Source organism: Raphanus sativus, chromosome 5, assembly GCF_000801105.2.
Source record: "Raphanus sativus cultivar WK10039 chromosome 5, ASM80110v3, whole genome shotgun sequence".
Lineage (NCBI taxonomy): Eukaryota > Viridiplantae > Streptophyta > Magnoliopsida > Brassicales > Brassicaceae > Raphanus > Raphanus sativus.
In genome coordinates, this window is record NC_079515.1 from 11,508,273 (window position 1) to 11,651,183 (window position 142,911).

At 32.9% G+C, this 142,911-nt stretch overlaps 16 protein-coding genes, 4 long non-coding RNA genes and 1 pseudogene across 30 annotated transcripts in view; 12 read left to right on the forward strand and 9 right to left on the reverse strand.

The window, feature by feature from the left end:
• Nucleotides 1-9,647: 9,647 nt before the first annotated feature.
• LOC108857279 (probable xyloglucan endotransglucosylase/hydrolase protein 16) lies at nt 9,648-10,915 on the forward strand. The gene is made up of 3 exons (XM_018631236.2): nt 9,648-10,060; nt 10,151-10,344; nt 10,417-10,915. The coding sequence occupies exons 1-3, from the start codon at nt 9,788-9,790 to the stop codon at nt 10,823-10,825; spliced, it is 876 nt and encodes a 291-aa protein (XP_018486738.1). The 5' UTR covers nt 9,648-9,787; the 3' UTR covers nt 10,826-10,915.
• A 619-nt stretch (nt 10,916-11,534) lies between these two features.
• Nucleotides 11,535-14,471, reverse strand: LOC108856843 (uncharacterized). The gene is made up of 7 exons (XM_018630736.2): nt 14,118-14,471; nt 13,720-13,880; nt 13,237-13,620; nt 13,019-13,112; nt 12,193-12,923; nt 11,946-12,044; nt 11,535-11,820 (listed from the first exon to the last, which is right to left on the reverse strand). Exons 1-7 carry the CDS (start codon nt 14,416-14,418, stop codon nt 11,731-11,733), a joined length of 1,860 nt encoding a protein of 619 aa, XP_018486238.1. The 5' UTR covers nt 14,419-14,471; the 3' UTR covers nt 11,535-11,730.
• Nucleotides 14,472-18,259: 3,788 nt separating this feature from the next.
• LOC108856220 (receptor-like kinase TMK4) lies at nt 18,260-21,405 on the forward strand (annotated as a pseudogene). The gene is made up of 2 exons (XR_001950158.2): nt 18,260-20,631; nt 20,716-21,405. The product of XR_001950158.2 is annotated as a receptor-like kinase TMK4 (transcript).
• Nucleotides 21,406-26,106: 4,701 nt separating this feature from the next.
• LOC108832878 (uncharacterized protein At4g14100) lies at nt 26,107-27,512 on the reverse strand. Its single transcript, XM_057010263.1, has 3 exons — nt 27,133-27,512; nt 26,506-26,662; nt 26,107-26,381 (listed from the first exon to the last, which is right to left on the reverse strand). Exons 1-3 carry the CDS (start codon nt 27,448-27,450, stop codon nt 26,275-26,277), a joined length of 582 nt encoding a protein of 193 aa, XP_056866243.1. The 5' UTR covers nt 27,451-27,512; the 3' UTR covers nt 26,107-26,274.
• An 8,619-nt stretch (nt 27,513-36,131) lies between these two features.
• On the forward strand, nt 36,132-38,113 carry LOC108859708 (probable glucan endo-1,3-beta-glucosidase A6). Its single transcript, XM_018633615.2, has 3 exons — nt 36,132-36,288; nt 36,375-37,715; nt 37,879-38,113. Exons 1-3 carry the CDS (start codon nt 36,231-36,233, stop codon nt 37,914-37,916), a joined length of 1,437 nt encoding a protein of 478 aa, XP_018489117.1. The 5' UTR covers nt 36,132-36,230; the 3' UTR covers nt 37,917-38,113.
• Nucleotides 38,114-42,108: 3,995 nt separating this feature from the next.
• LOC108859352 (protein RALF-like 24) lies at nt 42,109-42,824 on the forward strand. Its single transcript, XM_018633247.2, has one exon. The coding sequence runs from the start codon at nt 42,259-42,261 to the stop codon at nt 42,613-42,615; it is 357 nt and encodes a 118-aa protein (XP_018488749.1). The 5' UTR covers nt 42,109-42,258; the 3' UTR covers nt 42,616-42,824.
• Nucleotides 42,825-43,474: 650 nt separating this feature from the next.
• Nucleotides 43,475-45,668, reverse strand: LOC108805146 (adenosylhomocysteinase 2). The gene is made up of 2 exons (XM_018577118.2): nt 44,892-45,668; nt 43,475-44,426 (listed from the first exon to the last, which is right to left on the reverse strand). Exons 1-2 carry the CDS (start codon nt 45,600-45,602, stop codon nt 43,680-43,682), a joined length of 1,458 nt encoding a protein of 485 aa, XP_018432620.1. The 5' UTR covers nt 45,603-45,668; the 3' UTR covers nt 43,475-43,679.
• A 4,977-nt stretch (nt 45,669-50,645) lies between these two features.
• On the reverse strand, nt 50,646-52,410 carry LOC108857140 (40S ribosomal protein S19, mitochondrial). 2 transcript variants are annotated; one of them, XM_018631075.2, is made up of 5 exons: nt 52,218-52,410; nt 51,904-52,008; nt 51,703-51,771; nt 51,331-51,437; nt 50,646-51,215 (listed from the first exon to the last, which is right to left on the reverse strand). In XM_018631075.2, the coding sequence occupies exons 2-5, from the start codon at nt 51,995-51,997 to the stop codon at nt 50,865-50,867; spliced, it is 621 nt and encodes a 206-aa protein (XP_018486577.1). In that variant the 5' UTR covers nt 51,998-52,008; nt 52,218-52,410; the 3' UTR covers nt 50,646-50,864. The 2 variants fall into 2 exon arrangements, with proteins under 2 accessions (XP_018486577.1, XP_018486579.1); XM_018631077.2 differs by having other exon boundaries at nt 51,904-52,029; nt 52,218-52,361.
• An 8,899-nt stretch (nt 52,411-61,309) lies between these two features.
• Nucleotides 61,310-61,807, forward strand: LOC108860707 (uncharacterized). Its single transcript, XR_001950737.2, has 2 exons — nt 61,310-61,504; nt 61,602-61,807. It is a non-coding gene; the product is annotated as an uncharacterized LOC108860707 (long non-coding RNA).
• Nucleotides 61,808-63,421: 1,614 nt separating this feature from the next.
• Nucleotides 63,422-64,946, forward strand: LOC130512628 (uncharacterized). Its single transcript, XR_008946200.1, has 2 exons — nt 63,422-64,298; nt 64,486-64,946. It is a non-coding gene; the product is annotated as an uncharacterized LOC130512628 (long non-coding RNA).
• A 209-nt stretch (nt 64,947-65,155) lies between these two features.
• Nucleotides 65,156-66,388, reverse strand: LOC130512627 (uncharacterized). Its single transcript, XR_008946199.1, has 2 exons — nt 65,715-66,388; nt 65,156-65,629 (listed from the first exon to the last, which is right to left on the reverse strand). It is a non-coding gene; the product is annotated as an uncharacterized LOC130512627 (long non-coding RNA).
• Nucleotides 66,389-75,352: 8,964 nt separating this feature from the next.
• Nucleotides 75,353-76,838, forward strand: LOC108858204 (uncharacterized). Its single transcript, XM_018632164.1, has 2 exons — nt 75,353-76,418; nt 76,507-76,838. Exons 1-2 carry the CDS (start codon nt 75,353-75,355, stop codon nt 76,836-76,838), a joined length of 1,398 nt encoding a protein of 465 aa, XP_018487666.1.
• A 2,155-nt stretch (nt 76,839-78,993) lies between these two features.
• Nucleotides 78,994-80,943, forward strand: LOC108858206 (uncharacterized). The gene has a single exon (XM_018632165.1). It carries the CDS (start codon nt 78,994-78,996, stop codon nt 80,941-80,943), a length of 1,950 nt encoding a protein of 649 aa, XP_018487667.1.
• Nucleotides 80,944-81,842: 899 nt separating this feature from the next.
• On the forward strand, nt 81,843-83,517 carry LOC108862792 (UDP-glucuronate 4-epimerase 6). The gene has a single exon (XM_018637032.2). It carries the CDS (start codon nt 82,008-82,010, stop codon nt 83,376-83,378), a length of 1,371 nt encoding a protein of 456 aa, XP_018492534.1. The 5' UTR covers nt 81,843-82,007; the 3' UTR covers nt 83,379-83,517.
• A 3,966-nt stretch (nt 83,518-87,483) lies between these two features.
• Nucleotides 87,484-88,647, reverse strand: LOC108859972 (uncharacterized). Of its 3 annotated transcripts, XR_008946536.1 has the most exons (3): nt 88,091-88,630; nt 87,868-87,902; nt 87,484-87,795 (listed from the first exon to the last, which is right to left on the reverse strand). It is a non-coding gene; the product is annotated as an uncharacterized LOC108859972 (long non-coding RNA). The 3 variants fall into 3 exon arrangements; XR_008946537.1 differs by having other exon boundaries at nt 87,484-87,902; nt 88,091-88,647; XR_008946538.1 differs by having other exon boundaries at nt 87,484-87,902; nt 87,992-88,647.
• A 26,209-nt stretch (nt 88,648-114,856) lies between these two features.
• On the forward strand, nt 114,857-117,945 carry LOC108857772 (protein ECERIFERUM 26-like). Its single transcript, XM_018631784.2, has 2 exons — nt 114,857-115,496; nt 116,875-117,945. Exons 1-2 carry the CDS (start codon nt 115,062-115,064, stop codon nt 117,709-117,711), a joined length of 1,272 nt encoding a protein of 423 aa, XP_018487286.1. The 5' UTR covers nt 114,857-115,061; the 3' UTR covers nt 117,712-117,945.
• Nucleotides 117,946-122,103: 4,158 nt separating this feature from the next.
• LOC108860725 (putative cysteine-rich repeat secretory protein 35) lies at nt 122,104-123,761 on the reverse strand. Its single transcript, XM_018634579.2, has 2 exons — nt 123,426-123,761; nt 122,104-122,544 (listed from the first exon to the last, which is right to left on the reverse strand). The coding sequence occupies exons 1-2, from the start codon at nt 123,759-123,761 to the stop codon at nt 122,104-122,106; spliced, it is 777 nt and encodes a 258-aa protein (XP_018490081.1).
• A 5,081-nt stretch (nt 123,762-128,842) lies between these two features.
• LOC108862595 (probable magnesium transporter NIPA1) lies at nt 128,843-131,553 on the forward strand. 6 transcript variants are annotated; one of them, XM_018636775.2, is made up of 10 exons: nt 128,843-128,876; nt 128,975-129,079; nt 129,708-129,898; nt 129,983-130,039; nt 130,133-130,223; nt 130,328-130,488; nt 130,561-130,688; nt 130,754-130,891; nt 130,968-131,060; nt 131,148-131,553. In XM_018636775.2, the coding sequence occupies exons 3-10, from the start codon at nt 129,769-129,771 to the stop codon at nt 131,352-131,354; spliced, it is 1,005 nt and encodes a 334-aa protein (XP_018492277.1). In that variant the 5' UTR covers nt 128,843-128,876; nt 128,975-129,079; nt 129,708-129,768; the 3' UTR covers nt 131,355-131,553. The 6 variants fall into 6 exon arrangements, with proteins under 6 accessions (XP_018492277.1, XP_056866902.1, XP_056866903.1 ...); XM_057010922.1 differs by lacking the exon at nt 128,843-128,876 and having other exon boundaries at nt 128,918-129,079; XM_057010923.1 differs by lacking the exon at nt 128,843-128,876 and having other exon boundaries at nt 128,925-129,068.
• Nucleotides 131,397-132,783, reverse strand: LOC108862594 (F-box/kelch-repeat protein At3g23880). The gene has a single exon (XM_018636774.2). The coding sequence runs from the start codon at nt 132,730-132,732 to the stop codon at nt 131,608-131,610; it is 1,125 nt and encodes a 374-aa protein (XP_018492276.1). The 5' UTR covers nt 132,733-132,783; the 3' UTR covers nt 131,397-131,607.
• A 231-nt stretch (nt 132,784-133,014) lies between these two features.
• Nucleotides 133,015-136,310, reverse strand: LOC108862593 (uncharacterized). 2 transcript variants are annotated; one of them, XM_018636773.2, is made up of 12 exons: nt 136,151-136,310; nt 135,942-136,038; nt 135,801-135,867; nt 135,624-135,725; nt 135,464-135,528; nt 135,244-135,324; nt 134,830-134,888; nt 134,539-134,755; nt 134,355-134,410; nt 133,793-133,921; nt 133,499-133,682; nt 133,015-133,373 (listed from the first exon to the last, which is right to left on the reverse strand). In XM_018636773.2, exons 1-12 carry the CDS (start codon nt 136,198-136,200, stop codon nt 133,248-133,250), a joined length of 1,233 nt encoding a protein of 410 aa, XP_018492275.1. In that variant the 5' UTR covers nt 136,201-136,310; the 3' UTR covers nt 133,015-133,247. The 2 variants fall into 2 exon arrangements, with proteins under 2 accessions (XP_018492275.1, XP_018492274.1); XM_018636772.2 differs by having other exon boundaries at nt 134,830-134,909.
• A 1,371-nt stretch (nt 136,311-137,681) lies between these two features.
• Nucleotides 137,682-142,911, forward strand: part of LOC130494844 (uncharacterized) — a 5,469-nt gene continuing 239 nt past the window's right edge. The window contains 10 exon segments of the mRNA XM_056985655.1: nt 137,682-138,776; nt 140,394-140,462; nt 140,465-140,560; nt 140,643-140,781; nt 140,855-140,891; nt 140,987-141,310; nt 141,391-141,438; nt 141,536-141,682; nt 141,760-141,832; nt 142,836-142,911. The exon segment at nt 142,836-142,911 is cut by the window's right edge and continues 239 nt beyond it. Coding sequence (XP_056841635.1) covers nt 137,682-138,776; nt 140,394-140,462; nt 140,465-140,560; nt 140,643-140,781; nt 140,855-140,891; nt 140,987-141,310; nt 141,391-141,438; nt 141,536-141,682; nt 141,760-141,832; nt 142,836-142,911 — 2,104 coding nt within the window.

Sequence of the window (142,911 nt, forward strand, 5' to 3'; positions counted from 1 at the left end):
AGGTTTTCGGTGTCGTTCTTGACGCTATGAAAAGTAGCAGTGGTTATAATGATCACTGCACTGCTGCCGGTATTGCTCTTCAAACGCGTGAGCAAGAAACAGTTATAAATTTGGCCGTACTAGGAAAAGAACAAGGCTTTCATAAATTCAAAACACAAGTAAGAATATACTTACACATTAATATGGGAGTGCGACAAGTAACCTAGTTAGTAATTAACCACCATCATGGTTGAGGAAGAGCAACGGTGATGTGGTGAACCCAAGTTGCATGAATCTGCATATGCTTCTCTAACTATTAAAAGAGTGGCATTGAACTAGTGACATTTTGCCTTATCCATAAACCATACAGTCAAATAAAATTTTACGAAAAATGAATACTTGGAACACAACACATAATCATTCTGTTAAGTGTGGTTTGGGATTTCCGATTGTGGGCTAAGCTATGAGGATTGGGCCGAGACACGTTAATGTGGAGGCCCAGCCGGAGAGTCATAAGCTGGTTAGAAGCCCGGACTAATACTCTGCGTTTTGGCGAGTCTTGTTTACGCAAGAGGGAACACGCCATGTGCAAAGACCGTTGCAGATTCCATGAGCTGGCAGATGCAAGGAGTCAAGTGGATCAGGTCTTTGATCAGAGTATAAAAGGGAATAAGGAGCTAAGAGATAAGATTGTACGTTTACCTGAGAATCTAGAAAGTTCATGAGCGGGTGAGAGAAACACGTGAGATTGGGTGTGAGATCATCGTCTTCTTCGTGTATCATCTTTGTACTCATTGGGGTTAACTTTCTGGGTGAGAGACGTGAGCTTACTGAGAGGTGTGAGCTGGTGAGTGTCTCTGTATCAGATCTGTAACGTACAATCTGTTCCTTTATTCCCCGAGACGTACCAAGAGCTTCGTTAATAGCCTTGGGAACTCGTTAATCCTGTATCTTTCATTTCTGCATAACGAACAAACAAACGTATTAGAATGAACACAACGTTAAAGATGGACTAGATAACGTAAACTACACGCTTAAACCACTACAAGTGGTATCAGAGCCGCGTTATACGGTTCAGGGAGTCTCAGATCTGTGGTGATCCGGTTCTATATCGCAGATCTGATCAGGTTACGGAATCTCTTCCTGATCAGCTTTGTGTTTTTTGGATCATCAGTTTCAGATCTGAGCGATCTGTGTGTTTGAGTGATGAGTATTTTGGTTTCTGGTTTTCTGGATTTCTGGTTTTCTGGTGGTTCTGGTATTCTGTTACGTTTGGGATACTGTTGTGGTTTTCTATGATTACTTGGTTTCAGGACTTGATCACTCTTGGAGTCGTGTATCATGGAACCTACTAAAGGAAGGTTCGAGGTAGAGAAGTTTGATGGGGATGGTGACTTTGCTCTTTGGAAGCACAAGGTGCTGGCTCAGTTTGAGATTCTCGGGTTAGATTCGGTTCTGCAACCGGAGGTTCTGGATCCTAAAGGCAAGAGTATTGATGATGATGATCCAGACTCGAAGCTCAAGTCTGATCCAAAGAGGTTGGAGAAGGACAGAAGAGTAAGAAATCTTCTGAGCATGAGCCTAAGTGACATGGTGCTTAGAATGGTCATTAAGGCGAAAACGGCTCTGGAGATGTGGACTATGCTAGAGTTCACATATCAAATCAAGTCACTACCAAATATATTCTATTTGAAGCAGCGTTTCTATAGCTATAGAAATGGAGGAAGACAAGAATCTTGATAAGAATCTGGATGTGTTTACTAAACTGGTTTCAGATTTGGGAAGTCTTGATGTTGAGATAAGTGAAGAAGATCAGGCGGTCATTCTTCTAAACAGCTTACCGAAGCGTTTTGAACCTTTGGTTCATACTTTAAAGTATGGAAGAGGTCAAGACACTATTTCACTGAAGGAGATTGTGGGAAGTGATTATTCTATCGAGCTAGATATGAAGGCTAAGGGTACTTATACTGGGTCTTCTAACAGTGAAGGTCTCTACCTGCAGTCAAGGGGGAGAACTGAGAAGAAGACTACTCCAAAGGGAAAACAAAATAGCAGAAGTAAGTCATGACCTAAAGGGAAGAGAACGTGTTGGGTGTGTGGAGCAGAGGGACATTTCAAGAAAGATTGTTCTAGAAGAGGTCAACACAACAATCAGATGAAGGCGGAAGCTAGTGTTGGAATGGCTCAAGACAATGAGCCACTTATGTTAACTGCGTCAAGTCAAGTTAACAGAGATGGTTGGGTGTTGGATTCAGGTTGTTCCTATCACATGACTTACAGGAAGGATCTCATGTATGATATAGAAGAGTTTGATGGAGGTCGTATCCTTATGGGAAATGACACATACTGTGAGATTACTGCTATTGGAAAAATCAAGTTATTGAATCATAAGAAGAAGGAGATGGTGCTTTCTGATGTAAGGTTCTCGGCTACTGCTCGTAGAAACCTAATCTCGCTTGGACAACTAGAAACTCATGGATGTTGGTTCCAGTCTAAGAGCTACAGACTAAATGTTTTCAAAGGAAAGGATGAGATTCTTGCTGGAGACTACTGCGACACTTTGTACTTTCTGGATGGAACGCCGGTGAAGGGAGAAGTTAATGCTGCAGAAGAAGTGTTGGATAAAACATCGTTGTGGCACAGCCGACTAGGTCACATGAGTGTCAAAGGTCTGCGATGTTTGGTTAAAGCTGGGTTTCTAAAGGATCTTGAAGTAACATATAAGCAAGAGTGTGAACATTGTGTGCTTGGAAAATTTCATAAGATATCTTTCAAGAAAGGAAAACATAATTCAGAGGAGCCTCTAGCCTATGTGCATTCTGACTTATGGGGTTCACCTAAAGTTACTCCAAGCTTGTCGAAGTGTCGTTACTACATTTTGTTTGTTGATGATTTCTCAAGGAAAGTGTGGATTTATTTTCTGAGAACGAAAGATGAAGCTTATTCTAAGTTCGTCGAGTGGTTAGCTCTGGTGGAGAATCAAAGTGGGAAGACGCTTAAAGCTCTAAGAACAGACAACGGGCTGGAATACTGTAATAAAGTATTTAATGAGTTTTGCAAGAAGAAAGGAATTCTAAGGCATAAAACATGCCCCTACACGCCTCAACAAAATGGTATTGTTGAGCGACTTAACAGAACAATTCTAGAGAAAGTGAGAAGTTTGTTGAGTGAAACGGGTTAAGTGAATCTTTCTGGGCAGAAGCGTCATCTACTGTGGTTTATATGATTAACAGAACCCCTTCTATTCCTTTAGAGCTTAAAGTTCCTGAAGAAGTCTGGTCTGGAAGAGTTCCTGAATATGATCACATGAGAAGATTTGGTTGTCTAGTCTACTATCATGTGGATCAAGGAAAGCTAAAACCTAGAACTAAGAAGGGTGTTTTTCTCGGTTATCCGCAAGGAGTGAAGGGTTATAGAATTTGGAGTATTGAAGACAAGAAGGTTCTGATCAGCAGAAATGTATCGTTTCACGAAAATACGGTTTATACAGATATTGATCGTGAGTCTCAAGATTCGAGTACTAAAGGAAAATCTGAGAAGCGTGTTACATTTATACTGCATGTTGATACAGAAGAAAACGAAGAAGGAGAGTCTTCAAATTCAGCTGGAGCAAGTTCAGGTTCAAATAAAGAGAATGAACCTGAAAGTGAAGACACTCCAGATAATCCTCAACCCTATGTTCTAGCTAGAGACAGACAGAGGAGAAACATACGTCCACCAAGCAGATATGATGACAGAGATGTAGCTGCCTATGCACTAATGATGTCAGAATTGGTTGAGGAAGAAGAAGAACCTTTGACCTACAGGGAAGCCATTCGTAGTAAAAATGGAAAGAAGTGGATAGCAGCCTTAGATGAGGAGATGGATTCTCTAGAGAAGAATCACACGTGGGATTTGATTGAAAGACCCGAAGGTGAAAGAACCATAGGCTGTAAATGGATATATAAGATTAAGCCTGGGGTCCCTGGTGGTGAAGACAAACGATACAAAGGAAGAGTTGTAGCAAAGGGGTATTCTCAAGTGGAGGGAGTTGATTATAATGAGGTGTTTTCTCCTGTAGTCAAACATGTTACTATCAAACTGCTTGTGTCGTTGGTTGTAGACGAAGACATGGAACTTGAGCAGCTTGATGTCAAGACTGCATTCCTTCACGGGAACCTAGAGGAGAGAATACTAATGGAGCAGCCAGAGGGATACAAGAAAGAAAATAAAGTGTGTTTATTGAGAAAATCTTTGTATGGCTTGAAACAGTCTCTTCGACAGTGAAATTTGAGATTTGACACGTTTATTAAGTCTCAAGGTTTTGAAAGGAGTTTCTATGATTCGTGTGCGTACATTAAGAGTTATGGCGATGGGGAGTTAATATATCTATTGCTATATGTGGACGATATGCTCGTGGCGGCAAAGGACATGAAGGAGGTTAAGAAGTTGAAAGAAATTTTGAGCAGTGAGTTTGATATGAAAGATCTGGGAGCTGCTAAGCATATACTTGGAATGGATATTTCTAGAGACAGAGAAAAGGGAATTCTGACTCTATCTCAAGGGGGTTATCTATGTAAAGTTCTACGAAATTTCTTGATGGAAGAATCTAAGCCACTGTCTAAGCCTATGGGTACACAGTTCAAGCTATCTAGTACTAAGGAAGAGCTGTGTTCTGAAGTTCATAGTATGATGGAAAGTGTACCTTATTCGAATGCGGTTGGAAGTTTGATGTATGCGATGATTGGCAGCCGTCCTGACATTGCTTATGCAGTGGGTCTTGTGAGCCGGTTCATGAGTTCACCTGGCACAGAACATTGGAAGGCTGTTAAATGGCTAATGAGATATGTAAATGGGACAACTAATATGAAGTTGACATTTAAGAAGCAAGAGAAGTTTGAAGTAAAGGGCTATTGCGACAGTGACTATGCATCTGACCTTGATAGGAGAAGATCTATCACTGGATACGTCTTCCAAATCGGTGGAAATACTGTGAGCTGGCGTTCAAGGCTTCAATATATTGTGGCTCTGTCAACTACAGAGGCAGAATACATGGCGTTAGCTGAAGCTACAAAAGAAGCGTTGTGGTTGAAGGGTATTACCTCGGAGTTTGGTTATGAACAGAAGTCAGTTGAGGTCTTCTGTGATTCGCAGAGCGCTTTGTGTCTAGCAAGAAATAGTGTCTTCCACGAGAGGATGAAACATATTGATGTTCGTCTCCATTTCATCAGAGATGTGGTTGCAGACGGATCGGTGGTGGTGACGAAGATTGGAACACTCGAGAATCCCGCAGATATCCTCACGAAGAGTGTTCCGGTGAGCAAGTTTGAGGAAGGAAGAAGTTGTCTGAGGGTACTCGACGACTCGAGCTAGATCGATTGGATCTAGGTTTGTGTCTCTTCAGACAAGGTCAATTGTCGGTGAGAGAAAGTGAAATCAGAAGGAGTTGATTTCGGTTTGGTCGGAAATTAAACCAAGGTGGAGATTTGTTAAGTGTGGTTTGGGATTTCCGATTGTGGGCTAAGCTATGAGGATTGGGCCGAGACAGGTTAATGTGGAGGCCCAGCCGGAGAGTCATAAGCTGGTTAGAAGTCCGGACTAATACTCTGCGTTTTGGCGAGTCTTGTTTACGCAAGAGGGAACACGCCATGTGCAAAGACCGTTGCAGATTCCATGAGCTGGCAGATGCAAGGAGTCAAGTGGATCATGTCTTTGATCAGAATATAAAAGGGAATAAGGAGCTAAGAGATAAAATTGTACGTTTACCTGAGAATCTAAAAAGTTCATGAGCGGGTGAGAGAAACACGTGAGATTGGGTGTGAGATCATCGTCTTCTTCGTGTATCATCTTTGTACTCATTGGGGTTAACTTTCTGGGTGAGAGACGTGAGCTTACTGAGAGGTGTGAGCTGGTGAGTGTCTCTGTATCAGATCTGTAACGTACAATCTGTTCCTTTATTCCCCGAAACGTACCAAGAGCTTCGTCAATAACCTTGGGAACTCGTTAATCCTGTGTCTCTTTCATTTCTGCATAACGAACAAACAAACGTATTAGAATGAACACAACGTTAAAGATGGACTAGATAACGTAAACTACACGCTTAAACCACTACACATTCCTTATTTAACATTTTTGGAGCAAAGCCAAACAATATTTCAACGTGTAATTTCATTGGTTTAAAGAGGTTACATGGTATGTATTAACACACACACATTTTATTACAAACATTCAATTTATATAGTTTGCCTCATCAGTTACTAAATAACAAACGTTTTATTACACATATAGATTTATATTTCCACTAGTTGTATTGAAATATTCTTATAACAGAATTGTTTTTCTCATTGGCAGGATAATGCATTTCAAAATGAATTTGGCACTCCCGCTCACCTTCGAGTTTGAGAATGGCAGTTTCATTGTCCCAATACTATTTTACCATCCGAGAATGCTCTTCCAACAAATGTTTTAGAAAAAAAAAAGTTTCTAAAAAATTTATATTTTACATTTTAAATGTATGTAATGATGACAAATTGCAAATTTCAAAAATATTAATGTGTTTATTAAATTTTGATTGGGTTAAAATTATATGAAATAGATAAACATAGAAAAATATTTATTATTAAAGATTTACGTATTTTTAATAAATGTGAAAATTTTAAAATATACATATTGAAACGTAACGAGTATTTCTTACGGTTTTTCAACTTCTAATTATCTTCTTTGATGTGTCTTCTTTTCTCTAGCTAGATCGCAAATAGTTAGTGCAGATAAGATCTGCATAGAACTTTGAGGTGTGTACAAGAATTAATAAACAATATAAAGTAGTGAAACCCAAGATTTATAGTGACTAATGTCGGATGTATAGTATAGTATTAATATGTAGAACTATTTTCTCAGTTTCACGTGTTTATGTACTACTTTGTGTCAGTTTTTTTTATTTTAATTATCCAAATAGATTAACATTGAGATAAACAATTATTTTCATCGAATTATTTCCCACTGCACTAGATTCATTAACTCTTAATTATTTTCGTTCATGTTATTTGTTGTATTTTGTTTTGTTGTACTACTACTTTTTCTACTTGGACTGTGAGTATGAGTTGGTAGTGTTTAGTCAATAAAATTAAGGTTAACTGTTTCATATATCTCACTAGATTAAATTCACTTTCCTTGTCTTCTTAATATGAAAGAAAATTATGATCTAAGAAATGGATTGCCAAAAATATCGTCACCTTTTACTTTTGTAGTAGTTCTTGGCAAAAAAATTGACTACTGATTTTAATCAAAGAGACAAATTAGCAGTTGATCGATACTTTGAACATAACACCTATCTTAATGGTAGTAAGATTTAACTTTGTACTATATGTTTGACAATTAAAAAAAAATCCAGTGGTTTATATATTTCATCATGAGCACAGAAAAAGGAAATTTCTGTGGAGTAATATTTACATTAATTGAGTATACTTACTTCCTGACAAACTTATCAGTGTTTTTATTCTTCATCATGTGCACATAAGAAAATGCAAATGTAACTAAAAGATAATAAATGAGATAAAAACTAATAATGTTTTTTTTGGTCAAAATGTTAAAAAAACTAATAATGTTGAAGTTGATTACAGCTTTGGTTCATTATTATGATTTGTGAGCTCTATCTTAAGGTATCCACTTGTATCTAATTTTGTATAAAGAGGAATAATTAGTGGAAAGTTAAATGAGTAGATTCTTCTGAAGATGAATGGTGTTGAAATCTTCTTTCGATGGATTAGTATAATAACAGCATCTCATTTGTATTTGGCTGATTAAGAATGATTAAGCACTGTCTTCCACCAAGATAGGATAACTGATTAGAACTTATGTATGTCTCGACTAATTAGTATTTACTTTTTTTTTGACTAAAGGCTTTCAATTAGTATTTACTTCTTTTAACAATATTAAGGAATCACAGTTGAGATTTGAGTTATTGATACTCAATTGTTTTTGTGACGTTAACGAAGTAGAACAAGATCTGAAGATTTCAAAATATGTAGATATTACTGAAATACCGATGAATTCTAAGTATGTTATTAAATGATAACATTAGTGTCCAGCACGAGCTACGTTAACATCCACAAAACTGCATTAATCAAACTGCTTTTCGTCGATAAACAAACTGCTTTAGTCATCGATAAAACAACTTTTGCGCCAACACGTAAGCTTATATAGAAAGCTAAAGAGAGTAAATAAATGAAAATTTTTAATAACTTGTTATACAAGTCTCTCACTCTAAACCTATTTTAATAAGGACTTTATCTGCGTACATACCATATTACAAAGGCAAATTCTCGTATTCCAATACGGCTGAACTCTGAACCCAAAGTCCCAAAGGCAATATATCCATTCAAAAACTCTCTAGTCTACTGATTATAGTCACGTTTTGGAAGAGATACATTTGGAATTCGAATGTCACCATTTAACTAATGGTGAGAGACACGTGATGTGAAGCAGGTGTGAGAGGTTACAAGTGCATTCATGATTCATATATATTCACTGGACATGAGAACTAACAAATGAATCATTCGTATTTGGAAGATTGAAGTCACACTTGAAATAATCTTCTTCTACCTTGTTTGTTTAACTTACACCATACAAAACCATAAGAGCATATTCTTCTTTGTTGTTGATTAATAAAAATAAGTTTTATTAATTCTACAGACATTTTAGAGTATTCGACATTTTAACTTTAATTAAATCAGAAGAAAAAAACAATTGAAAAGGGGGAGGCTCCAGGTTTGATGGGAGAAGAAACAGAGCTGGCAACAGCTATTCACTGATAGATCACACTCTTCTGTCCCGCACTCTTCTCTCTCTATCTTTTCTTTTGTTTCTTTCTTTTCGACAGCTTTCATTTTTATCCATCTTCAATCTCTTTTTCGAAATTTGAATCGTATTAAAGTCATATAGATAAAACGTTTTATGTAAATAATAAATGAATCTAATAGATGTAGAAAAAGAAAAGAAAAACACAATTAGTATCTGTTTATCCACAACACATTTGATTAAGACCCACATATATACCACGCCTCTCCTAATAGCAATGTATCCCATAATCCTTAAATAGAAAATGAAATTGTCCTTTTTTTGTAACTCAATGAAATTGTCTATTTTCATTTAATTTCAGATAAAGCTACTTTTGAACATATGGAAGTTGTGCTTTGTTTTGAGATCTATATCTCAAATCAATACATCTTTAGTGACTGTGTGTTAGATGGAGTTTCAGCACACTTTACCTTCTATAATGAGATTATTCAAGGGAAAATATCCATCAAACTCCAAAAGACAATTCTTGTTTTATTCTTCTTCTTTTTGTGTGTTTAAAGTCTAAAACTATACATTTGTAGATCTCTGATCCTTTTTTTTTTGAAAAAATATTAAATTATTCAAATAAAAGAAAACTTTTTCCAGAGAATGTGTTCTTTGAGAGTTTGCAACCAACATGGTTTAAAAATAGTAGGAAAAAAAATCTTTATCTCTCTACTCTCGTGATGCAAACCAAGCCATCATAGCTTGATCCAAATGTTTTATAGCCATCATAGCTCTAATCTTTTTATTTAATAACAGAAGAATTTAAACAAAACAAGTAAAAATAACTGGATAAACAACTGTATAGTTGGCTTCCCAAGACCGCTTCACCTCCTCCTATAAATACCATATCCCCTTTGAAAACCCATCTCACACATCACACTATCCCTCAAACAAACAACACATATAAAAACTCCTTTCTTCTACAATTTTTGAAATAAACCCCTTAACTTTCAATTCTATCATCTAGCCCTCCCCCCTCCTACTCTAAATGGGTCAGTTCTTGAACCTCACCGTGCTGGTGACCGTTCTTGTTCTAACAATGGTCGGAACCGCTTACTCCGGAAGCTTTAACGAAGAGTTCGACTTGACATGGGGTGAACACAGAGGCAAAATCTTCAGCGGAGGGAAAATGCTCTCACTGTCACTAGACCGGGTTTCCGGGTCAGGTTTCAAATCCAAGAAAGAGTACTTATTCGGAAGAATCGACATGCAGCTCAAGCTCGTCGCCGGAAACTCCGCCGGAACCGTCACTGCCTATTACGTAAACTTTATATAACCCTCTTATACTCGATTTTCTTTTTCTTTTCTTTTAATAATTTTTTTGTAACAAAAAGTAATGAAAATGTTGCAGTTATCGTCGGAAGGACCAACACACGACGAGATAGACTTTGAGTTTCTTGGTAACGAGACAGGGAAGCCTTATGTTCTTCACACTAATGTCTTTGCACAAGGCAAAGGAAACAGAGAGCAACAGTTTTACCTCTGGTTCGACCCAACCAAGAACTTCCACACTTACTCCCTTGTCTGGAGACCTCAACACATCATGTAACTAAACTCAAACTTTTTAACATTAATCTCTCTTTCTTGTCGCTAACGCATGTTTATGTTCTGTTACAGATTTATGGTAGATAATGTACCAATCAGAGTATTCAACAACGCAGAGCAACTTGGTGTTCCGTTTCCCAAGAAGCAACCAATGAGGATCTACTCGAGCCTATGGAATGCTGATGACTGGGCCACGAGAGGTGGTTTGGTCAAGACAGATTGGTCTAAAGCTCCTTTCACTGCTTACTACAGAGGCTTCAACGCCGCGGCTTGTACCGTTTCGTCAGGGTCCTCTTACTGTGATCCTAAGTTCAGGAGCACATTCGCTGATGGTGAATCACAAGTGGCTAACGAGCTTAATGCTTATGGGAGAAGAAGATTGAGATGGGTTCAAAAGTATTTCATGATTTATGATTATTGCTCTGATGTTAAAAGGTTTCCTCAAGGATTCCCACCGGAGTGTAGGAGGTCTAGAGTCTAACAAACAATTATTCCTATCTCTCTTGTTGTTTAGTGCAAATTCTCTTTGTTGTTGCTCTCTTTTTTTAATAAATTGATTTTCTTCATTGGATTTGGTTATTGTTTCAATGCGTATTCATTCTTACGAGTCAATAAATATGTCACGGGACTCAGGACAGTGTCCTAAACCAATTAAAATAAAATTCAAATTCTTGGTTGACGCCAACACAAACAATAATCAACTATGAACACTTACACACATAAGTCTTGTTTTAACCGAAAAAGAAACAAACCAAACTAAAATCAGAAATACCCAACAAGAACCTAATTGAATATAGTTTTTTTAGGCATTAGTTAGTTCATAGTTTTTATTATCTGAACTGAAAACCAAAAAAAAACACAAAAATATCGAGCCAAAACCAATCTAAATGTATATCTGGACTAATTCTTATATTTTTATAACAGAAATACTAAAAACCAAAATAACCAAACCAATGACCCAAGCCTATATACAAACAAATATGAATTCTATCCATAACAATCCAAATCAAAAGACAAAAGGTATAAAAGCTCACAAGCAAACATGTGGGTTAACTGATTAAGCAACACCCAATGTTTGTTGTTTATCTGCAACTTGGTACGAGATCACACGAAATTTGCTTTTGTAGGCTTGTGTATGTACATTGAAGAAGAGGTTGTTTCTGAAAAGGTAAAAAATAAAAATAAAACAGGGTAATAAATATGATCACAAGGACTATATGCATAACGGCAACTTGATCTATGATCTATAGTTTCTCTTTTTGCTCAAGAGTGACAAATGAAAGTGACAGGTAAGATACCTTTCACTTTTCAAAATAAAAAAGAACATGAAAACTGGATATAATCTGTAAGACAGTTGAAAAGGATCCTAGTTGCTTCAGAGTGGGTCTAGGGGTCAAGTTGTGTAGATTGGGATGCTTCTATGATGGTCTTCTCGTGGACGTAGTGAGCGAACTTCACTCTTGCTCGTTGTTCGTTCTGGAGACAAAACATGGAGAGTGAGAATCATGTGTTTCAAAATAGTTTCAACTAGATGCTGTCTTTCACATAAAGCAGAATGATCTTTTTTTTCAAAAAGAGGAGTGTGATTAGATATAACTCACGGGGATTCTGCAGTGAACTTGAAGGTCATTGTTCATCTGATAAAGGCGGCTTTCTGCAAGTTCTGCAGCCTCAGAAGCTCTCTTTGCAGCCTCTCCAGCCTGTTAAAATAACAGTATTCAGATTCAGCTAAGCATAGTATTAAGACCATTTAACAGTTGCTTTAGTGAAGTTACTAAACTAATAATGAGATGGATTACTGTGACTGTACCACTAAGAGAACTGTTATGAAGTTTGTTATGAACTCACCTGAATTTTGTTGGATTCACTGTGATCTGCTGAACAATATTTCTCCAACATCTCCCTGAGATGAGATATTTCCCCAACAAGATCCAAAACCATTTCTTCAGTATCTTGTAGTTGATTCCTTGAGAACTCGAATGCTCTTTCTGCGTTTAGACGGAAGGATGAGCAGTTCAAACAAGAGCATATCCCTCTACATCCTCTGATACTCCTTTTCAGAATCCCTTTCGATGGAGAGATGGATGTGGGAGTTCCAGATACAGGAGAAGGATCAAGCAGCTCAGCTGTTGAATCCGAACCATTTGCCTCTACTTGCTCTTCTCTGTTTTCAGAGTTTGTTTTCATAATTTCTTCACCAGCCAAGTCTTGGACACATATGTTGTTCAATGCAGATAAAGAAACCTCAGTTGAATCTCCTGAGCCAGTAATAGGAGATGAGAACTGGACATCGGAGCCCAAAGCATTGTGAGGAGTTTCCAAGTTCTTCTCAGTGTCTGGGATGACATGCTTAACTTGAGTTTCTTGTTCCTTGTCAGTACCAGACTCTTCTTGGGATACAGAAACAGCTTCGCACGGAACTAGCTCTTTGTCTTCGTTAGAGCATGTATCTGGTTCTCTAGCAACATCTGATGTCACCATATCTTCTGTCCCTTCATTCTCAGACACTAACATCGATGATGGGGTATTCTCCTCTGTGTTCTTTTTATGCTCTGGATGATTAAATGTCTCAGGCACGCCTAAAAACAGCAGCCACCAGTATCACACAGTTACTACTACTACTAACTTTGAATATAAGCATCTAAGAGTTCTATTGGACTAGGAATAAACTTACAAGGATTATCTTCTTGAATTTCTTTGAGATATGGAAGCATTCTTCTGTAATTAACTGAACCTGGTGTTTTGAACAACTTGCGCCTAGAGCATGCCTGTGTTTCATAACAAAGAGATTCTCATGTCAGACAAATGGAACAAAAAGGTTTATAACCCAAACATGAAAACAAGTAACAACCCTTGAAAATTAAGCTTTTCTATGGATAGAGAGAATCTTACATATTTTTTGTTGGGGCTGGACGCAATAACCTTCTTCAAAGGGCTGGTGTTTCCACCTACCACTGATTGCGCAACAGCTTTGGTGGGTTCAACCTTCTTCAAAGGGCTGTTGCTTCCACTTGCAAAATATTTACTAATGAGTCCGTCCACTGATTGAGCAACATCTTTGGTGGGTTCAGGAAGTTCACATTCAGCTTTCATCAGTTGTTCACTTGCTTCCTCCTTTGGAACTTGAGCAACTTCCCCATTCTCTTCATTAACATTAGGAGGATTCTGGGCTGATGGAGTTTCATCTGCAGCTTGCATCAAGTACGGAAGGAGTCTCTTGTAGCTGAAGGATCCAGGGTTCTTGAATATCTTAGGTCGAGAACATGGATGAAGAACCTATAGGAAGAACAAAAAGAACACCAACAAGAACCTATTCAATCAAACAACAACAATAAAAAAAGAGAGAACCTTACATATAACAAAAGAAATGCATACCGGTTTGTGACAGACATTAGTACCACTTCTCCTCGCTACTGATCCATTGATCTCTTCAGAGACAGGTCCACCCTCGGAATCACGCGGCGTCGTTTTAAGTAAATCTTTTGCATGTTCATTCCCTAATCCACCAGCATCGACTTTGGTTCCTTCTTCCCTAACTGTTTCACCAGCATAAGAGTATGAGAATAGCATAACCGGTTTAACTAAAGCATGCAACCAGACTTGGTTTGATTAATGTAAACCAGGTTCAGAGATATCACATAATCCACAGGTCATACGGAAATTGCTAACCTAATCTGTTTTTTTTTTGCCTTAGCCAATCTACAAATCCGGTTTCATTAAACCATGTAATTAAACTTCGTTTGGTTAATGTGAACCGGATACAGAGAACTTACTGTTGGAATCGCAAGGATATTTATCTTCCTTGGTTTTGAATTCCGAGATGGAGGTGGGAGTAAACACGCGTCTGAGACGCAGATCTTTGATGGTGACTCGAGGATACGTGCGAAGAACTTTCGGAGTAATCTTTCCGGTGACAGATGGCGACTGATTGAAACGCAGTCCGTCCCCCCCGGTGGGTTCGATTCGGCTAGACCGGTTTCTCTGATACTCTGATTTGCTTGTGACTAGGATCTCACTGGCTGAAGAAGCCGAGAATCGCATCCTCTTCCGAGAGATCTGAAGAGATTCCGTCATCTTCGTCGAATCAAGTGGGAGAGAGAGAGAGAGAGAGAGAGAGAGAGAGAGAGAGAGAGAGAGAGATTTCTTTTATTTTTTAATTTAGCGGGAAGAAAGCAAGTGGTTTATCTGTTGTGTGTGGATGTTTGGCGGGAAACTAGTTGGCGGGAAGAGAGTCGAGTGTGGCTTTTGTGCGGGAAAGAGTCTAGAAGGCCTAGATAATCATCGGCCCATAATAGCCCACTATGATATCTTTTCTCGGTATCATACGCATATATACGTACATCCCACGTGTTCGAGCCAGATCCCTAAATTCTGGTAGAAGTTGTGGCGAATGTGGCAATGTCTTCTACATATTAGGTCGAATTGGTCACGGACCTGAATTCGGATTCCGGTTTAGTTGAGTAGACCATAGCTGTGGTTCTAATGTTAGAAGATCTCTTAAAAAATAACTAGATTTTGATCCGCGATTGGAAGCGCGGATTTTTCTTTAGATTATAATAAAAATTATTAATTAATATTTTAGAATTTTTGTATATTATTATGTTATAAAATCATATTATATCGAAAAAGTAAATTTAAAAATATAAATCTAAGAATTAGTCTATTTAAGATTTTATGTACATTTTCATGTAACTCTTTCTTACGCTTGGACAATTTAACTGATCCTGAAAACCACATCAAAATCGACCAAAAATATAGGTACGATTTGGGTATGGATCTACAAAGAAATACATATTATATTTTTTTGGACCTGTGGATCTGTGTTCGAGACCGGGTATGCGATCATTTACGCAAAGTACACGAATTTTGTGCATATTAGGTATATTTGAGTATTTGGATAGGTTTTCGGTATTGCATATACTTTTTAAGTTTTGGTTCATGTTTCCGATTATAGTTTTAGATTTCGGGTGAAATTTCAATTTTTAAAAAATATATTTTGGGTACTCCGAAAAAAATTGCATTCTTTAGCTCAGATTTCAAGTAAAAATTTTAGGTTTTGGATATTTGTTTAAATATTTTTGGGTATTTGTTTGGATTTTTAGGTGTTTTTCCTGTTTCGATATTTTTTGAGTTTTTGGGTATTTTCCGGGTACTAAATATCCAAACCATTATTTATCCAAAAATTATAGGTATTTGAATTATGAACCAATTCTTACTTGAACCAAAAAATGACATGAACACAAACCAAAAAAATTAAATACCTAATTATGTCCAAATGTTTATAATTCGAAGAATCCAGACTCGAAAAGAATCGATTTGTACCTGAATATCCATTTCTCTCATTTTATTGTTTGTGTGCATTTAGAAAAACTAAATTTATTGAACTTGTGAGACTTAAGATTTACTTTGCAGATTTTGACTAATTTAATAATATAGAGTTGTAAAGTTTAATAGTTTTTAGACTTAATATTTATAAATTTTATTATAAATTTTTTTATAAAAATTAATTTATTTTAAAATTTAATATTTTGTTTTTTAACAGATGACTATGATTTGCTAAATTGTTTCTATTAAAGTTGATTTTGTAACTATTTGGAAATTTGAAATGTAAGATGATATAGTATAATATAATGTATGATATATTCTAATTTTCAAATAAGTTTCAAAAATATATTAATTTTAATAAACTTAGTGAATTTTCAAATAAGTTTCAAAAATATATTAATTCATGAGACACCGTTTAGAGAAGATGATATTTTTGTATACTAAATGTCATATGTTAGCTAAATATAAGGTAGTATAGTTAGCTAAATATAAGGAAATAAATATAAGGTAAGACCAAAAAAGGGTCCAAAACAATTTGGGGTCCAAAACAATTTGTATAGGTAAATTTTTCAATACTCCTTCTCTTTTAATGATATTGATATTCTAAATTATACTAAAGTTGCTAATTCAACGGGCAAATTTCTTCTCAGAAAGTAGAGGTGCCATGTTCGAATGTCAGCAGCAGCTGTGTGAAAAAGATTAAACGATCGGTTCTTTATCCCCGATCCAAAGAAATTACGGGTTTAGGCCTAATTTTTTTAATTCAAAAAAAAAATATATATATTGTAATTAAAAGGATTAAACATGAATCTGTTAAAGACATAATTTTTGGGTGGAGGTACATCCCACAGATAGATATTCTCTTGGATATTCAAATGTACCGAAAACAATAATTTATATCTGTGGTGAGTAGAATTCGAATCAGGATTCGCCGTATTGAGTTTATTCCCTCAAGCATTACTGGACTACCATCACTAGTTAAGAATATATATATATATATATATATACATATATATATTTCAAATATGTCATTCATATGATCAAATCAATAACGCAATCTTTGAACACTCAAAGCAAACTATATTTGGTTCACGACACACAAGAACAGACTGTCACATGCAATGCTCTGATTATTATCAATCTTTTCCCATCCATGTAAGCAGATAATGCATATTTGTCATTTTATACATATGCATGCAAAATACATACACGACAGTACATGACAAGAATACAAGATGATATATTGACATGGATTTAGGACATTTTTTTCCAAAAAGCAGCGCGGCCAAGATTCTTAATGACAGGGATGTTATGGATAAAATCAATTAAAGAGATAACCCAAGTTAATTAGCTGCTTAAAGTTGATTTGGAGAATTCTTTCTGGCTTTCTGCTAATACGTTTTGGACGATGTTAGATTCGGGTTAATTATGGGCTTCCAACTTAAAATCAATTGATAATTAGTGGATTGGCGATAACCCTTTATATAGTAGTAGATTATTTCTTATATTTCCGATGTGGGTGTTTTTCATCAATACCCTTCCTCACGCTTAGACATCTAGATCTGAAGTGTGGACAATGTGGGAATAACATCAACAGATGGCCCAACATCGATATAGTAGTAATAGTAGTTGTAGTAAATTAGGTCAAAAAATCTTATCGTTCTGATACTATGTTAGATTCGGGTTAATTATGGACTTCCAACTTAAAACCAATTGATAATTAGTGGATTTGCCCTAACCTTTTATATAGTAGTAGATTATTTTTTATATTTTCGATGTGGGTGTTTCTCGCTAATAAAATCAACCAGTCATTTATCATTCAGGATTCTGCTAATAGAATTCTTAAATTGTGCTTCAAATTTGTTAATTACCGACCAAACTACCAAACACAAATTTTGAAATCCATTTTCTCCATTATTACAACCACCCGCTTCAATAATTATCTCAATTAATTTACTTTATTATAAAATTGAAATTCAATACAAATGTAATTCATTTAACTTTTAATATTAGCGCCTATATAAACTCTAAATATACATACAAAAGGTGTATTAAATTAAGTATGTTTGATATGATTTGAAATAATTTATTTGTTATGGGATTTTAGATGATTTTGGATAACCTGTAAAATTTAATATGTTTTAATTTATTTAATTCGAAGAAAACTGTATATTTGAACTTTATGATAAACTATAGCAAAACTCTATACAATTATCAAAATTCATCTCAAATCAGCTTTAAAAAATATTATAAAAGATTTTAATGTATATTTAGATCACAAATTTGTGAACATTTGTTTTTTTTTTTTAATTTCCAAAATCAAAGGATTTGAGTAACAATAATGTTACTTTTTAATACAGATCACTTCAAATTTTAGATTAAATACATTCTCACACTTTTGTTATCAAAGTACTCTTGTTATCAAAGTTTATTACTAGACATTTTGTCCCAAAAAGATTTATCATTACATACTACAATAACGCGTATTTTTTGTTTATCTTTCCGAGTGAACTAACAAACAAATTAAAATAGTAATATCTGTTAAATGATGGTTAGGTTTATAATAGTAAGATGATCTGTAGAATAGCGAATGACACCTCACTTTACGCTTCCTTCCCTTCCATTCATCATCTCTCTCCTCCAACATCATCACAAAGCCTAATTTTCACCATACCCAACCTTCTTCTTCTTCTTCCTCCTCAATCCTTCTTCTGACTGTTCTCCAATCCATGGAGGCTCCCACGCCTCACCTCCTCCTCTTCCTCCTCTTCGCCGTCTCTTCCCTCACCACATCCACCACCGCAGATGACGGAGCAGCAATGCTCGCATTAGCCAAATCATTCCGTCCTCCGCCGTCAGACTGGTCAACCACCTCCTCCACCGACTACTGCAAATGGACCGGCGTAAAATGCACCTCCGGCCGCCGCGTCGGCTCAATAAGCCTCGAGGACACGTCTCTCTCCGGCGTATTACCACCGGAGATCTCCACTCTCTCCGAGCTCAAGACCCTCACTCTCCAACGCAACAAACTCTCCGGAAAAATCCCCTCCTTCGCTAAACTCTCCTCTCTCCAAGAAATCTACCTCGACGCGAACCTCTTCGACTCCGTCGAGCCCGGAGCTTTCGCCGGACTCACCAGCCTCCAGGTCCTGAGCTTAAGCGACAACCCCAACATCTCCCCTTGGAGCTTCCCTTCCGAGCTCGCGGACTCGTCTTCCCTCACCACCCTCTCCCTCGACAACACCACGATCTCCGGCGTCTTGCCTGACGTTTTCGCCTCCTTCGCTTCTCTCCAGAGTCTCCGCCTCTCTTACAACAACATCACCGGCGTTTTACCTCCCTCGCTGGCCAAGTCTCCGGTTCAGAATTTTTGGATCAATAATCAGAAATCCGGTTTATCCGGTACGATTCAAGTTCTTTCCGGTATGACGTCGTTATCACAAGCTTGGTTACAGAAGAATCAGTTAACCGGACCGATACCGGATCTCTCGAAAACCAATCTCTTCGATCTTCAGCTTAGAGATAACCAGTTAACCGGAACCGTAGCTCCCTCGCTGTTACCGCTCGGAAGCCTCAAGAACATTACTCTCGACAACAACAAGTTTCAAGGTCCTCTTCCTCTGTTTCCACCGGAGGTTGAGAAAGTATCCGCCGAGCATAACTACTTCTGCACCGCCAAAGCTGGAGAGAACTGTGATCCTCAGGTCATGACGCTCTTGGCCGTGGCCGGTGGTTTGGGGTATCCGTCTACGTTGGCTGAGTCTTGGCAAGGAAACGATGCTTGTAGCAGCTGGGCGTATGTTACTTGCGACTCAAGTAAGAGGAGTGTTGTCACGTTGAATCTTGCCAAACATGGATTCGCCGGAGTTATATCTCCGGCGATGGCGAATCTCACTTCAGTCAAAAACATTTACCTTAACGACAACAACTTAACCGGGGCTGTCCCTAGAGTGTTGACATATATGCCTAGTCTGCAGCTAATCGATGTCTCAAACAACAACCTCACCGGAGAAATACCGATTTTTCCGGCTCAGGTGAAGTTTAATTACAAACCGGGAAACGTTTTGATTGGAACTGACGTCGGAGATTCTACAAACGGTGGTGGTGGTGGTGGTGGTGGTGGTAAGGCTGGTGTGATCATCGGTGTGATCGTAGGTGTTCTTGTTTTCATCGCTATTTTTGGATTTGTGGTTTACAAATTTGTCATGAAGGAGAAGTATGGGAAGTTTGGAAGGACGGATCCTGAGAAGGCCGGGAAGCTTATGGTTAGTGATGATAAGAATGGTGGTGCATACGGGAATGGGCATGGAGCTAGCAACTTCAATGCGGTGAAGAGTCCTAGTAGTGGTGACAGTAGCGATCGTTTCCTTGTTGAAGGTGGAAACGTTACCATCCCAATAGAGGTTCTTCGTCAAGTTACTAATAATTTCAGCGATGCTAAGATATTGGGAAGAGGCGGCTTTGGTGTTGTGTATGCCGGAGAGCTACACGATGGGACCAAGACTGCTATTAAGAGGATGGAATCTTCATCGATGGGTGATAAAGGAAGGAACGAGTTTCAGGCCGAGATCGCTGTGCTCACTAAGGTCAGACATAGACATTTGGTTGCTCTGTTGGGTTACTGTGTGAACGGGCACGAGAGATTGCTTGTCTACGAGTACATGCCTCAGGGGAATCTTGGACAACATTTGTTTGAGTATCAAGAACTAGGGTACTCTCCTTTGACGTGGAAACAAAGAGTGAGTATCGCTCTGGATGTGGCACGAGGTGTGGAATATCTCCATGGCTTAGCTCAGCAGAGCTTCATCCATAGAGATTTAAAGCCTTCTAACATCCTTCTTGGTGATGATATGAGGGCAAAGGTTGCTGATTTCGGTTTGGTTAAGAACGCACCGGACGGGAAATACTCTGTTGAGACGAGATTAGCAGGCACATTCGGTTATCTAGCACCAGAATACGCCGGTACGTTCATACTTAATTTCACAATATGAGGCCTTATTACTTATCTCTTATTATGCAAATGATTTATATATATTTTGGTTGCAGCTACTGGGAGAGTAACGACGAAAGTGGATGTGTTTGCATTTGGAGTTGTTCTTATGGAGATGCTAACGGGAAGAAAAGCATTAGACGATTCATTACCAGACGAGAAGTGTCATCTAGTCACGTGGTTCAGAAGAATCCTAATCAACAAAGAAAACATCTCAAAGGAACTCGACCAAACATTGGAGGCAGACGAGGAAACATTGGAGAGCATTCACAGGGTTGCTGAGCTAGCAGGACATTGCACAGCCCGGGAGCCTCAACAGAGACCAGATATGGGCCACGCGGTGAACGTGTTAGGCCCACTGGTGGAGAAGTGGAAACCGACGAGCCAGGAACAAGAAGAGAGTTTCGGGATCGATGTGGGCAACATGAGTTTACCTCAAGCTCTACGCAGATGGCAACAAAACGAAGGAACATCGACGTCAATGTTCGGTGGCGACTTCTCTTACTCTCAGACACAGTCTAGCATTCCTCCTAAGCCTTCTGGTTTTAATAGCACGTTCGATTCAACTGATGGTCGGTGACAACAAACTCTTGTGTGTTTTCAAATCGATGTTACTTTTGTGTGTGTGTGTTTTTAAATCTTCTTATGATTTGATGATTATATTTCTATATACTGTTAGCACATATGTGATGTATTTGCGTCTGACCACTTGAGCTTTTGCATTTATTCATTCGTTTAAAGAGAAATTGTATCGTTGTCAGAAAAAAAGGGAGAGATTGTATTACCTAGCTTTGTTTTCTGTAAAAGAAAAAGAAATTCTGTTACTCAGAAGCTAGAAAAAGAAATTCTGTCAGAAAAAGAAATTATTTGCTTAAACAATAATTATTTGCTCCAATAATTATTATTTGAATCTTTTAAATAATTAAATATTGTATTACCTAGCTTTGTTTTATTTTGAACTATTCAAATAATTAAAAATCTTCTAAACAATAAAATGCTTAAAATGCTACAAATACTTTCTCTAAGTTTTTCATTCCAAGAGATTGGGCTTGAAAAATGATTTGGAAACTAAGCTAAAAGCCTACAAGTTTAGGTGAAGCATGTGCATATGGTGATGCTAAAGCATGTCACAAAAGAAGTAAAGCTGTTACTAACTTACTATGATCCCATAGGTTTTAGTCTTTTCTAAAAGGCACTATATATGTTCTTTTGATTTAATTTGTGTTTAACATAAACTCATAAATTATTGATTTTATAAAAAAAATTCATATATGTGTATATATATACATATTATGTTTTGTAGTTTACATATAGAGTATAATATACTATTTTATAATATAGATGTTTGATAATATTTTTTTAGTTGCACATAATATTATATTAAAAAATTATAACTTAATGTAATTTGATGTAGTCGTACTGCTTATTTATTAACCTGTTGTTTTTTGTTAATTTGTTTTAAAATAAAACAACATACTAAAATTTTTAGTTTTTTTGCATTAGTTTTCTATAAATTATTATTAATTTTAGGATATATTATTTTCTTGAAAACTGAACTTTCGAAATTTTTATATTTGAATAAATTAGATAAATTAATAATATATTTAAAATATTTTATAATATATCTAATATATTTCAGTATGTGTTTTTATTTTCACCACAAAGAAACAATAACAATTGTAATTAATCAATTTAAATTAATTTTAAATGCAGTGGTATAATCTGTAAATAAAAAGAAATACAAAGATGAAGTACTTAATTTATTGTGTAAATGAAATGACTAAATGTGTAAAGGAAAATAAGTATTTAATCTATTATCTATGTTTTCAAATAATTATCATTTATCATGTTATCCATGTTTCCAAACAATAACAAAAGATACTTCAGTTTTAATAATATACTAGATTTTAACCCTCGTTTTCTAAACGCGGACTAATTTTTTGATAAAATTTTTATATAAACATATTTTATCTTTATTTAAAGTAGGTTTGAGTATAATATCTATAATAAAAATTCTGAATCGAATCCAAACTAAGAACTCGATTCGTACCAGGTCCAAAATGTAAGAAATACCAGAATAACTCTCTTAAGGTGATACAAAACATATCCAATCCAAAGTGTTATTAGCCAAACTCCAACAACTCCAACGGGTAACCTAAAAAACTGATATCCCGGAAAATTCTAAAACTGATCCGAATAACCAAATTAATCATAAGTATAAATATTTGAAACATAAATATGAACTTCAAATATCCATTTCTACATTTATTTTGAAATGGTATTTAAAATAAATATTTAAATTTTAATTAAATATCTTAAATATCCAATTATATATAAATAAGTATTTACTTCTTATGTTTTTCTTTCAAATTTATGATTTAATTTCGGATATATCTGAACCAAACTAATATAATCCGAATCCGAATGATATATGGTTACTTTATAGATTTTAGGATGTGATATAAATTAGAACCAGAACCGGTGTGTTATATTCTAACATGATCTTATAATATAATTTTTATTTCTTATATTTGTAAAAGAATATTTTATTATAATATTAAATATTTATTTATTTTAGTAAAATTAATAATGGCGTTCAACCCGTCTCATACTTGATAAATATTTACATTTTTATGAAATCAGCTGCAAAAAAACTGTAATTGTAAATCATAGTATATAAATTCAATATACTATATAACCAAATAATATTAATGTCCACCAAATTTAATATTTTATTTTGAATTCTAATATATTAAACTGCATGTTAATATGATAATTTACCTATTATATTAAATATACAAATTATTTATGCTTTTAAATATTTATTTTAATATTTTGCATTAATAAATTGAACTATGTTGTAAACTGAATAAAATATTTTATCATGCATACGTAATTCTTTTAATTTAAAATTTATATAATTTATAAAATAGTTGTAATTAAGTTATGTTACATATATTATTTACTGTAATAATGTAATTATGAATATGAATTATGTATGTATAAATATTAAGAATGATATTTCTTATTTTATAAATCAAAATGAATTAATATTTATTTGTAATAAACTTTAAAAATAACTACGAATTTCCATTATTTAAAATACATTTTAAAAATTAAATATTTGTATTTTAATAAAATATATATTAAATAAAAACATTGTCAAAAAGAAATATCTATATATTAAGATTGTGTAACTTTAATATATTGGTAATATCTTTTGATATTTCTTGAAATTAGTTAAACAATATATTAAGATTGTGTATCTTTAATAATAACTAAGTTTGTTATCTACAAAATACTAAAAATTAAATAAATTAAATGGACCAACCTAGACTATTTGTAGGTAGATAAAAATAGGACTTTATTTTAATAGATTAGATATTTGACTAAATTAAATAAAATAATAATATATTAAAAATTGTTTTATAATATATACTATATATATTAAAGTTTGTGTTTTTATATCCACCACAAAAAATAACAACATTGTAATTAATTAATGTAAATTAATTTTAAATATAGTGGCAAAATATGTAAATAAAAGGAAATACAAAAAATACTTAATTTATTATCAATTCAATGACTAAATATGTAAATAAGAAAAAATATTTAATTTACTATCTATGATTCCAAATTTTTTTTATTTATATTATTGTCTATGTTTCCAAATAGTATCAAAAAATATTTTAATTTTAATAATATAGATAGAAGTGGAAACTCATTGGTCTAGTGGTTTGACCAAAAGATCATCAATGTTTCTATACCCAGGGGTCTGAGTTTTAATTCTCGGAGAAAACAGACTTATGCGAATCAAGAGAAAAAAAAAAGTTTACAAAAAATCTGCAGCATGCCGTAAGGAGAATAGTCAAACATGAATTCCACATGCCGGCTCAAATAATACAGTCAGACATAAATCTTCATACGACAGATATAATTGTCATCGGTACAATTGTATGTAATATTTTTTAAAAAGTTGTAATAGTAATTATCAGTCGTTAAAAAGGAAAAATAATATAGATAGATGATAATGAATGACATCACATAGATTCTCATTTGAATGTGGTCGGAATATTACTTTGGTCCCCTTCTTAATTGCTATATTTAATCTTCTACTTTATTAAAACAGAAGTACACATATAGAATACCCCTAAAAGTTGCACAATATTTACAATTCCATGTCACTGAACATTTAATAACCCTATTTTTAAGTAATGCTTGTCTTTTTCTGATATTAAATAATTTCCTAAAATAACTACAAACTACTAATGGTTGCATTAATAATTGACGTGAGTATGATATAACTTTGGCACAAAATTTATCATATGAAGATCGTAAACATATCTTATAATAGGAATCACATTTTTAGTTTATTAAATTTATGTGTAATTCGTCTCATAGAAAAAATGAACTAAGAAACATTCTTCATAACAGTTGAACAATTTCAATTCAAACTTCTTTTACCATAAATGTTGAAACTATAAAATGTATAGCACCATATATTTTAAATAATTTATATATATAACAATTTTATTATACATTATCATAAAAAATTGATCCATAAAAAATACATTTTATGCGGATATACGGGTAATATTTTAAAAAGTATGGATGATACAATTGATGGTTTATAAGACAAAATAAAATTACTCAATTAAACATTTATTTAATCGTGTAAATTTTAAAAATATATACTATCATCACTTATACAAATAAATACTTATTACAAGTTTAGATCAAATTCCTAGCTATTTTAGCTAATTGAAATTTTCAAAAAAAACAATCTTGCTAACCAAGTTTAAATCCATATATTATGTATCTTTATAATATTTAGTATAACAATAATATTTAGAAAGTTAATCAAGAAGCAATTAAAATTAAACACTGTATTCATAAATCAATTAAGTTGACATATATTATCAGCCAAGGCTGTTATGATCTTTCCTAACGTTATTTATAAAATATTTTCACAATACATATACATTCTCTATTTTGAAAACTATGGATACAACTATACATTGCCTACAATATGAATATTCTACGGAATAAATTGCCTACAATATTTTTATTTTCTTACCAATTTTATAACTAATGTATTAATTTGTAACACCATACTAACTCATATTTATCTATTCTCTTAGTTTTAATTCAGAAAAAATATTTTCTAGATATTTTATACATAAATTTAACTGTACAAATTTTGGATTTCTTTTTATGAGTCTAATAAATGTCAATCATATAATTTACTGTAGAACGCAAAAAAGTTATTCGATGTAATTAAATACAATTATATTAGTACCCAAATTGTAAATCATGTATAGTATTTAGTATAAATAAAGACAAAAATGATCGAGCGGATCAAAAATCTAGTTGTCTTTATTATACTAACCACAACTTTTAAAAGTTACCCACATAAAAGAATGTGAGCCCCAACAAAGGCCTATGGATTAAGAAGACATCTGCTTTTATTTATGATCCACCAAAAACAAGTCTCTATCTGCTACATAATAAAGTTTTTGATAAAAGATGAAAATGGCCTCCTTGATGAACATTTGATTTCTTGAAAGATTCCCAAAAGTCTACATACAATGAAAACACAGTCTCAAGTTATCAAATTACTCACTGCGCTTCTTCTCGTTGTGAAAACAATAGACTGGAGCCTGCCATTTCTCGTCCTCTAGGACAGCTCCGACCTCAAATGTCATCACATGAGCTTCTCTACCTGCAATTGTCTTTCAATAGCTTGGTTAATATGACTGAGAGACAATGTTGGGTAAGACATAAGTCCTTAGACAAAAGAAAGTAAGATATAGGTCAATAGTATTATTTATCCATCACTCCTTCACCTGTGTAGAAGATCCATTGAACAGGTCTCTTGGTGACAACATCCTCGTAGTACCATAAGAAGTCAACCTTCTCCCATACGTTGCAGAGAAACCCACTCACATTTCGTTGACCCAAATAGGTGGCTCCATCCAGCCAGTTTGGCCTCAAGATTCCAACCTTGATGGGGTTAAACAAAATTCCAAAGACTAGTCTCAGCAACTTACTAGAACAGTAGTTATGTTTCTGAAACCAATAAAGATCTACAAAACCGATTGTACATGATCATTGCTTATGCTTAACCTAAACCTATGCATATACTCGATTGTATTAGTCCAAAACACCCCAAGCCGTGCTCACAATGCATGATTTCCCATTGTGGCTCATTGCAACTAATGATTATGATCATCACTTGAGGAACTCAAAACGGTTCACTGAATGAAAAGAAGTAACAACTCTCTTCAAAACTTAAGACAGACTCGCCAGGTTTCTTTAAGGGTTATTCAATTCAGTAACAGTTAACAAAGCCAAAACACTACAAAATTGCATATCTCTAAAGAGTTTATCACAGTAATACCTCTAACGTTATAATCCACATCACTCTCCAAATAGTCTTGCTGATAGAAGTCGATAGTTAAGAAAACACTGACCTCGAAATGAACGGTGCGGCAAGTTTTGGAAGCGTCAAGTGTATAGTAGAAAGATGTGCCATTGTTCCATTCAAGGTCGTAGGTTACTTTTCCAAGCTGCTTCTGGATGATGTTGAAGTTACGGCCATTGATCCAGTCGTACCATAGGTCAACAATCTCAATGGAACCAGATTTGTTCATCAACATCAACGCGTGGAACTGCTCCGGCCATGGCGCAGGAACAGGCTGCGTCACCGGCTTATCAGCGACAGAGATTTTAACTCCGGCGGAGAAGACGAAGAAGAGAAAGATGAGGGAGTGGAATGGTGTGGAAACCATGTCGATTGGTCTAAAGCCACGCTCTGGTTCACACAGATAATGATAGTAACTGTTGAGATATCTTTCCACGGCTGGTGGGATATCTTATTAAATAATTGTATCCATGTAAATAAATATTGTTGTGAAACTATATTTTATTATTGAATCAAAGTGTTCCTTATATAGGAAATACATAGCGATATGGGCCTAAATACAATGGGCCATAAACGGGCCAAGATTACAAGTAAATATCTAATGGGCTGGACATCCATAAACATAATATTCATAACACTCCCCCTTGGATGCCAGAACCATATAGAGCTTGTAGTGTGCTTAATGTTGCCTCATTAAAACCTTACTCGGAAAACCCAGTGGGACAAAACCGAAGTGAAGGAAAAAGAGTACAACACACACTACTCCCCCTGTTCTGGACCTCCGTTCTTCAAGTCTGGCGCATGGACAATTTGATGGTTTAGCTTCATGGGCGCCAAGTCTTGAACTGGTCCTTCTGTTGCCACGTCCCAAACGGATAGGTAGACTTCATAGATGTGTAGTTGGTGTAGTCATGGTGAAGAAGTCGGCTAACATTTCTCATGACTGAACTTGTAGTACTTTGTGCTTCTTCATCATTCTCCAAATGTGTATAACCTGTTTGAGACCTTGTATAAATCTGTAACATTTATAAAACCAAACAATCCCTTTTCTTTTGGGTTTGGTTAGTATAAAATAATCTCAAACATAATAAAAGGATATTTCAATCCTGTTCCATTGCCTCATGTTCGGACATGCCAAATTTATCTAAGTAAAGTGCCAATAACACTTATGGCAGGGGACGTGTATGGCTTTAGTATCAATGTCTTATGGTCTGAACATATCTATAAAACTTATCCGACCTAGTATGGCTTGCCATATCAAGGCGCCAATCATATCAATACATTTCTTTTGGTCGGATGTGCATAAGTCTTAAAAGTACTTATGTAAAATCTTTCCTGGACCAAGGACACATGCCTTGTCCATAGCCATACCACGATTTGAATATAGTGGTCACTGGAACCGGTTTAGTCGGAACAGGATCGAGGGGATCAAGCCGAAACGGGGCCGGAACAAGACCGAGATGATTACATGGTCCATCTTTCTTAGATAAATTTCGACCATGAATGCCTTAGTATATCCATGATCTACTCGGATCATGATATGTCCATTGTGTGTGTCCCGTTCATAGCTTTTGACCAAACTCTTCATGAACCTTCTTTATTATATGTCCATAACTTGTTCATGAATGGCTATCATGCTATAATTTGATGTTCATCAAAACTAAGCCATTTTTGGATCAATATGCCGTTCCCCTTACTATGGACGTTTCAGGTCGGACAAGACCGAAGGGAACGGATCGGAACGGGCTGGACTAGAACCAAGATGATTAAGGTCGAACTAGGTTGGACGTGATCCTAGTTGATATGGGTCTTTGGTCGTGAATCTGATGGATTCATCCTCTTATTCTCTTTTGACCATATCACATTCTATTCTTGGTACTTTGGATCATAGATCTCAATACATATTCATGGCTATCATCTCCACTATAGATCATTGTATTCTTATCATAGCCTATCCAAAAATCAATCAATCTAATCATCATTTCTTTAAGTATGAACACAAGGAATTTCCTTCATAATATATGCATGGAGTGTTCAGGGACGTTCTTATAGAACTCCTTTCACTAAGTGTTACTTAGTCTTATCCTTTACATGCATTATATGCCTTATATGAAGCTGCCTTTCGTTTCAGTCCATGAATAGCTTAGGAACAAAACTATTCTATGAGAATTTCTTTTCTCATCTTTCTGATACTCTTATCATTTCTTTATCCAGTGATCAATCATGCTGCTTACTACATTTCCCTTTTCTTATATCCAGACCTTTATCACTTTCGGATTTGTAGTAGCATCCACCACATAGGAGTATATCTCCTTATAATCTGTTCCTTGGTCTTTGTGAGTATCCTTGTGTAATAAAGCCATTCCTTGAATGCTTTAAATAGGAATATGAACACCTTAGTCCATGTCTCACGATTTCTTTTCCTTTCCCACACAGGACCCATTTTTCACTGGTTTTATCTTATCAGATGGTGTTTCTATATATGGCCAATACACCCATCTCTTTTATAGATTCTTTGAATCTTTCTTAAACCCCCACAGTTTCTTTTAGTCTATGAATGCATTCTTGTATTCTCGTGGGTTCTGATCCTCGCTTATATCTTTTAAACTCAAGTGCTATTTTCTTATGCATATTTATCTTTTGTGTATGTATGTGTCGACACTTCTTTTATAGTGTTCCATTATGTTCCAGACATGAACTAATCGATTAGAGATTTCATTCTTACTAAGAACCTTTATTACCTTGCAGTTTGGCGTCCCAAACTACATGGTCTGGTATCTTAGATGTTCAGCTGCGCAGCCTTATCTAAATGTCTGGTCTGGTTTCCCTTATGACCTCGGATATGTCTTTTATTTGCACCTTTCTTTTTATTTCCGAGGTTCCTTATCTTATGGAACATATTGGTCTATCTTTAGACTCTATAGCAACTTGATTATGTCTCTTCTAGGACATTAATTTCGTGGTGCTTAAGCTGGTATGACTTAGTCATTCTTTTTCTTTTCTTTTCGGGTCTAATCTGTCTGGCATTCTTTTAGCTAGCTTTGTATGATCTTTCTTTGGACGTCTTAAATCATATTCTCTGGTCCGAGGATCTTGCCAAGACAAGGATGGTTAATACCATTCCATTTCTCTTTGTACTTGTACCAGCTTATTTCTTTCTCCCCCTGATGTTGGATAGTCGGATTCATCATGTAATCCGTAAACCTGGCCTTAATCTGATCACCCATATTTTGGCTCAAGGTCTCTTATAAAATCGTGGGAGGAAGACATTCTCATATCCAACATATATTCCCAATCTTATTTCATCTTCTTATGAGGTTCCATCCTAGACGGCACATATTATTGTGGTGGTCTATACATAATCTCTTAGGATGGTCTATGTCTGGATCATGACCCTTTATAATTATTAGATGGGAATATCTATGCTCACTTTATATGGCCTGATGCATCTTATCTTTCATACATGTAAATCCATAATGTCTCCAAGCTTATAGACTTTGAAAGTCTGAACCTTATAGGTTATGGTCTGTTCGACCAAGCTCTTATATCTTATGGCCTGTTTGGCCAGGCTATCACATTCTGTTTGGCTATCATGTTCATGTTTTTATAGTATGGTCATGGACCACACGGGGTGTGTATTCTCCCCCTCATGAACATGCTATAAATTTGTTTGTGTAAGGACACTAAACCATTATGCCATTTCGTGATGCTTGGGACAATTGAGCCTCGTGAGTTTCCCTTGTGTACATGTTTCACAACGTGAGATTTCTATGGGATAACTCTTTGTGCCTTTGTAATATTAAACTTTGCATCAAGTTTGGACTAGGATGGCTAATCCGGTCATGCCATAAAGTGTTTAATTTCGTGGGTCAACCAATCTGGTTACCTAGGCCCTGTGCCTTTATCATACTGATCCTTGGCATAGTCTAGATCAATAGATAATGCAGGTATAGTCTCGACCATTTTCTATGGTCTTGGGCAATTTTTCTGTTCTCATATATCTGAAGGAACTTTTGTTTCATTTGCCCATTGGTTCAATGCGGGAACCATTCATTTTTAAATCTTTATAACTCAATGGGTCTTTTATTGGGTGTATATAATGCCTTGGCCGAGTGACTATACTCTTATTTATAAACTCATATATACTCTTATCCATATCATAGAGTTTTGATGTCGAAATTTTTTCAAGGCATCTGAAGTCTCATAATCCATCTGATCATTTTCTTTTTCATGAGTTTCATACTCTATTTGATCAGTATGGTCATGATCCATTACATCTTCACCATCTCGGTAAGCCATGTTGGCTTCCGGATTTTTCTTCAAACTCTCTATGTAAAGCTCATACAAGTGCTTTGGAGTTTGGCAATTATTTGCCCAGTGATTATCCATACCACATTTGTGACACAAAAAAGATTTTATTTAAGGTTTAAAAGACACACTTCGACCTCGACCTCGACCACGGCTAAAGCCGGGTGTGGTACTGCGGCCTCGTCCTCGCCCATGTGTCTTAAATGTGTCACGACCTCGTCCATAACCTTTCCCACGGCTAGGGCCGGAATGGTTGTTGTGCTGGACGAGATTACTTTCTTTCTTAGGCTCCAAAGTCAGCCTAGAAATGTCGGGTAATAATTTTGTACCAGGAGGTCTCATCTCACTGTTTCTCATTAATAACTCATTATTGGTCTCAGCCAATAGTAAACAGGAGATCAAATCAGTATAGGTGGTGAAACCTCTTTCTCTATACTGCTGTTGCAGTAACACATTAGAGAAAGTCTTGTTCAGTTACTTCTTCACCACATTGTTTCAACATTGAAACTATCTTAAACAGAACTGAGTTGTATTCATCCACAGACTTATAGTATTAAAATCTCAGGTTCTTCCACTCAAATTTTATCCTTTGGTAATAGCACCGTTTTATGGTGATCATATCTCCGCTGTAAGGCGGTCCAAAGTTCTAGTGGATTTTCTTTACTGGGGTACTGATTTCTTTAGACTCTCATTTAGATGGTGGCTAATAACTAATATTGCCATGTATCAATCTTTCTCGTTTGGCAATATCGCCTTCTGTGATTCATTCACCAAGTCCTTTTGACTTTAGGATAACCTCGGTATCCAGTGTCCATTTTAAATGATTATCTCTTTAGAAATTTAGGACAGCATAATCCAAGTTGATTTTCGACATCTCATATTGTATATCACTCAATCTTTATAAGAAAATCAATCATATAAATCGTGTGATCAAGCAAACAATCGAGTTAATGCTTTCCTAATAAACAAGTCACACGGCTTAGATATATGTCTAAAATATAAAGTTTTTCCTTTTATAGAACGTTTCTGAAAATATAAATTTTCTGAAAATAGAGAGTTTCCCTTTATAGTAAGTTTCTAAAAATAGAAAGTTTCATTTTATAGTAAGTTTCTAAAAATAGAAAGTTTCCTTTTATAGTAAGTTTCCTTTTATAGTAAGTTTCAGAAAATAGAAAGTTTCCTTTTATAGTAAGTTTCTAAAAATAGAAAGTTTCCTTTTATAGTAAATTTCTAAAAATAGAAAGTTTCATTTTCTAGAAATATTCTGAAAATATAAATTTTTTTTTTATAGTAAGTTTCTAGGAATTATAAGAAATCGATCATAATTATGTTTTAGGAGATGATCAACTTCAAAGTTTAAAATCGATTTGATCATTCAGATCAATGATGTTTTCGAGATTCAGCAAGCCATTGAGGCTGTGATTTTAATTGATTAACAATCTCATATCGAACTTTAGGTTTAAGAGCTCCGATTTACTCATGGATGGGTTTGGACTTATTGATCTAGGTTGTTAGGGATTTAGCAAGATTTTAATTGTCATAACCTTTAACATCAAACCAAATTCGATTGTTTGTGTTCTCTTTTAGAGTTTCAGACAGTTTACCTTTGTTTAGAGAAGATCTGAAACCGGACCACCAAGAGAAAGAGAGATCGTAGATGGATTAGGGTTTTGACGGCGCAGCTTAAAACGGGAGGTGAGCGCGCGTCTGAAATCAGATTGATGTGACGTTTGCGGCACTGGATTCTTCTCGTCGAGATCTTCAAATTGATAGGTTGATCGTCATCTGAGTCCTTACGGTTAGAGAGATATGACAGTTTGAAGTTGCAGCCGAAATTAGGGTTTTAGGTCACTTGACGGCGCGTCTTAGAATAGCGATTGAGAGCGCGTCCGACGTCAGATAGAGACGAGGCCGATGGCGTTGGATTCGTCTCGTCAAGAGCTTCAATTTGATATGTGGCTCGTCGTCTGGATCTTTACGGTTGAAGAGAACGAGCTGTTTGAAGTGACGCCGTCAATTAGGGTTTTTGAGGTAGCTCGGGATTTTAGAGTTTCGTGCTGATAACGTGTTGTGAAACTATATTTTATTATTGAATCAAAGTGTTCCTTATATAGGAAATACATAGCGATATGGACCTAAATACAATGGGCCATAAACGGGCCAAGATTACAAGTAAATATCTAATGGACTGGACATCCATAAACATAATATTCATAACAAATATTACATTTCTGAAATTTTCTCTTTAATATTTGCCACTGTGTTACACGAGTTTTTTTTTTTTTGCAATGATAAAATTTACATTAAAAAGGTAAGATCAGTATAGAAGAAGACAACTGTTTTTTTTGTAAAAATTTGACTTAAAAACATATTTCTTTTTTCAAAGATTTCGAGAATTTTAATCTTGCAGTATTGAGGAAGCAAGCAAGGCGAATACTTCAAAATCGTGATTGCTTAATGGAACAAATATTTAAGGGACTACTAGATTTTAATTTGCCCTTTTAAAAGACGGGTATATTTTTCTGTTTTAATTTTTTTTGAAAATTTTAATTTTTATATTTTAGTTTTTATATAATCGTATTTGTGTTTAATATTAATTTAATTTGGAAGAATATTTCTTTAAATAAATGAAATAAATAGACATAACATTTATCAATAGATTATATTTCTGTTTTTATAGAACAAATATTTTCCGGACACAAATATATTAACAGCCACCACGAAAAAACAACTTCGTACGCATGGAGATCAATACTACATGGATGAGACATGCTAGTTAAAGGGATGAGGATCAATATTGGCAAAGTCACCACAGTAAGAGCTTGGACTGATCCATGGTTGTCTATGCATACACCAAAGCCACCTCCACCAAAAAGACCGATGAATGAAAACACACTAACCTCCTATATAAATAAAGGATTAGATAAATGAGATTGGAACAAGATGGGATGAAAGGAAAAGTAAGGAGTCTAGTGATCCATCAGATGCGGATAAGATTCCAACGCTCAAGCTATGTCTTGATACAGAACATGATCTTCTAGGATAACATTATATGGATAATGGAATTTACACTATAAAATCAGGTTATTGGTTTGCTACCCACTTGCCCAATCAAGATCTTATTGAATCCCCTCTAAGAAACACTGAGATCAAATCTCAGGTGCGGAAAACAAAAACAGCCCCAAAAATAAAACACTTGATGTGGAAAATGATCTCCAACGGTTTGCCAACTGGAGAGATGCTAGCCAAACGAAGGATCTCTCAGCAAGTGACATGTCCTACATGTATACAAACTGAAACTTTACACCACCTTTTCTTTGATTGTGCTTATGCGCAAAAGATATGGAGAGCTTCAAACATACCACTAACCATCATCGTGGATACGACAGTCTCCTTTGAAGAAAAGATTAAGGTACTAATTAACTAAAGACAAAAGATTAGCATCAGATTTCCAGTCACTTAGAGCATCAGCAATGTCGAGAACTGTATAGTAGTCTCTTATGTAATTACATTGATTTAAAAATTAAATTTAAAAGATAAAAACAAATAAACTGACTATATTATGACACATGTAGAAAAAAAGTTCTAAACCTTTTTTGTGTTCTTGGAAGAGAACATGTTCATCCCATTTGTATATAAAATTGTTATGTCTCTTTTACTTTATTCATTTGTTTTGTTATTTTATCAAGGGAAAATTGTCAAAATGGAACAAAAAAACAGCATGGTTATTCGTTTAGTAAAAAATATTTTTGTCAATTTTGTCTCTTTTTTTACTCTTTCTATTTCTGAAAATCAATTAAATAAATAATTCTATGAATAAAAAAATTATAAAAATATAAACAATTAATAAAACATCTATATACACAAACGGATATTTTGTTGTTGAAAAACTTAATAAATAAAAAATTTAAATTATGTTCTACTAAAAGTAGATTGCGTCTTTTACGAAAAATGAGTTAGTAAAAAATTAATTCTAGATTACATATGTTCATCTACTTTTTTTTAGAATGAACAAACTATTTTTTTTATTAAAATTTTAAATAAGGGGAATGTGAATTCTACTATTAGTAAATATAGTCACTTTCATGTAGAATGTATGTTCTACTTTTATGAACTATTCTAAAGTTTTGAGGATGTGAAATCTAGAATCTACTCATACGTCTATCTGAAGTAGAAATTGATTCACGATTTTTGTCATTGTTTTAAAAAAAGTAGAAAGTGCCTTTTAAGGATTAGAAAATCTGTTTAATGCGAAAATTAAGGAAATTTCAGTTAAGTAAATATTTTTAAAATATCTTAAAAATATCTAAAAATATCTTAAAAATATATATATTGAAATTTTGATGTAAGAAAATATTTTTTTTTTGAACAAAAAGTATATAATGTGAATGAAGTAAACTAAATAGAACTCGAAACTGGGAAACACACCAATATGCGCTGAAAAATAACAATGAGCAATATATATTCTTCCTATTCTTGTAAATAACATTTTTCTTGATTAACAATAATTTAAAACTCGATAAGAGAAACAAAAAAAACAATTATGTAGTTTACGTCTACAATCTTTGAGTGAATACTAATTGGTCTCCTTTGGACAAGCAAACCAACCAGTCTTCTTTAATCTCTCATACTCACTAAGACAAATTAAAAAACCAAGCCAGAAAAATAAACACCAAAGAACCGTAGTTCAAGAAACAATATATAGTTTGATGAAAAGTTTTTCTTGCATGAGTATATCTGAATCATTAAACACAGTAGCATAATATCCTCTTAAATACCCAATCAAGAAGTCTCTTCTCCTTCATCCTAAATTCAACTCACCACTCTCTTCTCAACAACATGTCATCTCCAATGGTTTCTTTTGCTCTGTTCCTCTTCAATCTAATTGTCCTATCAAGTAAGTCTCATTGCAATTATATTGCAATTCAAGTTTCAAACACACACTTCACTCACCATCAATATAATTATGTCTTCTTTTTACAGGTTCTAGTTGCTATGCAATTGGTAACAACAAAACATTGTCATCACTTGCAAGTAGAATTGGGATAAACTATGGAAGATTAGGAAACAATCTCCCATCTCCTTACCAATCAATCAACCTCATCAAAACCCTTAAAGCAGGCCACGTCAAACTCTACGACGCGGATCAAGAAACCCTAATGCTCCTCTCTAATACCAATATCTACGTCACAATCATGGTCCCTAACAACCAAATCATTTCGATCGCCGCCGACCAAACCGCGGCAGACAATTGGGTCAACACCAACGTCCTTCCTCACTACCCACAAACGAAAATCAGATTCGTCCTTGTCGGAAACGAGATCCTCAGCTACAACTCCGACCAAGACAAGCAGATCTGGACTAACCTTGTCCCTGCGATGCGTAAAATCGTGAACTCACTTAGAGCAAGAGGGATTCACAACATCAAAGTCGGGACACCACTCGCCATGGACGTTCTCCGATCAAGTTTTCCTCCGTCGAGTGGTTCATTCCGGGATGAAGTCGCCGCTCCGGTGATGTTACCGTTGCTGAAGTTTCTCAACGGGACAAACTCTTTCTTCTTCCTTGATGTTTACCCTTACTTCCCTTGGTCCACTGATCCGGTTAACAACGATTTGGACTTCGCTCTCTTCGAATCGAATTCAACTTATACCGACCCACAAACCGGTTTGGTTTACACCAATCTTTTGGACCAGATGCTCGATTCGGTTATCTTTGCGATGACCAAGCTCGGTTACCCCAACATCCGTCTCGCAATTTCTGAAACCGGGTGGCCTAACTCCGGTGATATCGACGAAACCGGAGCTAACATTTTCAATGCGGCGACGTATAACCGGAATTTGATCAAGAAGATGACAGCTAACCCGCCGCTCGGTACACCAGCCAGACCCGGTTCACCTATACCGACGTTTTTGTTCTCGTTGTTTAATGAAAACCAGAAACCCGGTTCGGGAACAGAGAGGCATTGGGGAATTTTGAATCCTGACGGTACACAGATTTACGAAATTGATTTCAGTGGGACAAGACCGGTTTCGAGTCTTGGTTCGTTGCCTAAACCGAGTAATAATGTTCCGTTCAAGGGCAATGTGTGGTGTGTGGTTGCTGAAGGAGCCAGCGAGGAGGAGTTAGGGCAGGCGCTTGACTTTGCTTGCGGAAGAAGTAGTGAAACCTGTGCAGCTTTGGCGCCGCGAAGAGAGTGTTACGCGCCAGTTTCGGTTACTTGGCACGCAAGCTATGCATTTAGCTCGTACTGGGCTCAGTTCCGGAACCAAAGCTCTCAGTGCTACTTCAATGGCTTGGCACGTGAGACCACTACCAACCCTGGTGAGTTTTTCAAAAACTCTTCAGTTCTTGCCTACCAAGAAAATAAAAGAAATGCGAAAATACCCTTGATTGTAGATTTGTAGTTAAGGTTTCCTTGTGTTTGTGTGGCTATTCTGGAATAATTAAAATACTGGTTATGATTGTAAATGGCTATTTTCTACAGGAAATGAGCGTTGCAAGTTCCCTAGCGTTACCCTGTGAGACATCCTCAGGAGTCAAAACTAAGGCGTATGGAGAAAAATCAAAAGCGGGATCATTCGGATTAAGTCGATCAATCTTGTTCTTGACAATTATTAATTTTTCTTTTACCAAGTTCTTACTCCTTGTTTCCTATTGTCGAGGGAGATCGAATAAACAATAAAAAATTGTCACTGATATTTAAAAGCCAAGATTATTCATTTCCATGTTTTTTATATCCAATAATATAGTATTGTGTTTGAAACAATAAAATTGACTTCTTTTAAGACCCCCAAACTAATGAAATCCACATTCAATCCACTCAATATTTTAGGCTCTGAAACCCTACCAACATAATTGATTCTTCAATTATTCATCCATACTTTTGTTATCTATTTTACAAGTCGTTTAATTGTTGTCAATTTTCCTTCCCTATCTTAGAAGGCAATTATATTGGTTGAATCAGTTATAAAGGAGATTATATGGAATAGTTATGTGTCTGACATACTGAACAAGCTGTAACATACTCTTGCACATGCTTTTTCATTTTTGACAAATATACATTTGGTTTTACCCTATACAAAGTCTTTAAAACACCTGTGTTTCTCCTAACATTCTATCAGGACATTCTTTCAGAATCAATAGAATATGTGCTTACTTTGTAGAAATCACTCATCGGTTCTTATAAAGCAGACGACCATCAACCACATAGAATAATTGTCACACTGCTTTTCTTGGTATGCACGACTTCAAAACCTCATGTATTTTTGCATCTTCATCTATTTCTCCATACAAATCCTATAACTGCAGTGGTGTTGGTAATGTCAGAGATAAGAACAAACTCGTATTACTGCTCATCCAACACAACTAATCCGTGAATGACCATCAACCACTTTATTTTCACTCCTAACCTTGTACTATATCTAAAATTGACACCTCAACACCCTTGTGATCCATCGTTGCTAATCCTAAGTCACCTCTCTTTCCTCCAACAAATATTTCAGACTTAGTTGTTAGTACAAATCTTCTACACAACAGATATTGAGGCCACTTCTGAATTGCCATGACAATGACCATAATTTCTCTTTCATATGTTGGTTTTAATTGTTCCTTCTCAGTCAATACATGGCTAAAATAAGTGATTGAATACCTCGCTTGCATCAACACCACACCAAGGCCATAACCATAGGCATCACACTCAACAATAAAAGCTTGAGAAAATCGGGTAAGGCCAGCACCAGAGTAGAAATTATCGCCTTCTTACGTACATCAAATTACCATTTGAGATTCATTAGACCATTTAAACAGATCTTTATTCAATAACTCTGTGAGAGATTTAGCAATACTTTCATAATTCTGTACAAACCACATGTAGTAACCCGTAAGACCCAAAATCCTCTCAACTTCTTCACTGTTTTAGGAGTAGGAAAACATTTAACTGCACCCACCTTCTGTTCATGCGTAGCAACACCTTCACCAGAGATCACATGAACAAGATATTCCATCTTCTTTTGTGCAAAATTACATTTTTTCAATTAGCATACAGTTCATCTTCAATACTATCAATACGTTCATCAATTGACCAACATGACTGTGCAGAGTAGAGCTGTAGATCAAGATGTCGTAAAGAACACTAACACAAACTTCCTTCATAATGGCTTGAAGATCTCATTCATTAGAGACTGGAAAGTAGCAGGTCCACTCATCAAACCAAACGGTAGCACCAAGAATTCATAATGACAGCCATGGGTACAAAAATCTGTCTTCTCAATGTCTTCATCCCTCATCCTAATCTGATGGTACTCTGCCTTCAAATCCAACTTAGATAACCATCTTTCTCAATGTAATTCATCAAATAGTTGATCAATAATAGCTATGTGATATTTATCCGGAATTGTATTCCTATTTGCAGTCATATAATCAACACATAAGCTCTAGTCATTTTCTTTCTTCTTTACCAACAATATCGGGTTTGAAAAAAGACTATGGCTTGATCGTATCAATCTAGCTTGCAACATATCATTAACCATCTTCTCAATCACCTCTTTTTGTGCATGCATGTATTTATAAGGATGTACATTTATTGGGCCTTGTCCTGTTGTATATTAATTATGTGTTCTCTTCCTCTAACTGGTGGCAGACCCTGAGGAGACTGGAAGACAATTCTTCTATCTCCAGAACCAACTCTAGCTTCGTCTTTTTTTTCTTTCACATGCACCAGATGAAATTCCTTATTGTGATTTCCGTGTTCCAAACACTTAAGTAACATTGTTGTTGGATGAATAGTTGAATATCTCTTGAGAGTTACTAAACCACTATCATAAGTAGATGACAATTCATGATTTCACCAATATAATGTAGATGTTCCTTAGAACATGTACATTAGCCCTTGCACCATTGTTCCTTCAAATTTTGTCATCTCATTCGGCTTAGTCGTCTTAGAGATTAGGCATATATTGGTATCATTTATCTCATGCGCTATTGTTCCTTCAAAGAGAAACTGATTAACCATACAAGTTAAATCTTTTTTGACAGTATCCCAAAAATCCTGGTATAATAGAGATGTCATTCCATCTGGTCCTGAGGCTTTTTCTGGGTGCATAGCGAAAAGCGCTAGTTTAACCTCCCACTCCGTTACTGGTGCTATAAGATCCTCATTTATTGCTTCAATGGTCGTTGTCGAGACATTTGCTAGCGCATCTGCTATATCCTCTGAATTTGAAGATTCAAATATTTGTCTAAAATAGCTAATTGCTACTAGTCATTCCTTATCCTCCACCACATTTCCATTTTCATCTAGAAGTTGTGTGATCATATTCCTCGTTCTTCTTTGCTTCACTAGCGCATGGAAAAAAAATTGAGTTCCTATCACCTTCCCTGAACAAGAGAACCCTACTTTTCTGTCTTCAAAATGTCTCTTATGTCTTAAGAACAGTAGATAGTTCCTTTGGAGCGGCTGCTATTTCCTCAGAGATGGCATCATCATTCGAATATAGATCCTCCACCGTTTCCTTAAGCTCTTCCACTAGCTTTTCTAAATTCACATTTTTCTACCTTTTCCATTGTCTCAAGATTTTTCGAAAATATGTTTTATTATATTCGCTTCAGGATACATATCCTCTGATTTCCATCTTTCGAGAATGATTTGCCTTATTTCCTCATTATCTAACCAGCGTTTATCAGATTTGATTTTTTTTTTTTTTCGCTGATTTTATGAGAATATCCGTAAAGACCGGACGATGATCCAAACCCCAAACATGAGATACTTAGCAGCTGTATGAAATTTTTATTATGTTGTCCTTGTTCCCTGCTCTATCCAATCAGCATCTAATAGTTGTTCCTTCTGATCATTTTCCAAAAAAAAAAACATGTTCCCAGTGAAACAAAATTTCAATATACCACAATCACTCAATATTTGCTTGAAAGGTAAAAAGAAATTATCAGAACGTCTTCTGCCTTCCTCCTTTTTGCTATGATCAATAATTTCATTAAAATCACCTATGATCAGTAATTACATTTTATAGGTTTTTAATCTTATAATTTAAAGCAAAGAAGTGGATCTCGTATTGATGCTTTGGTGTAAAGCGAAACATAGAGCTGAGCGCATGTGGGTCAATGAAAACAGCTCAGCAAAATGTAGTTGGGTTTTTGAACTTGTGAGGTGGTAATTGATTATCTCTTTACCCAAAACCCTACACATTAATCATAATGAGTTGCTGACTCAAAAAATATTTACTACTCCACTTTATTGTTTTCATATAAACTATAAACTAGTTGGAGTCTTGAATTATTTTAATCATCTCACAACATAAGCATGTTGATTTTAAAAACTATGTTCTATTTTATAACAGTTTTGTTTTTAACAATAAAAAGGAGAGTCAATGTGATTTACATAGCCAAATCAATGGTATGAATCTACGAAAACAAAATATGACGTTTGCATCTGAATATTTCGTGTTAATTTATATAAAATATTGTTATCCTAAGTTCAATAAAGTTTAAGATATTACAAAAAACGTACATCCTATTTGTATTTGGCAAGAAAGGACAAGAAGAATTACACCAGAAAAAAGAACAACAAGAATTATAATGAGTCAATTTGCTGAAAACTCTATAAATTCAGTTTCAAAAAAAAAGAATTATAAATTCTCAAAAGGAACCAAGTGTTTGTTAGTGGACCACAATAAATAAGAGAATTGGAGAGTCCCCCCACTGGAAAAAAATAGATATGATGTAATTAAATACTTGACGTTACAGTTCAGAGTTAGATTCCTTCTACCTTCAAACCAACCGGTTTAACCACAAGAACTAGCTAACTTGGGAGTTGCAACGCATAGATCACCACCAAAAATTCCCCCACACCGACATGTCGAGATCCTCAGCTCTCGTTTACTTATCAATACTTTTCCTTCAGACCCATCTCTCGATCTCCGTCAACGTTCCGGTTTCTTCGGTGAACGGAGAAATAGACGCAATGCTTGACCGGAACGGCGTAGTAGTCGGGGAAGAAGGAGAAGAGATGATGCCGTCGGATATAAGCCGGAGAGTGATGATGATGCGGAAACAGTACATAAGCTACGCAACGCTAAGGAGAGACATGGTTCCTTGTCAGAAGCCAGGCGCTTCCTACTACGCTTGTCGATCAGGTCAGGCCAATTCTTACAGCAGAGGATGCAACATCATTACTAGGTGTGCTAGAGACACTAGCGACATCAAGACCTGAAACATTCTTTCCGCTTTTCTAATGATTTTAAAATACTCTCTCTCCAAGGATGAGGCAAGCAAAATCTTAATCTGTTTTGTAATGTTGTTGTTTACAGTAGAAGAAGGTTTATATAGTTTTTTATGTAATCACTGTTGGAATAATTGATATCTGTATTGTTGGAAGTGTTGAGTAGATTGATATATGGAAGATTGTGGGCTTTTGTAGGATAGAGTCGAATTTCTGGTGGGTTTGTGAATAATTGAAATGGTTCTTGTTGGAAAATTTTGATTTCTAGACTGCAATTAGACTTTTGTTGACTGTACTGCAAAATAACTTTTTGTTTCTCAAGTTAGAAAGCTTGGTCTTGTTGTTCTTGTAAGTTCAAGAACCTGACTATTGGATGAACTCAATGAGTTTCAGCTGAGTCATGGCTTTAGCTTGTGTGGTTTTTGTGTGGCTCAGAGAAGGAACTGGTTCATTAATGAGCTTTCTTGATAAAAGCAAAAATATACAGAGTCCACTTTTTAAGCCATGCGTCTTCTAGACAAGTACTCTGCCTTAATCCTCTACTTTGTTGTGGGAAAGGACTTGTCTAATATTAGTAGACTCATTAACAACACAAGACATCCTAATTCAGAAAATATGAGTCGCTCTATGTTTCGTGTAAAGCTCAGAAGTTGAATATTTGGATTGAACATCTCAGTAAACAATTCAAAAAAGGCAAGCTCTAATCATATGAAGCCGAAGATAGCCCTTTTTTTTTTTTTTTTTTTTTTTTTTTGAAACTAGCCGAAGATAGCTTTAAATACCTTTTTTCTCACTTGGTCGAAAAGTAAAACCGGTAAACAGAACATCGCTTAAATAAACCTAACTTAAAAAGGTTAAAACCATGATTGATATAAGATAGAAAACGAAAAACAAACAAAGAAACAGCCTCTCAAAACCAATAACAACCCCTTATTCACTACCAATATTTGGTCAACCTCATAAGAAGACCAATATCTCATAATTTCCCCGACCAGACCAACCAAACCCGAACCACACATACGAAGAACCAACCAAAGCTTGGTCCTTCTTTCTTCTCAGTACCTGTAGTGAACAGGCTTGTAGGGACCTTCAACGGGTATGCTGACGTAGTCAGACTGGTCCTTGGTGAGCTTGGTGAGTCTAGCACCGAGCTTGCCCAAGTGAAGTGCAGCTACCTTCTCATCCAAGTGCTTAGGCAGAACATACACCTTCTTCTCATACTTCCCACTCGACTTCTCGTTCCATAGCTCAAGCTGTGCAATCACCTGGTTGGTGAACGAGCACGACATCACGAAACTAGGGTGTCCAGTAGCACATCCCAAGTTCATCAGACGACCCTCGGCTAGCACAATGATGCCTGACTTGGTGTCCGGAAACACCCACCTATCCGTCTGTGGCTTGATGGTGATACGTTTCACACCAGGGAAAGTCTCGAGTCCGAGCATGTCGATTTCGTTGTCAAAGTGACCAATGTTGCACACAATGGCGTTGTTCTTCATCTTCCTCATGTGGTCGACCATGATGATGTCTTTGTTTCCAGTGGTGGTGCAGAAGATGTCAGCTTCAGAGACAACGTCCTCAAGGGTTAGAACTTGAAGGCCTTCCATGAGAGCCTGAAGGGCACAGATTGGATCTATCTCAGTCACGATCACACGTGCACCAGCGGTTTTCATGGCTGCAGCACAACCTTTTCCGACATCACCATAACCGCAGATGACAGCGACCTTTCCGGCGATCATGACATCAGTGGCTCTCATGAGACCATCAGGGAGAGAGTGGCGACATCCGTACAAGTTGTCAAACTGCAAGCAAGTACATCAGCAGTTATATAACACTTTTAACTGTCAAAGTTTTGGTTTGGGTAAAAGTTTTGGGAACAAACTAATCTTTAAATATTCAGATGATTCAATTTTTGATAATATAAGATATTTATAAACATAACTTTTGGGTTAATTAATTATATTTTAGATGGTGTTCAAAAAATTATATTTTAGATATATAATTATTTTAAAATTGAATGTAACAAATATTTAAATTGTTATTTACAAGTATTTGAATTTACATTTGATTTTGGGTTAGGTTTTGATATTTAGAATATAAATTAAAAATTATTCAGATATCTGTGAGTTTTGGTCTGGTTTTGGTGCTAATAATTTCGGTTTGGTTTGGTTCTTCTGGATCTCTGGTTATTGCATAGGCCTGCTTAAAACCGTAAAGGATTTGAATTTGAAATTTGATAAAGAGAGAAAGAAAGCTATAAGTATAACCTTGCTCTTGGTGACGGAGTCATTGACGTTAATGGCAGGGAACAAAAGAGCTCCAGTCTCCTGCATCTGATAAAGCCTCTTAACACCAGTGGTCGTCTCCTCAGAAACACCAACCAATCTCTCCTTCATCTTATGGTACTTCTTGGGATCAACTTGAAGACCATCCTTGATGATCGTCAGCACAATCTGAAACTCAGGGTTATCGGTAGACGTCGGATCAGGGAACTGACCAGTCTTGGCAAAGACCTCCTCAGCCTTAACACCTTCATGGATCAAAAGCGTAGCGTCACCACCGTCGTCGACGATCAGGTCAGGACCACCTCCCGGACCCCAGTCAAGAGCTCTCTCCGTGCACCACCAGTACTCCTGGAGAGTCTCCCCTTTCCACGCGAACACGGCGGCGGAGTCGCGAGCGATCGCGGCGGCGGCGTGGTCCTGTGTGGAGAAGATGTTGCAGGAGCACCACCTGACCTCTGCGCCGAGAGCGGTTAGCGTTTCGATGAGAACAGCGGTTTGGATCGTCATGTGGAGGGAACCGGTGATCCTAGCGCCTTTGAATGGCTGAGAAGGTCCGAACTCGGTGCGGCAAGAGACGAGACCAGGCATTTCGACCTCGGCGAGCTCGATCTCGAGACGGCCGAAGTCGGCCTGGGACATGTCCTTGACCTTGTACTCACGGCCACTCGACGTCTTCTCTACAAGCAACGCCATTTTTGTTTTTTTTTTGGAAAAGATTGTCGGATCTTTGAGAAGGGAAGCAGAGTGTGCGAGGAGAGAGGAGAGGGGGCGAGTGATGTTAAATAGATGGAAGCGGGAAATTAGATGGACGGTTAGGATTGGTGTGGAGAGAGTTTGGTGGATCTGGTGAAAGAATTTGACTTTGCATCTTTCTTTTTTAGAATTTCCGAAATGGGTGGTAATTCTGTTTTGATTTCACTTGTGCAAAATAAATTATTAGCATAATCACTAGGAAAATAACAATAAATATTATTTTTGTGTCAACAAATATTATTAAGTATCGAAAACACTAGAGCTGGACAAATAAACCAAACCCGAAATCCGAACCGAATCTAATCTGATAAAAATAAATCTGAACCCAATATAAATACCGAATGGATCTTGTTTTATGGTACAAAACCCCAAAAAATCTTTTACCAAACATGATTCCAATTCCTATGATATGTATTCAAAATACATTAAGTATATTAAACATCTAAAATACTTATCTATTACATGAAAGTTGGTGTTTCTATAACATGAAGGTTGATAATTAAAGGTGGTTGTTGAATTTTGATATATTTAGATTTAGATTTTGTTTTCATTAAACAATATTTCTTATTTCATGAGAACGTGGTTTTCATTTTATGTTTTTACTTATTTGGTTTTCTTTCATCAATATATATATTTTTTCCTTTCGTTTGATTTTGAATGATCATAGTTGATGTTTATTTCTTATCTTAAAATCAATTTTATTTATGTTTTGGTTACAAAAAGATACAAATTAGGTATTTGAAACCTGAAAAACCGATTTTATTTAGTTTTGGATACTAAGTAGATACAAAACATATATTTTTAAATTGAATAACCGATTGAGACCCAAATCCGAAAGTATATTGGGTTGTACCAGTTCTTTGAAGATTTACTAACCCGACATGAACCTGATAAAACATGAACAGGTCTCGAACCGCACTTTCAAATAATCTGAATGAAACTGATTTTGATAAACCCGGAAAATCAAAACCCGATTGGATAAAACCGAAACCCGATTGCGATCCCAAATACCCATGCGTAAGAAACACTATGTTAGAAATCATGTATGCTCGAGTTAATGTATATATACAATAACATATAATAAATAATGTATTTACTCTTATATACTACATATTTATATTATATATATACATAATTTTTCTAAAATTATAAAAAAAATTAAAAAATTATATTCAATTATATTTATTTAAAATATTATTCTTAATAATAATAAAAATAATAATGCAGTGGTAAATTATAGTTTTAAGATAAATGAATTTATTTTTTTAATTTCAGTACTAGATTTTGACCCGCGCTTTGAAAGTGCGGGATTTATTATTTTTGTTATAATTAAAGAAGATATGAATATCTAATTACATATATATTTTTATTATTATTTTATGTATTCACAATATATATTATCTATTTCAAAATCAAAATGTGTTTTTCACTTATTTTATATCGGTCTTAGTGAATTGACATCGCTTCAAATCATACTCATCAGCCTCTTACAATATATTTATATCATAATCTAAACTCTGATATGACTATAAACTCAATAAATTATTTATTGATATTTATTGTGTATTTTTTTTATAAAATTACAAAAATAATTTTATAAATACAAACTAATTTCTAATAATAGAACTTCTCAAAATTTATATTCATTTTATTATATTTAAATTTTTAAAAGACGTGTAGATCCTTTATATTGGTTAACAATACTTCACATTAAAATAGCAGAATTTTATATTCTAAATATTTTATAACTTAAAACTTTTGCTTAAGTTTTTTATAATGTGATAACTAAACCCGAATGGATAATATCCGAACCCGAATAGATATTTGAAGATAGCCGAACATATATGTATATATAACTTTATAATCTTAGTTTACTTCTCTCATTTTTATTCAAATCATATAATATACATATATTTGCGGACAAATAAGTGATTTGCTATTCACTTAAAATATATGTCAAGCTTCTTGTTTCATACATTAACAAAAGTTGTATTCAGATTCCAAAAAAACAACAACTAAAACAGTGTTTTCTGTTTTCAAACATATTAATCGTTCAGCCTATTAAAAGTTAAAAACAATCAGTTAAACTAATTATAAATTTTAAAGTATTCAAAACTTGAGTAATGAAAATTTTCATTTTATCAAAATTCTAATATATCCGGACCGGGTGTATTCAATTTAACATTTGATGTGATTTGATTTTTAATAGAGTTTTAGATGATTTTAATAAGTTGCAGAGATTTAGGTGAATTTTGTTAAACTACTCTAGAATATCACCTAAAACTATGAGATTTGAGTTTTAATTTTTTTAACTAAGAAACTCCACCCAAACACCCTAAAATCACCTCAAAACTTTAAAACTCCACAACTTAAAATAATTTCAATAACAGTGGATTTCAGAGTAGTTTATGAAATGTCAAATTCAATAACAGTGGATTTTAAATGAGTTTTTAAAATTCATGTTTGAATAACAGTGAATTTGTCATTTTAATACAAATCACCTAAAACTTTCGGTTGAATACACCCCCCTAAAAGTATCCTATGTTGATCTTCTTGTTTCATACATTAACAAAAGTTGCATCCAGATTCTAAAAAAAAACAACAACTAAAATAATGTTTTCTGTTTTCGAACCTATTACTCGTTTAGCCTATTAAAAGTCTAAAAATCAGTTAAACTAATTATAATTTTTAAGTATTCAAAACTTTGAATAATGAAAGTTTTCATTTTTACAAAATTCTAAAATATTTGGACCCAAACTGAACTAAAATTATCCAAACCCGACCCGATATATAAAAATACCCGATCAGATTATAGATCCCTATACTGAAATATCGGAAAATCATGTAATCTTTGTCATATCATAATTTTTAATATCATAATGAATCAGCGTTAAAAAAATATATCGAAATATCTAAAATATCCGACATGAATCCGCACGCCCATACCTACCTAATATTATTGATGCAGTCTAATGATGACCAAAATTCGGTTACCATATATAACATAATCGTATAATATAGTCAATGCCTAATTATTCAATTTAAGACACTAATTTTAACACAATATAAACATGCCATATATTATTTTTACTCCATTTTATGCTGTATATATACATTAGTTAAGATTTTAGTATTGAATGAAATTTTTACTTCAAAGTTTTTTAAAATACTATAGAATTTTGATATCTATCCGTACTATACAAAATAATGATTGATAACTAATTTAAAAATATCAAGTAGATTATGAGTACTAAAGAAGGGGTTGGTTTACGATTATACTTTGAATAACAAAGGGATTAATTCAAAATTTACAATAAAATATATATTGTAAGCTTTATAGCATTTAAACTAATCATTTATGTCTGAACTATATATAACAGTAGGTTAAAATTCATATTTTCATTCGCTATATTAAGATTTGTATTATTTATTTATATGTATGTTAAGGTTTAGCGTTTTAATATTGTTGTGGTTATGGGTTATAGATCTTTGTCGTTTAGGGTATGTATAGTTTTTTCTTCATATTATATAGTGACATCTAAATAATTATAATATTTGACAAAAAATAGTTATAATATAGGGTTGACCGTGTTCAATTGCGGAGATGTTATTTTATTAAAAAAAAAATAGCCGAATTTTTAGTTGATGAAATGCATTGGTGATGAAATCTGATTGGTATAATTTATAAATTTATTTAAAAAGGAAAAAAGATAATGGCATAGACTTGTAAATAACTTGAAAACCTAAGGGCAGAATCCTATGAGGGATTCTGTTTTAATAGTATAGATATTTTGATATCATCAAAAAATTATATAAGTTTATTTTTAAAACTTTTAGATGTTTCGAAAATTAATCATCTACAGAAAACCTTCATATAAAAGTAAATCATAAAAAGGTAAAAAGGAATGGACATTTGATCATCCTTGACAATTTCTAAATGCTTTATTAACAACATTAATAATTAGGGATTATCTGTGAACCAAAAAATTCATAATTAGATTTTTAGAGAGAGGGTTGAGAGAGATGTAGGAGGAGACACAATGTATTCAACTGAGAGTTTCAGGTGATTTGTATTAAAATGACAAATCCACTGTTATTCAAACATGAATTTTAAAAACTCATTTAAAATCCACTGTTATTGAATTTGACATTTCGTAAAGTACTCTGAAATCCACTGTTATTGAAAATATTTTAAGTTGTGGGATTTTAAAGTTCTGAGGTGATTTTAGGGTGTTTGGGTGGAATTTTTTAGTTAAAAAAAATAAAACTCAAATCCCATTGTTTTAGGTGATATTCTAGAGTAGTTTAACAAAAATCACCTAAATCTCTGCAACTTATTAAAATCATCTAAAACTCCATTAAAAATCAAATCACATCAAATGCTAAATTGAATACATCGCCCAAAGTGATTTTGGTTAGTTGGTGATTTGAGTTTTTTGGGATAGTAGGTGCAATTTCTGTAATAATTACTTGGCATTCCCGGAATAACTTGGGCATTTCGTGGTTTGGTGAGAACAGTCCCAATCTCAGCTACCACATTCACAAAAGTTTCTTTTAAACGTGATTATACTCTACACTAACTACACATTTAAATACTTTTTGTAGTTAATATTCTTCGCCTATTTAAATACTTTTTGTAGTTAATATTCTTCGCCTATCTTGTTGAAATCTCGAATTGTTTACTGTTTAGTGCAGTACTTTTCTACATATGTTTTAATATTTTCAAACTAAGATGTAACATATTTTGAAATGTATTGCATTTTAAAAAGGTGGCAAAAATAATATACAACAATATATGATCAAACGGCGAGTGATGACCAAAAACACACGAACAATCAGTTGTAGCAGCCTTCCATGAAATGCAAAGGTGACCTTACTTTTAACTGAAAGAAGTTTTTTAGTACATAATTGAAAAAAAACAAAAGAGATTATGATTTAACTCGACTCCTTTACTTGTTGTAGTTTTACTGATTCAAACTCCGATTTTTACCAGTTGGAATCATTTATAAATAACCATTATCTTCCACTACATAATCAAAGTGAAAAATGATCTAATGTCCCATACTTGGCATCATTATAAAACACTTCTAAGCTCAAATGAGTTATATCCCTACTTGGAAATTCTTATTGATTCGTTTCTGTTTTTCTTTCTCCAACAAATCCTCTCAAGCTTGACCCAATTCATTCTCAAAAACATTAAACTTACTTTGCTCTAGGATGCTTGGTCACTTTTCTTGTAAACGCAAACTCTCCAAACTTATGCCCAACTTTCCCCTCTGTGATCTTACAACGCACATGAGTTTTGCCATTGTAGATCCTCACCGACGAATCAACATACTCTGGCAGAATCGTCGACCTCCTTGACCATATTTTCCTGTTCAGAGCTGCGTTTTTCTTCTTCATCAAGAAGGCGTCAACGAACGGATCTTTCCATACAGATCGGCTCACCATCTTATTGCCTTTCTTCTCATCTTCTGTACCTTCGACCAAAGATAACGGCAAGCTTGGCCATTCTTTTGCAGCATCCACACGGATGTTACACCCATTCAACTCCTATTTAATCACCCAAGAACCAACAAAAAAGAGTAAATTAACAATACAGGACAATAATTTAACATGATACATATATATATGTATAGGTAGATGGATGCTACATTCATAATCTAACCTGTCCATCCATAGCTGAAATAGCAGACTTGGCAGACTCCTCACTTGTGAAATTGACAAATCCATAACCCCTTGACCTTCCTGTCACTTTGTTTGTCATGACTCTTGCTGCAGAAGCAAAAGAGGAAAAGTTTTTCTTTTTTGTTAAATACGCAAAAACTGAAAAAAAAATGATAATAAATATTAACTATTAGTCACCAGGATAGGATAGTTAAGTCCCAAGGCACAACAATGCAAAACACAAATCCTCTCTTATATTGCAATCAATCATTCATGGTACAATGATGATTAATACATCTTAAAACCAAACCCCACATCCGTTAAATGGTTTAAACAAGAACTAGCAAAAAGATGAGCAAGATCCAGGGCTTACCCTCTGTCACTCCATTGAAGGTAGAGAAAGCATCCTTCAAGGAATGGTCGTCAGTTCCGGGCGATAGGCCTGGGACACAACAAAAAGCATTCAAACTGTTTAGAACAAGAGATCAAAATTTCTAATACACAGTAACAAAGATTCAGTATTACAATAGCAACAGAATCAAAAACTATCTGAATAGAAGAATGTTAGACTTACCACCAATGAAAAGTTTTGTGGACATGTAGCGGAGCATTGATGTCACTGGAACATTTCTGTTCTGTAAAACCCCGAGTTTGGTGCAGACAGCCATTTTTTCGATGTCTGGAAACAGATAAAACCCCACTACAATCAAAACAGTTTCCACGTGTCTAAGACTTCAATATACACATAAATCTACAACTTCAACTAAGACCTCGAAGAATTTAGAAAGTCAGTTAAAATTTATATTCAATCGAACTCGTTGAGATCAAGAAACCCTAAATCGAAAGAAGGAACCAAAAATATCAAAGAGAGAAGAAGAAACCAAAAACCTGGAAATCGATAGCTGAGATCACGTTCGTCGTCGATTCTTGGGGGCAGATGGGTAACAACAAGTTTACACTCGTTAGGGCTTGTCGCGATCTGAACCAAGCCCGGTTCTATCTATCAACAGGTCTCATCTGTCTCCCTATTTTCAATTGGTTTACCGGTCTTGTCTTCTTTGGTTTACGTATAATCAACCCAGCTATTCCATCTAAGAAACGGCGTCGTCCTTTTCAAAATCCAAACCTAGCTCGTCTTCAATAGTGTCTACTCTACTCGGGCTCTTATCTTATTTCTGACGCCCAAAAATAATAAAGCCCAGATTGTATACAGTTTTAGGTTTTTATCGCTTTATCAAATGCCTATTGGTAAATCTTCTTTCACCTAACGTCGAGTTGGCTTAATAATATAATTTATTAATTTAAAGTCATATTTTTATCTACCGATAAAAGTTAGGGCAATCTTCTCAAATAATCTTTTTTAAGTTTTTGTCATAAAAATAATCATAAAAAATAAAATAACCAAAATTACGCACTTTTTTTACAACACCAGAATTACGTACTTTTGTGTTGAAAATTTTAATTTTTTGTTTTTAAAAATTTGAATATATTCTTAAAATTTAACCCCTTAACTCTAAATTCTAAATCTTAAATTAGGCCATGATTGGCAATGTAGATGATAAAACAGTAGCAATATGCTATAAAAATAGTATCCTGCAGAAGTTGTATGTTTTTGCTAAACTGTTTAATAGATTGATTGGTAAAGAAGTATGAATATTCTATTTAAAATTATTATAAAAATTAGTATATAATATGTGATATATAATATATGATATATTTATTTATGATGAACATATTTCTAATATATATGTATTTATTTATTTATTTATTTATATATTAATTATAAAAGAGATATAATTGATTTATTATATTTACTAGTTTCAAAAATTATGTTTATATCGAAATTTTTATTTAAAAAATAAACTGAAATAAAATTATATTTTTAAATGTGAAATACTATTTTTTAAAAAAAATATTTATGTTGCAAATTTATTTTAGAAATCAAAATTTTATTTTCTGGAAATAAAAATTTTATGATATTATTAAATTAAATAAATGAACTAATTATATATTTTTCTTACATTTATAAATTGTAAATGTGAATGTTCTTTCAAAAGCTTCATATGAGAACATTTGGAGAACATTAGCATTTACTCCCTCCGTTTCTCAATAAGTATCGTTGTAGAGAAAATTTTTCGTTGCAAAATAAGTGTCGTTTTAGCATTTCAATGCAGAATTTATTAATTTATTCTCTATTTTATTTTTCTATTGGTTGAGTTATATGGGTAATGATGATTTTTTATTGAAAAATATGCAAAATTAAATGATTTATTAATCTGTGTGCAAAAGTCTAAAGTGACACTTATAATGAAACAGAAGGAGTAGTAAATGTTTTTCTAACAAATGTTGATTGGATAAAATCTCAATAGTTATAAATACATCAATAAAACCTCTTTAATTTTGATCATTTTTACCTTGGAATACTATTTTGTGAAAATTAAATAAAAAGGTAGTCTAAAGAAATTTCTCTAAAAGTTATCATTAAATTTTAGACTCTTTTATAAATGCTTAGATGATATAACATGCTACTTAAAAATGAAATCTACCAACTTAAGTTAAACCAATTTCGGCAAATAAAACTAAACCAATGTCGTACTGAATATACTTTGGTTATCTATTGGTTTAGTAGTAATACAAAATTAATTTATTCTTATACTAATTCAGCCCTTAACCCTTATACCAATGCAACACACGAAGAGTTATTATATACCTTTGATGTCCAATTTATACATTTGTTCAGATGTTTTAGATGTGACTAATGTGAAGATGATCTATATAAAAACTTTAATATATATAATCAATAATTCAATATAAACCATTTTTAAAAATATATATATATAAACCATTTTACTATACACATGGAATATCTTCGTACTGATTCCAATATGTACAAATATAATCGTTGCAGACTAAATTGAATGTATTAAAATTCAAAATCAAAACAATATTTTTAAAATATATTATCAAGAAGCCTCACATTTCAATACTTCGGTTGGTTTACATATAGTATATTTAAAATTTTCACTTTTTAGTTTTTAAAGATCAACAAGTTCGTTAGTATATCTATTAATCTATAAAATGTACCAGATAACAATTAGCAATCTATATGTTTGAAAACTATCATTATTATAATCAAGAGAAAGTTAAATTAGTTATCAAATCCCTTTCCAGAAACTATCTATCAAGTAACGTTCATTTTTAAACTTTATATATATATATATATATATATATATATATATATATATATATATTTTTTTTTTTTTTTTTGATAAACTCTATCGGCTGATCCGGTCAGCCCCGGTAGGAACGCACCGAAGTGCTACATTGTGGACTAACTCCCGCGGTTCAACGGTTCAACGGACACCATGAGCTCCGAGCGGACTCGGGTCGAACAGACCATGAGATCCATGAGATCCATGAGATCCAAGTTAGGCCACCACACTGCCTGTCCCGAGTTTAAAATCCCTTCCGACTAATGCCTGGGGGTAGACAGGCCGCCTACATTTCTGGCTACCAGGTAAACCAATTGGACCAAAGCCCAATTGACAGACTTCCCAACAAAGTATTGTTAACAGCAAGGGAGGAAAATCGAACCTATGACGTGGGAGTTGCGCCCTTAGCCAAGAGCCGTCCTACCACTAACCCACCATTTTTGCGGGCATTTTTAAACTTTATATATACCACAAGATAATGCATTAATATATCTGTGCTTGAGCTTTAGCGTCATTTTTTTTAAACTTCAACGCAAATATAATATTATCATATAAAATAATAATCTTGCATTTTGAAAGCACGGATCAAATTTTACATAATTTTTAAGTCGATGATCCAACAATGTTTCTCTAAACATATTTAAATTATAAAAATATTTAATAGCAAAAAATAAAACTAGAAGATGTAACCAAAAATATAGATACCTAAATAAGATCAACATTGAAATTGTATACCTCTATTAAGACCCACATACTCGAATTAACCTAAAAATTTGATAAGAATGCTAACATTCTTATTTAAGCCAAACCAAAAAAACAAATCCATATTCATAAGAACCAAACTAGTACTATATTCTTATTTCTTGAATCGAAAACTAAAATCCACAGTCGAACCAGAACCAAAATGAAAAACAAACGCAAACCACAGTTTATAAAATATATCAAATATAAAGTTTACTTTAACAACATATAGATTCTAAATTTTAAATATAAATAAAAATAATTCTGCGCTACCGCATGGATCAGAATCTAGTACTTATTATTTTGACATTAGAGTATAGTTTTCGTTACCTAGAAAATGGGGTTTTAGATGACTGAAAGGTGATGTGTCTGCTGGCGTGACATGCCTAATATTTGTTCTAATTTCAATGTAAAAACGTTGGGAAAGCCTCTGGATTGTGTTCAATTGATAAGCCACACATCAAAAGAATATTTTACCTACCTTGCGACAGGAATATTATAAAGTTAAATTACATTATATGATCCTTTAACAAAAAAGGAAAAAATACATTCTTCTTTATTAGTTATTTTATACTCAAAAGACAGCGAACGTCTGATTCCGATTGTTCTGGTGGTCGGCGTGCGGCAACTCCCATAACGCTGACATCAGCCTTCTCCGTAGTGTACTCTTTTGTCACTTCTGTTTTCTTTGGTAGTTTATCGTTTTAGTTTGTGATTCTCGTTGTGTGTAAGAAGGGTTTGGAGTTTCTTGGTTTAGATCTGCACAAATCGTTGAGGGATTGTCTTGATTAAGCATCAGATCTGTTGTATTTGGTGCGTGTGGTGTTCTTTTGCCTGATTTCAAAGATTTGTGCTTGTGTCTTGTAACCTTGGTCCATCAAAAATTTCTTCCTTTTCAGGGTGTTGTAGTTGGTTCTTTTTTTATTCTCGCTCTACTTGGATCCAATGTTTCTATACCTGGAGTTCAACACTTATTTTAGCAGATTATCTTTTAATGGTGGTGGTCGCTTTGTTTGCTTGCTATTCGGTTCTTCTTCCGTGAGTGGCTCCAGAAAGTTTTGGTTGGCAAGACCTTGTCTTTGTATTGGTTTGGCTGAGCTTCTATGAAGGAAAAATGGACGTTTATGATTGTGTCACATCCTTATCCGAAAGTTGTTTGGATCCTGAAGCGATCCTTCTTATCGGGCTGCGAAGTCTCTGGTTTTCGGTTTTTTAGATGATATTGTTGAGCGGGCGTAAGCGGCAGCAATAAGTCGTGGTGTCTTTGGGTTTTAAAGGTGGAGGTTATCATGTAGCGTGCCCGGGGCAGCAATGGTAAATTCCGATCATTAGCTTCTACTTAGTTCTTAAGTTTGCCAATTTGCTTTGTGTTGTGCTCAGCGTAGTTGTTAATTGTCCAACTGGTGTTGCGGTTCGTTTAGTTACTATGCTTTGTTGATGTAAGTTACCCGATGTGGGTTCTAGTTGCCGCCTTCATGTGGCCTTTTGTTGCTGGGATTAGTCAGTTTTTTTATTAAAACTTGTATTTCGGTTTGGAATGGAAAGAAAAAAAATGGAGAAAAAAGTTCTTTTATACTCAAAATCGATAATATATTTTTTTCTCTTGAGAACCCTTAGACAGTGAATGTAACATTATAAGAGTTTAGGAAACTTTAGAACAAATTCCATTAGCATCAGCCTAACAAACTAATCTTTGTTATGGTCTTTACAAACAAAGTCCTTGTATTGGTCTGTTATGGTCTTTACAAACAAAGCCCTTGTATTGGTAAATAAGGGTAAATGGAAGGGAAGATAAAAGAGTAAATAAGTGAAAAGGAAAACAGTAAGAAAGGTAACTTATTTTCCTTTTTTCAAACAGTAACCAGTGCAAATTAATAAAGTTTGGATAATTTCTATTTTATCTAAGGGTTCTTTATCTAATTGGTAAAGTATGAACTGAACATAGAGGAAACAATGTTCTCGCTAAAAGTGTTACTCTATGAGTGACATTGAGTCAGACCCCTAGCGTCCATGCAAAAGTTACAAGATAACACAGAAATTGGTTTTCAATATATGAGCTCACTGATCGCACATCGTTGTGTAATTAAATAGAAATAAAATCTTCTTAGAGAAATAAACATTATCTTTTTGACGGAAAGAAATATACATTATCGTTTTGAGTAGAAACGTAAAATTTGTTTGTTACGATTTTAAACTTTTGAATTGAGAATCAGTTTTATCCATTCTCTTTCTTTTTTTTTTAGAGAAAGGATGATTTTCTGTAAAGTAAAGTGGAATTTTAGTTGGAAGAATGTGATGCTCTAATGATTCATCATAGACTTTATAAACATTATATTGATAAATATTGTAATTTTCATAATTAGTGAAGAGTCATTGTCTTTTCCTTGGCACATGGGCAAGAGTCAATGCCCATATCCCATAATATAACTCTTTTCAATATATATATATGTATATATTTTTTCATTTAAAAACATGAATATCTATATATCATTTCATGAACACATTCAAAGATGGGCATTTTGGTTAGATTCAAATCTATCAAATTTTAAGTATTTAAGGTTAAAGAACTGAGTCTCATTCAGTTATTTATAAATTTTGGTTCTGATTTGGTTTGAATTTTTGCTGATTCAGTTCAGATTTAGATATCTATTTAAATTATGTAAATAAATTTAAAATTTTTGATATATCGTAAATTCTTAAAATTGTAAAATAAGTATAATAATATTCAACATATAAATTTTTAATGTTGTATGCTAAATAGCTAAAATTAAAAATAAAAAAAAACAATTTGGACATTTAGTTTCGAGTATTTTGGATATTCACTTTTAGTTAATTTTAAGGTTTTTTAACAATTCAAAATATTTTTGAATATTTTAGATATTTTGTTGGATATTCAATCTATCGGTAAAAGCTATACTTAAATATGTTAATGTGATTCATATATTCTTGGTTCGAGTAGGATTTGAATCCAGTTTTTCATATATTAAAATTTTGAACCGATTTTGAATATCTTACAAACTTTAGTGTAGAACTAGTACAATTTTTCTTAAATAGAATTCAGTTTGGTTCTTCAAATTCAGCTATTTTGTCCACACGCCTAAGCCAAATATATCAAATTAGCCCGTCTCATTTATCATTTTTTCTCTGAAACATGTCCTAAAATTCTTTGAATGCCGCTGAGGGAATACATTTAACTATAAAATATAATATCACGTATGAACTGGATCATGATATCAGTACGTCTAGATTATTCCGTGCATTAATTAAATTTGTAAAAAAAAAGCATGTCGATTTATATCATACTGAACCAATAACTGGGTCCAGAAACGCCAGAAGAAGCATATGTTGGTCCAAATACGCCGCACTCTGTCCACTTTTATCTATCGTCCATTAACTTTTAAGGTCCTCTAAAATCAAAAATGACTCATAAATTCGCTATGTATCTACATTTTGTTATATATTTCTTATAATAAAATATTGAATCGCGATCACCTGACAAGAAAACGAAGTATTGAATAGTCCACATCATTTTCTCATAGTAATGCTGCCGACGAATATATAAAATCTATGAACCGTGTGAAGCATATGAATATAAACAACTTAAGATTAAAAAAAAACTAATAAAACCCCATAAATTCTAAGAAAAGGAAGATAATGTTCTCTTCTCTGAGAATGATCGCATTTTACAGATCAAAAGAAAAAAATTGCTCTGTAAAGACTTCGATTTATCCCTCAACGTTTCCAGATTAATTCTTATAGAGAATAGGTGTTTGTTACTTCATGCTCCTCAGAATTAATGTTGTGAGATTTTATAAGTAAGTCCACTGTTTTATTTAAATTTTATAACCCTATCACTTTAGTAAATTATATACTTTTTGGGCATCTTTAGAAAATTATATACATAATAGCATCTATCAAATTATTTTAGCAAATTTTATCAATATAAGATATTTTTGGATGTTCTAGTTTCAATTTTCTGATTTCTTTTTACTAAATTAAGATTTCAAAATATAATATTATGTTTAATTTTAAGTATTTAAAATTAGTCGGACAACTGTTTCTATGGCGGATTAAAATTGAAATTAAAACAAATTACTAAATATTTATTTATATTTTTAAAATAGAACAAAATTGTGATATTATTTTATATATTTCAATAGTTAAAATATTGTATATATATAACTATATGATACCATTTATTAAACTATTGATTGCAGTCTAACCACTATCGATCCAGTGACACGATGACCTAGAGAGTAACTTATTCATTGTCGAGTGAGGCTTATATTTTGAATTTTTAAATGAACTTTTAAAATCTCATTTTGAATTATTTTATTAATAGTTTTAAATTTTTGTTGTAAGAATAAAAATGATTGTAAAACTATACACTTAGGAAGCATCATTTAATAGATATTACATATTCATACTAAAAAGGAGAATTGCTTGTATGACGTTCAAACAATTAATAATTAACTGAATAGCCAAAAAGAATTTGACTGTGATATTCAACGTATTTTATATCTTACTAGGTGACTTTTCCGTGCTCATGCACGAGTATAAATATCTTTAAAATAAATAAATACTATAATAATTGACTGCTATTTTAAATTAATTTATAATTTACGCATAATTTGTATTAATAATGTTATATTACTTTAATTAGAAATATGATTTTAAATATGTTACATCTAGTTGGTTTTGTTATTCTTACAGTCGATTTAGTTATCATTTGGATATATTATATTGCATCTATTTCTACGAATTAAAGTATAGTATCTTTTATTCTAAATTTATTAAAAATTTTATTAATTTTCTTATTTGCATTTAGGTTGGCTGTTGTCTTAGATATTTAAATATATTTTAGGAAGGTTATGTATAACTTAAGATATATTATGCTTAGAATGAAATAAAAAAAATAAACTAAAGTGTTTGAATCAAAATTATGTAAATAAATATAAAGATAATATTTTGAAGTCACATGCATATATATAAATTTTACAAAAGACCTAAATTGTTACAGTTAGTTAGTATTTTATTTTCATATGTTAATGTGTTTTGAGTCATCCTATAGTTTATATTTATAAAATAAATTGTTATTATTATAAATTTATATTTTCTTATTATAGTTAAATCTATGATTTTAGATATAAGTTGGATTTGTCGAGTCACTCATGTCGGGAGTATATTAAGTTACATATATTCTTTCAAATTCAAGCTGAAGTATAATTATTTTTATTATAATTAAAACAAGTCAGATTAATTTTATTTATCGTTTTAATGTGCATGTATTTTCATAATATATACCAAATTAAATTTTGTTTTTTTAAATATGTTATAAAAAGATGCTCATGAACACATCAATATATACAATAACTAAAATATTTTTATAACTAATTTTATGCCTTTTGATATGGTTATATTAAGTTGCACAAACATAAAAACATAAAATTTAATATCTCTTAAAAATAAGTAGTAAAATTGTGATTGAATCTGAGAAATCATATTATATAAGTAAAATATAATTTATAGATATTTTTGTTTGTAATTGAAAGATATTATAGTCAACTAAATATAAGAAATACAAATAACATTTCAATAATACTAACTATAAACTATTTTCGACAATTAAACATATATCAGTTTATGTTACTTAATTATTTTATATAATCATCTAAAAATTGATAGATATGTAAAAATATTCTATATTACTTTGAAAAATATAAAGAAAGTATTTTATTAGTATATATAATGTCATTCAAAAAACATTGTTAAATAGAATATTACTATTTGGTGAACTTTCCTTTTTAATGAAATCATATTATTTATACATATGTTTTTGTTTTAAAATTCGCTTTATAACCTTTATAAATATTTTCTTTTTATTATACATGTTATTTGGAAAATCTTACAAAATAAATTTAAATAAAAAATAAATAATAGTATTTGAATATAATATTTTTAAATTTATTAAAGGTATCAATGTAATCAACCACCGTGAGAGTTAACGTGAGCGCGACACATAGAAAACTGACTTCTCAAATAATATTATAGAGATATACCAAAACACCCTTTATATTTACCGGCTAAACCTCTTCAACCTATTTTCTCTGTTTTTATTTTCATCTCAAAATTCTTTTGATCAATGTTGACAGATTTTCCTGCACCTAAAGTTGAATCAATCGGAAAATGAAACGTAACTTTTCTTAATCTCTATCGCCAAAGGTACGTTTTCTTACAGCACCTATGATCTTCTTTGCTAGATTATCACTGTCGTTACTAATAAGATTCTATGGTTGTCTCTATACTCTATTTTTTTTAGAAGAGCGTCGTTATGTCTGGAAGAAGGAGGAAATGATGAAGATGAACTCCCGAACTATACTATTTCCTTAGAATAGAACAATATGTTATACTTTCAGATTTGATACTTCTTTTTATCATTTTCGATTGCTTATTATATAAAATTTATTTCATACGGATGTTGGAAAAATATTACAAAAATCAATATGATTTGTTTATCATACGGTCCATTAATCTTCTTTTTCATCCGATCGTTATATACTATTTATAGAAATCCATACTATTAATTGTACAAAAAACAAAATACTACAATATTGTATATTTTCAGATATTGATTTTGTTTAAAATATTATAGATTATATTTGGATTTAGGGTTAAAGATTAAGATTTAGGGTTTAGTATTTAAAGGTGATGTTGGAATAGGGTTTAGTATTTCAGGTTGCGAGTGTGGTTGGAGTCCTATACTATTCCGACCAAATAGAATAGAACAAAAAACAGAATATTATTTATAGAAACCCATACTATTTCTTGTACAAAAAAACAAAGTACTATAGGATCGTATATTTTCAGATTTTGATTTATTTAAAATATTATAGATTATATTTGAGTTTAGAGTTTAGAAATTAAAGATTAGGGATTAGAGTTGTATTTTAAAGGTGGTGTTGGGGTTGGAGTAAAGTTTAGTATTTAAGGGTTTAGTGATCAGAGTTTAGAGTTTAGTATTAGGAAGATGGGATTAAGGTTGAGGTTATCATTAACTTCTACTCTGCAAGTATGGACAATTATAATTTCACTAATATACTATACTGTTTATTTGGTTCCATTCTATTTAAGTTTAGGATTTATATTTGGGTTTAAGTTTTATATTTAGATTTAGGATTTAATTATTAAAGTTTAGGGTTTAGTATTTAGGGGTTGAGATGGTATTAGAATGGGTTGTGATAGGGTTTATTATTTAGTAGTTGGGATAAGATTAGTGTGCTATACTATTTTGATGATATAAAATAAAACACTTTGATTTACTGTGATAAACAAAACAATAGTTGCAACGACAACGAAACAAATATATTTGTTGTAAATAAATGTGTGACGTGAGTTTCATCACATGATCTAATAGTAAATAGTAGTGAATCATTTACGTGTTTATATAAATAGAAGAAACATTTACATCTCAGGTCATTTTTCATCTTTGTTATATCATAATAGATCACTTATTGCTAGTGAGACATTTTGTCTAACGTTTCCTTTGTTACAAGAAAAAAGAGAAAAACATGAAATGTCAATTATATCCTTCTCTCTAAACAAAAGAAATATTATATCTTTTTCTTCTATCACCACATCTTGTTCCTCTTTTCCTCCGCCGCCAACCTCTTTTCTCACATCTCGTCTTCTGTCTTATGTTCCTCTTACTCCTCAATCATCTTCTACCACACCGATTATTTCTCTTAAATCCCCTACTCGAAACCCTACACTTTCAGTCTCAGGACCACTGTCGAATCCCTTAAGCAGCGGCATCTCCTCGAACTCCATCTTTGCCGTCTTGATCTTCTTCACAGGAGTGGTGGTTGGTAAAGCCATTGGAGGAGTCGCTTACTATGATTCTCCCCCATCTCTCCTTGTTCCCAGAGGTATTAGCATCCAGGGAAGAGAAGAGAATAATAGAGTGTATTGATTTTGTGTTTGCTGATCCAAGAACATAAAGATGCCCCTTAGTAACAATTAAGATTGATAAGATTTGATTTTGCGGAATTTTCTGTTATAAGTTATTGTTGTTTTGGTAGTATGATATTGTTTTCTGAAACAATTACAGTAAGAGTCACTTTTCTACTTTGTTATAACACTATAGGTCACTTATTGCTACAAGAGTACTTTTCTCTAACCAAACCTCATTTCTACCAGTACACCAACTAAATAAGCTAACTAAATACAGTATTGTCTTATCAATCTTTCTTTCTCTATCTTTCTCTATTATTTTTTCTCTTATTTTTTCAAGCTTCGAAAGCTCACCAAAAATTTCATCTTGGCCTTCAATTGATGATGGAATCTCTTCACCCAAACCAAATTCAGATGTTTGTGATTCCAAAACGTGAGATCTAAAAGAGATGCTAGGATCAATTCATATCTTAGGCAAGACCCATTGCCAGCAAACGTTATCGTAGTCTTCTCTCTCACATTAACGGAGCTCTTGATATCGTCCGATGAATCTCATCCGACCGTGGTCTTCTCTCTCACATTAACAGAGCTCTCTGTCACGGCGTCTGTATCTCTCTCGCATAAACGGAGTCACGGCGCATGTATCTCCGATGAAGCTCCTCCGACCATGGACTGTATCTCCGCTGAAGTTTCTCCGATGAAGCTGGTGATGCTTCGACGTCTTAGTCTCTCGATTGAAAAAGCAGTAGCTTTATAAAGATCATTTTTTGTTGCTAAGGTGGAGAGGGAGTTGGAGGTTTGGATACTCTTGGGATTTTTCAAATTGAGTTCAGTCTCTAAAAAATCTGTGTAGTATATATATATATATATATTCTTGTGGCTAATTTCCGTGGATGATATAAATTTATAAGCAGTGAGAATGGGAAGAGAAGTTGTTGAGGTGCATAAGAACACAAAGATGCCCAACGCTAGATTCAATTAGTGTCTGCAATTTTGGTTTCAGATATGGTTACAAGAACATGCTTATGTTAAGATATAGAATCAGACTAACAATATGTTTCTTTTGGTAATTTTATTTTCACCCTGAGCTTGCCACTGTCGCATTTGTTATCTTAGTTAACTCTTCAAGCTTCTAGTGCAAAGCAAGTTTATTTTTTTTCCTCTGTTTTATTGTAGTTAATTTTCACTTTGCATTGAAGATTTGTGAACTCTCTTGTATTTAAAAGTTTCTGTTATGGCTTTACAAATTGCAGGGTTTACCAGCTAATATACTTCAAGCGTTAATGTTGATGGTTAACCAGTACCGAAAGATGACTCTACCTCTCTGCAATGAACAACTACATCAAACTAGCCATACGAAATGGCTGATGCATCACCTGCTTTGAAGAATCATGTGTTCACCAAGGTTGGTTAGCTGAGACCAGGTGGTCTCTTTCTGAGCGTGAAAGTTATAGCTCACGAAGATGGTGATTCAGGTAGTACATGTCTATAAAATTATTTTCTGTAAATGACTCTGTAGATAATGCATAAAGGGAATGTGTACGCGTGAATATTCTAAAAAATGTTGTACATAATTAGGATAGAAACGAGGCTTACTATGTGTATAGGATGGAAACGAGGCTTACTAATTAGGTGTACATGTAATTTTTTGTTAAACGTTGTACATGTGGATACTTATAGAACAGTGTACACATGATTACCTTGTACGTGTGGATAGGCAAAAGTATGTGTACACATAGATACCCAAATTACACACTTGCAAATTTTATGCTCACACATTTTATACACCTTTATACGAAATTGGATACTACCAAAGGAATTTTGGAGCCTATGAATCCAGTAAAGCTTGTACATACTATAGAAAAAAATTATGATTTTGATGGAAGGTAATTTTCTATTTGGGACTGTCTCTTCCACATGTCATACAGTGAAAACATAACCATTTTCATTCACAATACTCCCAAAAGGAACACATTTGGGCATTTCCTTATACTAAGAAAAGAGGAGTGGGAACTTCTAAGTTCAGATCTCTCAGTTTTGGTGAACTCAAGTTGTACATATACTCATTTGTACACATGTACTCATTCCTTGTTGTACACATGTACACACCGCTTTGTGTACACATAACATCCTAGCAAAGTTTTACAAAAGCACCAAAAAGACCTTAAACAAACAATATCAACAACTCGTACACGGTACACCTCCAGTGAGCAGTTTGAATGGCTTCTCAAAACAAGAACTCATAACCTATCCATCTCCGCTGAGCCCTCCAACACATCTGTTACGAACAGTAGGTAATCCACCTTAGAATAGTTATTGAGCCTTCGACTAGGAAAACAACAGTCGAAAAAATCTTCACCGGCAACCGACCGTCAACCTCTTTAACAAGGGCCATATCTACACAAAAACCACAACTTATGATTAGGTTAAGAACAATCCAATTAAATTTTAACAAAAAAAAAAAACTAAAGAATCTACAAACCTTCGGCAATCTATTTTCTGCCGCTTGCGTTTCGCCATCATCGTCGCCGAGAAAACGCAGCCCGTTAAAAACTCGGAATCAGTCACCGCTTTCTCCTTCAATTTCTTTCTCTTTCAACCCTCAATTCTCGTATCATGAAATTAATAATTATTTTCTTTTATTAAATCCAGTTAATTTTGTGTCTCGGGTCCACAACTCTTTATTTCAAAATTGAAAAAAGAAAAAAAACAACAAAAGTTAGCACAAAAACCAAAACGAATGAAAAAAGTTAGAGATGTGGTGTTTAGTTAGAAAATAGTTAGAAAGAAGTACCTCAGTAGCATAAAGTGACTCTTAGTAATATTAGAAACTTAAAAGTGACCCTAAGTGTTAATAACTCTTGTTTTCTTTGTCTTTGCTATATTTGGAAGATTCTTCAGCGCAAAGTCACAAGCTTTTATGTAAAATTCAGTTCTGTTTACATGCTTGAAAGTCTGATGCTTTAACACATAGAACTCCATAATTTCTATGCGTAAATTCTTTGTATCAAGGAAGGAGTTCCTGTTTTACAAAAAACAAAGGAAGAAGTTCATAGTCTTGCTAGGTGCCTAATACACTATACCATATTTTTGTTGTACACATGTACACTAAACTGTGTACACTAGTATACTTGTACATACTGACAAAAATATACACTTGTACATCAACGATTTTGGTTGATATAAGAAAATTTTCATTAGATTGAAATATCATTGATACGAGCACTAGATCATCAACCAATTTTTGAATGTATATTTCCTTTTAAAAGTATATCTTTACTTGTGATAACAGTACCATTCATATGTACATTGCTTTTCTCTCTTCATATCTACAAATATTTGTAATATCCACATGTACACTTACTTGAATCTGTTTTCTTTAAACAAAAGGTGTACATGTAGATTCCTAATGGTATACATGTGGATATACGATCACGACCAAAAATGTACAACTAGATGTACATGTGGATGATGGAAAACTATATCCATCTAAATCAGACACAAGCCTCACAAACATCAAGTCACTTCTTTGTAATCACAGATAAATACTTGGCTACTTAATTTAGTCGCCACTTCAACAACCCAATCACCAATACAATTCATATATTGTACATGTGTACACTTAACCTCAAAACGTTGTACGTCAATACATTGTACATGTGGATAACTATGTACACATTGTACATTGCATATATTTGTTTATATATATGTGTGCATTAGGGTATGGAGTACACAATTGAAAGGTTTGGGGGTCAATTAGAGAGGTTATGGAGTACACAATTGAAAGGTCAGGGATCAATGCTGCAAATCCACAATATTCGCTGGCCTAAATTTCACAATCAAAAATTCTGGTTAAAACGTTGAGTTCATTTCTGCAATTTAGAAAGGTCAGGGGCGTAAGTGAAAGGAATCAAAACTCCAGGGAACTATTCTGAAAATACTATAAAGATCTCCAGAGAAGATCGAGCTTTCTCTTCCGACGCGATCTGGATGACGACGGCGAGCCGACTCCGACAACGAGGAGCTGAGCACGGCGGAGAGCTGAGATATCCTGGACGAGAAATCCTGTGGTGGATGGGTCCGAATCAATCTCGGATTTGAACCACGAAGAAGAGGAGTGCGGTAGTGGTTCTGTCGCGACAGAGGAGCACGAGCTTAACCCAGACATGACGGCGAGGCAGAAGAGCACGAGAGAGAACGCGAGAGAGAGAGAGAGAGAGAGAGAGAGAGAGAGAGAGAGAGAGAGAGAGAGAGAGAGAGAGAGAGAGAGAGAGAGAGAGAGAGAGAGAATATGAAGATCAAACATGAAAGAGAAAGATTAAGGGCAGTGTGGTATTTCACCATTCAAAAAGTGCTTCTGTAGTGGAAAGTGACTCAGAGTGAAACCAAAAGTGAAAAAGTGACCTATGCTGTAAATCTCACTAAATGGAATAACCCATTTATGCTATACTATCTATTAAGAGTCTATGCCATTGTATTGTACATGTAACATAACGTCATCAATGGTGTTTCAATCGTTATTTCTTTCTTCTGTAAACTGTGATTGCATATCAACCTTCTTGTATGCTGTTTTCCACCACAAATACCCCAAAACCATATAACCAGTGATCCAATACACATATTCATCAACAACATAATCTTTTTCTCTCGTCCACATGTCTTTTGCCATCGACGTCATATATTTCTCTCTGTCACCGATTACCTGGAAAGAAGAAGGACATAACCGGCATAATTATACACTAAATGTTATTGAGTTAATAACGTCAAAATCAACGCCATATTCTTCATTTCCTTCTCAAAATTGGCTAGACAGCAAATTAACCCTACTAAAAAATATACTAATATATATTTATTCTAATGTCATTTAAATTTAATTATGTACCATATAAATTTATAAAAAATAATTTAAACATTTTTGAAATATGTATTATACTTGAATTGATTAATATTTAAATACTCTTACAATTTTAACTTGATTAAATCATAAGAGTTTATTTTACATATTTGTCATTATTTAATAAATAATTTATAAAATATATCACGCAGATTATTAGGGGTGGGACGGATCGGGTATTCGAGAAATTTTGAGGTATCCGGATCTGGATCCTTATCCGGCGGATTTGTGCTTTTATTATCTTTATCCGGATCCGGGATTCTCGGATATCCGCGTGTCAGATATCCTTCTAAAAATTATAATATCCGACGAATATGGGGATCCGGATTTGGAACCTTAAAATAAATAAAATAATATAAATATATACAAAAATATTAACAATATTTTTAAAATAAAAAATGTATATAATGTTTATACTAATTATTATAATTCTATTACAAATTTTATATTAAAGTTATATATATTATAAAAATAAATATATAATAAATAAAATTAATTTTATATATAGATTTACTATTTAAAATAATAATTATTAAAAACTACGGATCCGGATATCCGGACTAACAATTAAGATATCCGGATTCAGATTCGGTTTTAACGGATCCAATATTTTACTATCCGGATCTGGATCCAATCCTACCAGATATCCAGATTTTTGAAGTGGATCCGGATAATAATTCTGAGGCTACAGATTATCACCTAATATGTACTCCCTCCGTTTCTTAAGAAAGTCGATTTAGAGAAGTTCATTTGTTCCAAATTATAAGTCGTTTTCGGTTTTCTATGTAAAATTTATTTACATTTAATGCAGTATAACCAATGATAAAATATCTTATATTTTTGTATTGGTTGAATTGTGATTAGATAAACAATTAATGATGTTTTTGTCTAGAAAATCTAAGAAATTAATGATTTTCTTAATCTATGTGAATAGTTCTAAAACGACTTATAATAATAAATGGAGGGAGTATTAGTTTTATTACTACTTTATTCAATTTCAGATCTTAGGATTCTAAAAGCAAGGGAAAAGAAAATACAAGTCACTAGTGAAGAATTTATTGCCACATTTAATGCTCAACGTGTATAGCCTTAACTACAACGTTGTGGAGCTTAGCCGCCACACACCAAAGCTCCACCAAACTAGCCACTGTAAAGTTGTGCCCGCCGCACCGTACTGCGTGATAAAGGGAGACATCAACGCGGCTGCTAGCCAGAACTGCGACCATCAAGTCCTAATATCAACCGAAGAAAACATAACCCGAAGAGTGATGATAACATATCCAGCTTCTATTAACTACTTATTACACTTTGCTTTTTTCTTTCACTCTCTCTCTACTCGTCCAGAATGAATAAATTTGTTTCTCATATCTACGCGCGGCTCATGTGGACCTGGAAGAATCCATCTTTGTTACGATGGTATTACTAAATTTCAAATAATCGATGAGCATAAAGGTCATATGCGCATATTACACACAATTGGATAATTAACTTTTTGGCTACTGGTAAAAAGGAGAATACATTATCTTCTTAGCAGTCGATGTATTGGATACTTTTCACTTTAATAATTCCTATATGAAACTATGATTGGACGCAGAGTTTCCAAAACCTTGCAGCTTTTCTTCCTGACAAAGCATTATCATTTACTGCTATGTCAGCTCTATCGCATATACATAATTACATTTTCAGAATGATATTTTTATGATACATATTTATAATATTATCCTGTAACGCTGAGTAGTTATGCTATTACAACTATAAAACAATATTAGAAACGATTATACAGTCGATAATTTTACCTGCCGTACAAAATTTATGTCTGTAGTACAAAATTTATGTCTGACTACATCACATGAGCCAGTTTTATATGATCCACGTTTGACGATATTTCTTGCGCTATGCTTCAGATTTCTTGTAAATCTTTTCTCTCTTAATTTTCATAATCCCATCTTTTCCGGAAATTGAAAATCAGACATTATGGTGTAAAAGCATTAGTGAACATTGGTCAAACCATTGAACCAAAAAGGCTTCTGAATCCTAAGTTATAATTCACGTCTGACTGTATCACCTGAACCGTTATATAGAATCCATGCTTGACGGTACTCCTTACACTATGTTACAGATCTTTTGTAAGCTTTTTTCTCTTAATTCTCATGATTTTGTCTTCTCCAGAAATTGAAACCCAAATCTTCTCGTATAAAAACATTAACGAATCATTGGTCAAACCACTGAATCAAAAAGACTTCTACATCATAAGTTATAATTATGTTTAGAGCGGATGATGAAAAGAAATTTTAATAATTGGGTTAGATATGTTTGATCAAGTTTTTCAACTATTTGTAATTGATTTTCTAATAATACAACCAATATTTAAATTTTCTAATAATAGCAGTAATGGATTTTACTGTTATTCTAGGCCTTATAATTTATTAGCATCTCATATTTTTAATAGTTAGCATTGTATTTAATTATTTAATAATACAAATCATAATTGTATGCATATCTTGATCAGTGCCATATTTTTGTTCCTCTCCTTTGATCAAAATATATAAATTTTACGTTATGGTGGTCTAGCGGTTTCTACTATACGAAAATCGATCATTTTACACTATTGTGTACGAGATTAACAGTTCTTTTTTTTTTCTTATCATTTTCAGAATTAATTTGCTCTCCCGAAATTCAAACCCAAGAATATTCGTCGACTGAACAATAGGCCACGACATATTAAAGATTTTTACATATTGTGGAAGAAAGTGTCGGTGTACCGACAAAGAGTTCCGTTTTCAAATGAAAAGCCTTCGAATGGACAAAAAGGTAGGGGGACTCTACGGCTTTCTTAAATCGCTTTCAAATTATTGGTAATTAATTTCAATTTTAATTCTTGAAATGTGGCCGAGTCCACCGACACTTTTTTTTAAACCATTTTCGGAAAAAAGTTATCTTCATTTTTATTTTGATATTGCAGTCTAGCATGAAATTAGTAACAAATTTTCAATATAGCTTTTCAAAATTCTAGAAAAATAACCGAAGTATATCTAAAATTTTAATATACTCCCTCCGTTTCATAATAGATGAAGTTTTAGGAAGTTTTGATGTTTCAAAATTGATGATGATTTCATTTTTCAATGTAACTTTTTACTTTATTAAAAACTGTGTAACAAATGATATTCTATAGTGTATTTTGTAATTAGTTAAATAGTTTTAAATTTATATTTTAATCATAGCTTTTAAAATAAAAAAACAAGTTTCTTAATAATTGTGCATAACCTAAAACTTCAAGTATTATGGAACAGAAGGAGTAGTTTTTTTCTGGTCTTTTTCCTCACAATCTATAAAAACTCTAAAAAAATTTATAAAACTCAGATATATTTTTTCCAGTCACGTGGACTTTGGAACTTGGAACCCATTGTTCGTCTATAAATTTGGTTGCTCATGCGTAACAAGTTGTCTAGTCTAGCCTTATACAATCTCCAACAGTTCATCCTATTTTTAACTATAAAATAAAGTAATTATGTAATTGAGATATGATATACTCTAATGGTACTATGTTTTAAACTGAAAAATAAAGTGATAAACAAAAAAGATAACTTATTCTATATATATAGTAAACCTATTTTTTAATCTATTATAGAGTGATAAATAGAATACTATTAAAATATTTTACTCTAAACTCTATTTTATAGTGCAAAATAAAGTGGAGTTAGAAATGACTTTAGTCTGATACTTAGATATTTATCTTTAGATATATATCTTGCACACACTAAACCTATCTCAAGTTAACATACATGCCTATATTGAAGATCGGTGTCCGTTCTAAGTATAGTCTAGTAAGTGGTGTAGTAACTAAGCGAAATTTAAATTTCAATATTTTCTTTTTTGAAATTTAGTTTTCATGTCCTGTGAGACATCAAATAAACAAACTTAGCTTCTATCAACACATATAGCTTAAAAGAAAGCAGGTTTAAACTGATCTCGGAGAATATATAATTCTGGAAGGTTTTGTCGGTGACATGCCCTTACATCCACTGATTGTTAAAGAGTAAAATACATACCGATCTTTAACGTAAACGAAATTGTTAGATAAAAATACTTTATTGTTATGAGTCCAGCCTTGCACGAGATTCAGCCATAAACGAAGAACATGGTGTGAATCTTCTACGAAGGCAACGAACGAGTTTTGGGCTCACTTTTAGAGACCCAACGCAAACCGAAGTCACACTTTAACTTAAAATATACTTTTAATTGTCATTCTATATACTGTAGAATCTTGAGAATAATACTCCATCCAATTTCATTTTAATTGTCATTCATATTAAAAATAATTATTTGTATATTTTTAAATTAAAATATCATAACAATATATTAGACTAAGAATATAAATAGTCATGTAGCATATAAAATTAATAATTTTTGAATTAAGTTTCTAAAACAACACTTATTTTGAAACCAAAATTCTAATTACAAAAATTAAAATTAAACGGAAAATTTAATATTTCAATTGATTTTAAAAATATGACAGCTTACAGTTCTGCCATTCACTTTCTATTTAGTTTATTAGCAATCACATTAAAATCCTATAAATTAATAATATTGAAGTTATGATATTTTATTTATTTATAAAATTATTACATTATACAATTTTATAATATATTTTTAGTAAATAATAGCAATAATTAATTTTATGGTATATAAACTGATTTAATTTTATATATACAAATTTTATGTTTCTTATTCAATTTTTTGGTTTATAGTATAGCCTTATTCAATTATTTGGTGTATAGTATATATATTGATATAGTTGTAGATGTAAAATGAAAAAAAGAAATGACAGCGAAATATTTCGAAATGTAAGAAAAAATAAAGATATACTTCCTAGTACATGCATTCTCGTACTTCAACCTGCAGACTTGGTATGCTATCGACCACAAGGACACATTGAAATGTATTCAATTAAGGAGGGCGTATTCCATTAGGTGTTTTAGGTGATTTCTATTAAAATGATAAATCTATTGTTATTTATACATGAATTTCAAAAATTTATTTAAAGTTTACTGTTATTGAACTTGATATTTTATATATTATTTTGAGATCCATTTTTATTGAAAATATTTTAAATTGTAAAGTCTAAAGTATTTAGGTGATTTTAGAATGTTTGGATGGAATTTCTTAGTTAAAAAAGTTAAAACTAAATCTCAATGTTTTAGGTGATATTCTAGAATGTTTAACAAAAATCACATTAAACCCTCTAATTCATTGAAACCAGGTAAAAACCTAATTAAAAATCAAATCACTACAACCTTTGGATTGAATACACCCTCCTAAAAGTATTTCACACTACTAGATCTTAAACTATCAACAATAGTCTTGTTGAAAAAGTAAAGCACAAAATGGTGATTAGTATTAAATTGGTTGAATTTGTTTCAACGGTTGAATAAATAAAGAAGGAGCTTCAATTTTATGATATGTCTCATTTTATTGGATTATTTAGATTTTGGAATTTTTATTATTTCAATTATTCAAAGATAATTATCTAAAACTAAATCGATTTATTAATTTAATTTTATATTAATATTATAATTCTTTTTACTTTGTGAATATAGACTTTTATAATTCTTTTTTGTTTATTCTATTAAAATTGAAAATTACTTTAAACTAAATAAATAAAATATAAATATTTAAATAGAAGCATTGTATAATTCTCACGATTAGAAAAATGTTTTCTTTAAGCAAGTAATGGGTAGTAGAAAGCCATATAACTAAATTTTCAATATTTGTTACTATTTAATATTGGATTAGTTGGTGATGGATATATAAAAGTCAAACTGGATATGAAACAAGTAGTGGCTATATAAAGAGTAATGGCTATTTCTGTCCAACCCAAAATGCAAGAAAAGAAACTACAAAATACTATTAGTAAGTAAAATATTTAACAAACCATGTAACAAATAACAAGTAAAAGATACATAATGAGCTAAGTATAAAAGAATATAATGATCTTGTAACTTATTAAATCTATTGACTTATTACATATTTTGATAACAACGAGTATTTTAATTTTTAAGACATATTACAAGTTAACTAGCGAGTTTGTAAATTGAGAGTAAGGAATAATGATGTCCGGTTCTAAAAAAAGAAGAAAATATTGAATTGTTAAGTGCAAGAATAAAAATGATGCGAAGTGTAAAAAATATTAAATAGAATGTTGAATTTTCTGATCCAATATACATAGTCTTCTACGTAAATTTTAATTCATTTAACTAACGGCAAGATTTATCATCATTTTCGTGTCTATAAAATTCATATGAACATTAGGCAGTTTATCTATATTGGTAGAAAAAAAAATATTTTTTTAGAACATAATTTTAGCTAAGGGTAATTGCAAAAAGTTGATCGTTTGTAACTCTTTATACTAAAATCGATTTTACAGCTTATAAATCTAAATTACAAGTCAGGAAACAAACTGAAGAAATAATTATGCAAGTCTAGTTTTTTTTTTTGAAAGAATTTTAAATCAATTCATTCGTCTTACTAGGATAAGTCGATAAGTCATGGTAATCTGTTCAGATCTAACATTAATTTTTCAGCTTCTCACGCTGCTATATATTTTTAATTTGTTTCCTTAGAACGTAAGCATCTTTTGAAAACGCGTAGACTATCAACAAATCGACTATTTGACCATTTTCTTGTTTTTCCCTTAAGGTCTTCATTTATTTTCGACATGTACTTTTTTATATCAAGTTGAACCCACCCCGATTTCAGAAATATGATTACAAAACACTTCACAATTTAAAATTATAAAACATAGTGTGGTGACTGGTGAGAAATAAAAAGTCAGCAAATAAATTTGGTCCAAATGTTCACACATAAGACCATGTGGAGTGAAGTCACATGGGGCACTCTCCTTTCACCTCGTCGCACCACAAGACAAACCGAAGTGGGGCTGTCCTCTTGCTGAACCAATGTGCTAAAATTCCTTAGTTATTTGAATCTTTTTGTTATAATACTTTTTGACAAAGACGGTCCAAAATTTACTCATATTATTATTCTTCTTACCCAACTAAAAATCCATATTAAAGTATACACACTTTACTCTTAAGTAATAGGACATGATCACTGCTATTTTATTAAAATCCAGTTAATTACATCATGTTTGATAGTCTACGCGTTTTCAGAAGAAACTTCAGTCAAGTATCTATTTTCAAATCGAATATTATCCAGTTCTTCAAGGCATGTCACTAGAGGATGATAAGTCAATCATTATCCCGGAAGATGACGATTATTGTGCGATCAAACGAGGCTCCCAGAGCATCTTAGGTCGTCTGCTGAACCCGGAGTGCCAGAATATGGGAAGGATGCTTAGGACTATGCCAAAAATTTGGAAAGTCTACAACAGAGCCCGTGGTATGGCTCTCACAAGAGAGCGCTTCCAGTTTGTTTTTGATTTAGAAACAGACTTACAAATGGTTTTGGATCAAGGTTTCTGGACCTTTGATGATTGGGGCCTGGCGATGGAAAGATGGGTAGAGAACCCTCCTCCTAATTATCTTCAGACTGCAGCGATTTGGATACGTCTGCATTATCTTCCGGCAAATTACTTGACACTGAAAACGATTGACACTGTTGCAGATGGAGTTGTACATGTCAAAGTGATTGAATTTGATCCAGATAAGCCTCTTCTGAATGACTACATACGGATGCTAGTGGTTCTAGATCTCAATCAATCCTTACGAGATAAAAAATCATTAACTCTTCCAGGAGGTAGAGTTGAATACGTTGAGGTCAGATATGAAAGAGTCAGGAAGAAGTGTTTTCACTGCATGAGGCTTTCGCATGAGAAACCGAGGTGTCCGGTTCTTCAAGGAGAGAGGAATAAGGGCAAAGGCTTAATGGGTCACAAGAGTCAACTTCCGGCTCAAGTAACCCGTCAACATCACACTGACCTTGCAGAGAAGATCATGCCGCTGCTCGCTCCATCCTTTCCTCCAGGTTTTGAACCACATTCCTCAGTGATAGTTCCTGAGGTCTTTGAGCAAATGCGCCTGTACATGAACTGCTCGGATCCAGATGAGAAAAGCATTAGAGAAGCTAAAATGAAGAAGACCCTCAATGAATTATCTAAAGACCCGATTGCGCAGAGATCTTGTCTACGTCTTGAGGTAGCTCCAAAGATCGTCACTGTTCTATCCCCAATCAAAGGAAGAGTTTTCGACTTTAGTAAAGTGCAAGAAAAGCAATCTACAGACGTAGCAGAGTCTTCCTCCAGGAGCAGTGCTAATCAGTCTTCACGTTCTGAACGTGATCGGGCTATTACTCCATCTCGGAGAATTCTCTTTGGAGAGACCGACATTACGGCAGATAAAGATATGAGGAATGCTTCTGATAGACACCTTCAACAGAACAGTTCCTACAGCTGATAACTTGGTGGGAGCCAGAGAAGGTACACAAGTGGAGGCTGGAGTTTTTGTCATAGGCTCTGTAGATAACATTGGTGACAGAAGTAACAAGAGTCGAAACTCTTTCCGTAGCCGCTCCACTTGGTCAAGGAAGAACCAAAATAACAGAAACAAGTCTGCATCTAGGCAGGAGTCTGATATTCATGAGCGAGAGGATGGTACTGGGAAGCGTAAGGCGGATGAAGACGGTGAGGTCTCATCAAAAATGTCACGAAAACACTCAGGTTTGATGGTTCACCAGAAACCATCCAATCCTCAATGACGACGCTCAGTTGGAACTGTCGGGGTTTGAGAAGCAACCTGACAGTTCGACGCCTAGAGGAGATGTGTCGTGAACATCTTCCGGATTTTCTGTTTCTCCTAGAGACTAAAAACTCTAGTGATCACGTGATAAAGTTCCGGAGTTCGTTGGGTTATGATCATTGTCATATGGTGGATCCAGTGGGACTCAGTGGTGGTTTGGCTTTATTTTGGAGGAGTAAATATGAGGTGATGATACTGTCGGCCTCAGCAAGAATTATAGATACGGAAGTGAAGTTGGGAGAGCTGGTTTTCTTCATGTCTTTCGTCTATGGTGATCCGATCAGACACAGACGAATTACAGTATGGAATGAACTTCAGGATATTGGTTTAACCAGGAATGGAGGTTGGTTTTTGACTGGTGATTTTAATGAAATCATGAATAATTTGGAGAAGATGGGAGGCCCACCAAGACAAGAAAGTCTGTTTTTTGATTTCAGAGCTTTAGCCAGAAACTGCAGGTTGAAGGAAATCCCTAGCTCTGGGAATCGTTTGTCTTGGGGAGGAGTGAGAGAAGTTTTAACCAATGGACTTAAAGAAAAGGTTTGGGTGCAATGCCGTCTAGATCGAGCTTTCGGCAACGCAGAATGGTTCAGTTTATTTCCTCAGGCTCACACATTATACCTCGACAAGACTGGTTCGGATCACAGACCAATATTTACGAGTCTTGCCAACAGTGGTCAGAGGAGAACTGGCAGATTTACTTTCGATAAGAGATGGTGCAAGAAGCCTGAAATCGCAACAGTGATCAAACGTGGTTGGTGTGACAAGTTTGATGCTGCTCAAGGCTCGGTCTCAGAGAGAATAAAAGTGTGTAGGCAGGAGTTGTGCAAGTGGAAGCGACACGCCAATGTCAACTCAAGTGTGAACATCAGAAATTTGAGAAGGAAGCTTGAGGTAGAAGAAAGTAAAAGGTTTCCAAATCTGACAATCTTACCTTCTCTACGTGTAGAGTTGGAAAAAGCTTATGATGAGGAAGAGTCCTACTGGAAGCAAAAGAGTAAGAACACTTGGTTGAAAGTAGGCGATAAGAACACCAAAGTCTTCCATGGTTGGGTGGAATCTAGACGCATGAAGAACAAGGTTCACTCTCTGATTGGTGATGATGGAGTTGAGCACTTCACGGAAGATGAGATGGGAAATATAGCGGTTACCTACTTCAGGAACCTTTTCACAACCTCTGGCTCTGCTGATGCAACTGAACTGCTTGAGGGTATGGAGCCTAGAGTCAATGAACGGATGAATAGAGATCTTATCCGGCCTGTCTCAGATGCTGAAATCAAGAAAGCAGTAAAGGCGATAAAGAGTGAAAGTACCCCTGGTGTTGATGGTATGACATGACAGTTCTTTCAGAATTTTTGGAGTATAGTTGGTCCTCAAGTGACGCAAGAAGTAAGGCGTTTCTTTGAAGACGGTTACCTTCCACCGGATTGGAACTATACTGAGCTATGTCTGATTCCGAAAGTTCCAAATCCTAACATGATGAAGGATCTGAGACCTATCAGTCTCTGCTCGGTAGTATACAAGATTGTTTCTAATATCTTGTGTGATCGCCTTAAGCTGGTACTCCCACATATTATCTCTCCTACACAAGGTGCCTTTGTGGCTGGCAGACTTATCTCCGATAATCTTTTGATTGCTCATGAAATGATACATGGATTGCGGACCAACCCGGTTTGCAAATCTGATTTCATAGCGATTAAAACGGACATGTCAAAAGCATATGATCGTGTTGAGTGGGATTTTCTGGAATCACTCTTCCTGCGATTGGGCTTTCATCAACGATGGGTGTCTTGGATCATGCTTTGCGTCAGATCGGTATCATACTCGGTGCTTCTAAATGGGCAACCGTTTGGTCATTTCACGCCACAACGAGGGATTAGACAAGGTGATCCGCTCAGTCCTTTTCTCTTCATACTCTGTGCTGAGGCATTGGTTCACACAATGGAACAAGCAGAACGCTCTGGGAGCATTTCAGGAATGAAACTAGCGCCCCAGTGCCCGGCAGTTCAGCATTTATTGTTCGCAGACGACAGTTTTTTTCTTTGTAGAGCTACACTAGCTGAGTGTGCTGAGTTCCTACGGAGACTGAAGCTATATGGAGACTGTCTGGTCAGATGATTAATTTCCAGAAGTCAGCTATAACTTTTGGCGTAGGGATCGATCCAGTTAACCGTCGTGTCTTAGCAGAGTTCCTTAACATAGAAAAGGAGGGAGGTGATGGGAAATATCTGGGTCTTCCAGAGTGTTTTAATGGATCCAAGAGAGAGCTGCTAGCATTCATAGGTGAAAACATGAGCAAAAGGTTGCGAGGATGGTTCGCGAAGAAGCTTTCTTATGGGGGCAAAGAGGTTCTCTTGAAGTCGGTAGCGATGGCTCTTCCAGTCTATGCCATGTCTTGTTTCAGATTGACTAAGCACCACTGTCAAAAAATCATGAGTGCTATGGCGAGCTTTTGGTGGGATGAAGATGGAGAGAAGAAGAAGATTCATTGGATATCCTGGAAGAAGCTCTGTATTTCGAAAGAGAATGGGAGTCTTGGCTTTCGAGGTATCGAGGTTTTTAACCAAGCTCTTTTGGCCAAACAGGCTTGGAGATTTCTCAACGATCCTGCTAGCTTGATAGCCAGAATCTACAAGGGTCGTTACTTCGCATCGTCGAGCTTCATGGAGTGTGGGAAAGGATACCGTCCCTCATATGCTTGGCGCAGCATTCTGTTTGGTCGGGAGCTTCTATCGAAAGGGCTCATCAGATCTGTGGGTAATGGAAGAGATACCTTTGTATGGATCATGGATGATTGTCCCAGAAGACCTATCAACAAACAGCGAGACTTTGATGTCAATCAACGGGTGTCATCGCTAATAGGGGAGGATGGTCAATGGGATATTGAGAAGCTTCAGTACTTCTTTCCAGAAAATGAGGTGCTGAGGATAAGGCAAATTCAGTTAGGACCTACTGAGGATAGAGATATATGGGCCTACTCTGCGAATGGAGCGTATACTGTGAAGAGCGGCTACAAACTGGCAACTAAGCACAAGGAAACAGAGGAGGTACAGTCTATGAGTTTGAGGCCGGGTGTTTTGGAACTAAAGCGACGTATATGGAAGGTTAAAACAGTTCCTAAAATACGTAGTTTCTTATGGCGAGCAGCTTCGGGAGCCTTGGCAGTCGCGGAACGTCTCAACACGAGAGGACTGAACTTGGATACACGTTGTAAAATTTGCTTATCAGGTTCAGAATCCATCTCACATGTCCTCTTTGTCTGTTCAAAAGCACAAGAAGCGTGGGCGTTGGCAGGTTTCCAAGATCTTTCTCACCTGCATACATTACCGTTGACAGAGGCGCTTTCTACATGCTTGAATATGATGGAAGATGTATCTCTTTTGGTAACACAGAGACGAGCTATCCCTTGGTACTTGTGGACAATCTGGAAGAATAGAAATTCACTGCTATATGCAGATACTCAGGAATCTCTTCTTAACCAGGTACAACAAGCGAGTGAAGAAGCTCGGCTATGGCATGTTCTCAATGATCAGCAAGAGGTACATTCAGTGCTACATGGTTTAAATGAAGAAACTCAGAAATGGGAACCTCCTATCTTTGGCTACGCGAAGTGTAACCTGCACGCTAACTGGAGAAATGCTTCACTACACAGTGGTTTAGCATATATCATTAGAGACCAGAGTGGTAATGTTCTCCATCACGCTCGAGATGCTATCACTTTCTCACCAAACAAGTTCACAGCGGAGCTGAGATGTTTGGTTTGGGCATTACAGAGCATGAAAGACTTAGGCTACCAAGATGTGATTATAGCTTCTGACTATCGCGATGTAATCTCTGCGGTGAAAAAGCCGAAGGAATGGCCACTCTTCAGAGCTCAACTTCAGGAGATCAGAAACCTCCATACCTCATTTAGGTCGGTGGCTTTTGAAACAGAGTCAATCTCCTCAAATCAGATAGCAAGAGAGATAGCTACAAGTGTCCTACGTGATGGTCGTCTCCAATCCTATTTGGCCTTAGGAGGACCGGCGTGGCTCCATAACAGATTTTTAAGAGAATCTATTTAGACTGGCTCGCAGACCTGTTTCAGGTTGAGCTCATCTTGTTTTTTCTCTTTGTTGTTGCGTTTTATCACTTTCTTTCTCTCTATGTACGAACCCTTTGCATTATTCAGTTGATGAGTTAAAAAAAAAAAAAAAATTGTAACGTCTTTCAAATACTTCATGAACAATGTCGTTTTGACATCTCTTACATATATTAAGAAAATATTTAAGCATATTAAAATATACCTACTTTAGTATACCACATATGAATAACTTAAAACTTTAAAACTTATTACATTTAGATGAGTGAATTAGCTAGGTGATTACTCTAGAATTTCTAGTTTTCATCTTAATAATTATGAACACTATACAGTATATTTTATATGCTAAATGAAAATTTGATTGACTACATGCAACATTGTCTTAATCTTAACATATGAAATCTCTAAAGATAAGGAAGCCGATGAAAAAAAAAGCCGATGAAAACCAAAAAAGTTAAGTAAACGACAAATTCTATATCTAGTAGACTAGTAAAATAAAACTGCATAGTTAATAAACAGATGTTGACTACAAAATAAGTAAACAACTCAAAGACTTTAAAGAATGTAAAAGTAAACTCTGTAGGAAGAAGGTTCTCATTTTGTATACTAATGGTGAACAATCTAACTCTCTCCAATGTGGCCTAAGCCCTAACTTCCACATCCTTATATTTCTGGTAAAATCACACTCGTGTTAAAAAACTAACATCACCATCACAACTACAACAGTACTTTTTGTTTTGTTTTGGGTAAAAGACAACAGTACTTTTATTTTATTATATTTTTAGAAATTAGCTCGTTGGTTTATATTTTATACTATTCTTTATTACAGAAAAGTGGTTTCCGACCAGCTACATTTCGACTCACTGTCTTTATAATCATAAGATCGTCCTTCACTTGGTTTCTCAGGGCTAGAAAGAAAAAAACTCTCTGAAACCCTCAAGTCCCATAAAAATTGTTATCGACACTTTTTCAAGCCTCTTCTTCGATTCAGAGAGAAGAATCGATTGACAAATCTAAATCAGTTCGAGTTTCCATCAAAAGTCGAAAATGCCACTGTCGGCTACTGCGGATACAAGCAAGACGGTGAAGCTGGAGAGGTACAACAGCTACCTCCGCAAGATCCACAGCACAAAAGTCCTAAAGGCTTCTTCTAAAGTCCTTTTCCGAGCAACACTCCTCATCGCTCTAGTCCTTGTCCTACTCTTCGCTGTCAACTACCATCCACACTCCGACACCCACCATCTCCACCGTCGCAGCTTCTTATCCACCGGACTCTTCTCCTCCTCCTCCTCCTCCTCCTCACTAGGCGAAGGAGCCGCTTGGGAGAAGCGCGTGAGACAATCCTCAACAGCAAAACGACAGCATGGCCTCTCCGTCCTCGTCACCGGAGCCGCCGGATTCGTCGGATCTCACTGCTCAATCGCGCTTAGAAAACGCGGAGACGGAGTTTTGGGATTCGACAACTTCAACGACTACTACGATCCATCGCTCAAAAGAGCGAGACAACAGCTCCTAGAGAAGAACCAAGTGTTCATCGTCCAAGGAGATCTCAACGACGGTCCTCTCCTGCGTAAGCTCTTCGACATCGTCCCATTCACTCACGTCCTCCACTTAGCAGCTCAAGCCGGAGTTCGTTACGCCATGAAGAACCCTCAGTCTTACATCAGCTCCAACATCGCTGGTCTCGTCAACCTCCTCGAAGTAGCCAAAGCAGCTAACCCTCAGCCCGCGATCGTCTGGGCTTCGTCGAGCTCCGTGTACGGACTCAACACCGAGAATCCTTTCTCCGAAGAGCACAGAACGGATCAGCCGGCGAGTCTTTACGCCGCGACGAAGAAAGCAGGGGAGGAGATAGCACACACTTACAATCACATCTACGGTCTTTCTTTAACCGGACTCCGGTTCTTTACGGTTTACGGTCCTTGGGGAAGACCGGACATGGCTTACTTCTTCTTCACTAAAGCCATACTCCACGGGAAGTCCATCGACATCTACAGAACTCAGGACAACCAAGAAGTGGCGCGTGACTTCACCTACATCGACGATATAGTCAAGGGATGTGTCGGTGCGTTAGACACGGCGGAGAAGAGTACCGGAAGCGGGGGAAAGAAGCGAGGACCGGCTCAGTTACGTGTTTATAATCTCGGGAACACGTCTCCGGTTCCGGTCGGGAGATTGGTTTCGATATTGGAAGGGTTGTTGGGGACGAAAGCGAAGAAGCATCTGATCAAAATGCCTAGGAACGGTGACGTGCCTTACACGCATGCTAATGTGAGCTTGGCGTATAGAGACTTCGGGTATAAACCGACGACGGATCTCGCAGCGGGGTTGAGGAAGTTCGTCAAGTGGTACGTTAGTTATTATGGGATACAGCCGAGGGTGAAAAAGGAAAGCTCTCGCGCCGACGAATCCTCTTAATAATCTCTCTCTCTCTCTCTCCCCTTCATTATCATCACATGTCTATTTTCTGTTTTACAAGAAAAAAACAATTATTTACAAGATAGATTTCTGTATTTTTCAGTTTTTTGTTTTAAAAAATGCCAAAATCATTAATGTTTCTGCGGTGACCCCTTTGTTTACGGGAATCAAAGTGTGAGTATTAAATTATTACAGCTGTATCTTATAATAGAAAGATATATAGAAGGGAAAGGGAAAGGGAACACCATGGTATAATTGGAAATACATGTGGTTTATTATGTAATAAATGATGGGTTATTAATCATACTCGAAAGTGTTAAGAGAGCAGATTAGCCGTTCGATTTTTATAATCTGTGTTCCATCTATCTTATTAAAGCTGAAGTACAATTTCGGTGTGTTTGGATACTTGGATAAGAGTTTAAAAAAGAGGTTTGTTTGGAAACACGGATAACAATATTAAATGACAATTGTTTGGAAAAAAGAATAGCAGTATATTTACTTCCTTTTATTTACACATTTAGTCATTGCATTTATAAAAAACTTAGGTATTTCCTTTTTGTAATTTTTTTTATTTACAAATTTTACCACTACATTTAAAATCAATTGAAAATAATTAATTATAATTCCAAACTTATCTAAACAAATTGATGTCTCCATATATTGATCATTATTAATATGTAAAATTACTATTAAAAAAACATTTCACTTATTTTAACCAAACACATAAAAATATATATATTTTTTTTTACAAAATCAGTTAGGCATAAATATTCGGATACCCATTTAGGTACGAGTCGTTTCTTTCGGGTATAGTTTTTTTGGGTTTTGAAATTTCTTTTTAGTACTTCCTTTTTGTGTTTTCTTTATTTATAGATTATACCATTGCATTTAAAATTAATTTAAATTAATTAATTAAAATTTCAAAATTATCTAAACAAATCGATATTCATATATTGATCATTATTAATATTGTAAAAATATTAGTAAATAAAAATTTATATTTAACTTCATTTATCCAAACACATAAAAATATTTTCTATTTGTTTACAAAATCAGTTAGGCATATATATTCATGTATCCATTTAGGTATGGGTCGTTTCTTTCGGGTATATATTTTTTGGGTTTTGATATTTCTTTTTAGGTACTTCCTTTTTTGTATTTTTTTTATTTACAGATTATACCACTGCATTTCAAATCAATTAAATTTCATTAATTACAATTCCAAAACTTACTGAAACAAATCGATATTCATATATTGATCACTATTAATATTTTACAAATATTACTGAATAAAATTTTATATTTCACTTAATTTAGCCAAACACATAAAATATTTTTTATTTGTTTATGGAATCCGTTGGAAATAAATATTTGGGTACCCATTTAGGTACTGGTCAATTTTTTCGGGTATAGATTTTTTTGGTTTTGATATTAGGCCATGTTTGGATATAAATTTATGTGTGAGTTTCAAATTGAATCCCCCGGGTCTGTATGAATTTTGTTCTAATGTATAAGAAACTAAAAATGTTCAAATAACGAAAGTATTTAAAAATGATTTATATTTGAACAAAATATAATGGCTGCACATAACAAAATATTAATATAAAAGTACTGTATACTTGCATTCAAAATCAATTTTTTTTAACAACAAACTACACAAATATATTTATTTGTATAAAAAAATAAAATACAATAATTTAATTAATATAGAAATATGTCACATTGTTTAAACAAAATATCAATATTAAAGTATTATACATTTGCGTTCTAAAATTATTTATTTTAGTAACAAGCCAAATAAATATATTTATTAGAGAGAGAATAAAACAAAGTCAAAAATACATAGTTTACGAGAAAGACTCTATATGTCGAACTTATTATAAATAATATTTTACTAAAATAAATACATTCAATAATTACAAACAAATAATATATTTTATAAAAGTGAAAATAATACCCGCCCTTTCAAGGGCTGGTCAAAATCTAGTTATTATTATAAACTGTAACAAATTGTATTCTCCTACTTTGTTTTCTGTCCTTCACTTTTTTCTTTTACTTTAATATGTTTTTCTTTTCTATTTCATGCCAAATCCACAAGTGTACTTGTAGAAACGAATTGAATTAAACCGAAAGTCTAGACTCTGGAACTAAATCTCAAACCGGATCTGCTTTTGACAAAATAACTTTACCGTGCTTATCCGAATCGCTGTAAACCAAAAATAAAGGAAGAGCACCATTGGCATTGGACCCCTCTTTTTTGTCATCAAACATAATATTTTAGTTTTTATTGTTATTATTTTTAGATATTATCTTTATTATATTTTTCTTTTTATGCTTTCTTTTACAAAATTTGGTTTTTATTTTAAGTTGAATAGTTATTGTTGTATTCACTTCTGAAAGTGATGCTTTGCCTATTAGGAACTTCTAATAGATTTCACAACATGAGTATTTCAAAATAAATTTAGATGGAAACGCAAAAATAGTTATATCTAAATGTGGATATCTCAAAAACATACAAAATTCATATTAGAATTTCTCAAAAGATGAAACTATCAAGTTTAAAATATCTAAAACATTGACTTACTGATTAGATATTAAGAATTTTTATTAGATACTTTCATTTGAAAATGCTCTTAAAAGTATATTTTAGCTGTCAAAAGAATTCTAGTTTGATCTCAATTCATGTCTTCTTTAGGACAAAATTATTAGATCTTACAAGTAATAAAAATGTTCTTCCACAACTATAAGAAAATTGTAGATTTGTAAATTTGTCTAATTTTAGGCAATATATTTAGATCTGAAAATCCAATCAGAACCGACTCCAAAGTACAGATTGGTTTCAGTCCGATTTATATTTTAGAATTTTTTGAGTATTTTTATTTAGACTCACAAGTCTCACTCTGGGTATTAGGGTGGACACTTCGGTTATTTTATCGGTTCGTTTCGGTTTCGGTTTGGTTAATTTGGTTCAATGATTTATCCAACCAAAGTAAACCATAATTAATTCGGTTTGGATCGGTTTCAGTTTGGTTTGAATCCGGTTCGGTTTGACTTCGGTTCGGTTTTAAAACACAAGCGCATGTTCATAAAATCATCATGTTGGCGACTATGAAAAACTAAACTATGTTAACTAAATCCAATATAAAACTGAAACAAAATATTTAGATCAATACAAAAAAATTATAAGAGCACAATCAAATCAAAGTTAATTATAGTAAATAGAAAACTAAAAAAAACATTGTTAATAATCTCTTAAAAATAAATAATGTAAAATAAATCTAATATAAAACTGAAACAAAAATTTTAACAAACTACAAAAGGTTTATAAGAATACAATCAAACAAAAATTAACCAAAATAAATAGAAAGTAAAAAAAAGTCGTTAAGAAAGTTAATAAAGTTAATAATGATTTTAGTCTTAGGATTTTAGTATATTGTATATTGCTAGTATAGTTAATTTAATAATAACAAAAGCATATTAGTTATGAGTTCGGTTTAATTTATTTCGGTTTAATCGGTTTCGGTTCGGTTGGTTCGGGTTGGGAAAATCTTAAACCTAACTATTTGATAATATACTTTAGTTCGGTTCGAATTGGTTTCGGTTCGATCGGCTCAGTTCGATCGGCTCAGTTCGGCACTTTTGCCCACCCCTAGTGTGTATGGGCCATAATATTTTTTTCAGGCGTGGTTCGGATTATTTTTTCTGATTTTTAATTTTCTATGTTTTTTGTTTCGTGTATTTTGATACGGTTTGAGTAGTTCAAATCTTTTTCCTTACTTGAAAAGTAAATTTTCTTACTTGTCATCATTTCCGTAGTATTAAGCGATTTTGTTTATTTGTCATTACTTTTTTTTGACATCATTTTTCATTACTTATTATTTATTTATCATATTTTCCATATTTTTAGGTTATTTATTTATTTGTCATCTTAGTAATTTTTTTATTTGTCATTTTAAAGTCTTCCTGTAATGATCTTTGAATGTACTTTTGAACCTGGATTCGCTTCCTGGAGCCAAATGTGCCTGAAGAAGTTAAAGAAAGAAGCATTTCTGCAATAACGCTAGAACTTTGCCTTAAGAGAAGGTATTTTTTCAAGAAATGGGGAAAATTAAAGAGAAGATCAAAATGATTTAAGATCAGTGTTAAGTAATCAACTTTGGTTACAGATCAAATAATTGTTTGAAGAAAGAAACATACGATCGACAGCGTAATAGTCGAAAGATGTATCTCTCGTAATTGTTCTCAGAATCTGCATTACTCAATAAGATGCCTTGTTAAAGACTTACACTCAGTTTCATAGACTCCAAGCTCGTAAGCTATGTATATATATACCGTGTGAATAATGATATTCGATTGTCTTTGTCTCCTCTTCCATCTTCTCATCTGAGGTTAGGAAAGAAATGAACAAGAAAACAATCTTTGGCTTGGAAGTCAGTACACAAACATGTAAGGTACTAATTTCGTTAACTAATCTAACAAAAGTGCTCACTTTTGAGGGTTTTGGCAGAAAACTAGCATCCAAATCTGCAACCAACAAGAATGCACATGAACGAAACATGCGCGTATAATTTTTTTTTTTTGATAAACAGACGCATGTATACAATTTTACATACCAACGGAATTGATGCCTACACACATATTTGGCAACGTAGAAAACAGCAGTGGTGAAAAAGTTATTTGTCTAATAGCAGGGAAGAGTAGAGATGACTAACCCAAGGGACTTCTGGGAGTAGACGGCCAAGCCTTTATACTGCCTTCTTACTGAAACACGACCAAAAGTCTGGAAGCTTTTAAAAACTTTGTATCCTTCCTTCTCTAGTTAAGCTTTCCATAACGCACTCTTTTCCCTGCGATATGCAAAGTTAAGAGCGCACAATTTGTCCAGTTCAAGAAAGGGAGCCAGAGAGGTCAGGTTCACTTATTTTGAAATAGATTGTCATACATGGACCGATTGGAAAATAAACAAACTTTTTTCGTAAAAGAAAATAATTTATATCTAGAGCGTTTGCCTCTTTTGATGTCCCTGGATGACAAAATTATATATGTAGAGTCACTCCAAACAATGAGATAAATTTATCTTCCACATGATGAAAAAGCATCAAGACGCATCTTGAACTGTTGGAGTTTATGTTGGTGGTGGCCACCTCTCCCACCCACTATCTCTCTCAAATACTCTCCATTGACCTTGAAAACGTTTAAAAAAAAAATCTTGATCCCACTTGCGTATAACTCAGCAGCACGAAAGTACATTCCCATTTTCTCTACTTGTAACGCCCACGCGAGCTCCGCTCATTGTACCTTTTTGACGTTGATGTCCCTCACTTGTACAAGAGTTCTCAAAAGCAAACAGCTTCGGTTTCAGGTGCAGCAAAGAATACATGTACCGAAGCAATGGCAGCTGGTAATGAAGGAAATATTTTACCAACTTCTGCACTGCACCGCTGCCACCATGAAGACTTATATCGTACTATTGATCTGTAAGTAATAGAGTAAATAGGAGAATGGTTCATTTCGGTTTAATTGTAACGGTATTACGCATGTGTAAACCGGGTGTTAACCAGCTCTCTATATAAACAGAGCATTGTACTCTGTTTTCGAGTAACAGAAATAACAAACTTTCAGTTACATCTTCTTCTTCGTTAAACTCTATCATGGTATCAGAGCTTTTGAGGCTGAAACCTCAAGCGATTCTTCTTCATTTCTTCCTTCATTGACCTCGATCAATCGGTGAATCTCACGATTGATCTTCTTCTTCCTCTTTGATCGGATTAGAATTTGGTTGTTCCGCCATTTTCCGATCTTCGAGCTGTAACAATGGTGATTCGTCGATCATTGCGTCGCGGAGGAAGACAACCGACGTCGGTTTCTCGCAGAGTTCCTATTCCGGAATCAGCTCCGTCGTCGCCTCAACCTCAAATCACGCCGCCTCAACCGCAAATCACGCCGGAACTCTCACCGGATAGTATTCACTCACCATTTCACCTAACTAATAGCGATAACCCAGGTCTCTCCATCATATCTGAAGTTCTCGACGGTTCAAACTATGATAACTGGAGTATTGCTATGACGATTGCCTTAGACGCTAAGAATAAGCTTGCGTTTGTTGATGGATCTCTCGAACGACCTCAAGAATCACATCCCAACTATCGAATCTGGTCTCGATGCAATTCAATGGTCAAGTCTTGGATTCTCAACACAGTTTCTAAACAGATCTACAAGAGCATTCTTCGCTTGAATGATACGACTGAGATATGGAAAGATTTGTTAACTCGCTTTCACATCACGAATCTTCCTCGCTCTTATCAGCTATCTCAACAAATCTGGTCATTGCAGCAGGGATCAATGGATCTTTCAACATACTACACCACTCTGAAGACCTTATGGGATGAACTTGATGGTGCAAACTGCGTGACTACTTGCAGAAACTGTGATTGTTGTAAAGCAACAGAGACAAAGGCTGATCAAGCTAAGGTCATCAAGTTCTTAGCTGGCCTAAACGATCCTATGCCACTATTCGCAGTCAGATCATTATGAAGAAACACATTCCTGAGCTTTCTGAGATATACAATCTGCTGGATCAAGATTATAATCAGAGGAATATCGTTCCAATCCAGAACGCTACTGCTTTTCAAATCACAGCACCTGTGCAGACTCCTGTACAAGCTCCTCTTATCAATGCTTCACAATCTACTTATCCACCTCGCCAGGGCAGACCAGTTTGTGCACATTGCGGATACAATGGACACACTGTTGATACTTGCTACAAGATACATGGCTATCCAGTGGGTTTTAAACATAAGACAAAACAACAGAATGATAAGCAGACGCCTAAAGCTAGAAATTCAAAACCGGTAGTAGCTCAGATGACAGTCGCTGAACCTTTGTCAAGTGTTATCAATAACCTCACGAGGGATCAGATAGAAGGAATGATTGCTTACTTCAACTCTCAGATGGCTTCTCAGACACCTCAAGTGAACTATCTTGCTTCAACTTCTGGTGGAACCATCACGGCTCTTCCTGGTATGGCTTTTTCTAACTCTACTCTATGCTTTGTAGGCATGCTTAGAGCTACGAAAAATGCTTTATGCTCTGACTCTTGGATTGTTGATAGTGGTGCAACACACCATGTTGCTCATAGCAAAGATTTGTTCTTTGAACTATCTGATGCTATTAACACTTCAGTCACGTTACCTACTGGCCTTGGAATCAAGATTGCAGGGATAGGCAGTATCAGACTGAGTGATTCTTTGATACTTAAGAATGTATTATACCTACCAGATTTTCGACTCAATCTCCTAAGTGTGAGCCAGATGACAAAGGAACTGGGTTACAGAGTTGTTTTTGATCCAGATGCTTGTATGATACAGGATCATATCAAGGGATTGATGATTGGGAAGGGTGAACAGATCTCAAACTTGTACGTTTTGGACGCAATGGACATGAAGACCTCTTATCCTATTCAACAACAGTTTGCTTCTTGCTCAAGTGTAGTTGTTGATGTTGGTCTTTGGCATAGCAGACTAGGCCATCCCTCTATGTCTAAAATTGATTCTATCATTGATGTATTGGGACTCAAGCGATTGAATAAAGAGCCTTTTCATTGTGCTATCTGTCCACTTGCAAAACAAAAGCGTCTCCCCTTTCCATCTTCAAACAATATGAGTTCTCATGCGTTTGACTTACTACACATCGATACGTGGGGAACGTTCTCAGTGCCAACTACAGAAGGTTACAGATACTTCTTAACCATTGTAGATGACCACACTCGAGTAACATGGATATATCTTCTACGTACAAAAGATGAGGTTCTGAAAGTGTTCCCGGAGTTTATTCAAATGGTTGAAACACAGTACAAGGCCTCTGTTAAAGCAGTAAGATCAGATAATGCACCATAGCTAAGATTTGCTGCGCTCTACAAGAAGAAAGGGATCGTCTCCTTTCACTCATGTCCAGAAACTCCAGAGCAAAACTCAGTGGTTGAAAGGAAGCACCAACACATCTTAAACGTTGCGCGTGCCCTTATGTTTCAGTCACATCTATCTCTGCAGTATTGGGGTGACTCTGTTCTTACTGCAGTCTTCATAATCAATCGTCTACCTACTCCTCTACTCAATGATAAATCACCATATGAGATGCTAACGGCGAAGAAAGTTGATTATGAAGGTCTCAAAGTCTTCGGTTGTCTTGCTTATTGTTCAACCTCTTCAAAGAACAGAAACAAGTTTCAACCAAGATCAAAACCATGTGTTTTTCTTGGCTATCCTGCTGGCTACAAAGGATACAAACTTCTAGACATGGAAACTCACAATGTCCACATCTCTAGACACGTTGTTTTTCATGAACAGATATTCCCTTATGCTAAGGATAAAGCTGAGATATATGAAGATATATTTTCTTCTCCAGAGGTCTCCGGTGAATCTTCTGCTACTAATAATGAATCACCTGATATGATGAATGATGATTCATTACCAGAAGAACAAGCCACTCCGAAGATCTCTAAAGCTGAAGCAAAGAGGATATCTAAGCTTCCGGCACATCTTAAGGATTACTACTGCAACATTGCAGAGTGTGATACTGAGATCCCATATCCGATGTCTAGTTACATGTCTCTTGAGAGCTTATCTGATGAGTACAAGAACTACATCTGTGCCGTTGCCATGTATCCAGAACCTACAAACTTTGCTCAAGCTAAACGATTTGATGAGTGGTTGAAAGCTATGAACGAAGAGCTAAAGGCATTGGAGAGCAATGATACATGGACCGTGTGCTCTCTTCCACCAGGGAAACATGCTATTGGATGCAAATGGGTTTACAAACTCAAATTCAATGCTGATGGAACCTTGGAGAGACATAAAGCACGGTTGGTAGCTAAAGGCTACACTCAACAAGAAGGAATTGATTTTGCTGACACCTTCTCACCAGTTGCCAAGATGACGACAGTTAAAACCTTGTTGTCTGTCTCAGCTGCAAAGAACTGGAGCTTGACTCAACTGGATATCTCGAATGCTTTTCTAAATGGGGAGCTACATGAGGAGATATACATGACACTACCTCCGGGATATACACCAAAAGAGGGGGAAAGTCTTCCTCCAAATGCAGTCTGCAAGCTTCGAAAATCACTGTATGGTCTTAAACAAGCATCCAGACAGTGGTTCTTGAAGTTCTGAGAAACTCTCCTCCAGCTGAATTTTCATCAGTCTAACTCTGATCACACTCTGTTCATCCGTAATATCAACGGTGTCTACACAGCGGTGCTCGTTTATGTGGACGACATAATCATTGCTAGTAACAATGATAGTGACGTCGATCAGCTGAAGATAAATCTGAGCAATGCTTTCAAGCTCAGAGACCTCGGTCCTCTAAAGTACTTTCTCGGTCTTGAGATTGCTCGCTCCAGCAAAGGCATCTCAGTCTGTCAGAGAAAGTATACTCTTGGACTGCTGGAAGAATCAGGCTTGTTAGCTTGTAAGCCTTCTCAAATCCCTATGGATCCAAACGCAAAGTTGTGTCTTGACTCTGCAGAACCGATTCTTGATGATCCTGCAGCTTATAGACGAATGGTTGGAAGACTAATGTACTTGACAATAACGCGACCTGATATCACTTTCGCGGTCAACAAGTTATGTCAATACACTTCAGCTCCGAAGAACTCACACCTTCAAGCAGCTCTGAAAGTTCTCCGTTACTTGAAAGGCACGGTTGGTTATGGACTGTTCTATTCTGTTGAGTGTGATCTAGTTCTTCAAGCATTCACGGATGCTGATTGGGCATCTTGTCCAGACTCGAGGCGTTCCACTTCGGGTTACTGTATGTTCTTGGGAAAGGCATTGATCTCTTGGAAGTCTAAGAAGCAGCAGACTGTCTCACATTCTTCAGCAGAATCAGAGTATAGAGCCATGGAATACGGTTCTCGAGAGGTCATCTGGCTACGAAATCTCTTGAGTGATCTTCAAGCACCTCAACGCGGTCCTATTGCTTTCTTCTGTGACTCTACTGCTGCTATCCACATTGCCACCAATCCCGTTTTCCATGAGCGTACCAAACATATCGAGCTGGATTGTCATCAAGTTCGAGAACGCGTCCTGCTTGGATTCATCAAGCTTCTTCACGTTCGTACGAACAATCAAGTTGCTGACATTTTTACAAAAGCTTTGTTTTCGCCTCAGTTTTATTCTCTTGTGGGCAAGATGGCTTTGAAATCTATGTACTTGCCATCTTGAGGGGGAATAATAGAGTAAATAGGAGAATGGTTCATTTCGGTTTAATTGTAACGGTATTACGCATGTGTAAACCGGGTGTTAACCAGCTCATTATATAAACAGAGCATTGTACTCTGTTTTCGAGTAACAGAAATAACAAACTTTCAGTTACATCTTCTTCTTCGTTAAACTCTATCAGTAAGAGATGTAATCTGTATATCAATGTGTTTCATCATCTCTTTCTGGTATATGTGACTTTGTAGCATGTTGATGATTTGAATTAATAAAGTCATTTCCAACGCTGTTATCCTCCCTTGCTCACTTTGCTGTGTTGCTTGTATAGCCAACATATTATACCAAACAAACCAAGCATCTGATCCCTTGTATACTCCAACGTACGTGACTCAGTCACTGTCAAACAATTCACTTTCTTTGAGTTATCAAGCTGCATTTTTTTCTCTGAATTGAAACAACAACAACACACCCATGACATTTGTATGGTATAACCAAATGTTTTATCCTTTATAATGTCTTGTTTTAGCCGTTCCATAACATGTAATGTAAAAGTGCTCATGCAATCACTTAAAGACCAAGGGAATCTCCAACTATGACAAGTATTGAAATTACACCAAATTTGATGTTTTGGTGTCAAATTTTTGTTGCCATCTATGACACCAAATACTACACCAAAGTAATATTATATATTATTTAATGTTTTCAGTTTAAATATTATGTTGATTAAATTTTTGTAATTATATGTTTATAAAATTTATTTAAATTTATATTTTTTGGTTTAATAATATTATACCTGTATTCATTTTATATAAAATATTATATTAAAAATCAAAAATTCTTAATTATGAAAAGAACATAACCAAATAATATATGTATTTTATTAAAATTTGTATTAGTTAGTAATACAAGTTTAACTATATTATAAAAACATTATTTTACTGTTTGGTGAATTTAATAGTATACATAAATTTTTAATTATTTATTACTAAATCTAACCTTACAATAATGTAATATTATTAATTGTTTGTTATTGATTAAATATTAGTTAAATAAAGAGTATAATCATTATTTTAAAATAAAATACATTAACAGATAAAGTAAATGATAATAATCATTTAGTGATTTATTATTTGAAATAAAATAAAATATAAAAGTGCTTTGATATTTTATTTTTTATAACATAAATAAAATGATAATAATCACTTAGTAATTTTTACTTGAAAAAATAAAAATAATTTTAGTTATGTAAAAATAATTTTAAAATACAAATTTATACATTATTTTTATGTTTAATTACAAATTTGAACTGATAAATGATAATAATGGAAATATATTATTCAATGAAATATAATAAAATATGTTATTAAATATTTGATGTGATGAATAGTACTATATCAAATTTAGTGTAACACAGTTCACTTTACATCAAATTAGGTGGAATGACATTATTAGTAATTTTTGACTGGAGATAAAATTATATCAATTTGGTGTTTTAGTGGTTCATTAGAGTTGATCTAAGAACACATGCAAAAAGAACTAAAATGAGCTTTAAAACGGTTAAACCCAGAGACATCACGAAACCCAAGAGAAAAAAAAAACTAATTAGAAAAAGAGTACTTCAAAAAATAGAACAATCAATAACACAATGCATGCATCATTAGTGTTCTTTTTAACCTTCCCATCATTTCTGTTATGCCATTGTTTGTATAATCTATTAGGGACTAAGGTCTCACGTCAGGTACTGGAAGGGATCTTTAATAATATATAAGATGGATGTGCCTCTCCATTAATCACCAATTGGTTTTAAGTGTAAAGCCCATCTAGCTTAACATGGTATTAGAGCCCGATCAACGCAGTCCAACCCGATCCATCATCGATCCAACCCAAAGTCGGCCCATCGATCCTTGTCCAAGCATTCCGAGATTGACGTTCAAAAGACCATTATCTCGAGGTGGCGTATTAGGGACTAAGGTCCCACATCGGGTACTGGAAATGATCCTTAATAATATATAAGATGGATGTGCCTCTCCACTAATCATCAATTGGTTTTAAGTGTGAAGCCCATCTACCTTAACATAATCCTCATCGTTTGAAGCTGACAAATCTAAAATCCCTCAACCTTCCTGTCTCCCCTGTCTGCAAACATTGTTGCTGCACAACCAAAGCCACAATATCAGAATGAGGAACATTACTAGGTCTATAGGCAGTACTCCGAATGGGAAAAGTGGATCAAGCGTTGCGGATCTAGCAGTTTAAGCGGATCTAGCGGAACAAGAGTGGATCAAGTGGATCTAGTGGTACAAGAGCGGATCTAGCGGTTTAAAAATATGTGTGAATGGTGAAAGTGGATAAAAAGCAGTTGAAACTATATTTAAATAATTTATATAACATTTGTATTAATATTTATTTCCATAAATAATATCACTCATTAGTAAATAATTTCTGAATGCAATAAATCAAAATTTTATATAAAATGTTATATAAATTTCTATATATAATTATCTTGAGATTTAAATATAAATATATTTTATAAGTTTTAAATAATTTATATAGATTTTTTACATTACTATTTATTTTTCATAAATAAAAGTAATACCTTTAAATGTAATAAATATTAATTTTATTCAAAATATAATAGAATATTAGTTAAGACATATAGAGAGAGAGATTTTGAGTTTTAAACTTAAATACGTTAAACTTAAAATGTACACAATTAAAATTTAAAATATAAAATTATATATAAATAGTAATATTGAATTTATTTTAGTGTGAAATATTATTTTAATATTTTATTACTATACATGATATTTAATTAATGTAATTACATTAGTTAGTATTGTTATCATTATATGTTGTTTTACCATTAGTTAGTATTGTTATCATTATATGTTGTTTTACTTAGAACATAAAAAGAACTGAATATATTCATTGTATGTATAAACTGGTAGAAGTGTAAATAATGACACACATAAAATTAAAAAATCTGTAATATAATTTAAAAAAAAAGAATTGAGCACCAGTTTCAAAAAAAAGACAGAATGGACCACCTGTTACACTTCAAAAATGATAATATAAATAAAAGTGTATCACACTTGCAGATAGTTTTGCTCCACAAGCAGTCAGAAATAATGAACAAATGAACTGATCTGTCTGTAACAGTAACTACGCTCCATAAATGTTGTGTATTAGGCAGTCCATCTTGTCTTTTATTTTTTTCATATAAAATAACATAGTTTTTTTTTTAATTTTGCATAAGTCCATATCTCTAATTTATGATGTAGTTGATATCTTTCCCTTCTCTTTAATTCTGTAATCACTTGCCCTATGTAACATTTTTTATTAATAAAAACTTTTTAACAAAAAAATTCATTATTTATCTATTATTTAATATTTTTCATCACTTGAACCAGTAAAAGAAAATATTTTATAAAATTATATATATGTGATTTCTTATTTACATATTTATTTTATGTGTGTGTTTCTACTATTTTGATACATATATATTATTTTAATTACTTTCGTGTTTGTTATATATACTGTTTAAAATAATTATATTTAATAATATAAATATAATAATATTTATGCATTATAAATATTATATTATTGCACTTATAAACTATATTTTAAATAACTAATTTAATTATGAAAAACTGAATATCTTAAAATATTATATAAAAAATTATATATTTATTCAAATGTGTAGTACATTAAAACTAAATAATATGATTAAATTATAAAATTTATAATTAAAATTAAATAAACATAAATATAATAATATGTATATAAATTATAATAAATTATATTTATTATATTTATATATGATTAATTTAATTTTAATTATAAAATAATTAATAACATAATATTTTATATATTTTAAATTTGTACAGTATTTTGAACCATTTTTTATCCACTTTTACCATTTATACCATTTTTTTAACCACTAGATCTGCTTGATCCACTCTTGTACCGCTAGATCCGCTAGATCCACTCTTGTTCCACTCAATCTGCTAGATCCGCTAGATCTGCTAGATCCACTCTTGTTCCACTCAATCTGCTAGATCCGCTAGATCCGCAACACTTGATAAGCTTTTCCCATTCGGAACCGAAGTGTTTCTATTGTTACAAGCAGATCAATACATTTGCGTTATAGACTGAACCGCTAGTGGATCAACATATTTTATTATTACTGTTACAGCAGATCATACACTACTTTTATTCTTTTGTTGAATGGCAATTTGTAAAGTGGAGGCTCCACCTGGGTGTATGACCCACCTTTGCTCCACTCTGCATTGAAGGCCTAAACACCAATGCAATCCACAAACGCTCGTCATAGACCTAAATCATCATTCCATCGTATAAGACTAAAATAATTGAAACATTCTTGAGTGGGTTTCAATCATATACATGCAGTCAGTCACATAGTCATTTAGACCAATCCAAACAAAAACACCTTTTTGTTGTGTACTGACATTGTAATTAAGGATTCAGAACTGATGCCTTACCCTATATGTATCTTCGTCAAATTTATTTGTTTTAAGACTTGAAAGCAATGAATAAGGGAAAACACTCAAAAACCACGTAGCAATGATAATAAAATTTAATATAAAATAATGCAAAGCCACAAACAGTAAAGGCAAGGGAAGGGAAGATGCATATGTACACTTACCACCAACCAACAGTTTAGTAGACACGTTCGATTGGCAATGACTATAGTTTTAAAAAATTGTTATAGAAAAATATTTGTAGATTTTTTTTTTCGGTTTTAGATTTTATTACGGTAGAATTTTATGAAAAAACATACATTTTATTTTACAAAACACTTGTACAACTGTAAAATATTTCAAAAGCTATAATTAAGAAAAAAAAATTAATTCTTGATTATTGTGAATTTAGTGTTGTATAAATAAATAGATTTTAGACAGCACTTACAACAACTTTTGACTATACTCTAAAAAAGAAATAGAGATGAGCAAAAAATAAAATAAACAAAAGTAACTATGAGAGTATAAACTATAGACAATAGAGGACCGGATCATCGTGGCCCAATGGTAAGGACCGGGCTCCTGCCTGTACCCAGGTAGTGATTTCGAACCCTGCCGGAGGGAACTACTTCACGATGCATCTGTTCACCACACGGATATGAGTCCATGCTTTAGGGTCCATTTGAATATCCGGGAGAGAGTCTATCTGTGGGTTACACCTTCCATTCGGGGGTGGTCTGTGTCTTTAATAGACCCGGGTTTAACCCTTTTAGTTACAAAAAAGAATTATAGACAATAGTGCGTACTAAAAAGCAGAAGAAAAAAAAACTCTCTCTCATTCCCTGCTCCTCTCCTTTCAGCCTCATCTCTTCACATTCCAGTGACCGGCGCGTGGTGGCTCCGTTAGAGCCACCGCCGATCAAATTTTCTTAGTTTAAGTATATTTTTGTAGATCTGTGTGTTAGGGTTGGTGATTAGCTGCGAATCTGGGTCTGCTTAAGGTGATGGCTCGGAAAGCTTTTGTCACTGCGAAATCTCATCGACAAGCAGCGGTGGGGCAGGTGGATCTGAGGGAGACACGAGAGCAGAAAAAACGACTGATCAAGGCGACACTAATTGTGATGTGATAGAGATCTCAGACAATGAAGAAGAGCAGTAGTAGAAACCACAGCTAAGATGTTCAACTAGACTAAAAACAACGCCATAGTCTTTATCTGATTATATCATTCTAGCTGAAGAAAAGTGCGAGTGGATTCTTATGGCGATCAACGATGAACCGAGGGATTTCAACGAAGCAAAAAGAATAAGTTGTGGTTAACGGCCTGTGAGGATGAGATTACTGCGATTGAGAAGAACCAAACCTGGATCCTAGTTGACTTACCGGTAGGAGTTAAACCCATTAGACTTAAATGGGTATTTAAGATCAAACGAAATCCAGATGGAAGTGTGAACAAATACAAAGCGAGGCTCATAGCAAAGGGTTACATGCAAAAACACGGGATAGATTATGACGAGGTGTTTGCTCCGGTGACTAGTATCAAGATGATCATACTTTTCATCGCTTTAGCTGCTTATCATGGTCGGGAAGTGCATCACCTAGACATAAAGACATCATTCCTCCACGGTGATCTAAAGGAGGATGTTTACGTCTCTCAACCTGAAGACTTTGAGGTTAAGGGAAGTGAAGAAAAGGTGTACAAGTTGTCAAATGATCTCTATGATTTAAAGCAAGCTCTTAGACCTTGGAACTATAAGCTAAATCAGATTCTCAAAGAGTTAAAATTCACGAGATGCTCCAAAGAACCTTCATTGTATAAAAAATATGAATGGTCACCTTCTTGTTGTGGCAGTGTATGTGGATGATCTGCTGGTGACGGGCTCAGACTTGTCGATGATATTTGAATTTAAAGAAGAGATGTTAGCCAAGTATGAGATGAGTAATTTGGGAAGATTAACGTACTTCTTGGGTATCGAGGTGCTTCAAATAGCGATGATATCACACTGAGATAGGAGAGGTATGCGTAGAAGATTTTGGTCGAGACATGTATGGACATCTGTAACTCTGCTTATGTGCTAATGGATGGAAGCTTGAAGCTCTCGAAGGCGGTAGAAGAGAAATCAATCGATGAGAAGAAGTATATAAGAGTATTGGGTGTCTGCGTTACCTAATTCACTTAAGACTCGATCTCTATTACAGCATTGGAGTGTTGAGTAGGTACATGCTCGATCCTAAGGAGTCGCATGATGCAGGGTTGAAGCATGTTTTAAGGTATTTGTGTGGGACTCTTTCCTACAGACTAACCTATAGACTTAATGTAGACATTGACGACGTGAGAATCATACCAGGATACATATTCTATTTTGGAGAGAGTCCGATCACATGGAGTTCACAGAAACAAAAAAGTGTGGCACTGTTATGCTGCAAAGCTGAGTTAATGGCAGCCACTGAAGCCACAAAGCAAGCAATGGGGCTTCAAGAACTCCTAAGTGAAGTTACCGGCGTGGAATGTGAGAGAGTAATTATCCGAGTAGACAACAAATCTGCAATATCACTTACTAAGAAGCCGGTCTTTCATGGACGAAGTAAGCACATACACAAGAGATATCATTTCATATAAGAATGTATTGAGAATGTACAGGTGGATGTTGAACACGTTTCTGAAGACAAATATAAGGCATATATACTAACGAAGGGACTTGTGAGAATGAAGTTTCAAGAGATAAGAGAGTTTATTGGTGTTTAAGATTCAGCAGAAATCAACTTCAAGTTTAACAGGGTGAATGTTGGAATAAGCTTGAATATGATTAAAAAAATTGAAAACTTGCGGAGCAAGCTAAAAGGTATCCTAATCTAATTGTGGTTCGAGATAAGAATGTTTTAGGAGTTATCTACAACATTAAATATTTACTAGTAGGGTTAGGATTTACTTGTTAGCTATATAAATAGATCCATCGAGTTATGATTGGATCAAGTGTGTGTGAGATTAAGAGAACTTGAGGTTTCTGAGTGAGTTTTCCTTGGGATAATATAAGAGAATTATTCTTATAATTCAATTGTTTACTAGTTTCAATAGTGTAATCAAATTCAAGAACTCCTAAGTGAAGTTACCGGCGTGGAATGTGAGAGAGTAATCATCTGAGTAGACAACAAATCTGCAATATCACTTACTAAGAACCCGGTCTTTCATGGACGAAGTAAGCACATACACAAGAGATATCATTTCATTTAAGAATGTATTGAGAATGGACAGGTGGATGTCGAACACGTTTCTGAAGAAAAGTATAAGGCATATATACTAACGAAGGGACCTGTGAGAATGAAGTTTCAAGAAATAAAAGAGTTTATTGGTGTTCAAGATTCAGCAGAAATCAATTTCAAGTTTAACGGAATGAATGTTGGAATAAGTTTGAAAATGATTTTAAAAAAAAACTTAGAAGACTTGCGGAGCAAGATAAAAAGTATCCTAATCTAATTGTGGTTCGAGATAAGAATGTTTTAGGAATTACCTACAACATCAAATATTTATTAGTAGGGTTAGGATTTACTTGTTAGCTATATATAGATCCATCGAATTATGATTGGATCAAGTGTGTTTGAGATTAAGAGAACCTGAGTTTTTTTAGTGAGTTTTCTTTGAGATAATATAAGAAAATTATTCTTATAATTCAATCGAATACACAAAGAAATCGTTTACTAGTTTCAATAGTGTAATCAAATTCTGAATTTATCTAACTTGTTCTTAGAGCAGGCTTATCACTGAGAACCTAATGAATTTCTAAAAAATAAAATATAGTTAAGATTATAGTTATCAGTATAATTGATTCAACAATTGAGTGACATGTGTTATTAGAAGTCTTGAATGATATCTGAAGTTTTAAAATGAAAACTTATCTCTGTTATTTTTCATGTCTTTCATTATTTTAATCTTTTAAAACACTAGATATTCATGCATAATTGAGCTGTTCTTAGTAGTCACAGCTTATTCTGAAACAGTGCAATTTCTGAACCTTGTCCGAAAGATATTAACGATATATATTTAACAAAATAATCATGTAAATTTCAAAGTTAATAACTCCAGTTATATATGTCAACGTTTTCTTGACATTATAATTTTAAAATTTGTAAATATATCTAAACATTTAAATCTTTAGATCCTAATTATTATTTTTATTTTAAATAATTCTTAATTAATCATGTTTGAGCTATTTGCTTATGTTAAGAGTATCTCCAATGACACATTATTTTTTTCTCTATAATTTACATAAAAATAGAGTAACTCTATTATAAAGTAAGTTTTGCTCTAATGATTTATTCTATAATAGATTTACTCTATTATAGAGAAGAAAATAGAAGGATTTCACTTTTTTACTCTATATTTGGAGTGAAAATGTGAAATCCCTCTATATTTCACTCTATAATACAGTAACTCTATTATAGAGTTTATCATTGGAACAAAAGTTACTTTATAATAAAATTACTTTATTTTCGTGTAAATTATAGAGTAAAAAATAATATGTCATTGGAGATGCTCTTAAAGAACGTCCATGTTCCGCATTGGCAAAAGCACATTAAATTGGTTTGTAATTGTTATTTAGCAACACTGGTTTAGTGATTTTCTTTTAGTAAAATAAATCTAAGACCATCCATATACCCATTTTTCTAGAGCAATCTCTTACTTTTTATTAGACTGTTAACTTACACTACCAAACATTCTGTTTAATAGATGTTGGACGAAAATCAATATGAACCGCAACACACAAACCTACCGAACGTGAAAAGTAGTTGAAACTTGAAACATACATTGCACTTGCAGTCGAGTTGTCACTGGATATTGGACCAACCTAATTTAAAGAAGTTCACAAGTCACAAGCGATTGCTAATATGTAATTCCATTAATATTATCATCCCAGCAGTTGCAAATCATCATTCTTTTTTTTTTTTGGTAAAAGCAAATCATCATTCTTGGTGCTTACTGTGTGTTGTTCTAGTCATCTGGTTTCGTAAACTGGAATTAAAATGTTCATATATATGTTCGGATGATATGTGATTATCTATGCAGAGAAAATATATAAGCGGTCATATCTAGTATGGTTAGGTCAACCGTTTAAGAATATAGATGCTTGAGGGACATCGGATTGGATCTCAAGTCCTAGATGCTGGTGACACTTGCAAAGAGTGCTTTTATATGTATGGATCCGCTACAAAAGAGGACAAGAAAATATAAAGTTGGCTTCACATAACTTTAGAATGTCACAAGAAAATATAAAATTGGCTCCTGTATCTAGGGGTGGGCATTTTATCCGTGAAATTTGATTCGATTCGTTATCCGTTGCTATTCGATCCGAAAATTCCGAATATCCGTAAGCTTTCGAAGCAAAGCAAATACTAAAATTCAATATCCGTTAATATCGAAGAAAATCACAAATATTAAAATTTTGGGAAGCGAATATCCGATCCGATCCGTCAATATATAAATACATGTATATTTTGATTATACTAGGTGATTTTCCCGTGCTCATGCACGGGTATAAATATTTATAAAATAAATATACTATAATAATTGATTGCTATATACTTTAATTAATTTATGATTTTTATGCATATTTTATATTAATAATATTCCATTACTTTAATTAGACATGTTATATCTAGTCGATTTAGTTATCATTTAGGTATATTGGATTGCATTTATTTCTCTGAATTCAACTTTAATATTTTTATTCTAAATATATTATAGTTTTTGATTAATTTTTTATTTGCATTTAGGTTGCTTGTTGTCTTCCTTAATTTTAATATAATCTATTATTTTAGATATAAGATTGATTAGTCGAGACACTCATTGAGTTACATATATTTTTTCAAATTCAAACTGAAATATAATTGTTTTTATTTTTTTATAGTTTACATGGTCGGACTATTAAATCTAAGTATCCAGACTTCGTTTAGCAAAAATCCAATTGATAATTAATATATATATATATATATATATATATATAATTAAGTTGAATCAGATTAATTTTATTTATCGTTTACATGTGCATGTATGATCATAATATCTATCAAATTATATGTTCACTTTTTAAATATATATATTAGAAAAGAAAATATGGACAATAGAAAGTTACAAACATAAGAAACTGATACATTTTAGAAGCTCATGAACACATATCAATATTTACAATAATTAAAATATTTTATAATTTCTAAGTATTTTATGTCTTAGATTTATTGAAAGGTAAACCAAAATTTATTTAAAATAATCTAAAAATAAGAATTCATATTTACTTTGGTATTTTAATTATGGTTATATTAAACTCCACAAACATAAAAACATAAGATTTAAAAGCAAATTTAGTATTAGCAAACCATATAATTGTAATAATGAAAATATAATATATCTAACTCGTTAAAGTATATAGTTTTATGTTATTTAAAATATTTTATTATTATTTGATCAAAAGATGTTTATTGTTAAAATATATATCAGTTTATGTTACTTAATTATTTTATGTAATCATCTAAGAAATTAGATAGATTTATCATATATCAAAATATTTCTATTACTTTGAAAATATATTTTTTTATTATTTAAAATTATGTTTTAAAATAAATAATATTTATTTTCTAATATCCATTATCTTTCTGAAATTTATTTTTATGAAATCACATTACATACAAATATATATATTTTCATCTAAGAAACAATATATAAAATAAAGTATTTTATTAATTCAAAAGTATATTGTATGTTATTTAAAAAATATTTTAAAAATAGAATATTACTATCTTGTGAAATTTCCTTTTTAATTAAATCATATTATATATACATATATTTTCTTTTTTAAATTCGATTTTTAAAATTTATAACTGTTTCCTTTTTTTAGTATATATGTTATATGGAAATTTTTAAAAAGGAAATTAAATAAAAAACAATAATATTATTTAAATGTAATATTTTTAATTCATTAAGGGTGTGATCGTAATCAACCACCGTCAAAATTAACGTGAGTGCGACACGTATGAAACTGACTTCTCAAATAATATTATAGAGATTTAAATTTTAAATGTATAAAATTATTATTCTAAACATATGATTTGACCGATTCTATTCACATTATTACTTATATAAAAGTATTACATAAAAGGAAAAAAACATTTATGACAATTATAATTTTTTTTCTTAAGTTTTGTGTTATTATAATTGTTAATTAAGTTTAAGATTTTACAAAATATGTAGATTCACTATCTCTTTTAATTTTTATCTTTTATATCATGCAAAAAAAAATATTTTCCAAAAAAAATTTGTATCAAATTTTTAAGATTATTTGTATTAATCAAAACAAATGAGATATCCGTAAGTATCCCGCAAATATCTATTTATTTTCCGGATATCCGTTTTTCTGAATATCCGTATTTTTCCGAATCAAAGCAAATCGGAAAATTAGATATCCGTAACATTCGAAGCAAATCACAAATACATTCAAAAACCCGGATATCTGATTCGTGCCCAGGCCTACCTGTATCTCCCGTAATCTAAAGTCGGCTTCACATTACGGAAGATCTATTGATAAAGGAGGTATAAAAAGAAGACCTCTTGAATAAGGGAGGGCAAAAAAACATGAACCGAAGTACTGAACCGAATGGACCAAAAAACCCAAACCGAACCGAATTTATGAATTACCCAATTGAGTATTAAAATTTTATACTCGAAGAATCGGAACCGAACCCGTACCGAACCGAGAACCGAATAATACACATATAGAACCGGATGAAAAACTCTTTATACACTTACCTTATATATGTATCTTTTAATTTATACTTTATATACTTACCTTTTTTTATTGATCAGCAGTTTATATACTTCCTAAAATCTAATTTTTTTCTATTGACAGTTTAGATTTGCAGAAAACATCTCTTCCACTTCCAAAATTGAATCTTTTAAATTTTTGTTAAACTAAACCAGTCTCACTGGAGAATCGAACTTAATTAAATCTTTGGGCAATATGGTTATAAAGTAACCATTTAAAACCGAACTTTCAGTTGATTGGAATTTTTTTCCGGTTCTAATATGGCTACCAAATTTTAAGAATCGAAAGAATTAAAAACCGAAAGAACCGACCCATTAGACCCAAAATTTTTACAGTTTCTTAATGGTCACCAAACTTCAAGAACCAAAAGACCCGAGAACCGTAAGAACGGATTCGAACCGAACCGAATAACTGAGTGCCCATCCCTACTCTTGAGGGTTTACTACTTCTTCAATCTTGCAAATATTGGGTTATGGATTCCTGATTAGTAAGTTTTATCAAGAGGTAAAGACATATAGTCACACTGCTAGTTTCGAACTCGTTAAGACTCATTTCCTTTTCCAGTTTACTATTGGTAGATGAAATTATAAAAAACAATTGAAGGAGATAGCATGCAATTATTGGTGGAACCGTAGTAAATGTTGAAGTCATATAACCGTGACTCACTTATGGTGGTCACTGGTGTAGTGGGACACTTAACACTTGTTTGGCTTTGGGTTGCTTTATTTAATTGCTTAAATAAATAATGGATAAAACCGGTGTTGATATTTTCTTTTTCTTTAATGTTCTGACTCTGACAGAAAACCAGATTTCTTTTCCAGAGTTTTTTCTTCCGAGAGCAACATTGACGGCTGCAACCTTACTGTCTACTGAGGTTTTAAAACAAAAAACTAAAGTTCGATCCACGTGTCCAGGCGGATATTAGTTTTTACGTTTTAATACATTGATATTTGTTTTTCATAATTAATGTTATAGATTTTAGAAGTATCAATATATAATTAATTGTATTCAAAAGATGCATACCGAATTGGATAAGATAATTATTTTTGGTACAAATATTCAAATTCGTTCAGATCCATTAGTTATTTAGATATTTAAGGTTTTAATACACCAGAACCAAATTCATCCGACTTAAGAGAATCCAACTCAAAACCCATATATCAATTTATAATATCCAAGCAGTACCTGGATGGATACCCAAATATCCATGCCTAACTTATTTTGTAAACAAATAAAAAAATGATTTCTATGTGTTTAGCTAAATTAAGTGAAACAGGAAGAGTTTTTTATTTTATTTTATATAGTAAGATAGTTATATGGAGAAAAAATTAAGTAATAATAAATTTAATATATTTTCATTATTCGATTTAAGTTATTATCTAGTTTATATAAACTATGATTTTGAAATATATGTTTGACTACATATTTTTCACCTATTGAAACTAAATTTTTTTTTTTAGTAAAACAGACTAAATCGAACTTTTAACAATATGCAAAACCTAGTTATTTTCCATTTTGATTTTTTTATAATTAGTACAAAGTTAATGTTTATTATAAAAATAAAAATGTAAACTATTATTATTATGATAATATTATTAATGATGTAATGTATTGTTCAGGTAAATATAATTAATGGAGTTGTTAAATTAAATGAATTATTACTATTATTAAGGTAATATAATCAATGAAGTAATGTATTTTAAGGTAATATAACTAATGTAAAATTTGTTGAAAAGAATGTTAGTTCATATTTGTACTTATGTTTTAATTGATTAGATATAACACTAGTATAATGATTTTGTTATACTTTAATTATGTAAAACCAATTAAAAACACTATTAGTCTGGCATGTGTTATTTAGAATTGTCATTTCGGTTCTTAAAATCCTGCAGTTAGGAATTTTTGGTATTATCTCTCCAATTTTATATATTTTTACTTTTTAATTATAAAATTCTTTTTAAAATACGCTGTTGGAGCTGCTCTAAAGGGTCGTCTAAGTATGTAATCTATATTATTAAAGTTGAAGTACATTTTGGAGATGTTTGGAAACAAGTATAGTATTCTAAATGAAAGTTGTTTGGAAACATGAATAGTAGTATTACATTAATTGCATTTCCATATTTCATTAGTTTAATAATTTTATTAATTATATTACCTTAACGTTATACACATCATTAATTATATTACCTTAATAATAATAATGAAGATTTTTATTTATTAGTTAATCAATATAGATTTTGTGCCAATTATAAAATCAAAAATTTAAATAACTAAGTTTTATATATGGTTAAATGTTCGATTTAGTAAAAAAAATGATTTTAGTTTCAACGGTGAAAAATTACGTAATCAAAAATATTATTCAAAACCATGTTTTTATGAATAAAATAATAACTTAAATAAAAAATAAAATTGTGTTACATTTATTGTCACTTAACTTTTCATTTAATATAATTATTTTACTAAATAAACAGTCTTTTATCAGTTTATAAAATCAGTTAGACATGAACATCTATACTATTAAAGCATAATACTTTTTATGAATATGGTCCTGACTTTTCCAATTAATTACAAATATTGTATGTACCTTTTCGCCGGCAGTATTTGCAACCAATAAAAAATCATTATTTTGCAATTACATTCAAGAGTATGTAATAATTCAGTTCTTACCATTTTTAAAAATTTTGTTTCTTAAATATTTACGCCATATCTTTCCAAAAATATTTCACGTTATTAATTATTTGAAAGCATTTATTAAATGAAACCTCAAAATAAAATCAAGTTGAAATAACAAATGATTAAATCAACAAAATCATAATACGGGTCTAGATTATCTCAACTTCTTAAAATAGTTAAATTTAAAATAAAAACTAAAACACATAAACTAAATTTGATAAAATTATAGAAAATGTTTTGAAACACACAAATAATTTTTTCAAACATAGAGTGTTGAAGATATAAAATATTTTATTTAAATTAAAAAAATCAGTGTAAAATAAGTTTAACTTCGGGTTCAATAAATAAAATATTTTAGTTTAAACCGGTGGAAAATAGCGTAATCAAAAACATTATTCAAAGCCATGTTTTTATGAATAAAATAATACTTAAATAAAAATAGAAATGTGTTACATTTATTGTCACTTAATTTTTCATTTAATATAATTATTTTACTAAATAAACAGTCTTTTTATCAATTTATAAAATCAGTTAGACCTGAATATTTATACTATTAAAGAATAATACTTCTTATGAATATGGTCCTAACTTTTTTTCAATTAATTACAAATATTGTATGTACCTTTTTGCCGTCAGTATTTGCAACCAATAAAAAGTCATTATTTTGCAATTACATTAAATAGTATTTAATAATTCAGTTCTTACCATTTTTAAAATTTTGTTTCTTAAATATTACGTCATATCTTTCTAGAAAATCTTTCACGTTATTAATTATTTGAAAGCATTTATTAAATGGAACCTCAAAATAAAATCAAGTTGCAATAACAAATGATTAAATCAATAAAATCATAATACGGGTCTGAATTATCTCAACTTCTTAAAAAATAGTTTCATTGAAAATAAAAAGTAAATCACATAAACTAAATTTAATAAATTATAGAAAATATTTTGAAACACACAAATAATTTTTTTCAATACAGAGAGGGTTGAAGATATAAACTATTTTATTTAAATTAAAAAATCAGTGTAAAATAAGTTGAACTTCGGGTTCAATAAATAAAATCATATTACAGATTAGAATTATCTAGAGTCTTCAAAAATTTAGTCATATTTAAAATAAAAAATAAGTCATAAAATTTTAAAATATATAATTTATCAAAAATCATAATTTTATTACATAAATAATTTTTCCAACAAAAATATACCCGCCCTTTTTAAGGGCGGGTCAAAATCTAGTAAATTTTTAAAAGTCTAAATCAACTTATATAAAACAAACAAATCCCCTAAGGGGAAGGTTATTGTTAAGGAAATTGTTATTAACTTTGAAAATTTCAAGAATATTTTGTTACTGGTTTATGAAGTTTAAAAATCTTAGTAAACTCTCTTGTTATTAGTTTAAGAATTTTCAAATTCATTCAAATGCCTTTTATTCAAAACAATTTGTTATTATTAATATTTTAATTCTAACTATATTTAGTGTTATTGAGAGAAGAATTCTCTACACTTTTACTCATAGTAAAAAACTTTCAAAATATCATGTGTATCCATGTGATAAAAAATCTGGAAACAACCAAATATCTATTGCACATTCAATTAAAATTATAATCGATTAGATTTATATACTTACTTTTAATGTATTAATTATATTTTATTGTTTTTATCAATAAATAAAATTAAAATAACATATGATTTTTTAAACAAACATAATTTAGTTAAAGTTGTTGATAAAATATTCATATTCTCATATTAACATAATTTTATATGTATCCTTATTGTATTACTTTTAACAAAAAAACATGTTTTGCGAAAAATAGATAAATATCATGCTATATTGGAAGAAAAGATTTCTGGAAAATTTTTACAAAATATAATCATATATTTACTTTACAAAAGGATTGATAAAAAGGAAATACAGACGAAAAAAAGGAAAATACAAATTCATGAAAATCTTTAGCAATCTAAAAAAATTCATGATCGAATTTTATAAGTCAACATATATATATTGTCATAATCCACAAAACTTTTAAAATCTATCAAAATTTTAAAATTTACAAATTATACACAGATTCAAGTACCAATACCCCCCCCCCCCTCCTAAATATAGTATTAGCCTTTTCGAATAAAAAACTAATTGTTTTTGATTAATTGAATCAAAAATAAATATACATGCACTTTCATATTTCACCAACTCCAACTCTTATAATTTAAACAGTCTTTCAACTCACGATCTATCTATATTATTATTTGAGAAGTAAATTTTCTGATTTAGCACGTTTTACATAATTTTAGGTTTAATCATATTTCATGCTCAATTATTAATTTTTAATAAATAATTTTAGTAATTTATCTGATAGTTTATCATTGTCTTGAAAATAATAAAAATTCTAAAGATAATATCATAATTATGTTTATATTAATTTACCTTATTAATTATTAATTATTATATATATTTTTTTATATTATATTAACTTAAGTAATAGTAAACCGACTTTATTTTGATATCTATATCACATTAGATAGAATGAATAATCTATAATTTAAGATCTATTTCTTAGGAAAATCAAAGTCACTCAATTGTGAAGCGATTTTTTTCGCTTTCACTTTAAAAGTTAGAGCGTTTAAAGTCTTTATTATCCTTAATAAATAATTAGATTTGTTAATATATAATTACCTATAAATTAAAAAGTATTTCTTTTATTTGATAATTATCATTATCTAAAAAAATATATATATATATTATGTTATCCAAAAGTATTTTACATCATAACTTTCTAAAAATAAATATAAGTCCATGTATATAGTTGTATGTATACATGAATTTTTCAAGTTTAATTTTTTATGAAAATATTTTTTTATTAAAATAAAAAATGATTGTATTAATTTTTTAAAAAACTTAATTAATTATTAAATATTTCAAAAAACATAAAAATAATTTATAAATATGGTTATATTATATTTGGTTTAGTAATATTAAACCGACTCTATTTCAATAAATATGTCATATATGATATAATGAATCATTTATCTGTTAAGATAAATTTCATAGTATAATCAAAGTCACTCATTTGCGAATTGATTTTTTCGCATTCACGCTAAAATTTATAGTGTTTAAAGTCTTTATTACCTTAATACATAACTTGATTTTGACCCGTCCTTGAAAGGACGGGTATTATTTTCACTTTTATGAAATATATTATTTGTTTGTAATTATTGAATGTATTTATCTTAGTAAAATCTTCTTTATAATAAGTTCGACATATGAAGTCTCTCTGGTAAACTATGTGTTTTTTGGCTTTGTTTTATTCTCTCTCTAATAAATATATTTATTTGGCTTGTTGTTAAAATAAATAATTTTAGAACGCAAATGTATAATACTTTTATATTGATATTTTGTTTAAAAAATGTGACATATTTCTATATTAATTAAATATTTACATTGTAATTTAATTTTTTATACAAACAAACATATTTGTGTAGTTTGTTGTTAAAAAAATGATTTTGAATGCAAATGTACAGTACTTTTATATTGATTTTTTGTTATGTGCAGCCATTATTTTTTTGTTCAAATATAAATCATTTTCAAATACTTTCGTTATTTGAATATTTTTAGTTTCCTATACATCAGAACAAAATTCATACAGACCCGGGGGATTCAATTTGAAACTCACACATAAATTTATATCCAAACATGGCCTAATATCAAAACCAAAAAAATCTATACCCGAAAAAGTTGACCAGTACCTAAATAGGTACCCAAATATTTATTTCTAACGGATTCCGTAAACAAATAAAAATATTTTATGTGTTTGGCTAAATTAAGTGAAATATAAAATTTTATTCAGTAATATTTGTAAAATATTAATAATGATCAATATATGAATATCGATTTGTTTCAATAAGTTTTGGAATTGTAATTAATGAATTTAAATTGATTTGAAATGCAGTTGTAGAATCTGTAAATAAAAAATTACAAAAAGGAAGTACCTAAAAAGAAATATCAAAACCCCAAAAATATATACCCGAAAGAAACGATCCGTACCTAAATGGATACATGAATGTATATGCCTAACTGATTTTGTAAACAAATAGAAAATATTTTTATGTGTTTGGCTAAATGAAGTTAAATAGAAATTTTTTATTTACTAAAATTTTTACAATATTAATAATGATCAATATATGAATATCGATTTGTTTAGATAATTTTTGAAATTTTAATTAATTAATTTAAATTGATTTTAAATGCAGTGGTAGAATCTATGAATAAAAAAAAACACAAAAGGAAGTACTAAAAAGAAATTTCAAAACCCAAAAAATCTATACCCGAAAGAAACGACTCGTAACTAAATGGGTATCCGAATGTTTATGCCTAACTGATTTTGTAAAAAAATTAAAATATATATATATATATATATATATTTATGTGTTCGGCTAAAATAAGTGAAATATTTTTAATAGTAATTTTACATATTAATAATGATCAATATATGGATACATCAATTTGTTTAGATAAGTTTGAAATTATAATTAATTAATTTAAATTGATTTTAAATGTAGTGGTAAAATCTGTAAATAAAAAATTACAAAAAGGAAATACCTAATTTTTTATAAATGCAATGAGTAAATGTGTAAATAAAAGAAAGTAAATATACTGCTATCCATGTTTCCAAATAATTCTCATTTAATATTGTTATCCATGTTTCCAAACAAACCTCCTTTTTAAATTGCAATTCATGTCTCCAAACACTATGATTTTGTACTTCAACTTTAATAATATAGATGAGATTAGATTTATTTATATATAGGTATCCATACATTAAAAAGGAATTTATCAATTTGATAATCATCATTAACTAAAACTATTTCACATTATGTTATCCAAAATTATTTCACATCATAATATTTTAAAAATAAATATAAATCCCTTTATATAGTTTTATTTATATATGAATATTTTAAAGTTTATTTAACATAATAAAATATATTTCATTAAAATAAGAAAATTTATTGTATAATATTTCAAAAACATAAAAATACTTTAATTTAGTGATTTTTTAATTAAAAATATATCTATTTACAGTTTTTTGTAAAATTATTATGTCCGCAAGTATGAGCAAAACACCTAATAAATTATTAAACTTGGGTTAAATTTTGGGATATAGTTGATGTAATCTATAATATAATTATTAATATATCAACAACTAATAAAAATATAATTTCTCTACAGATATCATTAAACGTCGAGCCTTCTTTTAGTATTTTAAAGAATTCTATTAAATAACTACCGAAGATATGAAAGAATTCATATTGTAAAAAAAAATTATAATAGGATATATTAGAGATTATAAATCAAAAAATTATGGAGAATGTATTATATAATATATATACATCGTTTGTTGATTATTTTAACCACTAACTGTATAGTATTTATGTTTTAACATTTTATATTTATTCAAAATTATTTGATTAAAAAACTTGAGTTTTTGATCGAATAGGATAACTTATACTAACCAACCAGTTCTTGTGTCTGGTGATAAATGATTTACGGTTATGAGTTCCACTATCTAGATTTGAATTCCAGTCACCGTTGATTAGTGGGTGAAAAAGACAACTTCTTTGGATGTCTTCAGCGCCCGCCACCCCACCCCTTTCCCTCCCGGTGAATGCATATTAGATAGTAGTCGAATTTTGTTTTAGCACATTCGGATACCAAAGTCATATCACCCCGTGTATTAAACTAAAAAAGTTGATGATAAATACAATACTGTGCCCGTATTTAAACACCTAAACTGGTAAACCTAAATCTTCCAATCATTGATTTATAAAGTCAAATCCAATCAAACTCAAGTCATTACTAAATATAGCTGGTCGGCTTTAATCCTTAGTTAATTCTCTTACTCTATTAGTACCTTTGGTACATCTCACATGCTTCGATCACATCCTATAATTAAAAGGCCGTTTTACATATCCAATCGACGAGCTGGCATCCAGCTATGCACATATACATGGTCATGTTCTCTATCCCAATACAGTTCTCATACATATATCGACAGTATCGAATATATATATAAATTGTTTATAGATAAATACAGCAATGGGTTAACTTGCCCAAAAATAATTCACATATCAATGATATAGCCTTCTCCTAAGGAAAACAATTAAGAATGTGGTTCGATAAATTAAAAACCCATCAGGAATGGGGTCACATTCACCTACTCGATCGTGACGCAATTCTTTGTCTCTATTATAATATTTTCATATGATCATTATAACATTATACATAACAACGTGAGTAGATCTCAGACACAATCCATATAAGTAAAAAAAAAAGAATGAAAGGGAGAGAGACAGTCGCAAAGCATTTTGAAACTAGAGCAAAAAAAATCTGTAAGAAAATACATAATTCTTCCTATATAAACTTATATATATATGCTAGAGTCTAGAGCGAGAGATTACTCATAATCATTTTACCAAAACTTCTCGTACATTCATCCTCTTTTCTCATACACATGTCTCAACTTCAAGAAGAGGGAAGCGGTCCAGTTCATGGCTTCTTGTTGTCAACCGTGAGTTCAACCCAACCGACTGAAACGGGTACAACCCACGAACGTACCGGTTTAGACCTAGCCATGAAACTCCACTACGTAAAGGCGGTTTGTATTTACTCGGCCGAGGCGGCACGTGAATTAACTGTGATGCACGTGAAAGGACCCTTTTTCCCAATATTCAACCAAATTCCATGGATCAGTGGCAGGTTAAGCCGGCACGACTCGGGACGCCCGTTCATAAAGTGTAACGATTGTGGCACGCGTTTTGTTGAAAGTCAGTGTGATCTCACAGAGGAGGAGTGGCTACGTGTATCGGACAGGTCCGTTGATGAGTCTTTGGTTTATCATCAACCAGTTGGACCGGAGTTGGCATACTCTCCTTTGATCTATATTCAGGTACGTGTAGTCACTACTAATTTATGTAAAATACATATAATAACATCTAAAGATATAAACATTGATGAATAGAGAAAACAAAAACAAAAAGACGTATCATCATCAAGATCGATTTCCATCAGAGACACCTTGACGATTGTCAAATTTCACTACCGTTGTAAAGCATGTAAATATGTGATAAGTGTGGTTTTTGGTCCATTAAACCCAATGAATACAAACCTAATGATTAGAAAGATAACAAACATAAACGTGAAAGGATGGCCGTTTGCGATATGACAAACATATGAGAGAACCAATTCTAGATATAAAAGCGGCATTTGCATAATTGCATGGAATCCGTGACAAAATGTACTTTTTATGTAAATAAATAAAACTCATGTTTCAGATTCAAATAAAACACACCCCCTCCATTTTTAAATAGATGACATTTTAGATATTTTTATTACGTGATCTTTTCAATTTTCATTATGAAATATATTAACTTTTAATAGTATATGACTCTTTATATCGTACAGTCTTTTTTTATTGATTGAATTATGATTAACTACATAGTAAATAAAGATCTTATTTAGAAAATATACAAAATTGAAATGTTTTCTTAATATATATAACAAATATAAAACTCAATCTACTAAAAGACTGAAAGAGTATGTTTTAAATTTAAATAAAACATGAAGTTTTAAATAAAATACTCCATCCATGTCAGTTTAGTTGTCGTTGTAGGTTTGAATTCCGTTTCAAAATAACTACTCCCTCCGTTTCATATTATTTGTCGTTCTAGGTTGATGCACACGGATTAAGAAAACATATGATTTTGTATATTTCCAAAATAAAAACACAATTACCTATACACATAACCATATTTCAACCAATAGAAAAATAAAATGGAGAATATTTTTAATAAATTGTGCATTGATACTATAAAACGACATTATTTTGAAACAAATTTTTTTTCCTAAAACGACAATTAAATCAAAACGGAGGGAGTATTATTTTAGAATTTCAGTGCAAAATTTATTTACAATATTCTCCAATCTATTTTTATATTTGTTGAACTATGATTAGGTGTAATGGTTATTTTGAAAATATGCAGAACTAAATTTTTTATTAATCTGCGTGCATAAACCTAAAATGATAATTAAAATAAAATATAAGGAGTCTATCTTTCAGATTTAAAAAAAAATATTTATATAAAATTATCTTTCAAATTTAAATAAAACACATGTTTAGAGGTCTATTTATTAGTGATCAGATAAACATATACTGGCTGCATTGACAAAAAAAAAGATAAACATATACAAGCTGCATTGACGAAAGAAACATATTTACACGCCAATGCAAAGTAAAATAACGGTTTAGTCTGGTTTTATTGCTGTAGATGACCCGGTTTAAGTGCGGTGGATTAGCTTTGGGCTTTAGCTGGGCGCATATCATAGGAGATGCACTATCTGTTTCTCACTTTTTAAACTTATGGGCTCGGGCCTTAGCTGGTGAAGAGGTCTACTGCCCCAAAACCACAGACTCGGAAAGAGGTTTACCAAACCCGAATCCCACAGGCAAAGAACCGGGTTCCATCAAACGGGTTGACCCTGTTGGAGACCTTTGGGTCGCTCCGAGTGATAGCAAAATGACAACACACTCCTTCAATGTAACGGTCAAGAATATAAAAACAAACTTTGGGGCGAACGGAAATGAATTCGAGATTCTCAGTGGGATCATATGGAGATGCATCGCGCAGGCGAGAGGAGGAGGAGGATCAGAGCCGGTTACGATCACGATCATCAGATCGGATCCGAACGGACTGAAACCAAGAGCGGTGAGAAACAGTCAGATGATTAGCTCCGTTCACGTTGATTTTTCAGTGGCGGAAGCGAAGTTGGAGGAGATTGTTAAATCTATTGGAAAAGCGACCGATGAGAGGTCCGAGATCGATGAGATTGGAGAGAGCGATGATTTCATTGTATATGGTGCGAAGTTGACGTTTGTGGATCTAAGCGAAGTTGATTTCTACGAGGCGAAAATAAAGGAGACGTCGCCGGTGTCGGTGTACTGTAATGTTCAGGGGATAGGAGATGAGGGAGCGGTGGTGGTTTTGCCGGCGGCTGTGGAGGAGGAGAGGGTTGTGACGGTGACGTTGCCGGAGGATGAGATGGAGAAGGTTAAATGGGAACTTAAGAAGTGTGGCTTAATCAAGACGTTAATTAACGGAGAATGAACTTGGAGTTGTTTCTTTCCTTTTCTTTGTTGTGTCATGTTTGTTTGCCTGAATCATCGTATTTTATTTGTCGTGCATCACCAATAAAGCCAAGAAGGCGAGTTTATGTGTCGAGTCAAGGCGAGTTTGATTATAATGTATGCTTGACTATGTGTGTGTATCAGTGAACTTGATCATGTATCCTATTATTGAATAAGCGTGAATTTCTACGAATACAATTGCCTTTTCTTGTTCCTTGATCAAGGAACTCAAGAACGTTTTCAACTACTCTCTTCTTCCCCTATTTTGTCGATTCATCTATGTCCAGAGAAGGTGAACGGATTCATCTATGTGCTGATCTCTTCGTTACAGTGTATTATTGATCAAGAAAACAATGACATATAGAAGTAGCCTCAAGAAGATATGGCATCACTTCGATCAACTCCTCAAATACGAAAGCTACATGAAAGGATCGACTCAAGATCTCATGATCTCACTACTCAATCCAGTTCTAAATGCACAAAGATAACAAAGTACAAAAGAAACTGTATAAAACTCTCCAACCGATTCAGTCTTTCCCTCCTCCACGTCAGCATTATGACTTCTTTTTTTTATCCATGTTTGACCAAGCATATCATATAATAGCTCATTTGGGAGACTGTTGGACCGTGGGCTTATATTTTTTAGAAATTCAACAATATTTATGCTATTTTTAATTAGTTGTTGAGATATGTTTGGATGTTTTCCTTTTTTCTAGATATGTTTCTTGCGGTGTTGCTCTTGTTTGGATGGAGGAGCTCTCGGCGTAGGACGACCGATGCTCTCCGGTGTTTGGTGCAAAGCCTTTTCCTTGGTGTTCGCGGTGAATGGTGGCGGACGAGACCTCGCTTAGGCGATTGATGCTCTCCGTATTCTAGAAACGCAGGTGATGAAGGTGTTTGCGGTAAAGTTGGTGTGGAGTTCACGGATTCCGGTGGTGTGTACTGGTGAATCGTTGGGTGTTTCCACGGTGGTGGCTGAAAGCGAAAAAGATGTGACGGCACAGCTGGCTTTTTTTCGTTTTAGTATTAGGGTTTTCTGGAAGATAGGCCTTTGGCCTTTTATGTGATTTGGTTAGACTTTTTGGGCCTGTTCTGTAATGTTTATGGGCTTTTGTCCCTTAATTAAATCTACTTTAGACGGGAAAAAAAAATTAGTTGTTGAGATACCATGTTAGATCTCTGCAATATTGTTGCTCTACTATCCATAAACCTCGATTAGGCAAGGGTCAAACTCATTTGAGAGACGCTTCAAAGCGTGGATTTTTTTTGTACTATAACAAAACTGGATATGAATTACAATGGTATTTTGAGCTTTTGTATATTATTATGTTAAAAGTATTATTATATTTGATAAGAAATTAATTTAAAATGGCATAATTTATGAATTAGTTTATTTAAGATTTGTATGTATACTTTGATGTAAACGCTTTTAGGCATGCGTAGTTACTCGAATCTAGAAACCGAACTAAAACCGACATGAAAAAATATGTTAGGGTACGGGATCATGAAAAAATACCTATTGGATTTTTTTTAGACATGCGGGTCTGTTTGAGTTTGGGTATCCAAAGTACCAGAATATTTCATGTATATTATATATATTTGGGTATTTCTAATATATTTTCAGTATTACATATTTTTTTAAGTTTCGAGTACACATTTTCGGTCATGGTTTCAGTTTTGGATAAAATTTTAAACTCTTATAAATAAGATTTTAGGTATTCAGAAAACTATGGACATTTTTGGTTCCTCGGATAAGATTTTGGGTAAAATATTGGGTCTTTTGGAAATTTGAATTTTCGGGGTTTTGTTTGATTTCAGATAATTTTTTCGTGTTTCTGCTTTTTCGGATTTTCAAATACTTTGAATCTTTTTGGTTAATACTCGAACAGAACCGTACCCAAATTACATGTATTTTACATATATTTGAATTATGGACTCAAACCGATCCGGATCCAAAAGGAACCAACCCGAACCCGAACCAATTTTTTTTCAAATACCTAGTTAGGTCCAATGTTTAGGACCGGAAGAAATCAGAGGCGAAAGAAACTGATTTGACCCAAGCCAAAGATCCAAAATGCCCAAACCTATTCGTACTCATTGTATTTTGTGTATATTTTATAAGAATTACATTTGTTGCATTAGTGAGACTTAAGATTTATTTGGAATATATTTGCTTTAATTTAATGGTAAGATTTGTAGGGGGTTTTCTTTTTGTTATATAAAGAAATATTTCTAGGTTTTTTAATAATTTTAAACTTATTTTAAATTACAAATTGTTATTATAAATACGTTTTATAAAAATTAAGTTAACATAATATATAATTTGGTTAAACACATGGTTTACTAAAGTGTTTTTATCAAACTTTATCTAGTTAGTAATTGAATTATATAATGTAAGATGAAATGGTATAAATGATGTATGATATAGGCTAACTAATTTTTACAATTGATGTCTAAATATTCTAGATATCTTTTGAGCATAACATATAGTGTATAACATTATTGCAAAAGAACCATAATGTTGGGTGATAAAAATATTTTAGAGAAAAAATGTATCACATGAAATGAGGGATAAAAGTTGGATTCATTTAAACTATTTAAAAATATGTATGGTTAGATTAATTAAAGGTACGATAAAAAATAATAAAATAGTTATATATGGGTCCAACAAATTTTTTATAATAAATTTTTAGAATGATTTTCTTTTAATAGTATAGATATTTCTTACAATTACAATAGATTTTAGAACTATTTGCAAATTTGACTCAAAACTCAAAGTCAACCTTAAAACTAATCCATGTTTTTTGGATTTTTCTTTTGTCATATTCACCCCACAAGTTCACACTATTCACGAAAATGCCATTATTTTTTTTCTTCGAAAATGGCCTTTTTACTCTCCCAACCTCATCATCTTCAAGTATTTACAAGATTGCCACTGCCATCAATACATCAATCACCATGAACAACCAATTTGAAGCTCTTAATGCATCTCAAATCGATTTACACTCCTTATTTCTCAATTATTATGAACTAAAACATCACGTTCACATTCTCTCCATATTCATCCAAAAAAATCCAAGTTTTTGATTCTAAATTTTTTATGGTTTAATGAGGCGTTGAAGCTTACGATTCTTGGTGGGTCACTTTTGTTTGAGATTCTGGGTGCTTGGAGAAAACTTATGTGCGCAAAACAAGTTGAAACTATGAAATCAGTATTTTTTTGCCAGATATGTTCGTCCAGACGACTTCCGGGTAAGTCTTCTGGCTGTAGACGACTTACATGGAAGTCTTCTTGTCAATACAGAGGTTAATTTTGCAATTTACTTTTAAATGTATTTTTATAGACGGCTTACATGGAAGTCGTCCATCTTTGTTTGTTAACAACATCTCGAGATGATTTTCATATAAGTCATCTATGGTAAATATATTAATTTTGCATTTGACCGGATTGTGTTAGAAATTTGAATTTTCTTGGACGACTTACACATAAGTCGTCCTGTAGAAAATTAAAAAATTAATATTTTATTATACCTAGATGAGTATAATTTTGCAAGTCATTGTTATCATACTGCCAAAGACGACCAAGTAAGGCGTCACAAACATCCATATCAAGAACACCACATAGTAAAGTCTTCTTTATAATGCTTAGGACAAGTATATTTTATATCAAAAATTTCAAAATTCTTAATATCCAAAAATATTTCAACATACATTTTTTTATTTATTATTTTAAAAGTCAATTGCAATGCTCAATACAAATACAAACTACGACATTGTCAACAATACATTCCTTTTGATAATGGCATTTGTCACTTGTGATCCCAGATTTTTATTTTCCTTTTAGTTATAAGTTTTCAACATAATTAAATTCATATAAGCTATGAGACATGTTCTACCTGCTAAGAGAAGGTAAAACTGGAGTGGAAGAATATATTAAGTACAATAAAAGGTATGAGATTGAAAGAGCATGATTTGGTGCTTGTCAAACTCACTTTTCAAACAACCATATACTGGATCTCGAGAGAATGTAATGGAAGTAAGAACCATCAGCTTCATCACTCGGTAAGAGAACTAATGAGCAAACATTATATCAGAAATCAACTGAAGTCACTAACAGCAAAGCTATCAGAAACTGAGGATAAAACACAAGTCTGTTGGGTAATAGTCTCATGAATTCCAAGCCTGTTAAAATTCATTTTTACGCAAAAAATAATTCAATTTTGATCTTCTAAACGATTTCTTTGGATCTGTTTCTGTAAATACTCTTTTTACTAATATATGAATATTACATTTCAGCAAAAAGAAAAAAGTAAACAAAACTAAAACATAATTAGATATGAATAAGATGTATCAACCACCACCACATAAATGCTTAACTCCTAAAAAAAGGGTATAGCTCATATCTTATCTCACAGTTCATACCAAAAACTCTCCCTCCTTGTTTAATGTCGCTGTTCATGAAAATTTTTGTGATACTCCATGCCAAACAAGTTTTACAATCTAATGTTAGTTCTACACACTGCACCATTGCATATAATGTATTTTTTCCAAGTTTTTTTTCCCCTGCTGCGTAAAATATGACGCGATTGTATTTGGCGGATTTCTCCACTTTAAGTGTTAGCTCAGAGAAAAAATCCACTGTCCTCTTGGCAAATAATTTTCCATCCCCTCTCACATTGTTTGGGTTGTACATAGAAAAAATATTCTTGTAATTAGTTTTAATTCTTATTGAATCACCGAACGCAGTAACATAGAGAAAACATTGTTCGTACCATATTATTCCTCCTTTGTTCTTTGGACATCTTTTAAGAAACTGCAATGTAAAACCATATTTTTTGTATAATTTTAATTGATGAATTAATATTTTAGTGAAAGCTTTCTTCTCCTAACTATTTGTAAAAGAAATGATTATTGTAATGATTAAAAGAAATGCTAAAAATAAAGGATTTAAAGTAACCAAACATGTATAAATAATTTTCAACCATTATTAATATAGTTGCGTTTAATAAAAACATTGTCAATATAATCCGGTTTCTACACAACATCTATCACAATTTAACTAGGCTTGAGACAGATCTAGATATCCATAAATCTGGGTATACAGATCCGGTAGATCCATTTTATGACTATCCATATCTAGATCCGTATTTTATGGTTATTTAGTTATTTAATATCAATCAGAATATTAAGTTATCAATAGATATTCATATTTGGACACTTCTCCTTAAAATAATGATAAAGTATTTAAAATTATATTTAACTAAAATCATAAACATGATATAAATGGATTTAATATTCTAAAATAAAAACTTATATTTCAGAAAGTAAACATAATGTTACAAAATAATCTAAAATAAATTTATGTAAAAAATTAATGTTATCTATAATAATTATTAAGAAAGTATATTCTACATATATTTACAAAATCCATCCGAATTTTACTTATCTGAGATACTATAACATTAAACCAATATTACTGATATCTGGATATTCAGATGGATCTAAAGTGGATCTCAGATCTGATCCAGATGTTTGATAATTTTCCAATCCTATCTGTAAAGCTGTCAACTTTTTCAGCTGATAGAAAATCATATTTTTGTTTCATGCAGTCATCTCTCTTTCGGCTCAGAGATAAGTGTTTACAACACCTCAAAACATAAATCTTCATATTTAAATCTAAGATGGCTCATTTACCCCTGTGACTGCGATGTCAGCGCATGTACGGCATTTAGACCCATAAGAGTCACCACGACACTGGAGCATCACGGAAGCAGAATCAAGAGGAGATGTTTTCTTACTTGTGTATCTGAAACCGGTTATATCATAATCACCAGTACGAACTCTACCGAAGAGAATGTTGAGGATGTCCTCATAACCACTTCCAGAGTTATATTTTCCTTGATTAAGGAAACATTTGTGGCTGAGATAGTCATTGGTAATGTTTAGTGACAATACACTATGTATGATGAGGAATTGCATGGCCACAATAGGAAACCAAATTTGTTTGCGTAGAGAATATGAAAATATCATTATTTTAGATATTTTTATTCTTTTCAGTGAAGGGAGATTTTAATAAATGATGTGTTGAGATTGACAATTTATATAGGAGACTAAAAAGGATTGTAATTGATTATGATTTGGATAGAAGAGAAAGATTTTGCATATTTTCGGCCGCGGAAAGAGAGGGAAAAAAAAGAAAAAGTCCAAATTTAATATGTTTTACTAAGTAAACTCCTAAAAATAAAATAAAATTGATACCATAGTTTTTGTGCACCACATATGAACTAAATGTGCTTTGTAATATATTCTAATAATAAGTATAATAAGATTTTGTAAAAAGCTTTAGTTTTTGTTTTAATTTAAAAACTGACCTTAAACCTAACTAAAATTGAGCATTTGTGGTGTATATAAAAGAAGAATAGCAAAATTCGCTAAATTTGGTAGCCTATGATTTTCATACTTCTCAGATGTAATTAATACTGAACTACCCCTATTGCAAACATCAAAGCCAAGCCTACAACTTGCTCAGTCATGCTTCTGATTTTAAAAATTTATACAACTTCACGGATTTCTTCTAAACCAAACATCAGACATTCAATTATATCTAAAAACAGACAAAGGTAAACATGAATCGAAAAGAGAGCGAGCAAAATTGATCTTATGCTGAATCTGCGTAAGAGCGTTTACAACAGGTAAAAGTCTTGACCATGAGAGTTGTCGGTGATTTTCCTAGTTCTAACGACCCAAGACTGTGAAACCTAGTTGAGTCACAGCACGATTATAAAAATGGAAATAACCTAGATTGTTCTAAGTGTTAAGTTTTCTGTCCCTTTGTGCCCTCTGCCTTAGTTCCTCTTATATATAGCTCCAAAGGTCGGTAATCCATTCCTTTTCTACCACCGACTTGAATTTATCCATTCGCAAAAATTTTATTTTTTCCAATCTTCATGATTATCCTTGAAATTTGACATTTATCCTTCTTTTCCATTTATTTTGTCTAAAATCGCGAGTAGGCATGTGCCGCGTTTTGGACCCTCTTGGGCCATATTTCGACTCATGTGGTTTTACGATTTCTTTCGGAGAAATCACCTTTTGTGCGGTGTCGGTTCTGTTACCGATGATTTCCTGAAATAAGAATTTAATCGTATAGTCAAGCTACCATTTGGTTTTAAGTTTATCGTTACCATTTTATACGATTAATTCAAAATTTTACAAAAAAGAAATCTTTGCGGTTTTTATTGTAAAACTTCAAGGTTGGACTCAATCGAGACGGAACATGTATTAGTTTGATCGAGACGGTAAGACCACGTTTGCCTGCCCAAAGGCAGGGAGATCGAGCTCGGAACGTGCCCGCCCCAGGGCGGGGAGGTCCGGCTCGGATCGTGCCTGCCATAGGGCGGGGAGGTCCTCTCGATCAAATTTGATGGCGGCTACTAGGGTTTTCTTATCGCCAAAGAGAAATAGCTTAGGGTGTAAATTTTGGATTAAAATCTTTTCAAATAAAAACTGAACCATCATTAGGTAATTTAGATTTAAAATCAAGCACTTCTTGTAGTTTTGAATTGAAAAGAAATTTAGTGACATTGAAAGCATTAAAACAAACACATCTCCTAAATAATAATATAATTATATAAGATAAGATATTAGTACAAAATTGTTTAATTTATCTTAGTTTTATGTTCAACTAAATCAACTTTATTTCAAAATATTGGTAAGAAATAACAAAATTTAAAATAAGAATAAAATTATATTTTTAAATATTATTTTTAAATTCAAAATTTTTATTGCTGCATATGGTGTAAGAAAACACCTAGTTATTTATCATTTGCGAAATGATTTTATACATATCTTCTCTATAATTAATTTCACTAAAGAATGTGACATTACATACTAGAAATGATGTAAAGCTTATCTTATTATATAAATCTTGGTTCTTTAAAGTTACTAATTAACATGATTGCGATACATGGCAATTATATATTTAAAATTATGACATGTGTTAATTTTTCTTATAATTAAAAATATATAATAAGATAATAACAAAAACGAATTTTGTTAAAAAGTAATTATAATTATCGTCTAATAGTAATTTTCAATTTTTAAAATGTTAAATAAAATATAATTGCAAAAACTTATATGATGGTATTTTTTCCTTTTAATATTACGCATGTGTTAATATATATAATGATTAAAAATATAGAAACTAAAAATAAGTTTGAAGCAATAATTTTTAAATTTTATTTAATAGTGAAACGTAACTATAAAAATATTTAATAGTAATGTTTTAGATATTTAAAATATATATACTAAGATAATAAGAAAAACGAATTTTATTTAAAAGGTAATTATAATTTTTGTCTAATAGTAATTTTCCATTTTTAAAATCCTAAACAGATGATAATTGCAAAAGATTATATGATAGTATTATTCCTTTTAATATTGTGCATGTGCTAAATATATAATGATTAAAATGTATATACTAAAAATAAGTTTGAAGCAATAATTATTAAATTTTATTTAATAGTGAAACGTAATTATAAAAAAATATTTAATAGTATTTTTTACATTTCTTTTTAAATCCTAAAATAAAAATTCATTTCTGTATCATGATTATAAAATAAAAATCTTAATTTGAACTTATGTAAAATTTTTAATTATAAATTAAATCTCACACAACATATGCAAATCAATCATAAATTATAATAAATTATTATTACTTTATGTTCTTTATTAAATTAAAATATCAAAATCCCGTTGCAACGCAACATGCTTATATCTACTAGCTAAGTAAGACATGCACAATAACATTTAATGTTGATTTATATTTTTGGTAAAATTACTAGAATATGGTAATAACTCATACGTCATTACTAAAGTAAATATATTCAAACATGACACTAAATGATATAATAATAGAAATATAAAAATAATTTTAAAATTTTGAATATTATTTAATTCTGTTTTTATAGTTATAAAATTTTATTAGCAATAAGACTTTCAAAATTTTCTACATTTTTTTAAATAATAAAAAAATAATCATAATACCATTTGTTTCCCTTTGATATCTACGAATTTTGGAAATACTTTTAGCGTTAATTTTTTGATAATTATACAATTTTTATATAATTTAAAAAAAAATATTTTACAAGTTTATTTAATATATTTTAACCAAAAGAATATATAAAAATCATCTAAGATTATAATGTTAAATATATACATATATATATTCTTAAATAAATTTAAAATAAACAATTGTTGATTTTTCCCCTTAATTTTATGTTTAACTAAATAAAATTTATATTAATATATATGTAAGATAAAATAAAATTAAAATGTTAATAAAATTATATTTTAAACTAGTTAAATTTAAAATTTTTACTGGGAAAACATCTAGTTATGAAAATTAATGAGGTTTTGTTATTGTTATGTGTAGAGCATTGAACTGACTAAAAATTTGTTTCTTGGCTTTTAAGACAATTTCAAACCAAAATAAAATTTATCGTATTTGTTATTAGGTCTCGATTGGTACATGTGATAAAAAGCATCAGTAGTCTGCTGTTTTAAAATGTTTTTAATAAAGTGATTGGTAGAGCAATAGCAGTATACAATTTTAAAATTATTATAAGAGTTAGTATATAATAAATTTATTTTAAAATATATATCTAACTTGATATTATAATTTAAAACAGAAAATATGTATTAAAAATTAAAACAAATTTAGCAACAATCGTTATTTTAAATACTCTTGACATAAAATATAAAACTAACTCCACTAATTACTTGATGATCAACCAGATCCTTATTCTTAGAAAATAACCATTTTTAAAAACAAAAATTGTCGAACACTTTTCCAAATCACTAAATGATCTTATACTCTAACTTGTGACTTTTTTTCTCGTTTTCCTATACACAGTACCGGTCCTGAGATATATGTGGTCCAATACGAAACAAAAAAACGAGACCCTACAAAATCAAATAATTTTTTAAGAAAATAAATTTTCTTGCACTTTTTTCACAAATTCATACACTTAATATTTTTTTAGTTTTAGTTCTTCGGATCCTTCGTTTGACAATGATGGTGGTTGTGTTTCTAAAAAAAAATAGAATTTTTCTGATAAAAGGCTTTCAAATAAGACTTGTCGTAAAGCAACTATTATTTAGATAATTATCATCGTTCAATTCTTTTTATATGAAGTTTTAAGTAAAAAAGTTATTATGATTTGATTTTGTTGGTGTTTGAGATAAGCTCCACAATCTATTTGTACATTTTGTATGGATTTCGGAAAGTTTAACAATGATAAATAGAAGAGTCTACAAAACTGTATAAATTATAGGCCCCAAACAAATGTTTCTCATGTATGTGTTCAGAACCGGCACTGCCTATACATTACATACATGAAACAATCCAAACAGATTGCTATTCTTTTATTTAACAAGAAAAAAATCTAGACAAATTTCTTCGAATCAAACAGTGTGTTAATGTATTTCTCCTCTCTTTCTTACAATTTTTTCTTTATTGACAAAATTCTGCTAAAACAAAATTTTTGTGAGCTTTGTTTGTATGGAACACATAAGCATCTTGCAAATATTTTTATGTATTTTACCATTCTTAAAATGTTTGAATTATATGTTTTTATGATGTGAAAAGGATGAACTGCTAAAATGAAAAGATTCAACCAATTTTTTTTTCTACCGCAAAAAGCACCAAATGATAACTATTTCATCAAGACATAACAATAAAGATCACATAAAACCCTCACAAAGGAATAATCATGGAAAATAATAATCAAATATTAAATTAATTATAAGAATTTTGTAATTACTAATCAAATTAGGACAAAAATGTCTTATTACAAACAAGAAAGCATAGTTTTCAAAAAAATGAAAAAACTAAATGTATTTTTCAAAATTTAAATCCTGAATAAGGTATTTTTCAAATTGTCCCTAAATGTAATGGTACAATATAGACTACTTCCAAAATAGATAAATATTAATTGTATTGATGTATTACATAAATAATGAAGATATTTTTGAATTATGTTTTGTTTTGTATGATATAAGTCCAATTTCCCTTCCCATAAAAGAAGGTGGAGAGCATGGATGTAAAAAATGGAAACAAATAATTGCAAAATATCTAATGAGCTGGTGCGTTACCAATATCTGCTGGATTCGCTACTGATTCTTAATTCTCTACGACTAAACTTTTAATTCAACCGAAAGCCCTAATTTTTTTTTTTTTTTAGAAAATTGTTTCAGCACAGCTAGAAAATCAGTTGTCCCTTCCATGGCCACTTAGACTCCCACATTCTTCTCCTTGGGCGAAGAGAAGGTGGCAAAGTAAGAAAAAGGTACCCTTTCAAAATTGAATATTCTAAGAGGGCCACGTTCTTGCTCGCGAGATATTATTCCCTCGTTTGTTACTTTTCTCCGTAATTCGTTTTTGTTTGGATTGTAAATCTGAAACCGTGTTTGAGTTCCGTGTTTTGATTATGATGTGTGAAGCGATTGGATATAAGTGTCTGTCATGTTCTTCCCTTGCTTGTCTCTCCTACATAATTTTTTTATAAATAAAAAATTGATTTGAGAACATTAATAATTAAATGTGAGATTTAAAAGGTAACGTATATCAGAGGGTTTTGAGTTCTCTCTTACGTTTATTTTTCTGTTCTGTTCATAAATCAGAGGAACAAGTCCATCAAAGTTTTTTTTTAATGAAGGATCTTCTCTAAAGCATCGATTTTGATTCTATTCTTGGAGTAAAATTTTTGTTTCTTATTCTCTTCATTCTTTTCTGGGTTTAAAGATTTGTCCTTTATTTGGTTGATGAGCTCATCATTAAAGTAATCAGTCATCATTTGAATTTTGTAGGAGCTCTTTATCTTTCTACAATCTATCAAAAAAAATATATCAGATTTAGTTGTAGTCACAAAACTTATTTGATCATTGTTCATAACCTGTTTGCTTTTTAATCTGCAGGTGGAACAATTTTAACTCTTGTAGGAGGAGTTTATTTTTAATTTCTCAGGGCTGATCCAAGATGGATCAGATGTCATCTGATAACATTAATGGACTCGTATTAGCAGTCTCCTCAAGTATCTTTATTGGCTCTAGCTTCATCATCAAGAAAAAAGGTCTCAAGAAGGCCGGTGAATCCGGTGTCCGAGCAGGTCCTTGATCTTGAATTCAGACTTCTGTTTTGCAAGATTAGCTGTTAATGTTTTTGTTGTTGTTGAATTATCTACTGGCATCAGGTGAAGGAGGACATGGATACTTATATGAACCATGGTGGTGGGCTGGAATGATTACAAGTAGGTCTTATCAATTATGTTCTCAAACTTTGTTTTTAGTTGTAATGAGAGATTAAACTATTGTGTTTTTTTTTTGGTTTATCTTCGTTCTAGTGATTGTTGGGGAAGTAGCCAATTTTGCAGCGTATGCATTTGCACCAGCTATTCTAGTCACACCTTTGGGAGCTCTAAGTATTATTTTCAGGTATCCTTGGAAATGTCGAATACCTTACATTACATTAGTATCATCATATTATATAAACTACGGTTATCTTGAAAACGAGAAAAAAAAACACATGTTTTATGCAGCGCAGTGCTAGCTCATTTCATTTTGCAAGAGAAACTTCATATGTTCGGAGTGCTTGGTTGCGTTCTCTGTGTGGTCGGGTCCACAACGATAGTCTTACACGCCCCGCACGAGCAGGAAATAAAATCAGTCAAGCAAGTTTGGAAGCTTGCTATTGAACCTGGTATTATGATCATATATAAACACAAGTTTTGATGTGCAGAGTTGTGACATTTTGCTGTTTTTAATTTATCAGGCTTTCTAGTGTACTCTGCTGTGATATTGATTGCGGTGCTTGTACTCATCTTCTACTATGAACCTCGCTATGGAAAGACTCATTTGATAGTATATGTTGGAATCTGCTCTTTAATGGGTTCTCTTACTGTAAGTTTTTCTCTTCATCTCTCTGTTAAGTATGTTTCCTCAAGCTTTGTCTCTTGTGCTCTTAGGTTATGAGTGTGAAAGCTGTGGCCATCGCCATAAAGCTGACATTTTCAGAGATGAATCAGTTCAAATACTTCCAAACTTGGATTTTTATTATAGTAGTCACGGTTTGTTGCATTTTGCAAATCAATTACTTGAACAAGGTAAAACAAAAAAGCTTCCAATTTTCACTGATTATCACTCTTGTCTCTGAGTTTCTCTGTTGTATTTTGGCAAAAGGCATTGGATACGTTCAACACAGCGGTTATTTCTCCGGTTTACTTCGTTATGTTCACAACTTTCACCATCATAGCTAGTATGATCATGTTCAAGGTCAAACTCTCTCTTCTCTCCCAAGTAAAACTCTATCTAACATGACACAACATGTTCTTTAACCTCTCCTCTTATGTGGTTTTACAGGATTGGGCTTCGCAGAGCGGGTTAAAGATAGCGACAGAACTGTGCGGTTTTGTCACCATTTTGTCAGGAACGTTTCTGCTTCATAAGACTAAAGATATGGGAAACAGTGCAAGTGGTCGTGGAGCTCCCTCTACGCCTAGAGACAATCCTGTCTTCACCAGTTCAGGATCTGGTCTGAGCTCCAGCTCCGAAAAAGTATCCTCCTGAGAATTTTTTTTATCATCCCACTGTTTGATGCGAGCACCTAAGAAGAAGAAGAAGCCTCAAAAGCAGAGATGATGTGTTATTGGTATAGTGATTATTTTGTTAGGAACATTTGACTGATTGCTTTTCTTATGTTGTTTCCCACATGAAAATGTAACGTTACAACTAAAGAGAGAACCAACAAAAAAAACTCTTTTAAGTAGATGTATAACAGTGGTGTGCAGATAAACTGGACCAAATCTGGTAAGAGCCAATCTTAAAGGTCATTCGGAGAAACCAATGTCTTGACATAGACTTTAGCGTCCCGACAACCACTCAAGCTGTCTGAAACTGGGTACTGAAACTTTCCAGTGGAACAGTTGTAGAGAGCTAAACCGGATCTAAACTCCAGCAAAACCACCAAACCTCTAGAGATCCAAAGCGGTCTAACAAACTCGGTCAAACCGGGAATGCTCAAGAGTTTAGACCAAGAATCTCTTTCTCCAAACTCCTTCATCACCCAAACATCTGCATTTGCTCCTTTGCAATAACACACCATGGAAAGACATCCTCTCAAATCTCCAAGCGTCAATGTAAAACATCCTCTCTTGCAGCAACCTGGTCCAAGAAGCTCCTTGAACACATCTCGTGACATATCGTATGATATGATGGTAGAAACTGATGATGATGATGAGGAGGAGTTAGTGGCTGCCCAGTTTAGTGTTCCATTGATGTAGATGCCGGATCTTGACTTGTTAGCAAGAACAACTCCAGATGGAAAGCAAGTGTTGCTGCTGCTTCTTCTTCTCCATAGCTTTTGTCTCGTTGAGTAGATCATTGCCTCTGTCTTCAGTTCGTGTCTTTGCTGCAACAATGCAACTATCTTATAGTCATCTTCAGATTCATCATAACCAAACCCATAGTTTACAACAACCTCATCTCCCGTTTCAAGATCCGAACCAGGCAATCTTTGTTGAACCTTGATGGTCGGGTTCCACAAGTAGAAGCTTTTGTTGTAATCTACATGGAAACAGACCAACCCATTGCAGGTCCCCACGACTTGGTAGTAATCCCTGCCTAAAAGCTCACCATCGTGCTCAAAGACGTTGGCCATTGGCTCATTATACAGAGAGTGGACGCAGCAAGACTTGAGATGGTACCGAGACGTTGTGATGACTCCGTATGGACTCTTCTTATAAGTGGTTGCCTTGGACGCCTCCAACATCAAAGCGTGTTTTAGAGTAAACAGAGACTCTGAGATCAAAGATCTCCACGAGAGGCAAACGCATTTGAATCGCTTCAGTGACTTTACCGGTAGTCTCAAGAGAATCTCTTCCATCATTTCAGGAGGAAGATTAGGGAGAGAGAAGAAGCTCTGTGTGATGGGTTCCTCCATGAGCATGAGCAGAGGAACCTAGAGCTTCTTGGCTTTCAACCAATGGTCTTGCAGCAGTTAAATATATAAGACAAAAAAAGAAAGTGGAGATTTCTTTTTTAGTTATATGCACAAGTGGGCGTGGAAACAGAGGAGATGCGTGTATGAAGATAATGTAAAATATGAATTACAATGGTATACACATACATTATGATAAGCATAGTGGGTAAAGGATGTTGACATTTGAAGACAACTTGAGGACAATAAGGCTAATGGGTAGGACCAGAAGAAGTTATAGGACAATACAAGTTTTGGCTCTCTTATGTCAAATCTATTATAACATTTGCTCTTTTCATAAGTAACAAGCAACAACAAGCTCCATCATTAGATATGATTGACCGTGGCAGAAGTTATTTCAAAGTATTACAACAAAAAGTTGCAGATAGCAAACGAATACAACGTTATGGAGATCTAAACTGAAGACGAACCGCACAAACTTGTCAAGATATGTTAGGTTATGGAGTCGAGGAAGTTCTTGGTACTCACTTTTGGGAAGGTTCACTGAAATGGAGTTCCTCACGACTTTGCTGCACAAGTATCTTCTCAATAGCATCCATAAAGCTTGATAAGTTTTGCCGGGTCTGTAAATCCAGTGAATTCGCTAGTTCCTGCCATATATTAGATCAAGTGATAAAATCGTTAAGCTGATTAAAACCAGAAACTAACATCCTATCATTATTTTTAGCATTCTTATGGTGAAATTGTAAAATCTAGAAGTACTGAAGGGTCTTACTTCTACTTTGCAGATTAGGCTCAGCGAAATTCCATTTGAATGATTCTCAGAGTTCTTGAGAGATGCGAGCTTGAGTGGAGAATTCAGCAGCGGCCAACTATCAGAGACTTTTAAAAATGCATCGATACCTCCTGCTATATGAGCCACAATTGTTTCATCTTTGTCGTAGTATTCAAACGTTTGCCTGTCATAAGATCATGCAGTGAATTGGCTAAGCTTGCTTAAAAACATGAGTTTCCTATGGGAAAAAAAAATGTTCATCTAGTCCCAAGCCACTGGAAAGGAAAGACTCACCTGACTGTTTTTGAACTTTTAACCATATATTTTCTTAAAGTGGCCGAAATTATTCTTTCTTCCACCTTGGCGGCAAGCCACTGGAGTGAAGATCTTGTCTCTGGCAATGCAGAATGTAACGTTATCTGCCTGCAGTTTTTAAGATATGTTATTGTACAGATATATCTTACGGCTTTTAGGTAGCTATGTTACCAGAAGAAAATATTATCTGAAATTTAGAAAACTGCAGATGCGGCAAAAGGGCTATAGAGCCATAACTTATATACTGAAACACAAGACCTAGATGATAGAGAACAGTCATCTCAGCATTTTATTGCCATGTAATTACATGAACTAATTTAGGCTCAAAAGGTACATAAAACTGGAAACACTCAAACCAGAGGCTGGATAACCTTTTTGAAAACCAACCAAATTTATCAATTGCAAGGCTTTGATAGCAAAAAAACAGATAGAAAAACATCCTCTTGTCTATGATTCCTTATTGGTCTTAATTAGCAGTAGAATTCAAGATTGATAAGTAAACCAAAATTCCAGGACAAAACAAAGAAGCCAGAGCATAAACCTGAGAGAATCAGCAGCGTCAATGATGTCTCCTATATATACATCATTCGGAAGCATCTGAGGGAGAAAAGTAGTTTTCAATATTATTCACAAAAAGGAACAGGAACTAACAAAAAGTTCATTGATATTCATGCAAAGTTTAAACATAAACACGTCGGTGGTAAAACTCGGAGGCGTGTTCTTACCTCAACTTTTGTTATCTCTGTAGTTTTATCCTTAAGATGAATTAGCAATTCATGGATCAATTCAGATGGTTGAGTATTGTGCACAAGTTCGTGCTGTCCAAGCAAGCCATCTAGTTTTGGAATACATGTTCGCAGTTGGAGCGTAATGAAGTTTTCATCAAACTTGAGGACCTTCAAGCCTGCGAATGCGTCCTCGACCTGCTCTGCAGCATCAAGCCTGAAGGTAGAAAAGGTGAAGAACCCAAAAAATGTCAGTGTAAGGACGTAAATCTGAAAGCACAGTGCCATTACCTTTTACGTACAGAATCCAGATCTTCCGATGACTTGAGAATCGCCTTTTTCTCTTCAATCTGATTTTCAAGTTCAAACATCTGAAAAACATGTGAAAAGGGATGTATAGATACTAAGCAGAGAAGTAGTAGAGCTCTAATCTAACAACGAATATGAATTAATCTCTGCACAACATGAAGACAAGCAGGGATGGCATTTTGATGCTAACCCTTAACCACTACCAAGTTATTAAAGGAGGGAAAACTAGAACTGTAAGGACAGTATATGCTCTATTGCTAATTTGTACTCGTCAAAAGTAGTTTTGTAGTTTCTGCCACATTAGGTGTAATCAATCAGACTACGCAATAGTTGAAATAACTGGGAAATTATATGTTAGAAAGATGAAACTTTGTTGAGATGTTGACAGACATGCACCTTAAATTTGTCGTCATAATCCACATCAAATACTTCCATTGGGATGCTGGATGGTAGGTTCTCTTTTGACTTATCCACATCCTATAAGAAAACCACAGAACCCTCAAACAAATCCATCAAAAAAAAAAAGAGTTTACTTTACAAGGTAAATTCACGTATTCAAACGCAGTAAACTCTAAAACAAAGCACTGTGCAGAGGGGGCAATGAAGAGTAAGTAACCTGAGATGAGAGAAAATCCAGGGAGAAAAGAAGACCTTCCAGATCCGATACCAGGCTAGTAGAATCTAACAAAAAACTGATATTATAAAGAAAGATAATAATAGGGGACTTGGATACCATACTCTCTCTCATATTTATAAACAAAATCTAGTATGAAAACCTTGGGCATGAGAGATAGAAAGACGTTCAATTTCTTGAGAAACCTTGGCGGTTTGAGCCTCAGCAGAATGAAGCTCCTTTCTCAAATACTCCAAGTAAGCATCTGTTTTAAGATTACAGCATCATCAATATAGTTTCATCTTTGTATCATTCATCATCTACTCATTAAGAAGCATACCTGACTCTTCAACATCCATTGAATCAAAATCATGGTCATAATAATCTTCAACAATCTTCATCTTTGTCTATGTCATAACACAAATTAGCATTGTTTTACAGAAATCCAGTGAAGAAACCTAAAAAGAGAGTTATCGATTACCTCAAGCTCAAGAGCGAAATCTTGGGCCAAAGAAGGAACCGATTCTCCAGTTTCGTCTATGCAATTACGGCGAAGGTACTCGAGCTCTTTCACGCGGCTGAGAATAGCGGACAAATAAGATGCCCAAAAAATCAACAAGGAATGAACAAGAAAAGAGAGAGAGAGAGAGAGAGAGAGAGAGAGAGAGAGAGAGAGAGAGAGAGAGAAACCTGCGAATCTCTTGAAGGTCGAATGATTCATCATGAGGATGATCTTCCATGGCAATAAGCTTCTTCCGCTAGTGAGAAACTGAGAAACTGATTAGTGGAGTTGAAATAAAAGACGATTCCGACTTTCAATTTTCAATTTTTCAATTTTCAAATGGGGCAGGAGGCGATGGACAGAAACAAAACCTTGTACACTTCGGTCCTAAGTTATAGATCCCTTTCACATTATACCCCTAAACTATTGTTCGTGTCAATCAGACCCAGAGCATTCGATTTTAAGCGATACTGGTTCTATTTTTTGCCCAATTGCAATTCCGGTTCAGTTCAACCAATTTTGTACATAGCTTTTGAAAATAAGCAACTTTTACATGATTTTTTTTCTTACTATTAAAAATTATAGAACTATTTTATCTATTCCACTCTTTATTTTATATGATGTTTAACTAATATCCAAACATTTATCAGGTTTTAGACTGACCAGTTCTATAGTTTTATATATATTATGCTATAAAAATACTAAAATACATGATATAATTTTTGTCTGCTACAAAATATCGAAACTACTTTGGATTCCATTTTCATGTCCAATATATTTTTAATATCTAGTATATTTTAAAACTAAAAGTTTTACACTGATAAGAAACCTTTTTTTTTTTGAGAATACACTGAAAAAAAACCTAGCTAAGAAATTCTTTAAAAGTTTTCCATTCTTTCTTCTTGACTACGAATCTGATTGATCCCTTCAACAAGCTCATCTTGTAGCAGAGCACACATATATCTTTTCTTCATCAGCCCAAACAAGGAGTTCATAAATACCACATTCGTAACCATTTTTTTCTAAATTATCATTCCTCTACGATTTTGTCATAATTGCTGACTTCGATGAGTAACAAAATGGACCGTTGCTGCTTTTCTCATAGTTCTGAAAGAACGAGTTCTCATTTGAACTTGAACTATTCATACCTATTTTATTTTGATATTTTCACAGATATGACCCTGCAGAAAAAAGGAATTGAAAGAGAAAAAGAGAAGTGAAGTGAAGTGATGAAGGAAATTATAAAATTTGTAGTAAATGGGTTTTTCAATAAAAGAAAAAAAAAATATCCAATGAAAACAAACGAGGATGCATATTCATATTCTATTTAACGTGTAATGTCATTAGTTTACTTTATAAGACTTTTCAGTTTTTATACTTCTACATATAACCCACCTGAATTAGGAGACGAAGCCAACTTTTTAACTGAAAATCCATAAATGAAGATACACACGTTTAAGATAAGGAAAGATAAGTTTCAAAAAAAAAAAGAAAAGGAAAGACTATTCCAAACACTATCCTGATTAGGAATTTTCCCTTTTACTATTTTGCTGTATACAGTATATATTTTTTTGGGCAAACTATTTTGCTGTATATATTTTGTAGGAGTTTTTTTTTTTTTGATCAAATATTTTGTAGGAGTTTTTTCAGGCTTTTCTGCGGGTAGCAACGACTCAAAAAATAAGAGAGAGAGAGAGAGAAAGGTAGGGAAAATAAGCGATGGGGTCCACGGGTGAGGGTGACCTTGAGTCACTCAAAAAGTTATGTGAGGATGTCACAGGAAAACTTGGTCCCCGGGGAATGGAAACGTTACGTTCCTTGATGGAAAATTTTAATAACAAGAAAACCGAACATACCGAGTTCCGTAACTCTATTGAACTTTTGTTCGAGAATCATGCAAAGACACAACACCAGCATGTTGAAGACGGTGAAATCCGAGAACACCATGTTTTTTCTGTTAGCCCTAAAGTAGATGACAGCTTAAAAGAGTATCCTATTCATCATGGTAATCTAAAGACAGGAGCCCATGTTGGAACTAGGTCTAAATTAGATGAGAGCTCTGAAAATTATTTTATTCATCATGGTGACCTAAAGATTAGAGCCGATGTTGGAGTTAGGGTTAAGGTAGATGAAAAGCCTAATAAAGAAGACGTTTCTGAGGACCGAGAGTCTGAGAAATACGTTACCAATGTGATCTTAAAGATGAACCACGAGGAAAATAATGGAAGCAACTTGCACTCTGTTAAACAGATTAGGAGGAGTCTGATGAAGAAACGTAGAAGGTATATGCGGTTAAACAGAGGGACACCGAACTATAAGCTTATCCCCGAGGAAGAACAGTATCCTGTCAAGAACAAAGTACTGAACAACAAAGTCTCTCTGGTGAAATTTTATGCGTTCAAAAATAAGAAGCTAACAAAGTACGAAAAAGCAATGGCTAGTTGCGAAGAAGAGATGATTGAGGCTGATAGGTTGATGGAATGTATGAGAAGTGCAGTGGAGAACGCGGAGAAAGTTATAAAGGGAGAGATGAGAGTGAAAGACCTTGGAGTAATGTTCTACAATTGCATCAAAGAGCTGTGTCATGGTGATGTGTTTGAACGTATGAGACAAGACTACAGGAAGGCTTTACCTGAGATCTTACCCCGGTTGAAGCAGGAACTGAATAAGCTCACAGTTGCTCGAGCAAAAAAAAAGTCTTGCTTGAAGCAAGTCATGGAAGACAACACTGCAAAGCAAAGAGATTCCACTGCACAAGGTCAAGGTGAGAAACAACACACATTTGTATCAGATTTCATATATCCACTACACAAGGTCCCAAGATAAAAAAAAAAGAAAAAAAAATCTATAATTTATAATTTCATTTTGTTTCAGTACATGAAACTATATATTATGTTAATTTTTTCATTTTTTGTTTTAAATTTTAATATATGAAACTATGTAGAAAGTTTATGAATTATAAAAGTTAAATTTTAACAAAAGCATGTCAAAGGTATCAACCAAGGTCACTACGTACGTACCTCGCTTAAACCTGTATTTCTTCTAGACAATCTGCTAACTGTTCTAGTTTTTTTTTTTTAACTGACTGACTGTTCTAGTTTGATAGCTCAAGAACGATGACAAGTAAAATCAGAAATTGTTTATTTTCATTTACACTTTCAGCTTAATTCCCTAGAGCTGTAAAAAGTATCAGATGAGTAACTTGTAATCTGAGAGCATACATAAACATACATTACTCTTTAACTATCTCTCAAAAGTTTGTCTAGTAAAATTCCACAACACCTATAATTTTGTCTTCGTTGTTATTGTGAAGCATAGTTACTTACATGAACAGTTTATTTCAATTAATGCAATATCAACTAGATATTGACACGTCTAATCGGGCGGGTATTTATTTTATGTTTTTAGTTTTTTATTTATACTAAATTATATATTTATAATATTTAAACATAAATTTATATTGAAAATAAAAATTTATAGTTATAATAAAATATTTTGATATAAATTTTAATTTTCTAATTAAAATAATATAGAAGTGGGTCATAATTTTTTCTAATTCAAAATTTTTAGCATCCCTTAAAAACAAATAAAATAAATTTATAAATACATAAATATATAAACATATTTGGAATTTAAAAAAATTGGTTAAAGAAAAATAATTTTGAGTTGGGATTTTTGGATGAATATGAAGAGAAAGTGAAAGATATGTTGTTTTTGTTCATAAAAATTGAAAAGAAGGAATGTAAATTGATTTGAGGTGCAAAAGCTTCAAATTGGTTGTTCATGGTGGTTAGTGTATTGATGGCAATGACAATTTTGTAAATAATTCGAGATATGATGAGGTTGAGATAGTAAAAATGTCATTTTCGAAAAAATAATAATAATGACATTTTCGTGAATAATCTGAACTTGTAAGATGAATATGACATATAAAATTTCCAAATAATCATAGGTTAGTTTTGTGCTTGATTTTGAGTTTTGAATCAATTTTGCAAATAACCATTTATAAATTATAACTATATATTAAACATATCTAATATTTTATATTAAATATTATTATCTATAAATTTATATTTTTTATTTCATAAAAATTTATATTATAATATATTATTATTGTAATTTATAAATGTTTTGTTATTTATTATTATAATATTGTAATTGTCTAGAAAATAATTGTTACGGTCTTCTAAAACCTAAAAGCAGTTCAACCAATCGCTAAACAGCTTTTTAGAACACCGGGTAAAATAGCCACGACAATAAGGCTACTAGGTCTGCGCGAAAGAGACATAAGGTGATTCTCACTGCCCTTGTTCGACAGTTTCCAATGGCGACAAAAAGGAACTTTAAGGCAATCTCCGGAAGGTGAGAAGTTTTGGATTCTTTCTTTTTGATTGATAGGGTTTCTCTAAAATATTGGTTTGTTTTGTTTAGCTAACCGAGAAGATCCTGAAGGAAGCGTATGCGCAGCAAAAGGAAGTTGAGGATGAAGAAAACGCCCCCATGACTCATGGGCCATGAGCGCCTTCTTCAAGCAACCTTTGTATGAGTTGGAAGATGTTATTGATGATGATGAGATCCAGAGCCAACTTGATTACCATGTGAGATTCTTTCTTCTCAATCGTTTGTGTTTATATATGTAAGGTTATTTGATTGAGATTCTTATTGATAAAATTCTTAAAGGAGGATATGACCTGTAGCCAAAACGAAGAGAAGTTATTATTAGATGCCTTCTTTCACGAGGATGGGGCTTCAATAGCAAAACGTCTCTCTGATGCTATTACTTGTTCGCTTGAGGAAGAAAACCATATTGCTGCTACAGGTTTTTGCTTGTTAACTATACGAAAGTCTTTGCTTTTTTTCTGTATATTTAACTTGCTAATTTTCACTCGTAGGCTCAGCTTGTGTTTCAGAAACTGACTACTATAGAAAGTAACGCCTCTCTTTTTACCTCTCTCTTTGAACAAAATCACTTTTTACAAATTGCACCATCTTACAATAACAGTCTCTGATATAAACTATTGCAGGCTGGGAGAGTTTATGAGTCTATACACACAGGGTAAAATGCCGAAAGCTCTTTACCATCTTGCTAGACTTGAAAATTGGGAAAGTTTATTAAAGTTGACTCAACCAGAGAGTTGGTCCCCAAATGCAATGTACAAGGCTACCAACATGTTTACCTTCCCCTATGTAAGGTGTGTGTTTTTTCTTTTTCTTTTCTCCTTCTCCTTTTGTGACTTTTCTGTAAATCAACTTGCATATTTTTGTTAGTCTGGAACATGCACTATCTCCGAAGCTGTAATTATAGGGAGTATAATACACAAGTTTTCTATTCCTGAAAGTTTTTCAAGGTAACAACGATTTACCTTTATATATTTTTGCCAAATTGTTGAGCACATAAAACAAAAGTATTCATGCACATGAACTGCAGTGCCGCCTTGGTATGTTTGGCGGAGATGGAGTTTCTTGGCACAAGAAGGTAAAAATGCAGCCTTTACCTTAGACCTACATAATGTAGGTGTTCATACCTTGTGCCCTTATTCGGTTACATTGTGTTTTTGTTTGTGGGTGTGTAGTTACTTCATGAAAACTATCCTAGAGAAGAAATATGCGCTGGCTCATCTGGCCATTGATGCGGTCGCTGCTCACTTCTTGAGGTTTCGTAAGGAGACAAAAGTTATGCCGGTCATTTGGCACCAAACTCTTCTCGCCTTTGTGCAACGGTAAGGAATAAGAAGAGTTGTTCATATCAGGCACATTAAGTCTGCTTTTGTGCAAGTGTTAACCTCTTCTTTTGCAGGTACAAGAACGAACTAAGAAAGGAAGATAAAAAGAGTCTCACAAGTCTACTCGAGAAGCAAAATCACGAGCTAGTATGACCACTTTCTCTTGTCTAATCAAAATATGTTCCTCTCTTTTTTATATATCTATACTATTAAAGCAGGATCCTATTGGCTTTTTTACTAAAAATACCCCTTTCTTTAATAACATTGCATATTTCATTAAGGGCAATCAAGTAATATTAATAACAAATCTATATTGGATCTTTTTTTTAAATCCAGCCCATTGCCCACATCATCTCTTTTGGGCCATTTGGGCCGATTAACAAATCAGATTCAATTTTTATTTTTTTTTGGATTGAGTTCGAGTCGGATCTTTCCGGATCCGGTGGGTTCGGTTCTCATGCATAAGAATCTGAAAAATAACCAAATAACCAAAATATCTAAAACGGGTTCGGTTATTTATACTCAGAGTAACCAAAGTATCCGATTCAGTTCAATTTTTTGTATCCAAATTACTCAAAAGTAACCAAAAGTAACCAAAAATATTCATTCTATACAGTTTTTTTGGATAAACTTTTATCCAAACTATCATATTTTATCCAAAAATACTCAAAAGTACTAAAAATGACTACTATAGTTAACTTATGATATTAATTTAAAATATTAAAATAATTATAAATATAATTATAACATATATTTTTAGATATATATTCACATTTCGGGTATCTTCGGGTACTCATTTGGTTCTCGGTTCGGATCGGGTTCGGATCGGTTCTTCGGATATAGCAATTTAGAATTCATTCGGATATTTACCCCGGGTCTGATCGGGTTCGGGACCCTGATTTTTGGGTCGGTTTTGGGTTGGTTCTTCGGGTCCGGATATTGTGATTAGGCCTATACTCATTTAAAATGAAACACGATAAAGAAAGATAAAAAGCTTAAGTCTTTTATAAAAAAACAAATATATGAAAATATGACACTTATTAAATATTTGTCAATTTAAAAAAAAATAAAGGAAAATAAACCCGCGCTTTAAAAGCGCGGGTCAAAATCTAGTATATATATATTTAAGACGCATTTACAATTAATGCAGATTACTCCTGAAATTGTGAGAGAGCTTGTTAGTAGCAGAAACCGTGGAGAGATGGAGGATAATTCACATTCAGCTT

Excerpts from the sequence above, each read along its gene's own strand:
- LOC108857279 (XM_018631236.2), top strand. The coding sequence starts at position 9,788 with ATGGGTCAGTTCTTGAACCTCACCGTGCTGGTGACCGTTCTTGTTCTA. Across the intron at positions 10,061-10,150 it reads GAACCGTCACTGCCTATTAC|TTATCGTCGGAAGGACCAAC; the intron begins GTAAACTTTATA and ends AAAATGTTGCAG. Across the intron at positions 10,345-10,416 it reads TGGAGACCTCAACACATCAT|ATTTATGGTAGATAATGTAC; the intron begins GTAACTAAACTC and ends GTTCTGTTACAG.
- LOC108856843 (XM_018630736.2), bottom strand. The coding sequence starts at position 14,418 with ATGACGGAATCTCTTCAGATCTCTCGGAAGAGGATGCGATTCTCGGCT. Across the intron at positions 13,621-13,719 it reads CTAATGTCTGTCACAAACCG|GTTCTTCATCCATGTTCTCG; the intron begins GTATGCATTTCT and ends TTCTTCCTATAG. Across the intron at positions 11,821-11,945 it reads AAGTTCACTGCAGAATCCCC|AACGAACAACGAGCAAGAGT; the intron begins GTGAGTTATATC and ends TTTTGTCTCCAG.
- LOC108832878 (XM_057010263.1), bottom strand. The coding sequence starts at position 27,450 with ATGGTTTCCACACCATTCCACTCCCTCATCTTTCTCTTCTTCGTCTTC. Across the intron at positions 26,663-27,132 it reads GCCGCACCGTTCATTTCGAG|GTTGGAATCTTGAGGCCAAA; the intron begins GTCAGTGTTTTC and ends AACCCCATCAAG. Across the intron at positions 26,382-26,505 it reads TCAATGGATCTTCTACACAG|GTAGAGAAGCTCATGTGATG; the intron begins GTGAAGGAGTGA and ends AGACAATTGCAG.
- LOC108859708 (XM_018633615.2), top strand. The coding sequence starts at position 36,231 with ATGTCATCTCCAATGGTTTCTTTTGCTCTGTTCCTCTTCAATCTAATT. Across the intron at positions 36,289-36,374 it reads CAATCTAATTGTCCTATCAA|GTTCTAGTTGCTATGCAATT; the intron begins GTAAGTCTCATT and ends TTCTTTTTACAG. Across the intron at positions 37,716-37,878 it reads TGAGACCACTACCAACCCTG|GAAATGAGCGTTGCAAGTTC; the intron begins GTGAGTTTTTCA and ends TATTTTCTACAG.
- LOC108859352 (XM_018633247.2), top strand. The coding sequence starts at position 42,259 with ATGTCGAGATCCTCAGCTCTCGTTTACTTATCAATACTTTTCCTTCAG.
- LOC108805146 (XM_018577118.2), bottom strand. The coding sequence starts at position 45,602 with ATGGCGTTGCTTGTAGAGAAGACGTCGAGTGGCCGTGAGTACAAGGTC. Across the intron at positions 44,427-44,891 it reads ACTCCGTCACCAAGAGCAAG|TTTGACAACTTGTACGGATG; the intron begins GTTATACTTATA and ends ACTTGCTTGCAG.
- LOC108857140 (XM_018631075.2), bottom strand. The coding sequence starts at position 51,997 with ATGGCTGTCTGCACCAAACTCGGGGTTTTACAGAACAGAAATGTTCCA. Across the intron at positions 51,772-51,903 it reads CACAAAACTTTTCATTGGTG|GCCTATCGCCCGGAACTGAC; the intron begins GTAAGTCTAACA and ends GTTGTGTCCCAG. Across the intron at positions 51,438-51,702 it reads CTTCAATGGAGTGACAGAGG|CAAGAGTCATGACAAACAAA; the intron begins GTAAGCCCTGGA and ends TTGCTTCTGCAG.
- LOC108858204 (XM_018632164.1), top strand. The coding sequence starts at position 75,353 with ATGTCACTAGAGGATGATAAGTCAATCATTATCCCGGAAGATGACGAT. Across the intron at positions 76,419-76,506 it reads TCAGTCTTCACGTTCTGAAC|ACACCTTCAACAGAACAGTT; the intron begins GTGATCGGGCTA and ends TGCTTCTGATAG.
- LOC108858206 (XM_018632165.1), top strand. The coding sequence starts at position 78,994 with ATGATTAATTTCCAGAAGTCAGCTATAACTTTTGGCGTAGGGATCGAT.
- LOC108862792 (XM_018637032.2), top strand. The coding sequence starts at position 82,008 with ATGCCACTGTCGGCTACTGCGGATACAAGCAAGACGGTGAAGCTGGAG.
- LOC108857772 (XM_018631784.2), top strand. The coding sequence starts at position 115,062 with ATGTCTCAACTTCAAGAAGAGGGAAGCGGTCCAGTTCATGGCTTCTTG. Across the intron at positions 115,497-116,874 it reads CTCCTTTGATCTATATTCAG|ATGACCCGGTTTAAGTGCGG; the intron begins GTACGTGTAGTC and ends TTATTGCTGTAG.
- LOC108860725 (XM_018634579.2), bottom strand. The coding sequence starts at position 123,761 with ATGATATTTTCATATTCTCTACGCAAACAAATTTGGTTTCCTATTGTG. Across the intron at positions 122,545-123,425 it reads CTGACATCGCAGTCACAGGG|TTTCTTAAAAGATGTCCAAA; the intron begins GTAAATGAGCCA and ends TTTACATTGCAG.
- LOC108862595 (XM_018636775.2), top strand. The coding sequence starts at position 129,769 with ATGGATCAGATGTCATCTGATAACATTAATGGACTCGTATTAGCAGTC. Across the intron at positions 130,040-130,132 it reads GTGGGCTGGAATGATTACAA|TGATTGTTGGGGAAGTAGCC; the intron begins GTAGGTCTTATC and ends TCTTCGTTCTAG. Across the intron at positions 130,489-130,560 it reads GAAGCTTGCTATTGAACCTG|GCTTTCTAGTGTACTCTGCT; the intron begins GTATTATGATCA and ends TTAATTTATCAG.
- LOC108862594 (XM_018636774.2), bottom strand. The coding sequence starts at position 132,732 with ATGCTCATGGAGGAACCCATCACACAGAGCTTCTTCTCTCTCCCTAAT.
- LOC108862593 (XM_018636772.2), bottom strand. The coding sequence starts at position 136,200 with ATGGAAGATCATCCTCATGATGAATCATTCGACCTTCAAGAGATTCGC. Across the intron at positions 133,922-134,354 it reads GACGCTGCTGATTCTCTCAG|GCAGATAACGTTACATTCTG; the intron begins GTTTATGCTCTG and ends TAAAAACTGCAG. Across the intron at positions 133,683-133,792 it reads AAAAGTTCAAAAACAGTCAG|GCAAACGTTTGAATACTACG; the intron begins GTGAGTCTTTCC and ends ATCTTATGACAG.